Source organism: Thamnophis elegans, chromosome 3 (assembly GCF_009769535.1).
Source record: "Thamnophis elegans isolate rThaEle1 chromosome 3, rThaEle1.pri, whole genome shotgun sequence".
Taxonomy (NCBI): domain Eukaryota; kingdom Metazoa; phylum Chordata; class Lepidosauria; order Squamata; family Colubridae; genus Thamnophis; species Thamnophis elegans.
Window position 1 is genome coordinate 89,989,052 of NC_045543.1, and position 133,234 is coordinate 90,122,285.

At 37.7% G+C, this 133,234-nt stretch overlaps 2 protein-coding genes across 2 annotated transcripts in view; both read right to left on the reverse strand.

Annotated features, from left to right (window-relative positions):
• Positions 1-57,587: 57,587 nt before the first annotated feature.
• CHSY3 (chondroitin sulfate synthase 3) lies at positions 57,588-117,574 on the reverse strand. Its single transcript, XM_032214662.1, has 3 exons — positions 116,785-117,574; positions 113,421-113,704; positions 57,588-59,412 (listed from the first exon to the last, which is right to left on the reverse strand). Exons 1-3 carry the CDS (start codon positions 117,572-117,574, stop codon positions 57,850-57,852), a joined length of 2,637 nt encoding a protein of 878 aa, XP_032070553.1. The 3' UTR covers positions 57,588-57,849.
• Positions 117,575-130,496: 12,922 nt separating this feature from the next.
• Positions 130,497-133,234, reverse strand: part of MINAR2 (membrane integral NOTCH2 associated receptor 2) — a 12,302-nt gene continuing 9,564 nt past the window's right edge. The window contains exon 4 of the mRNA XM_032213850.1: positions 130,497-130,550. Within this exon, the coding sequence (XP_032069741.1) occupies positions 130,497-130,550 (54 nt within the window). The remainder of the gene's footprint in view (positions 130,551-133,234) is intronic.

Below are 133,234 nucleotides of genomic sequence, written 5' to 3' on the forward strand. Positions count from 1 at the left end.
TCTTAGATATCTCAATGCTATGCTCCATCATTAATAGGAAGAAGATGAAGGATTTGTTTCTTATCCCATGAGACAAACAGGATAGTAGCTCCTAAACCCTTGTAAGAATTCAGTCTTTGATCCTTTCAATATTATACTGTTCTAAAAGAATTGCTTAATTCAACGTACAGTGGATGACCTAGTACTAAGAACAAGTTACTTATATTATTTCTCCCCTTCCAAGCTATATTAATTCATTTTGATGAAAGTGAAGAGGGACAAAACATTTTTAGTAATTCTTTCAAAGGAGAAGATGATTTTCAGAACATCTCATAGATTATGATTTTTTGCAATGATTTCATTAAGAAATGGCTAGGAGTTTGTGTTAAAGTTCTGTGTTTTATCACATGCACTTCTTTTCTGCAGTGCTGCTCCTTTGGTCTTCTTTTCCTCTCTCTGTCTCTGTCTCTCTGTCTCTCTCTCTCTCTCTCAGATTTCTTGATTGAAACTGAGATATGATAGGAGCATTTCTTATTCCGTTGTAAAAAAAAGAAAAGAAAAACCATCCAGTCACTTTTGTGTCTGCAATTTAGTTCAGGTAGTCCTCGCTTACTGACTGCCTCATTAAGTGGCCATTCAAAGTTATAATGATGTAAAAAAAACCTTTGCAACCAATGGTTGCATTTTCAATCCTCACTACACACTACACTAGTTAGACTTATATACTGCTTCATAGGGCAACAGTAAGCATAGTCAGCCCTCTCTAAGCGGTTTACAGAGTCAGCATATTGCCCCCACAGTCTGGGTCCTCATTTCACCCACCTCGGAAGGATGGAAGGCTGAGTCAACCTTGAGCCGGTGAGATTAGAACCGCTGAACTGCAGATAACAGTCAGCTGAAGTGGCCTGCAGTACTGCAGCATCCCACAGATGTGAACACCAATCGCATGCTTCTCAACTGGCTTGCAACAAGCAGAGTTAATAGAAAAGCAGAAGTAAAATCATAAGTCACTCTCACATGATGTTTTGCTTAACAACTGAAGAGGAAGTGAGGTCGTAAGCCCACTGCAGCCATGTGATTTTTCCACTTAACAACCAACAGAATTGGAGGTCAATTGTGGCTGATTACAGGGGTGGGCACACAGAGCCATTTGTCAGGGCATGCAAGATGCTGCCTTGTCATCTGGCCAGCGCGCATGCGCTCACTTGCCAGCTGAGTTTACCCTTTTTTAAAGCCATTTTAGAGGCTGTATAGGAACCTGGGGAGGGTGAAAAGAGCCTCCCCCACCCCCACCCCCGAGGCCCTCCGGAGGCTTCATGAGCTTTCCTGAAGCCTCTGGAGCGCAAAAAAACGGCCCTTCGGGCAAACCGGAAGTTTGAGAATGGACTTCCGGTTTGCTTCGAGGGTCATTTTGGCTACTTTGAAGGCTTCCCTGAAGGTCCCTGAAGCCTTTGGAGCGCTCAGAACGACCCTCTGAGCAAACCGGAAGTGGCTTCCGGTTTGCTCAGCGGGTCATTTTGATTGCTCCAGAGGCTTCAGCGAAGCCTCCTGAAGGTCCCTGAAGCCTCCGGAGGGCTTTTGGGGGGGCGGGGGAGGCTCTTTTCACTCTCCCCAGGCTCCTATAAAGCCTCTGGAGCCTGGGGAAGGTGAAAAAAGCATGCAAAAAATGGGGGGAGCACCTGTAGTGTGCACATGCGCACTAGGGGGGTCGTACATTGCGTTATGGGTGCGGCACGCCTGCACACGACACCCCCTGCATTCCCCCCACTTATGGCACGTGAGCCAAAAAAGATTCACCATCACTGCTATAGAGCAATAAGAAGCATTTCTCCTGCTATACAAGCTGTTCCAGGGGCTACATTTTGAGAAAGCAGTCTTTTTGTATTGAGAAAAGCGGGTTTTTTTCTTTTGAGAAAGCAGTCTTCTCTGCTTATGTAAACAGATCTACTACTATACAGTACTTTGTAATATGTTTGCTAGTGAATTTTTTCCCTCCATTAACCTGATGATAATAATGTTTTTGTTTTTGACATGTGTAATCATGATTGCTTTTTAACAGCAGTAGCTCTAATTGAACTAATTAGTAGTGCCAGGTTCCCCGCCCTCTTTAAATGCATCAAGCTGGGACGCTGGATGGGTATTAGAAGCAAAAGAAGATGAAAAGATGGAGGGCTTCCAATGAGTGGTAAGCAGTAGGAGGTGACCCATATGTCACACATTAGAAGGTTCTAAACAAAGCCAAAGGAAAGGAGGAGGACTTCAGACATTAGGATCAGTAGTAAGTTCCTCTAAGTGGTGGACCACAGATCCAGACCTTGGAAATAAATCTGAGTCATGTATTTGTATTTGTATTTATTAATACTTATAGGCCGCCCTTTTCCCTGAGGGGACTCAGGGCGGCTTACATAAAAATGAGAGGGGGGGTATACAGACAATAGACACAAACAATACATAAATACATGTGAACTAGGTTTCCCTGCTTTCTAGTGGTGACATTCTCTTCATCTACAATGCCTAGACCAGGGGTGCCCAACCTTGGCAATTTTATGACGTGTGGACTTCAATTCCTAGAATTTGCCAGCCAGCCATGCTGGCTGGGGAATTCTAAGAATTGAAGTCCACAAGTTTTAAAAGTTGCCAAGGTTGGAAACCCCTGGTCTGGATATTTTTTGTTTGTGGCTTTTGTATATGTGGACAAGAAGCCTAAGCATGAAAGAGAGTTTACACAAAAGCAACCCAGCCTGAAGATGCAATCAAATTTAATTCAACATCATGCAAATGAATTTGTTCCCAAGAAAAATTCTATATGAAGCATCCTTTTGTCATTATTGTTCTTTGGTTTTTCTCAAATACATTGATATTTTCAGAAAGCATATCTCATCTGCAAATTTTAGAGCAACACCAGCCTCAGATCAAAAATTCTACGAGCATAATTGTGATTATTTAGGCCAAAAAATATATGCTCAGCTAAGATAAATATTTGCAAGACAGGTTTGCTTAAGCTCTTTCTGTTGTGAAATAAGACTAACTGCTATCTACCAGCTCCCCATTTATCTCAAAGTGGTCACGTTTACTTTTCTCTATTATCTTTGATACATCACATGAGATGCTGCAGGGTGGACTGTTGGGGGTTCGCAGGGATTCGGGAGAATCTCTAGCTAAGATTCTGTGCAGTTCAGAGATCCCTAAAATCCCACTTCTGGTCCACACCTCCCCATCCCTCCCAGGAGTCCCCATGCAGCCAGTTTTGGATGCAAGTAAGTGAAGGGTGTGTGTAGAGGCTTGGGAAGGGTGAAAAACAAGCCTACCAAAAGTTTGGGAAGGCCGGAAACAGGCCCATTTCCAGAGAGCCTCCAAATCCTGGGGAGATTTTTTTTTCACTCCTGGAGGCTCAATGAAACCCTCTGGAGCCCGGGGAGGGCAAAAACATACCCCTTGCCATGGTGCAGGAGGGCAATTAGGCCACGGCCACCATGGCCACACCCAGCCAGCAACCAGGCAGATAACCGCTTGCTAAAATTTTTGAAGCCCACCCCTGTTCCAGGTGATTCAGAAGTGAGTCAGGCCAAACACTGATAGAAATTTAGATTCACTTCTAAAACTGTTCCTCCCATAAGCAATAACTCAATCAAAACCCGAGCATGAGGGACAAACTAGCACATTTTTCCAATGAAGGTCCTCTTGGAGAACAGCTGCCTGATTTTAATCATGAAAATCCCAGTCCTTCCTCCTGCCCAAAGATTTGTTTTCCCCCCACAGAAGTTGTACTTTTGCGATTGAAAGGTCAGACAACATCTTGCTTAACTACAGTTGTTCTTTGGGCATCTGCTTCCATTTTTAATTCCCTGTGATTTCCAGATGGCACTTTGAGGTCGAGCTTTACCTCAAACAATACATGCAGACTCATTACCATCATCAGAAGGAGAAAGATAATTAAGTCAATGTATGTCAGAATTATGTCTCAAATGCTACTGTTCCAGAAATGAAACAGGCTGTTATCATCTTCCTGACTGCCTCATCAACAATTGGCAAAAACAAAATGTAGAATGCATTTTCACTAGATTCTTATATGTGAAACTTTCTTCTTCTTGCTGTTGTTATTGTGAATGTGAAACTAATTTTATAGAATCTCAGTTTTTGTACCTCAGATCTGTATTTATTCTCTTCTAAAATACGTAAAGAATGTCCTAAAATAACATAATGTTCAAAGCCTGACAATCAGAAAGTCCCAATGGAATAGAGATTATAGTATTAATTTTTTACCCCATTACCTTTCGTATATTTGGGTTGTTTTGGTTCTATTTTTATGAACTTGTGTAACAATTAGTGCTGCATAATAAACAAATTTAAAGAAAGTAGTTTGATGCAATCAAACTGGAGAAAAGAGAATGATTTTGCATTTCTTCAGGCCAAGTATTTTAAAGAATATTATAGCATGTCTCTAGGTCTATCATGCTGATCTTTGTACAACTCTAAAAACTATAGATGGAACACCTCACCAGTGTAATCCATATAATGGACTAATAAATGATGGTTTGATTGACTTCATCTTTAGATCATCCAACAACTTCATTTTTGAGATAGCTTATCATCAATAACAAATATTTTATTAATAAAATATTAAAACTCAACTGAGAATTATAAAAATAGGTTTTGGGGGGGAGAGTGGAAGGAGCAGGAAAAGAAATGAGTTCTTGAATAAGAGTTGTCGAAACAAAAGAGTTGTCTGAACAAAAACCTCAAGATTTTTGGAAAAGCGAACAGAACCAAAAAAATAAAAGTTTGTATTTGATCTACAGTATATCTGAATATGTTTCACTTTTCCCTTCTTCTACATATTTATATACTTTTCTTATTTCCATAATACACTTCTGTTCAGCTGCTTTGCTGGGTCATTTGTTAAGTTGGGAGGAGGGATGAGGGAAGGAAAGAGGAGATAGGAGGAGAGGAGAGGAGGGAAGAGAAGAGAAGGAGTGGTGCTTCTAATGAGACCAGGTCATGGACACAGGAAAGCAAATGTTCTGGAATCTTCCTATTATTTCTCCATTCATTCTGATACAAACATGGAATCTGCAGAGAAAATTAGTGCCTAGGCAATATATGTTCTTGGTTCATATGCTAACTTCTTCTCACAGAATTAATTATGTACAATCAGATACATTTCTGTAGCTCTATAGGAATTTACAGCTATTGTCACTTTAAAGTAGGACGTAAAGTGAGATTTGGACATTAAGAGTGAACTTACTGGGTCAGGCTGGACAGCCTCTCAGGACCCCTTTACTTCTATATTAAAAGGCCACATGGGCAGAGTTGCAACTTGCAAAAGAACAGGAAGTGAGTGCCTAACCGCAGAGTTCAATAGTTCTCAAAACCACAAGGTTCAGCTAAAGGTTGCTTAGAGACACATAGTCAGTACCTATGACCCAAGACAAAAGGAGAAGTAAGACCCTATCTACTTATAAGGCTTTTTCCTCAAGGTAACCAATAAGAAGTGAAGTTAAGCATTTCCGTGTACGTTGCTCTTTGAAAAATATATAAGAAACTGTCTTTTCTATAGGTTTTTGTCCAGATGTTAGAAATTGTTATCTCTGTCTGGACCTTTTGGCCAAAATAAAGCTTATCTTGATCTCGCAATCCTATCTCTTGATTTTCTGCAACAACTTGATATTCCAGACCGTAAAAGCTAACATTTGTAATAATTTAAACTTGGATATGCAAATAAAATTCTAGTTCACATATTACATGTGGTTATATCAAACTAGTCTAGAGTGGGTAACTTTGGAGCCATCTCCATATTTGGAATTTTGAGAAATGGGTGTTTTTCCAACATGACTACCGAAACAGACTTACTTATTCACAAAATGTCTGCCATGGTGAGGCACGGCCAGCCACAAATTGTTGAGCAAAAACATACCTTCTAGTATGTTTTGTACCATCCCAGTTGATTTTGAGAGAACTAAAATTATTCCTGTTAAATAAAGAGATTTAAAAAGGGAGGTTAAACGTTAGTTTTCACTTTGCAATAGGCTAGCTTCCTCTGTATTCGTTTAAGTTAAACATTTATGTTGGATAGGGAGGTCGGGAGGCATCAAGGCAGTTTCACATTCCCTAGAGCAGTGTTTCTCAATCTTGGTGACTAAGGCTGGGGAAATCTGGGAGTTGAAGTTGCCAAAGTTAAACACTGCCCTAGACTAATACTAATCAAATGTATAAAGTTATTTTGGGGCCTATAATACTTGCATTTTGGATGCAAACTAATCTAGCTTTTCTATAAACTTAATTACAACTTTCCCAAAGGTGCATTTCTCAGTTAATTTAAGTATAATCCAAGGTCCTGTTCAACTTAAGTAAGAAATAAATGTTCTGGAACCCCTGCATAGTCCTTTCACACTGGGGAATGCTTTATTTCCAGGGCTGCTGTAACTCCAGGTTCTTGGAACTTTCTGGAAATGTTAGACAGGTGTCAGATGTTCATCTGCAACAGTGAAGGCTGCATTCTTTCTTTGCACAACATGAACTGCAAAGGCAGACCATGTAATATGACTTCTTACAAACCCCTTATATCATAAGACAATATAATAAAAGTAAATGACATCTGGAATGATCAAGAGTTAGGTGGGTCACTATCTCAAAACACCCTATAAGCTGCCTTGAATTCTGTAAAAACAAAGCAAATCTATAAAAATATAATAAAAATATCAGAACTGAGATTTAAAAAAATATATTGTGGAATAAGAAATAAGAAAAAAGTTTTGGACTTCAATTACTTTTAGGCTACAAATTACCATGCACATACTTTTTGCTTAAGGAATAAAAGATCCTTGATGCATTTAAATCTTACCCTGTACTTGAGTATAAGCAATAGCAATAGATTTGGAATAATGAACAAAACAAGTTATGGAAAATTCATTCAGAATTTTTTTATGAAAAAGTATAAAATTAGTTTTGATATGATTCAAAATATCAAATAGTTTCCCTAAAAATGTTTGCTTATTATGAGAATAGAATAGAATAGAATAGAAATGGGTGATAGGAACAATGAGAAGACTAATAGTACTAGTAACGCCACCTTAGTGAATGGTTTGACAGTGGTGAGGGAATTATTTATTTAGCAGAGTGATAGCGTTCGGGTAAAAACTATTTTTATGTCTAGTTGTCTTGGTGTGCAATGCTCTATAGCATCGTTTTGAGGGTAGGAGTTGAAATAATTTATGCCCAGGATGTGAAGGTAAGTAACCTTTACTTATTTCAATTTCCATTTATGTAATAATAGCAGCATTTTTAATTTTTTTTATATAAAGCACTATGTACTCAGCTTAATTCCAGGCTCAGAATTAATTCCTGGCCTTAAGTCTTCTATAATTATGTGTTCTATTTTGGTTCCTGGACTTCAGGTGATGAATCTCAGCATTTGGTTAAAATTTGGTCTCAGTGGAAATAGAGAAATGTTTTTTTTTAATCTTGTCCTGTAGCATTTCTAAAGATGTCAGTTCAGGTTTAATCCTCTGTGAGACAAATCATCCAGAATTATGTGGCAGAGAAAAGAAGAGCCCTTCACCTTTGTCAAAAACAAAATATTTTTGTTGCTCTGAAAAATGCCACAGTACAATAACCTGAACAAAATTGTATGTTGACCCATAAGTCTTTAAAAAAAGAATAATAACCTATTTTGATAATATCTATGGTCAAGATGTGGCTTCATTCAAAAAAACTAAAACTATTTTCTACATTCATCTTCAATTAACCAATGGAAAATATTTTGCAATCCAATTTTCCAAGCAGATTAATACAAATTTAATTGTGCTAAACTTAGAATGAGAAATGCTATGGGAAACAGAGAAATCTACCAAATTTCCCAGCTGTTTTTTATTTAAACAGCAAAACAAAAAAAATCCCATACCCAAAAACAAAACAAAAAACGAATTTGCATTCAAACAACAGCAAAAAGAGAAGACAATTTCAGAGAATAATCTCTAAAAATGGTGTAGAGTTTCCTGCTTGAGCAGGTGGTTGGACTAGAAGGCCTCCAGGTTCCTTCCATTTCTGTTATTTGGTTTTTTGGTTATTATCATTGTCATCTTGTGTGAGTTAAGACCCACTCATGTCTATTATCAACTTGTCTCTTCCAAGTCTTATAGATTTTGAAGACTAAGATGACAGGATGGTGTGATGTTTGCTTGCTCTATTCTTTTGTCCATTGGGAGCATAGGAAAATTTTATATAACTCATGTTTTAAAATCAGAACTTAGAAGAGAAAGCCACACACCATGCACAAGATAAATAATACAGACTGCAATGGTAATTATGTGACTGGGGGATGCTATGAAGGTCATAAATGAAATTAATTTTTATAACCTGACATAACTTTAAACAGTCGCTGAATGAGACATGAGGTAAGGAACACTACCTGTACATATTTTACTATTTAAGAGTCCTGCTAATTTATCAAACAATATTGTTTTGTGTTTATAAGACTCCTCTAAGTGGCGCAATACTGGAAGAAGGAAGACTTGCCTACAATTCAAGAATGGACATTGAAAGTTACAAACTTAGCCGAGATGGCTAAAATATCAGCATATCTTAAAGATCACTCAAATGAGAGATATAAACGAGACTGGAAAAATCTATACCGTGTACGGGTTCTGGGAAGTCGGGGGGGGGAGGAGGAGGGGGGTTGGGTGGAGGGTGGAGGGAGTGAGGGGTATGCATTAGGCTACACACGATGTGTTAGTTCTCAATGCAATGTGACTTCACATGTATACTGTTTTTCTCTAATTTCTCTGTAAAAATAGGATAAGTTAAGTACATTGACATATAGTGGAAATACACCAAGGGGAGGAGGAGTGGGATAGAAGAAAGATGGGCAGAGAGAGATGGGAGAGAGGGTGGGAGGGAAGGTGAGAAGGAAGGAAGGGAGTGGATTGGGAGAGAGGAGTGGCAGAGGGGAGGGGAAGTAGGCTAGAGGGGGATGATGGAGGGAAGATAGAAAGTTGGAGGGATGGAAGAAAGAGGTGTATGGAGAGTGGAAGAGGTATATTGGGTTTCTATTTTTTTGGGTATTGTTGACAAGAGGAATTGCTGTGATTATTGTTTAATGTTGTATGGCGTTGGCTATGCACAGTATATATCTGAGTGTATGAAAATGAAAAAATGGAAAATAAAAACATTATCCACAATAAGACTCCTCTAAGAATGTTTAAATGAGATTGGGTATCTTTTTGCTACTACTATTGTAAGAAATTTGAGGTTCATTAATTCACATGATTTTGTCTTGTTTCTTTTTGTTTAAATTACACAGTTCTGTGGAAAAATAAAGTTAGTAAAGATAAAAATGTGGCTGAATTACTCTCCTAAAATATGGAATTTGGTATTTTATTAAGAGATTTGGCTTTATTGATATCATAACTCAGCAGAAAGAGTACTTTTATATAAATGTTAAAAAGTTGTTTTCTAATGTTAAAATATAGTTGTGTGTATAGTCAATTTTTGAAATGGTTTTATGTTCTAGAAGTGAGAAGATGGAACAACGTTTCTATACTATCTAGTTTTAATGATGATTAAGCACTGAATAAATCTCATGTTGAATGCTATGTGGTTCTTATTTTTAAATTTATTTTAATCACTGTAATTATATAGTTTTTTAAAAAAATTACAATGGTTGCTGTATCTTTGCTGTTGTTTCTTATATTTGCCAATATTTTGTGTTTTTAAAAAACCTTTAGCGCTACATTGCAAGCAGGTACAGTATGTTTCTCGCCATTTTAGGAACCATACCAGTGGTTTGGAATGGCCTCGGAGTTACCCACATGCACGTGCGAAGCGCGCTGCATGTGTTCTAGCATCAAATGACGCTTCCGCAGGCCTCCGTGATACTCCAGCTGCCATATGCGGCATGCGTATGTGCGGAAGTGCCAACAGCATAATGCATCAGTAAAGAGCACAGGCGGGCGGGTGGGCCCTACGGAGCACCAGAACGGAATTGTATCCGGTGCTCCAGCCAGGATCCGATACACCTGCACCGGGGCGTATCACCTGCACCCCACCACTGAACCATACCTACTGTTACTGAACTTCACTTTGAACATGGTTTCATAAATGGTGCGTGTGTGTGTGTGAGGTGATGGATGGATGAACCTAAACCTATGGCAAAGCAATGCCAACTTTCCACCAAAGGGTTAGTTATTGTGTAGTTTTTAAAAGTTCCATATTCTTTATTCTTTATATGCCATCTGTAATTGTAACATATTTGCAAAACGGCACCTTGACAAGCAAACGGCAAACAATGTACATTGCTGTATGATTGGAAATATACCTGATTCGACAATGTGAGCAGTCACAATTGTCCATTGCTCTTGAAAGCATTTTTAGATCTCAGCCCCCTCAGGGAGCCTATTATTATTATGCCCTGCTGCTTTTACTTCAAGCATTGCACTCAGCATTCAATTCTGAAAGGCAAGCCATTGACAGCTTGCATTCAACAAGGCCAAGCTCTGGCAAATATGCTTGCGGATGATTATGCATCTGCAAAATCTATTTTTCCCTACCCTCTGACGTTCAAATTATTCAGAAGACATGTTTCCGTACAGCACAAAAGTATATGATGAATGGATGGCATCTCTGCCATTCGAACCCAAATGAATGGGCTAGATTAGAGTGTGCTGAGCAAATTATGTCATTTAATCTTGTCTGTAGTTAAAATGGATTTTTCTCTCTCTTTTTTGTGAGGCCTTTCTAGAGCAGAATTCGAGAGTGCTACCTAGCCTTTTGGGTACAAAAAGCCTTCTGTGCAATGTTTGTGCTTCTTAACCAATGCTATTTATATCGCTCCAGTTTTAAGCAAAGAAGGCACTGGTATAGGACTCAAGATTAGCTTGGAGTGAATAAGGATAACATGTCATTCATTTTAGAGACTCTGTAGTTAATTCTTCTGAGTTCTTCTTGCCATCAAGTAGTTAATGGCTGCTTGGCTGTTTAGCAGCAAGCTTTAAAATTACTGCACAAAATGCCTACATAATACCTGACTTGTTTAATGTTGTTCTTATAATTTTAAAATATTTTTACATATAAAAGTTGGCTCAGGGTTATTTTAGGAGACGGTTGTGTGAAGTTACAGTGCAAAACATATGCCTTAAGTGTGAAAAGAGGCTTAAGATGACATTTGACCCAGTAACAAGCCTGACCCCTCACAGATCAGACAGATAAAGGTGTTTGTATAAAGGTGCTGGATTTGTAATTAAAAGTTAATGCTGCATTTCAGATGGTCTCTTTTTAAAGCTCAATGTGCTTTACGGTGTGAATATGCAGTCAGAAGTAAGCAGCAGGGAATTCAATGAAGCTTAGGGCCAGACAAATAAATATGCATAGTGATTGTAGACATATAACTAGAGAGATTTTATTAGTCTGTGCTTGTGCTTTGTTTATGGAAGTTTCTTTGAGTATAAAATAGAGAAAGCAGTACTGAAATTTTGATGTTGATGATATGATAGAAAAACAGGATATAAATCGGGGTGAAATGCTATCGGTTTGGACCGGTTCGCCAGAAAAAATGCCACTTGACAACAATATGATGATATGAATTTGACACCCCTGGATTAGACTATATTTTAGTAGATAATACTGCCTCTAAACGCCTGCTTCCTGTTAAATTCATATTTTTTCCCAAAGAATATATTTATATCAGGGGTGAAATGCTCTGAAGTCTGCTACCAGTTTGCTTCATGCGCGCATGTGTGCAGTTCACCTGAACGGGTCATAAAACAAATGCTACCAGTTTGGGCAAACCGGTAGTTCCAACGATCAGCTGTGTAACAATCAACAGCTGATTGTCACACAGCTGATCGTCAGAACTACCGGTTTGCCCGAACTGGTAGCATTGATTTACTACCAGTTCGGGCGAACAGCGCGTGAAGCAAATTGGTAGCAGACTTCAGAGCATTTCACCCATGATATAAATATATTTTGGGGGCAGGATTATGAATCTAACAGGAAACAAGGATATAAAGGAATAATATCTACTAAACTATAATCTAATCCAGTGGTGTTAAATTCAAATCATCACACAACTTTCCCCCCCTTCACTAAAATGGGGATGGGGGTGGCCAGGGAGTGACACATCCAGCCCATGGGCCACAAGTTTGACACCCCGGTCTAATCAGAAGGCATCTGGGCAAACAAACTTAGTTACTGGGGCTGCACTTCCTCAGTCTTCTACTCTCTAGATGTATTAATTACAACTTGCAGAATTTCTACTTGCAGTCTCATCCCGTATGGATTTGCTGGTAGGAAAATCCTGGTCTAAATGATATGAAAAGTAATTAAAAGTGCCATCGGGCTGAGTAATAAAATAAATTCATTTTAAAATAACAATGCAATTTTTTTTGTCTTCTACTTAATAGAGATAGCATCTCAAGAAGAAGAAAAAGATGATTTTGTAACACTTGCAGCAGATAGCCCTTTATCATATGATTCCATATCCCACAAGGGCCTGAAAGAGTTAGAATTGATGATGCTGAGAAAGGAACAATATCCAAAGGATGAACAAGAAAATTGAACAAGCCATTGAAGATGGTTTAATGTGGAAAGTTATTCAATTTATCCAAAATGAATAGCTTTCCATTTTTTTTTTACCAAAATAACTAAACTTTATATTAGTTCAAAAATCCAAAAGAAATTCAATCAGCTAATGCTTTCTTAGAAGCATAAAAATAAGGGGTGGGCTGCTGGGGATTAGCAGGGGTTCGGGACAACCTCTAGCTAAGATTCTGTGCAGTTCAGAGAACCCTCAAATTCTACTCCTGGCTGCCCCTGCCCACCCTACCTTACCCCTCCCAGGAGTCCACACGCGGCCTGTTTTGGATGCAGATAAGTGCAGGGTGTGCACGGAGGCTCGGGGAGGGTGAAAAACAGGCCTACCAGAAGTAAAGGGGTCAGAGGGTATGAGGCTCTAGAGGGTCTCAGGAGCCTGGGGAGGCCATTTTCGCCCTCTCAAAGGCTTAAGGAAAGCCTCCGGAGCCAGGGTAGGGCAAAAACTTACCCCCAACATGGTGCAGGAGGCTGACTAGGCCATGCCTACCATGGCCACACCCACCCAGCAACTGGGCAGAGAACCCCTTGCTAAAAATTTTGAAGCCCAACCCTGGCAAAAATTAACAAAAGCCTTTATTCCTAATACACACACAACAAAAACAGACACACAAATTCCTCCATCATCATGTATTGACTGGCTGCCAGATTCTAATCCATGTTTTAAGCTCAGAATTGCAAAATCTTTAGCTATCCTCTTACCCAAAGGGGAGAGTCTGTGAAAGTATTAATACTAAGAGACCTTTTATCTCACCACAAGAGTCCTTTTACATTTTCCTGTCCTGTGTGATACAGTAAAGATCAATGACATAAGAAAAAAAAATGGCTCAGATCTATATCAAGCATATTCAAAAAGCAGCAACGTGAAACAGTTAGTGGTATTGAGCCTAAGAAATCCATTCTGAAAGTAGTTTTTTAAAATGTAAAACCGGAGTCATAAAGGATCTTAACAAACCACGAAGGAAAATAGGCAGGAGTATTATGTATGTTCACCACCTTGAGTTACTTACAAAGTAATTAAGGAGGGATTTTTAAAAAATCTAAAAATAAGTGAATGATAATAGAAGAAATTGACCCATTTGATTTTAATAATGAAACTGTCATTTGCACATTTCAAAGCCCTAATAAAAGAGGCATGGAAGCTTTGGAAAAGAAATGCAAGTTCTATGTGTGAATGCGAGCTTCAATCCCTACCCCCATGTTTACTATTGATTAAAAGAGAAGATTGTGTTCAACAACACAAGAAAAAAAAAACATGTTGGCATCTAAATGTATTGGATACGTATCCCATACCCAGTAATGAATAAAATTTGTTTTTTTTTTAAACTCACATTATCCAGATGCTTAGAGTGGCAGACGTGGGAGACAAATGCATTTCACAATTGTAAGAAATAATTTGGTTGCTTTTGGAGAGAAGCTGGGTAATTATTTTTATTACACATTGTTTAGCCCATTTATTTCACTATACATTATTCACAGAGGAGACAAAAAGGAGGATATATCAATACTGATATCACCAAAAATAATGAGAATAGGTGATTTTTGTAGTGACAGTTAGCTGTCTAAAATGCTCCCTCTCTCTTTCTCTCTCTCTCTGCATGTTTACATAATTAAAAACATCTTTCTTTGTCTAGAAAGAAATCTTCCCTCTATGAATACTGTGAACAGTAACATTAATTAACAGACTTCTAGATTAACATTTCAATTTTGCTTTGTAATTTAAAATGTAATAATTTAATATCTTTTCCTATGTTTACGTATGAAAAATATAAAAATATATTACATGACTAAATAAATTAATAATATATTTCTCTAAGAAAATTATATTAGAAGGCTAGAGACAATTATGTGCCAAAGGAAAATGTGCATCTTAAAGTAGCTTCAGGTTGTGTGGAAGTAAGAGAAAAGAAATGATGGCACTTTATTTTAAAGACTACATTTATATTTGGAAATTGATATGAATGCCACCATTACAGCATGCGCATTCAATTTTAATTCCTCAGGAATGAACACCAATTATATAAGAGTAGCATAGTGGCCTAGAAGTGAAGATGCTTGCCTCCTACTCAGAAGGTTGAGAGTTCAATCCCAAGCAGGAGCAGATGTTTCTCTATCAGAGCGCAAAGAGAAAATATCTACTCTGAACACCACGTAGGTGTCAGGAAGGGCATATGGACAGTAAACGCTCAGCTCCATTCAGTCACCCTGAGGAAAAAGCCATAAAAAAAAAACACTAATGTTACAAAATAATGTAATATTTATTATTATATATAATAAAGTTGCTGTCAACACTTAGCAAGCAAAATATATATTTTCTCCATGATAATCTGTCCCCAATCTGGTTTTCTAGGTTTTCCAGCAATCACCCTATCACCACTGTAACTCAGTCCATCCACTATTTTGCTAGTTGTCCTCCTCTTCTTCTTCTCTTTCCTTCTATCCTTCCTAGTATTCGACACCTCTCTAGAAAGCTCAAACAAAATGTAGGTGAAGTCGGATAATAATTTGAGCCTGATCATATATGTCTTGAGTGAAAACTCAGGGTTTATTTGTTCAGTAATCCATTTGTATTATTTCTTGGCTATCCATACAATTTTCAGGAACCTTCCCCAGCAACAACATTCAAAAGCATTCATACTGTTCTTATCTTGTTCCTTCAAAGTTTAACTTTTGCTTCTATAGAATATCATAGGGAATAGCATTGCTTGCACTATTTTAACCTTTGTAGGCTTAGACAAATCATAGCATCAGAATATATTTACCAAAGACTTCATGGCTGCTTTATCAAATTCTGCAACTTATTTCTTGACTGCTTATTCCTTTAGTATTGATGGTACAAGGCATAAACTACTTTGATACCTTCATTATCCAGTGCAAGAACAGTTGTTGTATCTGCTGCCATTAGCTTGACTTCAAGATATTAACAGATTCTACTTTGTACTAGACCCATGGTGGCAAACCTATTGCATGTGTGGCAGAGGTGGCACGCAGAACCTTCTCTGTGGGCACGTGAGCCATTGCCCCAGCTCAGCTTTGCTGCGCTTGTGCACGCCTCCCACCAACCAGCTGGTTTTCCAGTTTCTGTCATGGATGCATGGGGGTGGGGTGCATGGGGGTGGGGTGGAGCGCATGCACAGGGGCTGCATGCACATTGCATTTTGGGGCTGCATGCCCAAAAGTGCATGTGTACTGGAAAAGGTTAGGCAGCACTGTGCCAAATTGTTTCCTTCTATGCTCACACATCTCAATTAGACAAGCAAGAAAAATAAATAAATAAATATTTGAGTTATAGCTACCTGTTACTATTGCTTTGGCATACCAGCTCCTGCTGAAATAGCTCAAAATGTTACTGGCTGTTCACTCACGTTCACCAGTAGTTACTTGGGGTACTGTACTTTCAAACAACTTAGACTTAAGAATTCTCCTAAGGATAATATGACCAGGTTCCAACTTCATAGAAATTTTTGGCATGTAAAGTGGATTAAATTTAATTGAGGGAATGCTAAACATAATGTCCTTAACAGGTGTTGTTTTAGGTACTGTCAAAAGTTTATATCTTTACTTACATTGTTTTGTCAGAGCTGTGATTTAGGACAGTGCTGGTAGTCTTCTGCTATCTATTCTTCTAGCCCCATCCCTCCAACACTTTCCCCCTGAAAGTGACCCCAAGAATTATTGTACTGCTGAAGCAGCAAAGTATATGTTCTCTTTATTAAGACCATGAAAAAACTGAATTTGATGGATGAAAAGTTGATTGGTGGACGATGAGATTGAAAGTGGTGAACTTTGGTAGATAACAACTGCTGCAAAGAATCACGGAAACTACAGCCTGAAATTGTTGAGAAATTCCAAAGCCATTTATATTTTTTAAATCGCTTTTTAAAACAAAATTGCAAGACCATTTGTCCTTTTTAAAAATGAATTAGTTTATAATTGGCCAGGATATCAGGATGTCCTTTTTAAAATGAATTACTTCGATAAAGGGCAGGATATCAGATTATTTACTTTTTTGATGTATAATTCTCACCTTCAATGTAAACTTCCCTGGCTGTTAGCACTTTTGCTTACCACCAAAATCTATAAAATGTGAAACATAAATGTGCATCAATTTTTACTTACTTATGTCCCTTGCCTTTCCTAGACATGGAACTGGCAAGATACTGCTTCCTCCATTGTGTTCATCTTTGGTTTGAAAGACAAGGAACAACTGCTTGGTAGTAAGACCTGTATTTTGTCCACAGGATTTCTGGAGTTCAGTTCTTATCTCCAATGAACAGAGTCATATCAAATTATCAGAGGCAGTACATTCTCAATTCTAGTTGTTGGGGAATTAAATGTGAGATACTACTCACTAATGACTTTTCAAAAGCCTGTAGTTCAGAGTCTCAAACCCGTGGTGTCACATTGCCGTCACATGACATATCGTGACGTTTTCCTCTTCATGGAGCTGGGGTGGGCAGAATAACCCCTGTAAAGTCATTTTGAGAAGAAAATAGTATATCTTCTGGGGGACTTTCAAATACAAAGAAGAGAAGACATGGTGTCTTTTAAGAGATGGAAAAGATGACCATGTTCTTCCATCACATGAAATATATCCTACTGTACAATAACAACATGTCTGAGGATGGGCAAACTTTGGTGGCTTCATGCTATAGTCAGCATCTGTGAAGGAGCGAAAAACACCATGGATGAGAAAATAGTAAAGTGCCTTTGCTAGGATTCATGGATTTGTTTTATGTTTGTCCTAAAGAGATCACAGACAAATAGGATATGAAGAAGCAAATATACACTGGCTATCTCATCAACATTTTACACTAACATTGGGTGTTAATTTGTAAAATGTTGTTTCCTAAAAGCCAGATTGTTTCCCTGATTATACTACTAACATACACCAATCTATTTTGAGTTGCTGACTTGTGATTATTACTGTGATTACCAAATTATGCAGTTCCATATAGATGTTTTCCTCAGTAATTTTCTAACTCAACTCATCTGCTTTAAGTTAGCGACAGCTCTGGTAATATTGGGGCATATAATATGCATGCCTAATCACTTTGTTTTATTTTTTTCATTCTGATTCCAGTTGTTCTTGCTAACATCAATTTTCTTCTTATTTATGCTATCTGATATTATTTACGCTACTCTAGTTTCTGGCTTGAAAGGCAAAATGTTTCCAAAAATTGTCCTGACACATGTGCTGCTGATAAAAAGGACATGCACACAGAGTTTTCATTTCAGCAGAGTTTTCAAAAACAAAGCAAAACTAAATGTGACTTCAAGATATTATAACATGGCATTTGAAGAAGTGAAGTCACCTTGTTAAGATATCTGTAGGTTAAGAAACATAATTGTCATTGTCAACATTATCTGCTCCGATTTATGGTTAATTAATAGAAACAATTGTGAAATATGACAGGTGTTTTATTAAGCTGTTGAAGGTTATCAAGGCTAAACAAGTAGACTGGGAACAAGTTAGTGTTATTAAGTGAAATTGATGATGACAAAAGTTAAGAGAGCTTCTTCAAGGACAAAGATTTTATGTTAATGGTTTAAAAAGAATTGCATTGCTATGAAAATAAATTATGTCGAGGAATACTTGCTTCAATTAAAGCAATCACTACAACATAATAGTTCCTTTTGCCAGTTTGTGTTCATTCATGCAAAGAAACTAATTTGGCTTTTATTCAAGGACAGTTCCTGTCAAATAAAGGCTTTTGTAAAATGCTGGTGCCTTCTAACTTTCTAGCTGGACTTTTGTGGAAAATCCACCTTTAAGAAAATGTCAGAAGTGATTCTGTATGAGCTCTTGAGTCACCTACTTGCAATAACTCCTTCATTTGCTAATTTTGTTTCTCATTCAGTGGTCCATCCATTTAAATGAAAAGGAGTCATTTCTGTAATTGATTATTATGTTCATCATATTGTACTTCATAATTTAGATGTCATGTTCTCTTTTTTTAAATAAAAAGATTCCCAGGTACCAGTTAGAACAAAATAAGAAACTAGTACCTCATTAGACATTCTGTTGAAGGGAAACTTCCAAACCTCCTCCTAGAAGAATTTGTAGTAAACCTATTTTGCCTTCCTACAGCAAAACAGGTATCTCATTAAGCAGGATATTTCAGAAGCAAGATTCTGTATGCTCTCTTTAACTAGAAACCATCTGAATGAAACAAGGGGAATGCCAAGAAAGTAAACTCTGAATGTATAGACAGTTCTGTTTGGGACATGAATATCATTAAAAGACTGCTTCAACACATGAGGCCCCCTGAAGGAAGGCAAAATTCTGTGGAAAACTCTGAAAATAGAACCTTCCTCCCTAAAGATTAACAAGCCTCATTTAGCTCTGCAAAACAATCCTCATTCAGGAAAATAAGTTTTTAATGAAGCTGAAATGTAGATGTCTACTTACCTTTAAGATTTTCATCCAATGCACAGCTGGCAAATTGAGAAGACTCATTTGAGAGCTTGGGAAAAGGGAATTTTGCTTTCAGTTTTCAACTTAATCTGGGTTCCTGGATCATTTGAACAAAATAATACTTTTGTATTTCACCAGGATTGACCATCACTACTGTTATCTCAATGGATTAGCAATCCTTAATATTATAATCATCTACTATTTAAATGTTTTTTCATACTTTGATCTTAAGTTATCTAAACCCGGAAGTTCTCAGGTTATGTCTTTGGGGTCAATATTACCTTTTGGGCAGCAACCCAAAAGACCTAGTTACTGGGTCATTCAAGATGAAATTAATTCACAAATACCTTTTCTATGGATGAAATGGGATAGTAAAACAATTGCTTAGTTGTGGCACTATCTTGATTTTTTTCTCTACCTTTTCCTCCCACCTGCAGTTCCATGTAAATCAAGGGTATGGAGGTTTCCAAGCCATTTTTCCCCCTGACATGGTGTCAATTTGGTGGCTAGATGGGCAGCAAACAAATTAAATAAATAAATAAATAAACAAACAAACTTCAATATTCTTCCCTGCATCAGTAGAGTCACATTTTTGGACTCAGCCAAAACATATACAATCCTATTCTAGAAAAAAAAGGCAAAATTGAGTACACCAATATACCTTTGTTAATATACTCCTGGATATTTGCTTCCAATACCCTAATATACAATGTTAACAATGTTCAGTGCATTATACAGTAACATACAATTTATAGCTTTCATTAGTTTCTTGGCTCATCTTGTTTTAATAATAGGAACTTTCATTAAATTCCAACAGATGCTACATTATTAGTGGCAATCTCAGCAGCTTCTCAAAACTACCATTCTTTCCTTTTTATTTTCTGAAAATGTCATCAGTGATAATGTCCTCATTAGGGGGGGAAAGCTTCACATTTTTTCATATTATGTCAGTTTGTTTCCAGAAATAAAATATATTTTAACTACTCAGTTAATGAACAGATTTTACAATAGACTTTTACAGATACAGAATGAAATAGCTACATTATAGAAGAAATATAGGTATGTTCCAAAAAGTAGTAAGACATGAAAATAACATTACAAAAATATAGAAACTGCTTCTATATTAAATTAGAAAGCCAGTACAGTTCTCATGTTTTTTAAAAAAACACAGTAATGGCTATGCTATTTTCCTGTCATTTTGATTTTTATCATAGAACTGATACAGGAGAGGAGGCATGATGGCTCAGTGCTTAAAGACACTGAGCTTGTAAGCTGGATATCTGACAGTTTGAGCCTGAGCTCCACACAATGGCATTCCTACCCACTGAGCAGTTTGAAAGCATGCAAATGCGAGTAGATTAATAGGTACCACTTTGGTGGAAAAATAACCATATTCTATGCGTATTCTTTGGCATAAAGCCATACTGGTTACATGATCACAGAAAATGTCTTTGGACAATGTTGGCTCCTTTGGCCAAGAAATAGAGATGTGCACCATGCCTGTCCATAACTGAACAGGAAAACCTTTACCTTTACCAATACATGACAAATAGCAATCAGCTGATTTTCCAAACTAATAATAAATACTCCAAGATGTACAATAGAATCCTTACCCAAAATAAAACAGCAATAGTAGAATAATTATAAACTCAGCCATTACAGGTTTGAGGAAAGAAATGAGATTTCATTGGTACAAAGCAAGAGTCCCTTTAAAAAAGTTTTGGTCAAAGATCCAAAATTTGATTTTCCCTTTGATACAAAAATCTTTTAAAACTGGTGAAATCTGAGCAGATTAGCAAAGTCCAATTAAAATTCTAGGACTGCATCCAACATTGGTGTAATGGAAATTTTGCTCAGTTTAATCCCCTGAATATCTTCCATGTGCACTTCAAAAATGGCATGGAAGGTTCTTCTAATATACTTTTGAGATGCATACAATATGGATTGGGAAGGATAAGAACTTTGTCACCTGCAGATTCCATCTGTCAGAAACTAGATTCCCTCTAGCCATTATTTTATATGATCTATTAACATTAAATTATATAAAAGGAAAAATACAGTTGAGCATTACAATATAAATTTCTAGTGGTTTCACACAGATGTTAAATAGGAGGAACTTGCTATATTGCAAATGCATTTTCAGAATGCAGTACTTTCACCCAGACAGAAAGCTTAGAAGAATACCACCATTAAACATACTGAAATGTAATGAGATTTCAAATAAAATGAAAATAATTACACTATCTTATTCCTAACCCAGATGGAAAGCTTAGAAGAATACTGGGGTTGAGCATACTGAAATGAAATGAGATTTCAACTAAAATGAAAATAGCCACACTACCCCAAAATTTATCTTGGTGTAAATCATCTTTCAGGATAATTAAGACAATTTCAATATGAGACCAGAGGCAAATGCCAGAAGGCAGATAATGTATTATTAAAGGTAATCTGGAGTATCTCCTTCATGTCACTGAGAAAGGCAATATTTGGTCACTGCTTGAGTCCTGGGAAGCTGTATTTCATTTCATTTTATTTGTTTTCCAGCTATCTCCAAACCACCTAGGAGCATTACGTCCTTTGGTGAATCATATATCACTTCCAGGATCTAACTTTTCATCCTGCCAGGAAATGTGAGGCGTTGAGCAAATAGATGTTAGTATATAACTCTCCAAACATTTATAATAGCTTCATGCTGAAGCTCTGAAAATCTTCCATGCAATAACACAAATATTTACTTTTTGATGAAGCAGAAAAGATTCAGGGGTTACAAAGCACATTGTAACTGCCCTGTGTATTAAGTAGTATTAAGGCTGCAACTGATACATGTAATCTTATCCACGCCCCAAGAGTTTAACAGATCCAGTAGAATAGAAAGTGCATACAATAGGAAGTGCTTATTAGGGTTATCCTTGTAACCAGCAAAAACTTCATCTTATAACACTTTTAAAAAAATATTAAAGATTATATTATACAAGTAAAATTTATACAACTACAAAAATGGAAAAATATATTTTAAAAATAGTTTTTAAAAGGTGCAGGAAAAAGAAGGAAAAAAAGAAAAATATAAAAAGAAACCAGCTTGTTTATATCCCAACAAGTATAAACGATGTTAACAATTTGTCACTTTCTCTTAAAATACAGCCAAACATTTCTTTATTCCATACTTCAATTCATTTTCTAATTCATCTCTAGAACTTTATCCCACCCTTTTAAACAGAAAAAAATCAGTAAGGGTTATTAGAAATATAAATATTGCAAAATATATCTATTACACCCAATCTAAATCCTTCCTTTCCATTTAAACATTCCCAAAATTACCATCATTATCCACTTCTAATCAGAGAAGCCACTAAATGTCTTAAAACAGCAACCCATTATTTTAACCCTGATCAAATAAATCAATACTGAATTCTTTCTTCTTTCTGCAAAAAATCTTAATTCATTATGGAAAAGTCTAGCATCTTCCTTCTCCATTTCTTTGTCTCTTCTCTTAAAATTCTTACCACCATCTTTGTCAGGCTTCCTGTGAACTGCAAGCATGGCAACTCTAACAAATCCCTCTTGTAATTCAATATAAATAAATAATCTAGATCATTCACCTGCCCTGTTATTTGTGTATATTTTTCCATTTTGAAGTCATCATTTTTCATTTGTAAAACCATTTCTATCTGTTCTTTGTAAACCACTATTTTTCATTCAACACGTAAGTCATTTTTATTTGGTGGGATGTGTTCCTCTTCAATAACACCTTGTGATTCTGATATATAGAGTTAAAAGTTCAAAAACGTCCTGCACCCACAGATCAAATATTTCCCTAAGGAAGAGCTTAGGAAAGTGTTTCAGAATGGACCTTCCCTAGTCTTTTGCTGAGTAAAAGCAAATGAAGGTAGACTTGTTAGATTGTGTTCATGTGTGATTACAATAAAGGTAGAATCAGTATTCCTAGTTGTTCTTCTGGTCTGAATTACCTGAATTAGGGCTAACAGGAACAAGCAAGCCAAGTTGCATAGCTACTCTTTAAACAAATAATGACCCTAGTTTAACATTTTCCAGTTTTTCCATCTACATCTGCAGCTTTATCTTTTTCAACTTTCTCAGCTGCATTTATGAATTGCTTTTCTCCCCCCCCCCTCCTCAGTCCTGAACATTTATAGCATTTGCTTCAGTTCCAGTCTTCAGATATCAGTATCATTCTTATACAGATCACACACCAGCATCTACTCATTTGCTTTGTCCCAAGTAATTTCATCGCTTTATTTTTAATACCATTCAATCTGCTAGAGGCGCTTTACTTACTGCTCATCATTACTTCCAAAATAATCATTTTTAATTCCCTCAAAATCGCTTTGCATTTTCTCTGCTTTTTTATCTTAACCACTTCTTTTTAACTAAATTCTCTACAGCTATCTTTTTCTGTATAGAAATTGTACACCATGTTTCTCTTTCTTTTATTTTTCACAGGGATCATTCTCCTACATGCATTTTTTCACATTCACAGCCTCTTTCATTTCAACATTGCACCAAACATTTTTTTCATACATTCATATGCTTTGTACTTCCGTACCACTCTGTAATTGTTAATTTTTTTCTAATCATTCTAGTAGAATCTTTTTCCCCCTCCTAGATCACATTGATTGAGAATATTGCACATTTGCCCCTAAACTTATCACTAGTTCTCATGTTGCACTCATTATCGTTTTCCACAGTAAAATAGAGAACATATATGTTAAGAGCCTTTGTCATATCCATTCACATATAATGTTAACACCTATCAGTAAGGAGAATATCAGTTACGTCTGACATATATTCATCACTATGCTGCAAGCACAACTAAAGTTCAGTTATATCTCAAGTATGCTCACACTATTCTGTGTAACCTAGGATGTCTAATCTCTGTAAGCTAACATACTGTTCTTCATATTCCATGAAACAGGAGGTCAAGGGCCTGTTTTCAATGATTATTTAGAAACTACAGTAGATGAGAATATGAGAATGTACAAAGCTGCCTTTCTACATTTTCATAATAGATGTGCTGTTCTTGATCCAGAATAGATGGATCAAGTCATTTGATCCATCTATTCTGGTACTGCCTCTGTTGTCTAGCATTGGTAATATTTCTTCAGCTACAGTATATCTGGAAATTCTGGAATGAAATCTAGCATCTCAGCATACTGTAGAAAGCATGAAGACATCCTTCAGTGTGGGAATATGCAGCAAGTGTCACTTCTCCTTCAGCAATCAAAGGAACTTGAAGGCTTCATGAGAGCATAATACCAGATGTTTCATTATAGGTTTCCATTGAGTGTCTCATTAGTTGTTTCCATTGCTCTCTTCAATCATTTTTGTAACCACCTTTTCATTGAAAGATTGCTTTATTGTTTGGCCTGTTTAAAGGATTGTTAAACATTTATTAATGTTCTTCAGTCCTTTATTGATTTTACTGAGCTAGGGCAGAAAAGGAGAGTATTAGACCAAGTTATTGGGACATAAATTTGTTCCAAACTGAGCATTCCTCATCATTCATACATTTTACACAACAGTTGATTGTTGGGGGGGGGGAGGTTCTAAATTATGCACATCCTAAAATAAGCAGGAACTGCAAAAGAAGATAAAAATGTATGAAGGAATTTGAGCACCTTACAAAAGATCTGCCTTTCTCTGAATACAATTTGCTGAGCTAAACACTAATGGACTATCACCATTCAGTGGGATTATGCTTTGGAGGAATATGACATGCTTACATTTTATGGTCTCTGGAATTACCGATGCATGTAACTCCATTAGTATTAATGGGAACTGCATATAATCCTCTCCACAAAGGAACAGTCATAGCCCTCAAGGTAAGATTATGCTACAAAATACTTGCAGCCAGATATGAAGGCCAGCAAAGAACAGATGATAAAGACCATGGTATGGTGTGAAAGCAGAACAGTGCTGAATTATAAGTAGCTCATCAAGAAAGTGACTGTAGTTTTCACAGTTGTTTTTATCAGGCAATCAAAGCCCATGCCAGCATCGTATGAAGCAGGCAGAGGTAGCTATTTGACAACTCAGAGTCTCTTGTCTTCTAATATTTGATTTAGGCAACAGCACTGTGAGGCAGTGTGAGTGGGATACATACATATCGTAAGCAGTGGTGGGATTCAAATTTTTTTACTACCAGTTCTGTGGACAAGGCTTGGTGGGCGTGGCTTGGTGTCAGGCCTGCAGCCATCTTTTTGGGGGATCTTTGGCCTGCCATACTTTCTATTATTCTGTTATGCGGAATGGGTGGGGGGATTCAGTGACGTGCGGTGAAGACGAGGAGGAGTGAGGCAGCAACAGTGGCTCCTCAAGGACGGTGACAGAAGGGGCTCCGGACACCTGCGCCATCTCCCGCCTGTCTTCCGGGACTCACCCAGCCCAGCGCGCGGCACTTTAAAGTGCATGCTGCCGCCCCGGCCATACAGCAGGACCTGCTTTTCGCTCTATGGCAGGGTGCGGTGGCATGCACTTTAAAGTGCTGGCATGCCTTCCGGCCATTCAGCACGGCAGCACTTTAAAGAGCATGCTGCCTTGCCCTGCCATAGTGTGAAACATGTCCTGCTTTATGGCCAGGAGGTGTGCTGGCACTTTAAAGTGCATGCCACCACCCTGGGCCTGGCAATACAGCCCACTGGCACTTTAAATTGCATGCCACTGCCCCGGCCATGCAACGCGACCCGCTATATGGCCAGAAGGCAGTGTGTCCCACTCTATGGTGAGGTGCGGCGGCATGGCTTTAAAAAAATAAAAAATAAAAAAGTGCCAGTCCGCGTGCCAGCAGAGGCAAGTAAAACACACACACACACACACACACACACACACACACACACAAACAAATTACTTATAATAAAACAAATTACAATTACTTACAAATAATTTTGAAATCCTCCCACCTGCCCCCTTCCTCGGACCCACATACCTTTTCCAGCTGTGTCAGAGGATTTCAACTGTCCTCTTGTCCGCCATGATGAAAATGTAAAAAGAAAAAGGCAACTTAGGCAAGAATTGCTGCTGCCAGAGCAGGAGGTGAGAGAACCACATGCCTCCTTTGCATAAGGAATTTTTCGCCTTTTAACCCTTGCTTAACTCTCGCCTCCCCCTGCAGTTAGCACTAAGCAGAGTCATCCACTGTGACTCTGGCAGCAACTACTTTAGCCTTTTTCCTTTTATTTTTTCTTTTCTTTTCATCATGACACTGGTGAGGCCCTGCCTCCCCTGCCTCCCCTGACTGCATGTTCCTGGGGGATTGTAAGGAGTCACATACTATATAGTCACAACAAAATTCTTTCTAAAAAGGCAAGGTCATCCTTTGTTTCTGCACCTCTGCACCTGACCGGAATTGGATGGGTGGAACTGGCAGCATGGCAGTGGGAGATTGGACCATGTGATGGACTTGTGGGTGTGGGGGCAAGATCTTGAACTTTCAACTGGGTGGGGAAAACCAGGAAGCTTTCAGATTTGGGGTTTCCCAGATGTGCCAACATGGCTCTCTTAATAAATTGGAACTTTGAGCAATACTTTTCTTTGGATTCTGATTTACTTTTGGATGCTATTTGGAACCCTGACACTTGGTGGGCATTGCAGGGGAAGGATTCTGTAAGATCTCCAATCCTGCCCTTCTCCAGGTGAAGGATACTACAAAATCCCCATTTCCTCCTGATCAGCTGGGACTCTAGAGCAGAGAATAGATGGGGGTGGAGCCAGTCAGAGGTGGTACTTGCCAGTTCTCCGAACTATTCAAAATTTCTGCCACAACTGATCAGAACCTGCTGAATACCACCTTTGATCGTAAGACAGAGTACATGTAGATAAGTATTTAGAGAAGTCTTAGCTCTCCATTCTTCTTCTATGCACATTTGAAGGTTATTAAAAATATAGAAGAGTGAAAACAAACCCCACTCTTTTTATTTTTATGCTTATTACCAATTTCTGACCTATCTAAGATAGATAGGAACACATCAGTCTGAATAAAGCTGAATGAGATGGGTGATTTTTCTGTTTTGTTTCTTTTTTATTTTTCACTGTTATTCGTATTTTTTTAAGGTTTTACTTTTGCATAAGTTTCTTCAACAACCAGAAGTGATTGAAGTTGGAAGTGTGTACACTTAAAACATGCATACATAAAACTATGATCTTCAAAGCAACAACTTAAACATGACTTTTCCATCAAGTATAATAAGTATAGTCACAGGTACAAATAAAGTAATAATGACTAAAAGAAATAATAAAAAGGAAAATTTTATGCAAGATCTTCTAGAATCTATACTTGTGGTTAAACTCCTAATGATAGGCTTAGTTCTAGAAAGCATCTCAGACCTTCTCTGGTGTTCTGGGATGTAAAGGTAGGAAAAGGGGAAAGTGCTTTCAGACTTGCAAGATTCTGCTACTGTAAGATTGCAATAATAATTGTAATAATCACAATAATATTAGTATGGTTGGTTCTAGTTTGGTACTTCATACTTCTTTGAACTATCTGGAAGGGTTGGTAAGTTCAAAATAAGGTGGGAAATGAGTGAAAATCAATAGGGAACAAAAGACACTGCAAGATCATTCTGACCTTTCAGTTTAATTTATGGGAAGATGTAGACATTTGTCTTAGATTCAAGGTTTATTTTATTCTATCTTTGTAGTATGCAAATATAAAAGGAACACTATTCAGTCTGAAAATAAATGTCAAAAATGTGCAGTCTGATGTATCCATGTATTAATAAATAGCCACGTTTTGAGTCAGTTGTTATATATAGTTGTTATGAAAACTGCTATATTTCCCTGGTTCTGATGAATGATGAAATTCTACATAAGATAAATAAATAACAGAAACATCAGATGTAAAATGTATTCAAGTTTCACTATATCAAACACATATTTGAAAATAAAATATATTCATTTTAGAATCTCTTTTATGGGTTTAAGTAGTAAGGCTGAACTGACATTATGCTTTATCATGTATCTGTGCTCACCTCACTATTTTTCTGAATTCCTGGATGTTTTCCCCATTGGCTAGAATGAGAAGAGCAAGATATATCTGTAAGACTATTTTATTTTATTTTATTTAGAGAAAAAATATGAAGTAATTTATCATGTCTATGTCCTATCTTTCTTTGGCCATTCCAATTATTTTGTCTTAAACCCAGTGGGATACATCTGACTGATTGATCCTAATTCAGCCAGTTTTTGCTCTTAATACCATTATTATTTTTTAGATGACAATTAAATTATCTGAAGTTTTCCAATGCATGCTGCCTCCAAATAAAGCTTCCCTATGTCCACTTTGGCTAAGGCTTCTTCCAAAGTGTAGATTTCAGTCGCTTAATTCCTACATGCAGATTGGTTGGAAATGAAATTGGTTTAAGAAATCTCTTTCTAGATTTCAGCCTTCCTCGATGTCAGTCATAGTGATGGCTTGTTCTTCTACCTAGACCAGTGTTTTTCAACCTTTTTTGTGCAAAGGCACACTTTTTTCATGAAAAAAATCACGAGGCACACCACCATTAGAAAATGTTAAAAATTTTTAACTCTGTGCCTATATTGACTATATATAAAGTGTTTTTCCCACGGCACACCTTACACTATGTCACGGCACACTAGTGTGCCACGGCACAGTGGTTGAAAAACACTGACCTAGACCACATGTACTAGGCCCCTGCTTCTTTATCTTCTCAAATTTCCTGGGAAGGTAAGAACCAGTTTCCTTCTTTTCCATACATGGCCTTTGAAGACTTTTATTTTTTATTCTTATTTTATAAGAGCTTCTTTATTGACTCTGTTTCATATTTGACACTTTCCCACCTGATACGTTCATGATGTTCACTGTGGACCAGCAAAAACACAATGTTACATTTTTTTTTCTGTCACTTGAGCTAGAATGGGAAATGATCAAGAAGAGGAGAGGAAGTAATTGTTTTATGTTTCTGTCATGGACCCTAAGGAGTAATGGTAGAACTCTTGTTAACTTAATAGAGGGAGGGAGGGAGAGAGGGAAGGAGGGAAGGAGGATGCCTTGCTTATCCACAGTTACGGCAGCACAGGCAGAATGTCCAATAGCCAGGTGTACTGGAGGTGTTTACCTACAATGAAATGAAGCATTGCAGATTAATCAGAAAATGCTGCTTGAGTGGATATAAATTGGAAAATACTGATATTGACATGCACATAGCAGAAAAGAACAGATAAAAATTACTTCTCAATGGGTTGGGGACTAACAATGTACATTTTTATCTTTTAAAAAAAGGTTACTTGCTTTGCTCATGCGGAGGGAACCTAGTCATGCAGATCAAACCTTGCACACAATGCTTCCTTTCTTATATCACCACTTATCTCTTTTGTGCTTAGAATTCAGACTACTTGCATATCTGCCCGCTGTGACAGACAATGCTAGTCAAAAAAGATGGACTTCCAGTGGCTCCCTGAGTTTTCTTCTCATCAGGAAGCAGTTCTCTTCTTGAATGTATTTTGGAGGAGAGAGGCAGAGCCAGTGTCATGATGGTCTCTCTGTGCTTCTTGCTGCCAATTCAGACTGAACAGAAGCGGAGAAAACTAGTTGGTGAGCAGATAAAATTACTAAGACATCTCAGTTAACCTACTCACCTGATGATGCTATTGTTCTAAATGCTTTATCAGGACAGAATTACTCTTGAGCTTATCCCACAGTAAAAATAAAACCTAAGGGAGTGGCAGAAAGTAGGACAACAGACATCTGGAGCAGCCAAGAAGCAGTGTGTGCCTACAAAGCACACATGGAACATCAGTGGGAGGCTGTTAGCACAAAAAGAGCCAGCAAAAATGAGACACAGAGAGTAGGTGGGTCTACTACAGCTGCCACTGTTGTCTGTCCAGCTCAATTCTGGGCAGAAATCGAAAAACTTACATAAAAAACTCACATTCTTTTGTTCTGTGTCCCTCCCAGACATATTCCAATTGGAAATAAAAGAAGACCACTGATGTAAAGTAATTCCCTTTTGAAGTCAATTGTAAAAACCTGAAAAGAAATTTTCCCTTTCCCCTTTAATGCCTGGTGCTTACCATTTGTGGTAGACTTTCAGAAATGTATATAAAATATTTAAATTTATACAAAAAAATGTCAAACACCTTGCCAAAGAGCCAAGATTGAGCTAATCTCTTACAAGTAATTTATTTCAGACCAGAAGTTATCTTACATTCTATGAAGCATCTTAGGCTTGTATCTTATCTGGGGTAACCATACAACTTTGGGAAACATGATCCACCTTTCAGAGAATCGTTGAAGTATATGCCTGCCACAGACTTTAGGCACAACTGAAGGCTTGCCACAGGACCAGGGAGATGTCTTTGGACCTAACAACGCTAGCTCTTCGGCTTTGAAGCGGAGATGAGCACTGCCCCCTAGAGTCGGGAATGACTAGCATATATGTGCAAGGGGAACCTTTATCTTTACTTTACCTAGCCCCTATATTGTGCTGAAGAAGTCAAGGGAAAAAAACTTGGCTATATAAATTGTTTGCAAGTATAAGGAATATATAAAGATTCTTCAAAAATAGTTTTTAACCATGCAGCTGCCATTCTTTTCACATATTCTCCCCAAAGAATTTTTTTCTCATTTACAAAGGCTCAATAAGATCTGAAGGCTTTCATATATGATAGTTTCTTTCGTGTTATGTATATGTTTGTGTTCAATGTATAATGGATTACCTGATCCCTTGAATGAGGTTCCTATAAGAATGGGCTCACTATTAATGTGGTAGTTGAGAATACACGCAGAATTCAGTTAGAGACAAATTCTAGATTGTAATTTCTGGAGGTAGGTGTTTTTTTTTTCTAGTTCTGTTGGTTTAGTCAGGTAACCCCAGTGGTGGGTTTCAAAAATTGTTCAAACCTACTCTGTGGGTGTGGCCTCCTTTGTGGGAGTGGCTTGCTGCCCATGTGACTGAATGGGAGTGGCTTGCTGCCCATGTGACCGGATATGAAGATGCCGATGATACTTGTCAGAACCACCTTAAATTACCTCACACACAGCACTGGCATGCATAAGAATATGACGTAAACTTGTTTTTTAAAAGGTTTGTTTGTTTGTTTGTTTGTTTGTTTGTTATATTTATATGCCGCCCTTTTCCCCCGAAGGGGACTCAGGGCGGCTCACAACTCAAACCAGGGAAAGGGGAAACAGACAAAAATTTAAAAAACGACACATAACAATGCATAATTTAAAACACACAACAGTCATACCATTCGAGACGGTGGCACCAGCTCTTTAGCCCCAGGCCTGTCGGAACAGCCAGGTTTTAAGGGCTTTGCGGAAGGCCTGGAGGGTGGTGAGGGTTCGAATCTCCACGGGGAGTTCGTTCCAGAGGGTCAGAGCAGCCACAGAGAAGGCTCTCCTCCGGGTAGTCGCCAGTCGACACTGGCCGACGGATGGAATTCGGAGGAGGACTAATCTGTGGGATCTAATCAGTCTAGAGAACTTTTTTATTTTTCTTTAAAAAAAAAAACACAAATATGTCATCATTTGTCAATCATTAAGACATTGAAGTACAAATTTTTTTGTTGTGTGTACCCCTCCCTCCCTCCACCCCCCCATCCCCCCTCCTCCTTCCCCCCCGACTTCCCAGAACCCGTACACGGTATGGATTTTTAACTAACACAGTCTAAAATCTATTGAGAAAAAAGAAATAAAGAAATTAATGACATTCTAGATTGAACTTAGCTTCTTCTTACTGAACTAACTTTTAACAGTTTAAATCATTTCTGACCTTAAGCATAGGCTAACTGGAATTTCTTAGTCCCGTATTTATTTTGTATATAGTCAATCCATTTTTTCCAGTCTCGTTTATATCTCTCATTTGAATGATCTTTGAGATATGCCGATATTTTAGCCATTTCAGCTAAGTTTGTTACTTTCAATGTCCATTCTTGGATTGTAGGCAAGTCTTCCTTCTTCCAATATTGCGCCACCAACAGTCTTGCTGCAGTTATCAGGTGCAGAATCAAATTGGTCTCTACCACTGTAAAATCAGTACATATACCTAGTAAAAATAACTGAGGAATAAACTTTATCCTTCTTTTAAAAACATTTTGCATGACCCACCATATTTTTATCCAAAATGCCTTAACCTTTTGGCAGGTCCACCATATATGATAATATGTAGCATCGAGAGAACCACACCTCCAACATTTAGGCTGTACATTCGGATACATAGAAGCCAACTTTTTAGGATCTAAATGCCATCTATAGAACATCTTGTAAAAATTTTCTCTCAGATTTTGAGCTTGTGTAAATTTCACATTTCTTACCCAAATTCTTTCCCATGTATCCAACATTATTGGTTCCTCAATATTTTGAGCCCATTTTATCATACAATCTTTAACTAATTCTGTTTCCGAATCCATCTGTATTAGTACATTATATATCCTCTTTATATGCATTAAGCTTTGATCTCTTATTTGTTTAAACAGATTATCCTCAACTTGAATAAAGCCAATTTTTTGATCTATTTTCCACCTAGCCTGTAATTGCCCATACTGGAACCATGTTTGAACTACCTTCTCCTCTTTTAATACCTCTAAAGATTTTAATTGTAATACCCCCCTTTCCGAGGTAAGAAGCTGTCTGTAAGTAAATCTGTCCTGTTTTTGTGCTGTATTCATATTTTCAATTGCATGTCTAGGAATTGCCCACATGGGTATCTTGTCATTTAATTTATATTGGTATTTCTTCCAAACCCGCAATAAAGCATTTCTTAAAATATGACTTTTAAAGTTCTTATCCAATTTTTTGTTGAATAACAGGTAAGCATGCCAACCAAATACCAGATCGTGTCCCTCAATGTTCAATATTCTATCATTGGTTAAATGAATCCAATCACTAATTACAGATAATGCCACTGCATCATAATATAGTTTTAAATTAGGTAGTTTCAATCCTCCTCTCTCACGTACATCTTGCATTATTTTCATCTTTACCCTCGGCTTCTTTCCTGCCCACACAAATTTGTTGATACCCTTCTGCCATTCTAAAAGGTTCGCATCTTTTTTAAGTATAGGTAACATTTGGAAAAGAAATAAAAATTTTGGTAAAATGTTCATTTTCACTGCCGCTATCCTGCCCAGCAAAGATAAGTGCAATTTCTCCCATTTTTTCATCTCTGTCTGTATGCTATGCCAAAGTGGTTCATAATTATGCTTATATAATTTCCCATTTGAAGTTAAAATGTTAACTCCAAGATATTTGACTTTTTTAACTACCTCACATCCTAGCATCACTCCTAATTCTTCCTTTTGTTTAATATTCATATTTATAGCTAATATTTTGGTTTTTCCTAAGTTTATTTTAAAGCCAGACACTTGACCATATTGATTAATCGTATTCATTAAAACCATACTGGATTCCTGCGGTTGTTCCAATATTATGACCAAATCATCCGCAAAAGCGCGGACTCTATATTCTTGCTGCCTAATCTTGATCCCTTTTAAACCATCCAAGCCCCGTATTTTATTCAACAATACTTCCAAAGTTATAATAAACAATAATGGGGACAAAGGACAACCCTGTCTTGTACCTTTTCCAATTTGAAAAGAGTCTGTTAAACTTCCATTGACTATGATTTGTGCTGTTTGCTGTTGGTATATTGCTTTAATTGACTGTAAAAAATTATCTCCTATCTGCATTTTTTGCAATATCTTCAGCAGAAATTGCCAGTTAACTCGATCAAAGGCCTTCTCAGCATCCAAAAATATAAACGCAGCAGGGATCTGGTTGTTCTTTCCCAAATATTCTAATGCATTAATAATTAATCTGACATTACTTTTCATCTGTCTCCCTTGTATAAAACCTGTTTGGTCCGTATGTATCAATTGTTGAATGACCAACATTAACCTATTTGCTAATATTTTAGTAAAAATTTTATAATCTACATTCAGCAATGAAATGGGTCTATAATTTTTGGGTTGAGTAGTATCTTGATCTTCTTTGGGTATCAAAGATATAAACGCTGTCTTCCAAGATGGAGGGACTTTACCTTCCGTTTGAATCATATTAAATAATTCTCTAAGAGGTTCTACCATTTCTAACTGTAAGTTTTTATAGTAAACCGCTGTCAAGCCATCTGTACCTGGTGCTTTCCCTGGCTTTAATTGCTTAATTACCTGCAGGATTTCCCCCGAGGTTATTGGTTGATTCAATTTTTGCCTGTGTTCTTCTCTAACTGAAGGTATTTTCTCCTTGTCTAAATATTTGTCTATGTCTAAACCATTAATTTTATCCCCTTTATACAGTTCTGTAAAAAATTCCCAGAAAGCCTTTTGAATCTCTTCCTGTTGGAACACCTCCTTCCCTCTGTAAATCAGTTTAGATATATTTCGAGTTTTCCTTTTTTTCCTAATCTGATAAGCTAACCATCTGCCAGGTTTGTTTGCATTACAAAAAGTATTGTGTTTTGCATATAATAAATTAGTAGCTACCTGGTCAGAGATCAACATGTCAAATTGAGATTTTAATATGTTAATAGCTTCCTTAACCTTTGTATCGTCTGGTTTCCTTGTTAACTCCAGCTCTTTTCTCTTAATTTCCTCTTCCAGTTCTGTTCGTTTTAACCCTTGCTTATTTCTATGTATTTTATTTATATTCATCAAAACTCCTCTCATATACGCTTTGCTTGCATCCCATACAAATTCCATAGATGTACCCTTATTCATATTCAAAACAAAATATTCAGATAGTAATTTTTTACAATCATTAATATAGTTTTCATATCTAAATAAATTTTCATTCAGTCTCCAAAACCTTCTTGCCTGCACTACCCTTCCCAACTCCATCCAAACTGGGTTATGGTCCGAAAGGACTCTAGCTGCAATCTTTGTTTTCTTGACCCTAGAAAGCAAATCATTAGTGGTTAGAATAAAATCAATCCTTGAAAGGGATTGATGCCTGTCCGAGAAGAAAGTGAAGTCATATTCCTCTGCATTTCTTTCTCGCCAGATATCTCTCAATTCAAAATCATCCATAATGTCAAAGAAAGATTTGGGTAACTTTGCTCGCATCTTGGTATTTAGGCGGGAAATCTTCTTATCTCTCTTAGTGTCTATCACTCCATTCCAGTCACCCAATAGTATACAGGAACTATAGTCCCACTGTACTAATTTAGCATGAAGATTTCTATAGAATCTATCTTGCTGTTGATTGGGAGCATAAATTCCCAAAAGTAATGTCTTTTTCCCTTCTAAGATTAAGTCTAAAGCAATATATCTTCCGAAGGGATCTGCTTCTATTAATTCAGCTTTCATATCTTTTCTTAAGTATACAACTATACCATTCTTCTTTTCCATAGCAGAAGCTGCAAAATGTTGACCAAGTTTTGAGTTGATCAAATATTTTTGATCAGTTGACTTGATATGAGTTTCTTGCAAACAAATTACATCGTTCTTAAACTGTTTAAGATAATGAAATATTTTCTTCCTCTTCTGTGGAGAGTTCAGTCCGTTGACATTCCATGTTAAAATCTTAGTTGTCATCTTTGGTTGGTTGAAGCATTTTTAGAGCTTCCTGCACGGCCTGTTTAACCTTAGGTCTAGCTCCTCCCACTGCTTCCAGATTTGTTGTTGTAGTTCCTTGATCGATGGCCGATGATTGTTGATGCTGTTGCTTCTTAGCTTGTTTCTCCATACGTCTAGTAGTCATGCGGCTAGGTCTTGGTTCCATAGCACCTTGCACTTCTAGAGAAGAGAGATGCTCCATTTTGTCTGGTGGTTGTGTAGTTTGCTGTCCTTCTTGTGGTCTTTCTCTAGGTCCAGATGGTGCAGGGTGTCCGGCCTTCAATATATTATAATAAAAATCTCGGGCTTTCCATACAGAGTTGAGGCGGTACCTTTGCTTATCAAATGTAAATATGATGCCGAATGGTGCATCCCATCTATACTGTATCTGACAATTTCTGAGTTCTTCGACCAAAAAAGCGTAGTCTCTTCTGGCTCTTAACATTTGAGGTGGTATCTCTTTCAAAACAGCCAGGTCTTGACCGCCAATTTGAAGCTTAGTGTTATAAGACGCTTGCAGTACCATATTTCTGAACTCTCTTGTAGTAAAATATATAACGATGTCTCGAGGAAGCTGCTTCTGCTTTGCCAGCCAGGAGTTAACGCGGTAAGCTTTGTCAATTTGCCAGCCTTGGTTGGTCCCTGGTCTTCCCATCAGGCGGTCAAAAGCTTCCGATAGGATCTGTTTCAGGTTCTCCTGTTTCTCCTCACGCAGCCCCCTTACTCTTAATGCGAACTCCATTTGTCGGTACTGTATCATAATAATTTCTTTTTCAGCATTTTCCACTTTTTGTTCCACCACCTCTGTTTTCAATGTCAAGTTAGCATTGGCATCATTAAGAACCTCTAGAGTATCTTCCACTCCAGAAATATGTTCTGTTAATACAGTTACAAGACTCAGCATGTCGTCTCTAATTTTATCAACCTTAGCCTCAAATTTCTCATACAACTCCTGTTTAAGTCCTTTTATTTCACTTTTAATTTCACTTTTAATTTCTTCTTTCATTTCTTTTATTTCCTCTTTTCTCTCCTCTCTATTATCTCTAAATTTATCTTCCATTTTAATTGTCTGTGCATTAAGAGCCTCGCTTAGATTACTCAGAAAAAATTCTTTCGTTAACACATCCCCAGCAGGGGGCGTAGGAAGCGGAGGCTGCAGCTTTGTGCCAGGCACTGAGGATGTGCCCCTGGAAGTAGAGGGTGACGACTTCAAGTTAATATTTGGTTTTGAGGCCATTTCAAAATTTGTCTGCCTGCAGTTAATAAAACTCTATTGCCTAAATATGCAGCTTTAAGTAAAGAGGCTTTTATTTTGAAGTTTAAGGCTTGGCAAAAGTTTCAGTGAGTAAACATTGTAACAAGACCGTTCAACAGATTCATCACCATTTAACTTCCAAATAAGCAAAGTTAATGAAGGAGTAAAATTCTTCTATTGTGAAACCAAAACATATGATAAGCTATCTCTTTTGTTTTGAATTCTTTTGAAGTCTTGTGAGAATTAGCAAAAAGTGTTCGTTATTACCGGAGAAACCAGCCTGCTCGGCGCCATTTTAAAAGCCTCTGAGTAAATAATTTTTCGGAGGAGAAAAAGAGAAGAAGCTAAAATGTTGATAAGCAATTATTGTCCTCGCAGTAAACGGATTCAGCTCGTGATAAGATTAAATCAAACAAAACTTAGAGCAGAGTGGGAGAGACCTACTTTGTCCTGCACAAGGCAGTTTGAAGTTCCCAGCACGGACAGCCGTTCTGCCTTGGGCTAGCCCCCCTTTCCTTGCAAGCACAAAAGCTGCAAAAATCGAAGAGCATTTGCCAGCAAAACAGTTTCTTCTTTCCCTCTTGCCTGAAGGATAAGAAAACCTGATAAGACGTCAGATGGAAGATCCTCCAAACAGGTACGTAGCCAGGAATTCGGAGGCAGCTGATTTTTTGCTGCCCCCACCAGTAAGCTCCTCCCAGGATCTAATCAGTCTAGTGGAGGTAATTGGCAGCAGGCGGTTTCTCAAGTACCCAGGTCCAATACCATGAAGGGCTTTATAAGTGACGACTAGCGCCTTGAAGCGTATCCGGAGACCAATAGGCAGCCAGTGCAGCTCGCGGAGGATAGGTGCTACATGGGTGAACTGAGGTGCACCCACGATCGCTCGCGCGGCTGCATTCTGGACAAGCTGAAGTCTCCGAATGCTCTTCAAGGGCTGCCCCATGTAGAGCACGTTGCAGTAGTCCAGTCTAGAGGTCACAAGGGTGCGAGTGACTGTTGTGAGGGCCTCCCGGTTCAGGTAGGGATGCAACTGGTGCACAAGGCAAACCTGGGCAAATGCCCCCCTGGTCACAGCCGACAAGTGGTGTTCAAAAGTCAGCTGTGGGTCCAGGAGGATTCCCAAATTGCGAACCCTGTCTGAGGGGCGTACTGTTTGACCCCCCAGCCTGAGAGATGGAACACTTGGCCAATTAGTAGGAGGGAAACACACCAGCCACTCGGTCTTATCTGGATTGAGTACAAGCTTGTTAACCCCCATCCAGTCCCTAACAGCCTCGAGGCACTGGCACATCACGTCAACCGCTTCACTGAGTTGGCACGGGGCGGACAGATACAGCTGCGTATCGTCCGCATACTGATGGTATTTTATCCCGTGCCGTCGAATGATCTCACCCAGCGGCTTCATGTAGATATTAAACAGAAGGGGGGACAGGACCGAACCCTGCGGCACCCCATACTTCAGGGGCCTAGGGGTCGATCTCTGCCCTCCGACCAACACCGACTGCGACCTGTCCGAGAGGTAAGAGGAGAACCACCGTAGGACAGTGCCTCCCACCCCCACCTCCCGCAGTCGTCGCAGAAGGATACCATGGTCGATGGTATCGAAGGCCGCTGAGAGGTCAAGGAGCACTAGGATGGAGGCATAACCTCCATCCCTGGCTTTCCAGAGATCATCGATCAATGCGACCAAAGCGGTTTCCGTGCTGTAGCCAGGCCTAAATCCCGACTGGAAGGGATCTAGATAATCGGTTTCCTCCAAGGACCGCCAGAGCTGAAAGGCTACCACTTTCTCAACAACCTTACCCACAAAGGGGAGGTTGGAGACTGGACGATAGTTGTTTAAGACGGCTGGATCCAAAGATGGCTGCTTCAGAAGGGGTCTCACCACTGCCACCTTTAGAGCTGGGGGAAAGAACCCCTCCCAAAGGGAGGCGGTAACAACTGCCTGGATCCAGCCCTGTGTCACCTCCCTGCTGTTAGCGACCAGCCAGGAGGGGCACGGGTCCAGTACACATGTGGAGGCACTTACAGCTCCCATGGCCTTGTCCACGTCCTCAGGGGTAACAGCTTGAAAATCAATCCAGTGATGTCCTGCCAGATTCTCCCCTGGTGCCTCGGCTGGCTCTGCGCAATTGGAGTCCAGGTCCGTCCGAAGCCGAGCAACTTTATCCACAAGGAATTGGACGTAATCCTCAGCTCTGCCTTGCAAAGGATCGCTCGTATCCCTCCTATTTAGGAGGGAACGGGTTATCCTGAACAAGGTGGCTGGGCGCGACTCAGCGGAAACAATCAGAGAGGCAATGTGTGTTCTTTTGCTTGTCCTAATTGCCCGAAGGTAGGCTCTGATGCTGGATGTTAAAAGCGCTCGGTCTGACTCAGACTTACTGGATCTCCATCGTTGCTCTAGGCGTCTCTTTCGGTGCTTCATCTCCCCGAGTTCCTCAGTAAACCAAGGAGCCCTCCTGGATCCACTGCCTCGGATCGGCCGTAAAGGCATAAAAGGCATCTTTGGTTTGCGTTAAAACAACTTCAACACATGCAATGTTCTGATTGCACCACAAACGCAGTAGTCATCCTTACCTTTCACAGAGGCACTGAGTTTTATAAATATAACCATGATAGTGTAGAATAATCATATTCAAGGACCAGTGATGGGTTTCAAAAATTTTTGGAACGTCTTCTGTAGGTGTGGCCTGCTTTCCGGGTCCACTGGTGGAACCTCTTCTAACCGGTTCAGTAGATTTGACGAACCGGTTCTACCAAATAGGTGCAAACTGGTAGGAACCCACCTCTGGGTAACCTCATATTCAATTTTCCACAGTAGTCAACCAGATGCCTGGTACGACTTATTTATTTAATAAAATCACAAATATTTTTAACTTATTTGACCCTGACTCTCCCACAAACTCAAGAAAAATGGTGAACAGCCTATTCTTCTGAGAAATAGTGGCCCTTAGATCTTTATTCCCTACCTCCTTCCAGACTAAGTTAGAGGGAGGGAAGCGGAAGAAGTTGTTGCATCCTTCAGCATTTTGTTTTTCATTTTTAATGAAAAGCTAAACTTTGCCTCTTAGGATATTGTGCTCTGTAAGTAAAACATATCTCATAAACTGAAACTATGCAACCAGAAGGAAACATAATGGAAAGGAAATTAATTTTCTGGTGGCTAGAGAGAGGATTCCAGACATATTGATCCTATTATCATGTACATCACTTCCTTATGAGTGTGCATGATTGGGAGAGAGAAAGCACTGTTATGATCTAATATTGCACTAAATCCTCAAAACATTGTGTCTGCTTTCTGTATTCTACTTGGCATAAAAAGCTCAGTCGTAAAAGAGAGATGAGGTAATGATGCCTCAAGTTGATCAATCCCCACCCTCTTCAGCTTTTCCTGAGATTCTTGCCTCTTAAAATTTGAACATTGCACCGTTGTAGCCTTTATTCAGGAAAAAAAAGTTGTCATAATGTGACAGATATTAGAGGAACCAAAGCTTTGTAAATAGACAATGATTATGAAGAATCCTGAATCCTCATTCCCCATCTTCCACACTTAACCTCTTGTTTGATTATTTCCCCTAATTATAGGGATAAAACTTCCATTGTGGTGAGACTGAACAAGCATGTAGAAACTCTTTCTGAAAGTTTTGGGTTACAAAAATCTTACAAATGCTGTTTAATTTCAATGCAAGAGGAAAAGGGATATTTTCAAAGCAAATATATTTAAGACAAGGAGAACTGAGGAGTCTTTTGTGAATTTGCCCTGGATGACTCAATAGCCTTTTGTAAAGACTTTGGGAGCCCAATCTTTTGACCAACCAGAATGAAGAAATGAAATTTATTTTGTCTGCTTTTCTTTCCCACTGAAGTCAACTTCCTCTGATCTATCCTCTTTGTAAACATTCTGCTTATCCTAGGGAATCTCTAGAATCATCTAGGGCCTGGTTTTCTTAGCAAACTAGACTTGAGTCCAACCAATAGAACCACGAAGTGAGCAGAAGCTTGTTGGAGTCATCTATTTAATTGGACCCCTGTCATAAATTTTCTAAGCTTTTGCCTACTTAGACTTCTGAAGGAGACTTCTCCTTCAGATCTCCTATAGAGCACTGCACACCAAGACAACTAGACACGAGAACAGTTTTGCCCCAAATGCCATCACTCTGCTAAACAAATAATTCCTTCGAAAGGGTGGGCATACAGAGCTTTAGGAGGTTTATAGAGTAGTCCTGGGGGCTGGCCCATTTTTGTTCATTTTTGCCCTCCCCAGCCCCCAGGAGCAGTTTGCAAGCCTCCCAAACCCTCTGCTTGTCCATTCATTTTTGCAAAGGAGACAGGGTTTCAGTAGGCCAAAATGCTGTATTCATTGTATAAGACACACCCAGATTTTCACCCTCTTTTGGGGGGGGGGGGGAAGGTGCATCTTATACTCTGAAAAATACAGTATATTGGATTTCTCTCTTTTTAAAAAACTGCAATACCCCAGCATTAGCCCTGGGGGAATTGTTCCCTGTTATTCTCTCAATAGTTGTTTAAATGCTATTTCCCCACTAATTACTATTTTCCTGTATGACTGTTCATTTTCCCACTGAATAGTTTTTGAATGCTTCTACTGCTATTCCTTCAACAAAGCATATTTTTATTTACCCATTGAATACTACTATATTTCTCCTATTTACCACTACCATAATTTCATTTTGTTGTATCTCAATCAAATCCAAGCCCATGTTTTCTCTCTGCATGGGAACCTTTTGGGGGATCCACGTGCATTCTGGGATATTGGATAGATAATTTTATTTTGGCAAGGGACTAGCTAAATCAAAATATAACAAAACCCAACCACAGTGGTATAATATACTTAAGTATAAATTAACTAACACAGCACTGTACTCCTCTATTAACTCCAAGAGTTAAAATCAGTTAAGACAAGGGGAAAAAATCTCATACAATTAATTATAAATAAAGTCTAAAACCAGATACTGAATCTGTAGTGAAATAGATTAACAATATATTGGACAGTAGATATAAATTGGACTGTAATGTTTAAAAATCTAAAATGTTAAGTTACAATTAGTAACTAATTAATACTTGACCAAAGATTGATGGAATAAATATACACATGTAGACCAGAAATCACACATTGCCTTTGCTACATTATGCATAATAAGGCTTTTTTTAATCTGATAGGAGGAAATCCACATAGGATTCCTCAGACCTGCCTGTAGCATATAACAGCAATAGTAAAATTAGTCTTTTTGGATATAATTATGGAAAGACCAGTGTATGCATAATGGATTCAATTGCACCCTTAGTTATGCAAAATAAGCAATGCTTAGGGCATCAAGGGAAGGGTTGCACCAGAGACTTTTCCCCACTAACAGTCATGCTCTTAACTCTTTCACTGCCACATTTGATTTTAGTCATTTCTTTTTTGAATTGTCATTAACTGCTATGTTCAACTTTAATCTGCATTTTTTTTAAATTGCGGGATCCTTGGTGCTATCTGAGCTTGGTTGCCTTCATGCAGACATTTCATTACCCAAACTGGGTGATCTCATTAGTGCTCATTTCAACCCAGAAATATGTTTGTCAAGGGAATGATTATAGTTGAATAATTTGATTTGAAGATGTCAGCTATCACATTGTTTCTGTCTCATGGTGTGAGAACTTTGCTTCCATTGAGGAGCACCATGGTTAGGCAGTGCATAGAGTATTAGTTGGCTTTAATCCAGCTGTGATTCAACTGAACAATCACTACAAGGAGAGGCTTGATAAGCTGTGGAAACGTTATTAAAACTACATATAAAAGTGCTGAAGGCAAGTTGTTGTATCTGGCTCAGAAAAAAACATTTGTTGTAATGGGAAGATCAGTGAATTAATGTAATTAGTTTGTTTCCACCTAGGGTGATTAAACTCTCTTTGGATAGATTCTGGAATAAGGCCTCTCTCATTACTTCATGCAATATCTAAAAGCCATTCTCTGATACTTCTGTTAACTTGAGTAAATTCGATGAGATGTAGGAAATCAAGGGAGAAAGCCATATGGTGAAAGTTTTCTAAAAAAATGGAACCAGAAGGATTAGAAGTTGTCAGAAGAAATGGGATCAGATTGACTGAGAAACAATGGTGTCTAAACCAATAATTGAACATGAATAAGCAGCTCTTACCTCAATCCTCAACTGGCCAGTCTCTAGCCTCAGAATTATATTGAATACACATTTGAGGCTTGAGGCGCTGCCGTTATGAACTCAGTTTGTATTATTTCCATCAGCTAAAATGTGGGTAAAGGCCTAACTGGGATCCATCAAGCAATCAAGCCCAGAATTTTACCGTAAGCAGTTTTAGATCTATAGAGATACATTCCCTATCTTTTGCATGAAAATAAACCTGATTAGAATAGTCGGAGTACTTACTTGGGCCTATGAGACTACATCATCATTGTATGCATTCCATGAACCTTAATCTTGAAGGAACAGAGACAGATATTTAAAAGTCCCCACTTACTCATTCTCCTGGCTTTTTATCCCTAATTGAAGCTTCCTGAATGTTTTAATGAAGATCATTACTTTAGTCTTCTGGAAGTTTATTATAGGGGAATTTTCTCTACAATAAGAGAATAGCTTCACTAAGCTATTCAGTGCATGTCTGAGGCCAGTTGGGAGTCCTTGAAATGCGGACTGCCTAAAGCAAGAGTGGGCATTCATGTTTGCTATTCTGGTGTGTGTGCATTTGTGTTCTTAGGTTTGGATTCCAGTGTTTCTTTGCCGGTGAAATTATATGTCAAAAGAGGAGTAGGATGTCCTACTCCATTATGAACAGAAATAGGGATAGATGATAGGCTTTGTGACTCACATTTTATCTAGAATGGAGAGGTGGTATTCAGCAGGTTCTGACCAGTTCAAGCAGGAGACCTCATACCATTTCAGAAAAGTGACTGTCTAGTTTCTTCTTAAAAACCTCCAGTGATGAAGCACCTACAACTTCTGACATCATAATTGTCAGGCAATTGTCTTCACTAATTAGGAAGTTAATTGTCCTCACTGTTAGGAAGTGTCTCCTTAGTTCATTGTTTCTCTCCTCCATTATTTTGACCCCCTCCTCTTTGTGGCAACCTCCCAAGTACTAGAATAGTGCCATCATGGTACCCCTGTCCTTCTTTTCTCTAGATTAGCCAACCCAAATCCCAACTGTTCTTCATATTTTTTAGTTTCCAGGCTTTTAATCTTCTTAGTTGCTCTTATTTTCACTTTTTCCAAAGTTTTAACATCTTTTTTGTAATGTGGTGAGCAAAACTGGATGCAGTAGTCCAGATTAGCCTTACTAAGGTTTTATAAAATATTAATACTACATGTAATTTTGATTCTATGCCTCTGTTTATACAACCAAGGACAGTTTTAGCTTTTGTTGGCTGCTACTGTACATTGCTGTCTCATTTTTAAGTGATCGTTCACTAGGACCCCAAGGTCCGTCTCACAGTTATTGTTTTTGAGCCAGGTTTCATGTTGCTATACTTACTTACTATACTGGAAAATTAGAGGCCCATTTGGACCAATATTATTTATCCTCATTACACAAAGTAGCTGGAAGATCAGACTCTTGTAATATTCCTTTTAGATTTGAAATCTTCTGTCTGATGTGAATAATCCACACATGAAGAATTAATTAGTTACATTATTGCCCATGCCTATTTATTTCACAGGAATCTTCCAGACTAACAATTCTCAGATGAGCCAGACTATATAAGGTTCAATAGCATTGGGAGGGAGGAGTGGACCTTTCCCTCTTATACTACATAGGGATTCCTGACTAAATCCCCACTTGACACCTTCCTCTAGCTCATCCAGTCTCTCCCCAACACCTTCCATCACTCATTCAGTAACTAAATTTTATATTGTTGCAAGGGAAATAAGGCAAAAGCTGATATATGTATAATTTTTATTGAATTTTTCCCAGTTTCATATTTCATAGTTATACTTTTACAATCCTACACTTTTTGTTTTAAAAATTATCTTGTAATGGTTTTAATTTCATTCTGTTTTATCCTTATAGATTATAATCTGGTTTAGAGATAGACTGTAATCTCGTAATATGATTTTATGCTACTTGAGATGTCTTTGGGCTGGGATTCTTGCTTTGTATTTTACATTTGACTATTTCTCTGTTTCTTTTATTCTGGTTTTTGTCTGCCTTCTCAAGAAAAGGATGAGATTTCAGCATTTAAAGGGAGATACAATCATTGCCAGGTCTGGTTTAAGGCCACTGATAAGCTTTTTCATTTCAGACATCAATTTAGTGGCCAGTCTGACAAAGTTTCATTATTATGGTCTGATACCACAAATTCCTAAAATTTATATACAATTTTAAAATGAGCTTCCCAACCCTGCATGGGAATATGATTAAATTCAGTATATGAAAATATTGTCATTAACCCATTCTGCTATTATATTCCAAAATAGATTTTTATCTTGAATTGCAATAAACACCTGCCATTGTTTCTCTTTTCTTAATGTTCAAATGTGATTTATATGGGGTTTTTAAAATTTAGATGTTGGTGTTTGTGCAGGTTTATGGGCATATTTTGAAGATATTTTGGTAGCCTCAGATTCCTAATCAAACTGTACTTTGATCTATACTTATAACTCAACTTTTGTTTTGCCATCTCTTTGATAACATATTTATGTAAATTCTGCTTAAAATGCAATTTCAGCTGCAGGGACTTGTCCAAGTACTCACCAGGAGACAATACTGACTTGAAAGTACCAACATAAATAAAATTCAAGTAAATGGGAATTGTTTCTTATATTTGCCATCTTTGCATGATTCTTCCTCATCTAAAAAGATAAAGATTTTGGAAAAGAAAATATGCCATTTTTCATGCTACTTAACACATGAGTTTGTGTTTCTATAGATGGAATATACTTCTCTATAAATTGTTCTAGATTACAAGGCATGTCAACCCTTACAAGCAGGGGGGAAAGATTGCTGTCTCTGCATAGTTCAACCTGCATAGAATTTACATCGATAATTAAAAGAGATCAGACAATTATATGCTGTTGCCATACAAAATCTTATCCATTATGTGAATTCAATGGGGAAATGTCCACCTACAGCCTCATTTAACTCCATGGACTGAAACAATTGGTGAACCCTGCAAGAGGAAATCATGAAAAGTTGCAATCCCATCCTTAGCTACATAAAAAAGGGAGGAGAAAATGTCCCTCTTCTTCTTAAGAAAGAAGCTATGATAACAAGAAAAGGAGATTACTGCATCTGCTCCCATTCTGGATTTACATCACCTCCAAGTCTGATGGAAATATAGATTTAGACATTATACAATTTTCAAATAATTGTTGAGTTCTTTCCACATTTGTTTGTTCTGTGTTTATGAAGACATAGGAAATATTATATTGAACAAAAATATCAAAATGTTAAATATGCAAGCACAAGCTTGTACTCAATCCAGATAAGACCGAGTGGCTGCTGTGCTTCCTTCCTACTAATTGGCCAAGTGTTCCATCTCTCAGGCTGGGGGGGGTCAAACAGTACGCCCCTCAGACAGGGTCTGCAATTTGGGAGTCCTCCTGGACCCACAGCTGACTTTTGAACACCACTTGTCAGCTGTGACCAGGGGGGCATTTGCCCAGGTTCGCCTGGTGCACCAGTTGCGTCCCTACCTGAACCGGGAGGCTCTCACAACAGTCACTCACGGCCTTGTGACCTTCAGACTGGACTACTGCAACGTGCTCTACATGGGGCAGCCCTTGAAGAGTATTCGGCGACTTCAGCTTGTCCAGAATGCAGCCGCGTGAGCGATTGTAGGTGCACCTCGGTTTACCCACGTAACACCTATCCTCCGCGAGCTGCACTGGCTGCCTATTGGTCTCCGGATACGCTTCAAGGCGCTAGTCGTCACTTATAAAGCCCTTCATGGTATTGGACCTGGGTACTTGAGAGACCGCCTGCTGCCAATTACCTCCACTAGACCAATTAGATCCCACAGACTAGGCCTCCTCCGAATTCCATCCGCCGGCCAGTGTCGACTGGCGACTACCCGGAGGAGAGCCTTCTCTGTGGCTGCTCCGACCCTCTGGAACGAACTCCCCGTGGAGATTCATACCCTCACCACCCTCCAGGCCTTCCGCATAGCCCTTAAAACCTGGCTGTTCCAACAGGCCTGGGGCTAAAGACTCGCTGCCCCTATCTCAAATGGTATGATTGTTGCGCTTTTTAACTATGTATTGTTTTATGTTGTTGTTAAACTGTCTGTATCCCCCCTTCCCTTCTTTGAGTTGTGAGCCGCCCTGAGTCCCCTTAGGGAAAAGGGCGGCATACAAATGAAATAAAACTCTAAACTCTAAACAAGGCTGTTACCAAATGTGCACATTTACTTTACAGTAAAGGGCCACTTCCTAGGTCCCATCAGCCAAAACTCTTTAACTGGTGGCTCCCAGAGCATGTTCCTTCCGCTGGATCTTGAGGTTACAGTTAGGAAGAACTGGGGAGATATACTGGTTATATTGCTGGGTCTCCTTTCGACCCTAACACCCTGTACTGTTCTTATAAAGTGCAAGTCTGTTTTAAAACAAAATATGTCACCCAGAGATATAAATGGATAAAAGAAGTCTCTCTTACCTTCAAATAACACCCCACCATATTTATTTATTTTATTTATTTATTTTATTTTGTTTGTCACTCATGTATAAGATAACAGAAATAGAAATAAATAAGAACATAGGAAATGTGGACAGATAAATGGGGACAGTAGGACAGGGACATTTGGCATGCTGGCATGCTTATGCACACCCCTACAATTCCATGATAATAGTGAGAACAGACTTGAATCTGTTATTGCCAATTAGTTTGATTAGGGCACATTATTACATAGCAAAAACACCCAGAATTGAATAAGAGTTGATGGTAGTTTTAACACATAGTGTCCTCGTCCTTTTGCTCATCCTTCTGTCATAAGGGTGCCATTGCAAATATTACTGGGGAAAGTCTGAGTAGTATTGCCCCATACCTCCTCTGCTTTATTATATTTTTTGTTTTGCTTTACTGAGTACATTCTGTGTCAACTGATATCAATAAGGATTGTACAGGAGTCTGCCAGGCTAGACTTCTATCTCTGGGTGACGTGTTTAAATCAACAAGAACAGATTTGGTGACAGATTCAGGTCTTCTAACCTGGGGGGGGGGGGTTGTAGAGGGGCTAAAGCATTTCCATTTTTGCAGCTATCTATGGGGTTTAGGGAAATCAAATTGATTAGTAGGACAGCTGTTTCATGCCTTGCAGATAAAGTTTGCTTGAGATGGTTCAGTCTCTTCAATAAATCCTCCTGCTTGCAACTTGGCAGGGTTTCAAAGAGATGAATTACTTCTCCCACCAGAGGCTCAGCAGCGCTCTTTTTCCTCCTATCCTTACCATCAGCTGTTTATCGGAGGAGGAGGAGGCTCTCAGGAGTGCTGCTGGTTGATGCCATTGTGCTATCTGCAGCTGCCACTTTTAGTTTCACAGCTAAAGCGCTGATGGCATCTTGGTGACATAATTCAAAAAGTGAAGGAATCTGTGCCTCAGGAAATATCCAGTTTGGAAGTATGGAGAGTGATCAGGAAGCGTACTTTCTTTCAAATAACATTGTTTATTTACATTGTGGGGTGCTTAAATGTCAGTAAAATTCACTTGTTGCTCTTTTTGCTAGGACATCACTTTACCCCCAAAGAAATCAATTGTGTATTATTGCAGCAATACAGCATAGACACTGGCTTAAAGAAAGAGCACTGGCTTTTTTTGAATCCCACCAATCGCTATTGAGTTAAGAGTGATGTAAGGAAATTCAGTTAATTTGCAAGGTTTGGTTGTTTTTTTACTTACATTATCATTCCTCTTATTTAATCTTGTAAGAACTGGGAGAAGGATTGTCACTTAGATGGTTTAAGCAATGTCAGTGCATCAAAATTCCCACTGTTATTTCTTAGTTTCATTAGACTTGCAGAAAGCTCTAGTAGGATGTACTTGGACTGAAAAGATCCAGGTTGCAGAACATTTATCAAGATGATCCGGTCTCTCTCTCTCCCCCTCCCTCCCTCTCTCCCTCCCTCCCTCCCTCTCTCTGTCTCTCATCTATCTAATCTCTCTCTGTCTCTCTCCTGTGTGTGTGTATATGTGTGTGTGTGTGTATGTGTGTGTGTGTGTATATATATGTATATATGTATATATGTGTATGTGTGTATGTATGTATGTATGTATGTATGTATGTATGTATGTATATATATTCATTCATTCCACTGTAGCAATTTTGAGAGTACCCAAACCTTGATTAACCCTCCAACATTTTAAATTATTGGTCTTTTTCATGTGTTCTAAAAGATAGTACATAAAAACTACATACCATGTCAGTAAGAATGTGCAAACTTCTAAAGCATAAAATGTTAATTTAGGAGATCATTACTCTCCTAGATTGTGAAGTTTTAGATGTCTCTTCAAAACTGTGGCACAAAACAAATCCAATCTACGCACAGAATTGAGTAACACCCTTCTCAATTCATCTTTATTTGTAGTTTATATTACTTATATCCATTTCTTTCCTCAATGTATATGCTTTATTTTTTCTTCTAAGGAGTTTTATGCTCAAGGGGAAAAAAACAGAATTTACATCTGCTAGTTTAATGACATCGGTTAGTGGCTGATACAGTAAAATCATGTTACCATGAGAATAGAATAAAGCCCAGACTTTTCTTTAATCTAAAGTCTTATCTAAAAAATGCCCAGTTCTATGAAATCCACATTGAATCTCAGACATTAAGAAATCATTATGGTTTAGAAGCTAATAATATTACTGCAATAATCAAGCTATTCATTAGAATGACCGACCATTTTTCCCCTCTCCAGTTAAATTCAGGCTTTCAGAAGAAATGAAAACACTGTTCAAATTATTTATTGACTTCTTGGACTTTCTCTGAAATAAGTGGAAATATCTTGAAACGTGAGGATTTTCCCTCTGATGTATCCTACCTTTCACTTGACAAATTAAATTTTTAATAAGTTCCGATAATTGGGCAAAAAATCCTTTCACATTGTAAACACTAAGTTTCATTATCAATGTCTATATTCTGTATCTATTTATATACTAATAAAATTTACATTTCTGTTTATAACCTTCAGTTGTGTGAAATTGGGAGGTATACGACGACTATTATTGAACCAAGGAAAAACAAATGAGCTAACTTACAGAGTACAGGAACTCATGCTTCCTGGGGAAATGAAATTTGCAGATGTTGTTGCCATTCAAGGCCCCCGAGCCTTCCAAGTGTACTTTCCAGGAACCTGTAGGTTGAGTTGCAAAAGGGAAGGCAGTATTCCTGCACTATTTCCGACCTCCATGGGTGAATTCAGCATGTTCTGACAGGTACTGGAGAACCAGTAGCGGAATTTTTGAGTAGTTCGGAGAACAAGCCAAATACCACCTCTGCCTGGCCCCAGGAGTGGGGTGGGAATGGAGATTTTGCAGTATCCTTCCCCTGCCACGCCCACCAAGCCATGCCCATAGAACTGGTAGTAAAAAAAATTGAATTTCACCACTGTCCACCTCCCTCTGTTCTTGCCCCTAATCGGATGGTGGGAAGGCTTGATAGGTGAATGAAGATTGCCTGTTTTGGAACCAAGGCTTAAAAATGAAAATTCTTTAATAGTGGTAGGTAGATGCAGATTAACAGAGTTGGAAGTGATGAGGTGAGGGTGAGAGACTGATACATATGCCTGTTGGTGAGATAAGGCTTCTTTCATTCCTGGAGCAGGTCCTCAGGGACGTGCCAGAACGGGAGCAAGCATGGAGTTTTCCTTGCAGTTCTCAATTCCATTTGTTCCCAAGGATGGGATTCTACTGGTTTGGACCGGTTCGGGCAAACCGGTAGCTCCGATTATCAGCTGGGAACGAACTGGTTCATTCTAACTTTCAACTGGGCCCACCTGCCTGCCCCTGTGCTATACTCACCTATATTCCCTTTTCTGAAGCCCAGCTGATAGGCGTGGCAGAGTGGATTGCCGCACCTCAGTTGTTTTCCTCCCCAGCAGTAACTCTACAGCAGTAACAGTCTATTCGTAGCTATTCCATTTCCCTGTTTAGATAAAGAAATATCTCTGAAAGGATGATCCCATGTATTATGGGTTGTCTAGTATTTATATAAAATCGGATACATCCTTGATCCAAATACCTTGATAAGGATTCCACTCTAAACATCAGCAAAGCATCCCATCATCTTTAAATATCATGTTTATAGTTTTGTCAATTAATCACATTTTTCTATCATTATTAGCCTTTCACATTATAGCTCTGATCTTCAGGGTAGGAAAACATGAGCATTATTGAACATTCTGATGTGTGTAGTAATGATTTTGTTGTGCATGTCAATTTGGACTGTAGATACTCTTTGGATGGCAGCTCTTCCAACTGTGATTTGAGTGGGGTGAATGTAAGTCAGTGTGGACTCAGTGACTGTTTGGACGCTGCAGTTTTCTTGACAAGGTATTTGGAGGAAGGTTTACCATTGCAAGCATTTCTTGGGAAGGTATGCAAAATTGAAGAGGGCATTATAAAAGCAGAGCCATTGACTAGGGGAAATACCAAGTAACTGGTGATCTTAAGAGTCCTTCAAAATGACAAAATTGAAATGTTGGGTAGAATTTGCCTTCAGTCGTGAATGAAAGAAAATTTTAATCATAAACTTAAGAATGTAAAGAATCTTGACTAAACAGCAAGGAGCTTTTTCATCTTAGAAAATCATAAATGAAGTAAGGGTCCAGATAAAACTGAAGTATTGAAATATTTACATTTAAGATTTTTGAATTAATTATAAAGAACAAACAGCTTTTTGTGGGAAATAGTTCTTGCTTTGCTTCTTACAAGGCAAGATAAAGATGAGCAATTTCAAAAGCCGGACACAAAAGATAACTAAAGCTTTTAGAAAAGTTTTACAAGTCTATAAAATGTTATTAAAGTTTATAGAATAAAAATACCGAAGGAGACTTTTGAAGAATAATACCCACAATATCAATAATGTTAGTAATGATTACTCCTATGGATAAACTATCCAAAAGATGTTATTGAAGAAATGGCAGTTGTAGAACAAATTTAGACCAAGATAATAGCTTAGAAAGGGATGGTTCACTGGATCTAAAAAAGAAACGGGCTAAAATTTTAAAATGTAAAAGGGAAATGCAAACTAAATGAAAGTAAATGAAATATTGCAACATCTGAATGAACTAAAGAGTAAGACTGTTTGAAACAAAAGGAAGTAATATAAAGTTGATTATTTCTGGCTATCCTTTATGGACTTTCTGTTGACTGAAACTGAAAAGATTGTGCTTTATGGATTTGTTTATGGATAAGAGGTAAGATATGAAATGAAGACATGTTTGTAAGATTAAAGGAGTTAAAGAGTCTCTTAAATTTATTTAAACTTGTGTGATAGATTGGAATTCACTTTATTTATTTTTCCCTTTATTTTATTATTTTATTATTTTATTTTTTCTTGCACATTCTACTTCTTTCTATTCTTTTTAAATATATATTAGATTTTACTATTATAATCAAAATTCTTAATAAAATTGTGTGTGTGTACATATAAATTTGTAGTGGTCTTATTCCTAAGGGTGACAGACATTACTGATCCAAGGATCATCCAGCTGGCTTGGGGCCTAAATCAGGGCTAGAACTCATGGTTCTAGCCGAATGCTTTAACTGCTACACTGGACCTTTTAAAATTCATTTTTAAAATAGTTTATTGGAAAATAAATTCATAATTTGGCAATTTGATTAAATTGATTAAAATATTAATATTTACATTAGAGATGAACATTAGAATACATTGAAAAAAACCCTACAGATTTTAATATAGAAATGGTGCGGTCTTTAAAATAACACAGAACTAATGCATTCCAACCCAGCAAAGTTGAATTTACATTTATTAAACCAGTAGTCATGTTATTAAAAATTCCACCCTACTGAAAATAACCTAATCGTGCTGTTTTTCTGTGCTGGAACTAAGCCTTATCTAACAGCATTTATTTCTGAAACCGAGAAAGGATTGGTTTTGGAATTCCCTGCTTTAAAGGAATTGCTGACTGAGCCAGGGAAGGAAGCAAATAAAGTAATAACCTTCATGAGACTGCTCAACTATTGTGGTAGGCAACTGGAAACTATCAGCAACAAAACTAGAAACTGTTCAGCAAAGCGGATACCCTTAAGCCAAGACCAGAAATATATGTATTTTTTTTAAAAAAAAATGTGGTAAAGAGGAAGGGATATAAGCCAGAAAGTAAGAAAAAACCTGGGGTGCCATAGTGGAAGAATGAATCATGGAATTTTGTTAACGAGAGGATTATGGAAAAGGAAGCCTTAGCAAAAGGGGGTAGGGGAAATCTCCTTATTTAATTTGGGCATTTGCTTTTATGTAAAATGAGAAGTGCTGTCCTGATTAAAAGTAGGTTATGTTATTTTATGTTACCCTGAGGGATCATGATGGCTCAGCAGTTACGATGCTCAGCTTCTGAGCTGGAAAGCTGGTAGCCTGGTCCTGAGACTTGAGTATTGCATAATGAGATGAGCTCCAGGGGTGGGTTGCTATGGGTTTGCCCGGGTTTGGGAGAACCCGTAGCTAACGTTATGGTCGGTTTGGAGAACCTCCAAATCCCTGGCTGGCCCCACCCACCAACCCCTCCCAGGAGTCTCCACGTGACCCGTATTGGATGCGAGGTAAGTGCAGGACCCATGCAAAGGCTCAGGGAGGGGGAAAATGCATCTCCTGGAAGTTCCGGAAGGCTGCAAATGGACCTGTTTGCAGCCTCTGAAGGGCGCTGGAGGAGGCAGTTTTTCCCCTCCCAGAGGCTCGAGGAAAACCTCTGGAGCCTGGGGAAGGCAAAAATTAACCCCCCCCCCCATGGTGCAGGCTGAGTAGGCCACACCCACCATGGCCATGCCCACCCAACAACTGGCAGAGAACCTGTTGCTGAAATTTATGAAACCCACCCCTGGTGAGCTCCCATTACTTGGTCCAGCTGTTGCAAACACAGCATTTGAAAACATGCAAACACAACTAGATAAATAGGTACCGCTTTGGTGGGAAGATGATTGCATTCTATATTTTCATGCTGGCCATATGATGAATGTATGTATGTATGTATGTATGTATGTATGTATGTATGTATGTATGTATGTAAGTAAAACTTACCATCTGAACTATTTCAGCAACATTTGGGCAGTAATGGGGTTAGTTTGATAGGATTCCTTGGCCAAATGGTCTGGAGTGTGACTAAGTGTGACTAAGCCGTGAGTGTGTATGGCTTCTTGATTGGTTTGATGGCACAGTCATGTTTGAAGAAGAAAAAGGAACAAATCTCATTTCTTCCTATCTGTTTGAAAAGAGAGAGGGAGAAAGATACATTATTTGATCTGTTTTGTAAAATGTTTTAACAGTGAGTATAATTCATTGGGAGTGTACTTGTAAGGCACTTTGATAATCCAGAATAAACACCAGTGAGTTCCTTTGCACTGTTCCTGCTCACTCGAACACAGCAAAATTGCATTCATTATGATTATGTCATCATTAAAATGGTACTCCTGCCACAAATCAACTAACACAATTTATATGAGAACAGTTATTCCAAAGACAACACAATATTTTATAACAAACATTTATAATCCAGTTTACAACAAAGTAATCCATCATGTAAACAAATGAATTGGTCATACACTAAATAAATATCTCTAAAGAATAAGAATTGACATTTCATATTTTTTTTCAGTTCAGGACCCGATCCGGCAAGTCCTTTATACACAGAATTCCCTGTACAGTCATCAAGTTCAGTTCATGCTTTATGTTGAAATTTTGTCTGAGCAAACCATGTTACTTTAAGGCTATGGACAAATATTCAACATTTTTATCAAGGAGTTAAGGTAAACTCTCATGATTTTTTGCATTTGAAATTACCAGGGAGAGCTTAACTTCTTCAAATACAGTTAATTGACATTTTAATAACTTCAAGTTAACAAGAAATATCTGTGTTCCAAACAACAGATAAAGAAAAAAAATTATATAGAAAAGGAAATTACAATATGACAATGTAGTAAGAATACACATTTTGGGAAACAAGGTTTTGGTTTTCACAAGTAGATGTGCATGTCACTCTATAAATACAAAACAAATTCAGACAGAATTTTTTAAATTTTCACTAGTCTTTCTAAGTCCCAAAGTAATAAGTATTCTTTAACCTGATAGGTCTAGGCAGTATTCTGGATTTGATGGGAAAAAGATGTTTTGGAGTATGCTAAGGTACAAGCATAGCAACTGCTTGCAACTTTTTAAAGCAGCCATTTTTGTTGGGAATATGGTTGTAGAAGATGATCAGGCTGAGCCTGACATAGGGGGTCAAAGGCATTATCAGTTATGAGTTTCTTCGTGCCCACAAGAGAACTAATTGCAGCCTATCTTGAATTCCACTGAATTCCTTGACAGCTTGGCTGTTTTGTAGACAGCATAAGCTTGAAATAAATCTTTAAACTCATTTGAACTGCTTGGATATTCTGATTTCCCCAGTGCTTGACAGAGAAGTTCTGGAGGTACATTTTAAGGAGTTGCCATAGGTAATATCAACACTCCAAATTATTTGTTTACCTTAAAATCTGCTTGCCTGTACTCTATCTTATAAGATAACCTAGTACCTCGTTTGTGAAGATAAAATAGGTTGTTGGTTATTTTGCACACCTCATGTATACTTAATTATTTGACTTATGAGTCAGGTTTGACTCATGGCAACCACATTATTTTCTTGGCAATATTTTTGGAAATAGTTTGCCACTGCCTTATTTCTAAGGTTGAGAGAGAAAACTGACCCAAAGTCACCCAGCTGACTTTGTACCTATGGCAAGACGAAAACTCACAGTTTCCTAGCTTCTAATCTTGCACCTTTAACCATTACACCAAATTGACTCTCTAAATTCCTATTATAGTTTTGATATTCCATATGCTAATTATGAATATGAGAATGTATGCAAACTTCATCTTACATATACATTAAATATTAGGTAATGGGCCAACTAAAAATAGTAGCTAATTTGCTACAGCAGATATGCAATGAAGCTAGAAAGAGAACAACTAAGGTTGGTACCGTAGAATACCCAATCATAAAAATAAAATATGCTAATTGCAATTGATCTGGGAAAAATTTGTGGTATATAATTTTGAATCAGGACTAATTATACAGCAGTAGGATTTTTACATGCATACATAGGTGTGACATGAAATTATACCTGTGTATAAATGTGACATACAGAATTGGAACACTGCTGGGAGTCATATCTAAATGAGAGAAATTACCACTGTCACAAGAAAATACTAGCGCAACATGCTGCGAAAAAAAGGAATATACAAAAGAAAAATAACATCTAGGAAGAATCTTTGGTGTAATGGTCAAGAGACTGTTGCTTTGTGCTGAATTTCTAAACCTATTGAGTTCATCACTAAATATGTATTTCTTACTGTACTTAATCTAGGTTAATAAAATCTTAATTCTGAAACAGGGTTACCATGGTTGCCATGGTTATTCTTGTTATTTGTAAAAGAAAATTGAATAAGATACAAGTATTTCTTATTCAGAATACCTATCTCTTGTTCTTTCCCAATTTAGTTTAGTATATATACTGCCAAAGTGAGCATGCTGCCAATTAAACTGTGAGAATTGCGGATTCCATTAGATGTTTCAGGCAATATGTTCAGATTCTATCGTGGCCATTATAACATATACATTTTAGCACCTTTTCTTAAAAATACCAGATATTATTTATTTAGAGATGCTTGCTTTGTTCTTTAAAGTTGATCACATTATATTGGTCATCAGGATTAACATATTTCTTGGGAATGTTTCAGGTTTTCAAAAAAAATGTTACAGTTACATGTCATAAATTTGATCAAATCACTATATGAATGATGATACGGTTATGGTTTGTGTTCATTTTAACAGAACATAACCATCCAAATTTTTTTACTATCCATAATATATTTTCTGGAATTTTTGGATTTTACAGAGAAGGAAACCCTAACACATTCCACTTTCTATATATCTTCACTATTATAAATATATTTGCAAGAACTTTGACCAGCAATAGTACTTTCATAGTTAAATAATTACATTTTCTTTAAAGTTTAACAACAATTGATTCATAATATGAATATTAACACAGAATTATAAAAAGACAATATTAAGTACCCTTTGATTTCCCTTTGTAACAAGTGCAGTCTTATGAAAGGAATTAGAAAACTATGTATATATTAGACGTTCAATCTAAACAGAAACAAAGCAAAATATTCTTGTCTTAGAAAACACAAGATCACATGCCTATTCTTTATTATAAATAATCATATTGTGTCATGATTTCTTCTTACCAGCAAATGAAAGTGATTGATTTGTAACCTTTTCAACATATGCAAATATCTGATTAAGCTATGTTTTCTCGAAAAAAAAATACAGTCCATTTGCAGAGTACCGAAGAGGTCAATTTGATATGCTGTTTAAGGGTCTTGGTAGCCAGTACCATTGCACCTGGAAAATGTATTTTTCCCTTATTTTAAAAAATAGATGAGTCCATTATTTATTACTTAAAAATTATAAAGAATAGTTTTTATTTCAGTCCTCATATAAATTATAAAACTCAAGTTTGCCAGAGTCTCTTTCCCAGAGGAAGCATAAAGCACTTTTGTGATACCTTCACTGAAAAATATTTGTATCACATTAAGTTTGACAGACACAATCAAGATTAATATTGCATCCTGAAGTCCAAAGAGACTATTCTTCTGATGTGGTCCTAGTGATGGATGTTATCTCTGCAACTGTCCTGTTGCAATGATTTCACTCAGTTTATGGATCACGAACAGAAAGACACATCAGTTCAGCAGGAGTCTCCAATATTCCTAATAGAAGTTTGTTAAAGGTCAGAGACAAATCCTTTGGAAGACAGAGAGAAGTTTAAGAATGCAATGATGAAATGGAAAAGCAATGAGGTAAACTTCTCCTAGGAAGCCAGTCCCAGTTAAAATATCAGGAGAAAGTATGATTATACCTAAGACCTAAATGCTTTTCTAGCCATATTTCAGCTAGCTGCATTGCAGAGCCAAATGTACTTGCTTTAGACCCCAAGCACATCTTGTATTGTTTAGACTCTAGACTGGGATCACAATGAACTGGATGGAACACATGCACAACTCCCACTTCTTGGCTTCTAAATGCCTTCAAGCCAGAAGTTACCACTTTAGAAAAAAGGTCTACATCCTCAAGTCCCCAACCTTGAATTGAAGTATCAAATCCGCCTACATTTATAAGATCACTTTTATAAATGCAAGTGATACCAAACCCATAATCTCTCCAAAACCCTGTTTTCTTAGTGAAAACAAAATAACTGTCCACAGGAGGATGGCCTCCATAGGTTACTTTGGGGTCATACTGGCTGAAAATAATAGGGTAGTAAACTTGTTCTCCTTGGATGGTGTTAGCTCGACACCGCTGAAGAAAGTCAGGAGTAAATATTAGGTCAACATCACAGAATAGTAGCAACGTATCATTATCAAACTGAGAGGAAGCCGTTTCAAGACCCAAACCTCTTGAAAAAGCTCCTGCCATGGGAATAACAGTGATGTCTGCCATTGGATACTTATTGCGATATGCATTGATCAATTCTATATGTTTACTGGACTCCTGACTAGAATCTGGGCTAAAGAGAATAACCGCCAGCCGCACGTTCTGCTTTGTAACAAGGCAAGTCTTTTCAAAATTCTCCATAAATCTCAAGAAAATATTGTATCTTCCTGTGAGAGGGACAAGAATGTGTATCTTCTTGGTATTGCTTTCCCTTAATTCTTTGGTGTCTTTAAATGGCGAGAACATCTTCAGAGAATTAGAAAGGAGAGAGAGGGATTGTGTGTCACTCTGCTCATTTTCCATCACACTTCTCACATCCAGTTCTTCTTCCTCTCTGAAAAAAGGCTTACTAAATAATTGTTGAAGGTAAGCATGTCTCCGAACTGGAACAGTGACCTTTCTTCCTTTGTGCCTTTTATATAAAAGCAGCAAATCCAGAATATACTCTACACCGTGCAGAGGGTCAACCCTGCGGTATCCATACTGTATTTCATTGAAGTCAATAAGCCTTCCTCTAGATTTAGAGTTCTCATTGATTATTTCCATTACCTGCATTACAATGTCATCTAATGCTGCTCGCTGGATGTTATTAATGTTTTGTCTAGGTGGCTGATTCTCAGCTATTGAATAAAGGAGCTTTCCAGTCAGAAAATCCCATTCAATGACTTCATTCCTGTCACGGGGCTGGAAACGACTGAACGACGGCGTCATTCCCAGAAGCTGATCTTCTTTGCTTATTTCATCATTACCAAGCTTACTCATGAGAGCACTTTCTCTATGGAGCTGGATGGTGCGGTAACGCAATTCTGAAATTTTACGGGTCAATATGTAGTTATGAAGCCTATACTGATAGGCTGGCCTTTTATTTGGATGAAGCGTAATTGCAGTGTGAATTTTGCTGTTGTGAAGATCCTGTATGTAACCTTTCCGGTTGCGTTCATAGTTTTCATGGAACAATTGCTGCATCTAGGAAAAAAATAGAATAGCATTAGGTATCAGGTAGCTATTAACTAAACCATGTCAATTTAACTTTCAAGCATAAATATATTCATTATGGAGTTTATAGCATAGGAGATGAGATGAATATACAACATAATTAATCTAAACACATTCCTACATTTTTTTTAATGAAATCACATGCTTCATGGGGACAGAAGAGACAGATGTCACCTGGTGATATAGTGGACTTGATTCATTAAGTTCTAGATCAGAACTGTCAAACTCTTGGCCCATGGACCGGATATATCACACACTGGCCATGCTCATACCTGGTTTAGCAAAAGGGAAAAAAATCCCAATACATCATGTGACACCGCCATGACAACGTGGGTTTAACACCCCTGTTGTAGATCATATGTAAATCTTGATAAAAATGCTTGAATTTCAGAGAGTAGACAACCAAAATAATATTACATTTGTAGATGGATTGGTTCAAAAACCTCAGAAGTGTAGCAGGGGTGGGCTCCTCCCGGTTCGCACCGGTTCGCACGAACTGGTTCGTCGGTGAACCTGGAAGTAATTAACTTCTGGGAATGCCGGTACCAGTCCTGGCCCCTGTCGCTGCAAAGCGCCCTTTTGCCGGCATGTCGCAGCTCACTTCCTCATTCCCCCGCCCATCCGCAGCTCGCTCCCTCGCTCCCCCGCCTGTCTGTACTAAGCCCAGCCTGCTGCTCACTGATTGGCTGGAGTCCATCCAATCAGTGAGCGGGCTGGAGGTGAAGCGAAGCTTTTTTCGCGCTTGACCTCCATTTGAAAATTCCCTTCGGCCTTCGCTTGCTGCTTTCCCCTCAGGTAAGCAACAAAGCCCCAGCAGCGGGACTCGGAAGGCTTCGGGTGGGTGGCAGCGGCCCAGCTTTCGTAAGGGAAGGCCTCCAGGCCTTCGCTCATGAAAGCTGCGGGCTCGCATGCACTACGTGGCCGAAGCTGGGGGGCGGCGTTAGTGGCGGCGACGACGGCGTTAGCGGTGGCAGCGGTAGCGGCTGAAGTGGGGGGCGGCGGCCTAGATTTTGCGAGGTAGGCTCGCGTGCACTACGCGGCTGAAGCTGGGTGGGTGGGGCGGCATTAGCGGCGGTGTTAGCGGCGGCGGTAGTAGCTGAAGTGTTAGCGGCGGTGTCGTTAGCGGCGGTGTCGTTAGCTGCGGCGGTAGTGGCGGTGGCGTTAGCGGCATTAGCGGCGTTAGCAGCTAAAGTGGGGGCGGGTGGGGGGCGGCGTTAGCGGCGGCATTAGCAAGCCACTCCCATCTGGTCACATGGGTGGCAAGCCATGCCCACCAAGGAGGCCACGCCCACCAAGTAGGTTCGAACAATTTTTGAAACCCACCCCTGAAAATTCTGAAAAGCTTCCTACATTTTTAATCAATATTAAAGTAAAAGTCATAAATAAGAGTATTTAACCTAGAAACCTTTTTAATTATTTTTCATATTTATCAACTGAGATGCCATTTTATTCCAATGTGCAGAGTAAAATCCAACCATAAAGTTGCCCAGAATACCCCATAAAAAAGCCATCACCACCCTTCATATTTTTTCCCTTGTGTATCTTAGAGACAGCATATTTAGCACTAGTGAAATATTTGTATTACAGAAAATACATATAACATAGTTGATGAAAGCAGTAAATTGAATCTGCCTAAATGTATCATTATTACATTTCATTGGTCCGAAGATAGGCAACTTACAGGTTGATAACTGTGGCGGAAATATCTGCTGTACTATACTGGATTAATTCAGAGCTAATTCAGACAAACTAGTGTCATGCTAATTAGCGCACTATTTGGAAGAACAAGTACCTACTTTAAATAATATCTGTAGTAGAAGGAATAGCAGAACCTGGAGATGGGAGTGAAAAGGGGATCAGCGTAGAATTCCTACATAGCTGAAAGCAAACTAAACCAACTTCCCCTTGAGTGCCGTTGACCCTTATCTAACACTAATCAAATGCTGACTATTAGTTAAGAATATTCCTGTGCATAGGCTTTTAGAAATGAATTAGCTTAATTGAATCTTTGGGTGTGGACCTATTTTTTCGCCCCTGATAATATCTCAGACAGTGTTCCTTGCTATTTTACTAAACTATTTTTATTGTTAGATACAATAAAATAAGGCCTTAGTCTTTAATGCATAATCAATAAAATTAAGAGCAATTTCCTCTTAGCTAATTTTATTAACATTAAAATTTTATAATAACTTATAAACTTCCCTAGAGCTAAACATCCAATTAAAATAACATAAGCATGGCAAGATGTCTATTACAGTGTTCCTGTTAAAAGAATTTTAATTATATTGCCATAATACTTTTCTACAGCCATAGTTTTTTGTTAGGAGATGAGATGAAAATACTCCATAATTAACATAAATGCATTACTAAAAACTTTTAAAACTGAAATCAGACAGGGAATTGCATGCTTCATAGAGGCTGGAAAAATCCCATTTATTTGATACTGATAACTAGTGGGAAAAGAGGGAGGGGAGCTGCATAACAGACTTACAATGCACTAGCTTAAAAACAGCTTCTATATGCCTGAGGCACTTTTTAATATCTTAGTAATATAATGAAACATAACAAATAGTAATATTTTCTCCTCTCATTAGCTTCCCTCATTGTATCCTCTCCTACTTTCTCACAAGTCCATTTATAAAATTGTACCCTGAGGTCCTGTTAATCCACCCTCTAAATATTTTTTTTATTATTGACTGTCATCTTTTTGTTTATGTACACACTCTAAGAAGCCTAGAACAATTTTTAAAAACACCCATTATAATTAATACAATTAAAATCATGGACAAACAAGCAAATCTTCTGTTCCAAACACAATTCCATGCCCTATGCCACTAATCCAAGACTTTCTCTCTCCCCCAGCCTGGAACCACAACAAGAATCAGAAGTACATGTCACCGTCGATGGAGAAGGGAAGAAGTAAGGTGAAGGGGAAAGCTTCATAGTCCTGGGGGTTGCACAGGAATGGATTTGAGCTGTTACTGTGAGCACAAAGGGAATGGCTTGACAAAAAGATAACATATCCATGTTTAGCCAGTTTTATCTCCACAAAATTGTTTGTGTTCCCTGTGATTGCCACCCACAGTTTGAGAACTCTTGCTATATGAAGTGAAACACATTGTAACCAGGGTGAATAAAAATCAATGATTTTTTTTAAAAAAATATATTAAAAAAATCAGATTTTTAAAAAAATTAAATCAGATTTTTTAAAAAATTAAATCAGATTTTTAAAAAAATTAAATCAGATTTTTTAAAAAATTAAATCAGATTTTTTAAAATGTTAAATCAGATTTTTTTATTTGTATAACATTTATTTTAATAAAATGCTTTTGGAGTAAAAATCTAGATTTTTATTTAAGATACATTAATAATTTAGTTTATTCAGCATGAAATGGAGCTTAGTTCATAGCATGAGGCTGTATATTCTGCAATATTTACATTTTTGGTAAACTCATTCAAGGAATCCAAGCTCTGCAAGCTAAATAGGAAACCTGCATCTTGTTTGCAAATAATAATATTAAAGATTCTAATTACCAGCAAGAATGAGTCCTTACATTTAAAGAGCAGCTGTCATTTCAGTTCCATCATAGCAGTGCGTGTTAGCTTGCTGCCCACCATGTCTCTTGCTCTTGCTGCCCGCCATGTCTCTCACCTTGTTGGCTCCCTGCAGTATCACCAGCCGTCCCATTAAAGTGAATGGGACTCTCGGTGAGTCAACAGCGGATCAGAGGCAGAGCCGCTATAGGAGAGAGATGACAGTTGCTCTTTACAAATTATGATATAAATTGAGTTGATTTATATCAAGCCTTTTTACTAGTGATTTAATCATGATTTAAATGAAATCCACCCTAATTGCAACAGTAGCTACACTGTATCTTTTGCATTTAAAAAAGCCCCTACCCTGTCATGGTATGTGGGAAAGACCTTGGGAGACTGGATGAAGTACTGCTAACTAGGGAATAGTCAGATAAGAGAGGGCATACCCTGCAGTTGGATAATAGACAGAGGAAGAGATTCAGAAGGGATCCTCCCTTTTTTCTTGGAGTATAAAGAAAATAGCAGGAGTTTTGTGCTTTCAGACATAAGATTCTTTCAATATAAGCTTAAAATGATGTAAAATTAACTCATCTGGTTGTGTTTCGCGTCTGATTTACCTGGAAAGGCTGAAAAAAACTGGATGCAGGATAACTCGTTAAGCTGCACATTATAAGTTTATAGTAAGTTTTTATAAACATATATTTTATTTTTTAACTGTAATACATTTTCTATTCTACTATTCATGATAATTGGTTTCCACTTTCATTAATTGTAGTGTGCTATTACCACTGTTCTTCATGGCTAAATGCAAATATTCTATTACTTACAATATTCAGAAACAGCAATAGCAATACTAATTGGAATAATCAATTTGATAAAGTAAAAGATGATCCAGAATTAATATTGGGAATGTTATGTATAAAAACCCTGACTGCTACAAACATAATTTTCTGTTTAAGCACACACACAGAATCATTTGCAGTTGCAACTATTTTCAAATTAATATGTGACAAATTAATATACATAAAATATATATTAAAACCAAAGAAAAATTATAGAAAGAAATAGCAGTAGACTTATATACCGCTTCATAGGGCTTCCATCTTCATCAAGACAAGTACAAACACTTTCTCTAGTATTTCAACTTCATCTCATCTCTTCATCCCATCTTTTATCTATTAGCAAATAATGAAACCTAATCATTCAATCTTATTCAGCAAAACTCCATTAAGAACACTAGAAATAACAGTGTTTACTTATCCAATTTAAAAACTGCCTATCTTCCTCAGATACACACACACTCATACACACACACACACACTTTAAACAAGTAAAATAATTTCTTGTTACCAGAAACCAGCTACCAGAAACAACATATTAAAATTATGATCTTTTAATCCCTTCAAATGATGTCCCACAAATTAATTTCTTATCATCTCTTTATCTTCTCTCAATTTTAATACCACAGCTTCTCACTTTCTCTACAAATGCAACAGAAACACTCTTCTTCTCACATGCTGTACATAAACAAATACTAAAAGCCTCGTTATTCAGTCCTAGTCAAGAAAAACCCATTAAAAGCTACTTAAAAAAAAATTCCACACACATTTTAGCATTGGTTGAATAAGTCAATTTTGTAAACCTTTGTTTTACTTTAAAGGTCTTGATATTTATGTTAATTATCATAATCACTGTCCATATTGAAAGGATAATTTATACCAAATTTGCTAATGTAATATTTTTATGAAAATTGAACCATTAAAAATTAGGAGTGGCAAATGGGAAGGAAGATTTATGACCTCTCTCGTTATGGGAAGGATCACTCAAGGGCGGGATTAAATTAGGCTTAATCTTCTATGCCAAAATTATCTCTGACTCTACTAGTGCTAATGCATGTTTTTGGAACTTTTCAGAGATGGCAGAATTGAAGAAAAAGAACTAGAAAAAACCACAAAATACAAAGACTTGCAAATTGAAGTAGGATGACTGTGACAAAAGAAAGTAGTGTCAATAGATGCCTGGGGTCCAATCGAAAAGCATCTGGCGCACAAATTGAACACTCTTGACAAAATCACTACCAGTCAACTACAAATGGAAGCTTTACTTGGAAAAGCTTACATCCTGCGGCAATATCTTTAAACATTATCAAACAACATATCCCTCTGCCCAGTCCTTGGGAAGGACTCAGTAAGCAGATAAAAATGCCAAATCCAATGAAAACATCTGGCTGACTATGCAATTATCTGTAACAGTAATATGATAGGAATAGTTGGCAGACCCAAATGAAACTTTATAACTTAGTTTGGTAAACAAACTAATGACAATATACAATTCTGTACATCCAGAAACCAATATTAATCAGACATATTTACCAAGAGCCAAAGGAGGCAGATGATTCCTGCAGGTGAAACAAACTGTGAAAAAAGCAAACTAAAGAGCCTTATTGAAAGAAGTCAATCAAAGAAAGCCCTAGAAAACAACAAAGAAGGCTGAGTATAGAAAAGAAACAATAAAAAGTATTAATTGGATAATCCCTGCTCATCTTGACTCTACAGTAGACTGATGGAGATGATGTATCCTGGTCTTTGGTTTCCTTCTTAGCTTTTTTATTTTCTCTCTTGAATTATGTGTAAATGGGATTTATCTCTATGTGTTTATAGATGGGTTTGTTTTTTTTACCATACACGCTTTTCAGCAAACCACTTTCATAGCATTCCAGTTACTTCTATGTTTAGCCTGATATACCCAGCTCTAAATTCCATATAATAAAGTGGGTAGAAACACATACATTCGCAGCCATTTTCATTTATTTTTCACAACAAAGTATATACTTACTGTTATTAGATTAGTGTCTTAATATTTATCCATCCATTTCCTTAGTTAATAAATGTTTTGTTTATTTTTATCTTTTCAACCAAAACTCCGCTATACATGTACACAGGCAAGCTTAGATAACTAAACCTCTTGCATTCACTTTTTCCTTTGTGTAAGGGATTGATAATATTCTTCAATTGCCAAACATAAATGTAGCCTTCACAATATATTAAACAACATGTACATCACTCCATAACCAGGCTTTATGTTTTACAATAACTGAATTTGTATGGTGTACACATGTTAACTTTTTTCAACATTCTCACAGTATTTATTACTTTCTTTCATTATTCCACCCCCATCCTATGGACGCTAAGACATATAATCTTCATTTTCAACTGCCTTTTTTGCCTTCACATTTTGAGACTTTGATCTGAACCTGTTTAAAAAAAATAAGTTGCATGATTCCTCATGCATAACTGCTGTTGTGTGTTTTTTCAGTTCTTTTTGAAATATTTAAAAGCCATATTCAAATTTCTGATACATTAAACTGAAGAATTGTATCATGGGTTTCACCCCACATTATTAGATGAGTTATTTTCTTTGAGTGCATTCAGAGTGTTAGAGGCTTGTTTATCCCTTTTTACTCTCTTCCACTTGGAGTTTTTATTTGTTTCCATAAAAATATATATTGCAATTTCTTGTCCTCCTTTATTCTGCAACATTTTTTTGCTCTCATTTGATACATTGTATGTAACTATCTTTTTCCTCCCTGTATGCACTACAAATCTTCCCATTGTCTTCATTTTTTTTTGCATCTAGTTAATTTCTTTTTCTTACGTCAATGCCAGAAAGGAACTGTTCCATGAAAAGTTAGAAAAAAATGGAAAATGCTTTATTAACACTTATGGTAAGAAAACAAAACAATAAACACACTTTCTAGATTTCATTCATATGGTGCATGAAGAAAGTAGAAAACAATGAATTGGTTAATATGTCTTTCATTTGCATTCATTAAAATGATTAAATGTGCAATATTTTATCATAGAAATGGTTTGATTTACAATCATTTTAATTAAGGTTGGTTTAAGAAAAGAATCCATTGCGGAAAGAAGAACAACTCCTGAGTTAAGTCACTAATGAACAACTCAAAATTTAATGAAAGCCATCATTATTTGAACAAAAATCCATTGAGACTATTAGGAAATTAGAACTACAAAACAATAATGTGAACAATAATGCAAACTCAAACAGATAAACCAGAGACAAATAATCTAGTTCTTCACACATCTAAGACAGAGTTAACATTGCCAGTCTATGAAGGTATTTTAGTAACTGATAGATACCTGTTTTTTTCTAAGTCTTTTCCATATAATTAAAAAATAACATTCACATATGTAGTATACACTGAGTTTATTGTCTGAACTTTGAGTGTATAAATGGAAAACATTTGGGGACATTTTTTAAAAGTACTCAATGCAGTTATTTACTAACATAGCAGCTATGTTTTGTGATATAATACCATGCTTCTAGAAATATATAGGGATATCACAATTTCCTGCTGATTGTACACATCGGTTCCACTTAATAAACATGAAAGATGTAACAAAATTAAGTTGAGATAATCCTTGTTGGACTCTTCCAGTACATTAACTGTGGTTCACATTTACTAATGTGTATAGATTCAGAGCTTGAGGTTAACAAACTAAGATTTAAGGTCCAAAAGGATAAGCAAAAGTTTATTAGAAAGCTTGAATAGCTTCATTTTCTAGTCTCATCGTGGGAAAATAAAGGCATAAGAGAAAGCCTAAGAGACTTTCAATCAGAAAATACATAAAAGTGACAAAGAGGGAATTCTTTGCTTGCATCTCTACTCTCAAAACTTCAAATGGTCCTCAAAGTACAAAGAATGGACATTTTCACAGCCACATCTCCAACATAGAATTTTGTTTTTCTTAATAAATCAAGAGATGTGAATAATTTGAGACGTCCTAAGTGAACCTTGCTGAATATTGGGCCTCTATTGGGTCATTTTGAATGGATATTTCTCACACTGGATAGTATCATTCCCTTATTTTGTTATTTTGAGTTACTTTAATTAGCAGTTTTTATATATTTTTTGTGATAAAGACTACTTAAAAAGTGAAAAATAATTGTATTACCAGTCCATTTACTACAGACAACACAAATGCTTTCCATATTATTAGAAAGAAAAATAACTGGGTACTTCTATGAAGTCACTAGGACCCAATCTCATATTTGTTTTTTAAATACAAATAACTGAACTCAGAAAGCCACATTAATGAAAAATGTAGAGAGTAGATACAGTACATTGTTGTTTCATAAATTCAACGTAATTGCTTATTTAGAGTATGTCTTTCAGAGTCCAATCTTTGAAATTTTTAGGGCTGAAATAGTGATAATTTTAGAACATCTCTTCTTTGCCAGAATTCTATAGAACTAATCTAATCCAAATGTATTGTATGTAATGTTTGATTTTATACACAAAATGTATTTATCAATCAACCATACATTTTGGGACACATCATCTGCTGTAGAAAACTGGCAAAGCACTCTAACACAAAATGAAACACTGCAAATAGTTTTTGACATTTTCAGGAAGTCTAGCAACTCTAAACCACAAAATATATTTCATGAGCACAACTGCCAAAGCTGCAGCTTGTAAAAATAAATAAAATATTTGACATCAGCCTCTAAAGTCAAAATTATCCAGTTTTATACAATTATGCATCTTTTATTTAGGATGTTTTTTATAGCTGATTAATATTTATTTATCTCACTGTGAATATGGAGCACCGAATATGGAGCAGTAGTGCAGTGAGGATAGGAGGCAGAGCCTGAGAGGACTACAGATAGGTGTCCTCTCATGTGCCAGCTCTGCCTATTGACTCCTGCACTGCGGAAAAGAGACAGAAGAGGCGGGCAAAAACAAATACAAGTCTGTGATGCAGTATTTACTCCATAAGATGCACAGACATTTCCACCCATTTTGGGGGAGGGGTCTGCACCCTTATGGAGCAACAAATATGGTTATTTATTAAATTTTTATGCCACCCATCTCACTGATTCTATTCCACTATTGTAAGTGCAGAATATTATTTCATTCTAAACAAAATAAATAATACCAATGCTACATAAACTTGTTTAATAATTGTGAAGTTTGAAGAAAACCCTATAACCTTATGAGTGTTAGAGTGATTTCATGTGGTAAACAACATTGTTCATTTATCACTATTGTATTACCATTCTATACTTCAGATAATATTTTTTGTATTATGCATAAATACAATGGATATTTGACAAGGGCATTTTTTTATTTCTAACATTGCTGATTCCTCAGTGTTACTTTTACTTACTTACTTACTTACTTACTTACTTACTTACTTACTTACTTACCTACCTACCTACCTACCTACCTACCCACTCACTCACTCACTCTATCTATCCGTCCATTCGTCCGTCCATCCATCTATCCACCCACCCACCAACTCATCCCTGTCTAGCAAATCTCCCTCTCATTTATGTAGCCACCACAAACAAGTGATTATTGGCAGCGTACAACTTTAATATCTAAAATCATTAAATATTAAAACATTAACAATTATAAAAAGAGATTAAAAAACAATAATAAATGAAGGAGTGTTAATAGTAACGGAGCTCCCTCACTAGTACACCAGTCTCCTGAGGTACCTAGTTTTGTTGGCATAACCACATCTTGAGGGAGAGGGGGGTGGGAGATTGCACAGTTACAGAAGAAAGAGCCCATTGCCAACGGCCTGCCAGATGTAGCCTTTTAGATGATGGAACCCAAAATTAACTTATTTATGAAGCTGTCTATTAATTCATAATTAATAATTTATTGAGGTTATTTTTTCAAAGGAGTATTAGAATAGGTGATATAGTAACAGAAGTTGACAAGAACCAATTAAATGTAACAGTGATGCTTTAATTCTTTCTCCAAATGCAATAACTGAGCTGTCCACATGGACATATGTGTACTGTTTTTGAGTATTACCAGTTGAGCAAGAAAGATCATAGATCTGATTATGTCATATAATAGAAGATGAAAAGACAAAATTAGACAAATACAGTAAGGTCAATGACAACTTTGAGTTCATTCTCGAATATTTTCCACCATACAAATGTAAGAGCAATTTTCTTTTTCAGGCCATATGTTGAAATGAAATATACATTCGTGTATATAATATGATTCATAACTGTAGAGAAAATGAAAATAGCAGACTGTAAGCATGCCTAAGAGAGCAATAATACTGCTTAATTAATACAGACTAGTACTGAACTCAGCATAATACTGAATGATGAAGTACTTACATATAGAAAACAAAACAAAATCTTTATAAAATAACAAAAGCCATTTTTTCATAGCCATTCATTGGGCAAATACAGGAAGAATGGGCTAGAATGATGTGATTACCTAGATTACCTTATTATCCCAGGAAAGAGATGAAGTTTCTGATATTTTCTCCAGAGCTGCTGGGTGTGCAGATAATAGAGTCCCATGAAATTATTGCATAATTCAAAGTACTACTAGACTGTTACAGACTACTTACTCTTAAAGGGTATTCACAGGTATCATGACCAAGGTAAGATTCAATGTAGGATGAGACTATAACCTACATATGTTAAGACATGCTATAAGCATGTTTTTTTAAAATGGATTTTTTGGGGCAGCATATTAAAAATCCATTCAGCTTCACATAATTGGTCAATGGAGCCATGGTGACAATGAAAGAGGGAAATTCAAAATTAATTTTAAGGCAGTACTTTCACAAGGTTAATAATATAGCATATAATCTTTTGAATTATAAGAACAAAGTGATTATCAGGCAGAGAAAAAGTAGGGGAAGACAAATAGCTATGTTGATGCAGCTGCTTTCATGTTTCATGGTTGCTTTGTTTATATTGTGCTTTGAAACGTACGCATGGATGTTCTTGTGCCGTCCCACAGCCAGATTATATCTAAGAAAACTATTAGGGATTCATTTCATCTAGAATTGACATTCATTTGTATCAATATTTATCCATAGTGGTGCTATGGTTAGAATGCAGTACTGCAGGCTAATTCTGTTAACTGCTAGCAGTTCAATTCTCACTGGCTCAAGGTTGACTCAGCCTAAATCTGGGAAACATGTTCCAAAAGATCTATAGATTAACAGATTTAAAATATTTCTGGACACAAAAACATCTATTCAGGGCCTACATATGACCAGTGTTTTCATCAATACACTGGACTTCACACCGAGAAGCAACTCTGTGGGGAAAAAAATCTAGATATACCAAAGAAAAGAACTGAACAAAATTCATTTTTGCCGTCTTCACTTATGTAAAGTACTGCAGGTAGTCCTTGATTTACAACCACAATTGAGCCCAAAATTTTCATTGTTAAGTGAGACAGTGATCTTTCTTGTCACAGTTGTTAAGTGAATCTGGATTTTCCATTATTTTTCCTTATCAAAAGATTACAAAAGCTGGTCACATGACCACAGGACACAGCAACTATCCTAAATATAAGTTAGTTGCCAAATGTTCAAATTCTGATCACATGGCCATGGGGAATGCTTCAATGGTCGTAAGTGTGAAAATGGTCATAAGTCACTTTTTTTCAGTGCCATTGTAACTTTGAAGGTTACTGGTTGTGGGTCAAAGACTACCAGTATTCAAACTATTTAAGTGACAAGCAATATAAATAAACCTTAAGAGATAAAGAATAATGTAATCTTTACAAACCTAAACTTTGTAATTGTCTAGGAAAATAAATAATGTAAAAAAGTTATGTGCTGAACAAATTGATTTCAAATGATTTGTGCTAACATCTATATCTAAGAATCATGAATGGCATATCAAATCTGATTATTGACTACACAGTTGAAATTCTTCCCCAGCTCTGCCTATTTAAACACATCAGGTAACCTACTACATAAAGGGCTCTCATAAAATCTGTTTACATCAATCAATCAGAATAGAGCTGGAAGGGACCTTGGAGGTCTCCTAGTCTACCCCCCTGCTCAAGCAAGAGACCCTATACCATTTCAGACTGACATAAGTCAGTCTTTTCTTAAAAACCTCCAATGATGAAGCACCTACAACTTCAGAAGGCAAGCTGTTCCACTGGTTAATTGTCCCCACTGTTAGGAAGTTTAATTCCAGGTTGCTTCTCTCCTTGAATAATTTCCATCTATTGCTTCTTGTCTTGTCTTCTGATGCTTTGGAAAATAAATTGGCTCCATTCTTTGTGGAAGCTCCTCAAATACTGGAATACTGCTATCAAGTCACCCTTAATCCTTCTTTTCTCTAGACTGGTATACCCAATTCCTACAACCATTCCTCACATGTTTTTGCCGTGATGGCGATTCTGTGGCACTCCGAGCCACTTCTTAGGGCATGTGAGGCATTTCCCTGTCAGCTTCAGCGCACCTGATTTTGGCCTTCATTTACTCTCATTTTTTACCCTCTGGAGGCTTCCCTGAAGCCTCCGGAGGAAGAAAAACAATCCAATGCACAAACAAAGTTTGGGAACTGACTTCTGGTTTGTGCGTTGGGCTATTTTTCTCTCTCTAGAGGCTTCAGGAGGCTTCTCTGAAGCTTCCGGAGGTCGAAAAACAGCCCCATGAACAATCCAGAAGTCCATTTCCGGTCTCCAAAGGGCCTGTGGAGGGGCAGGGAAGGCCATTTTCATCCTCCCCAGGCTCCTAGAAAGCTTCTGGAGCCTGGGGAGGGCAAAAATGGGTAAAGGGGGGGGGTTGTGTGTGCATTAGTGGGGTTGTCACACTTCCATATAAACCTCCCCCTGCTTTTGGCACCTGATGGCAAAAAGGTTAGCCATCACTGGTCTATAGGCTCTTAATTATCTTAGTTGCTCTTTGCATTTTTATCCAAAGTCTACCAACTTTTTTTGTAATGTGATGATTAAAACTAAATGCAGTATTCCAGACTCTTAACTAAGGATTTTTAAAGTGGTAATAATACTTCATGTGATTCTGATTTTATACATAAATTAATGACCTAAATAATTAACAATACTGCTATAAGAACTATACTTGTTATAAGGATGCTGATGAAAATAGCATTTCCATGGTATAGTATTTCCATCTTCAAATATCTTAGATCCTAAAATGACTGTACAGTAGATTCCAAAATATCTCACCTTAAGCCATAAATATTAGTATCCTAAGTTTATATAAAATAATTAATCCATTGAATTAGCTAAAATTTACCAGCTGTCATTCTATACTTAGTCATGAGCACCTAGCTATTTCTGATTTATTATCTCATCAATTTTGGCATCTTGTCTATATGTTTATCTTGGACTACTTGGACTTAATCTTCGTAAATGTCAACGTCCATAAGGCAGTGATCGTTGCATTGTGAAGGCCAGGGGCAGGACGTCACGGATTACAGCACTTTATATGTTTATATCTTTATATGTTTATGCAACAATTGTTTCATGGCCTTAGTCTTTTCAATGCTATTCTTATGAAGATCAACACTAATGCTGTTACATTATTAAGTTAAAAGTTATTCAAGTTGCCATTTTTAAAATATAGGATATTCATATGTTTGTGCGTGTATGAGTGCATACACAAGAGATACTTTAAGCCTTAATTAAGGGTTAAAGACTGTAGCATAATTTGCTGAAAGGTTTTTCAATGAAAAAGGCAAACATTTGTTCTGAGCTACTTACATATGTTGCTTCAGCAGTAGCAAAAAAATTGCAAAAATTGGACATTTGCCAAATTAACGAGTTACAGAACAAATAATGTTCCCACCATCTGTAACAAATAAGTAAGAACTTTAAAAATGAACAGGGAAAACTAGTTCTTTATTTCTACCATGTGAAAGAGAAAAAAATGTTCTACATTGTTAAAATGGAAAACAGTCATGGGAATTTCTGCTTAAATACAGTTCAAGATAATTTCTCTTTGATGCATAGTTGATAAATTGTGCCCCTTGTTCACTGAAGAAGAAAAAGAAATGAATTCAGATAAGAAAATTAATAGACAGATCTATATAACAATATTTGGTTTCTAAACCTCTGCTTTTTTGTCTTCTACGTGTATCATTTCCTGTCTGGTCTAAATCTTCTAAAATCTAAAGAGTTCTTAGACAAGGTTAAAACGCTTATTCACAATCTAAATGTATGCTTATATTTTTTGAATTTTTGTTTTTAAAAAATCTTGTTCTAGATTTGTTTCTAACTTTAATTCTGTATACAGATTCACAGAAGTAAGCTTTATTAATCTCTATTTCGGATCAAACATATTCAAAAATAAGCTAGGTAAAGCAGAGCCAAAAAGTCTAAGACAATTAAGTTTTTACATAAGATATTACCATATGCAAAATTGAATTATAAAGCCAGTTTTATTGCGCTGGCTTAATTATATTAACTGATCAGTTCCTTTCTCTCTTCGAATGTTAGAAGAGATATTTATGTAACCAACTAAAGTAAAATAATTGACAATATTTCATTGTCTCAGTATCTAATATTTGGACACTGAAATATTCACTATCTGAATTCACTAGAATTGTCTTTATTTAACTATAAATTAAAGTATGAACTTTATCTCATTTCTAGTGATGTCTATCTCCAGGATTACTTGTACCAATTAACATAATTATTAAGCTATATTTCTGCATCTTAAGCTACTAAAGTGAATAGAGAAAGTACAGCTAAATGACACATGCTGTCATGATCTCATATTCTCTGACATGAAAAGTGTTTCTTCAAATGATTGATTGGCAATCTGCCATTTGAGCTGTTCACATAACAGTCATCACATCAAGAAACTAAAGGCGTGAAACTCAGGAAGAGAGAGAAAACATATTCAAAGGAAGGATGGCAATTGATCAAAAGTAGACAAGAAATATAGAATGCATCATGGAAAGTGGTCACAACTCTAATATCTGCATTCTGCAAGATATGATATCCTTTTCATTATCATATCTTCATGGATCCAATGAATTCATCCCTACTTTGAATTTTATATCTCCTCATGCAATTTATTTTTCCTTCCAAATAACTGACTTTGGAAATATTTGGTGCAGATAAAGAACCAAGAGCTGTGCATTTCCTTAGATATAAAAAAAATATTTTTTTCACAGACACTTTAGCTGCATGTATAACTAGTATAAGTTTGATCCTAAATATTTATAGGAGCCAGTATTCTCTAAAAACAATTACAAGCAGCCAAAGAGCAACCTTGTAAAGAAACAGCTATAAATAGGACATAAGCTTACCATCTTCCTTTAAATTGACAATGCAACAAGGGCTAAAATGGCAGTGCCACTGCCATAGTTCTTCCTTGCTATGTCAGAGATTTAGCTCTAGCCCAGGGGTCTTAAACCCCCAGTCTGTGAACCAGCACTGGTCCGCAGCATGCCAGCAACTGGGCCTTGCAAACAAGTGAAGGCCCCATTCATGGGATACAAGCAGCATACAAAACCATGCACCCTCCAGTCCACAGAACCAGCCCTTGGTGCCCAAAAGGTTGGGGCCACTACTCTAGACCTGGGTGTGGTAGATGGAGAAGTAATATCAGTATCACACCCATCTCTGTATTCAGCTCCTGAGACCTATCGGTTTTCTGCCCGATGTGGGCACATTGCTTCATTTCTTTAAACACTTTTTGATATGAGAGTTAACAAACTCCATAGTGAGCAGCAATTCCAACCAACCCCCTGCCTCTAAGACCTAAAGGTGACCTAAAAATCAAAGAAATAATAAAAAAGCAAGTCTGTTTCACTGTAAAAGGATTTCTGTTTAATTAAATTGTTTTTAGTGGCTTACCATCATGCTCTCCTTTTTTTCTGTGCAAATCAGACTAGTATGCACAGCATGTGGCCCCCAAGCAACCTTGTATGGCCTCCCTGTATTTTTTGAAAAATGACCAATCTACTGCCGGCAAATGTCACTGCCACCATGAAGGAGCTGCAAGCAGCCTCATCTGTTGTAAAAAAATGCACTCCTTGGCACCTCCAAAGCCCCAGGCCTCATCAACATTGCTGGCTTCATCTCTGCTCCATGACATTAGCCACCAAACAGCTGATCGGCACACCAGCTATTCCTTCCAATATTCCTGGCAATTATTACGAATATCAGTGTGGTGCCTTGCCCTCTTTGAGTTGTGCCAGTGTGCGCTAAGCTTTCATATCAATGAATTAAAAGGGAACTATTACTTCCCTTCAGGCTCATGAACTAGTTCTCACACAGCCCTTGTGATTACTGGAGCTTAAGATACCTGCTCTATATCTTAAAGCCTCTTGGGATGAAAACTATAACCTATGCTGTATGCATTTCTTCCTAAATTACACACTGTTCTTATGAGCACAGCTGTAACAGTCAACTGCCCTGAGCCACAGTTGTTCTTTGTATTAGATTTGTAGTGCAACAGAAGGCACATCAATACAAGAAATCTTTAATCCAGCCAGCCATGGCATTTTGTAAAAAAAACACATGAAGAAACAAGCAATGAAGTCTGCCATCAGCGATAATAAATATAAACACACACATAACCATATCAAGACTAGAGGTTGCATAAATTCAAGAGGATTCATATGGGTTGCCAGACTGTTCCATAAAACTGCCCAATTCTTCCCAAAGAACTATATCCCTATGAGGTTCAAGGATCAGGGAAAAAACAGAAGTAAATTACACGCTTAGATCTATGTCAGATTCTACCGAACAGCTGCAAATTTTCAGGAAAAATAAAACATGATTCTCCCCTCCCCTTCAAAAAAGCCACACTGCAAAAAAAGTGTTAGGCACACTTTATTGAACTAGGTTCACTTTTACTCTTTTTGAAATTTGAAGAACATTCTATCCAGACTCAGTAGCATTTAAAATAGGCTCATGGAAGTGAACCAGATATAATTAACTTTAATAGTACTATCTTAAACTATAAAACTATTGGTGTGTCTGATGAAGAGTATTTACTCTGAATTTGATTGCAAATATGTAGCATGAATTAAGATATGCATAATTTATAGAAATATTTATTAAAATTAAGAACAATGGATTAACAGAATGTTTCTGTCACTTGAGATAGGCGTGGATTTTTCATATTAAGTTATAGATAATGAGCACACATGTCAAAGCATATGTACAAGGTATACCTTTCAAAATTTATTTTTAAAATGATTGTGCTTATTAAGTAGAATATCTTATAAGTGTTATCCTATATTTCATTCATAAACATTTACCTATTGGGAAAAATAATTCTAGCTTAGGTAGAAAAATATAATGAAACGATTCTGATATATTTGTATCCTAGTTCAATGTTGTTTCTTTCAAATCGTGAAATTGTGACTTTACTGGAAGAGATACGTACCGTATATACTCGAGTATAGGCCGACCCGAATATAAGCCGAGGCACCTAATTTTACCACAAAAAACTGGAAAAGTTATTGACTCGAGTATAAGCCTAGGGTGGGAAATGCAGCAGCTACCGGTAAATTTCAAAAATAAAAATAGATACCAATAATGTTTTTGAATATTTATTTCAAAGAAAAACAGTAAACTAGTGGTGTATTCAATGAAATACTTCACTCACCTCATGATGCTGATGTCCCGCTGTGATGATGACGTCCTGTGCAGCCGCGGGAGCGATGTCCCGCCTCCTATGACACACGGCACAGTGATTCCTATCATTGGATCACTGTACCAGAGGAGGTGGGACATCGCTATGTGGCTGCTTGCCATAACAAGGAGGAGGTGGGACATCGTTGCAGAGCGGCAGGAGGGGGAGGAAGGGGAATCGTAAGACAGCCCTGCATTACATTAGAACGTGAGGAGGGGGGATGGTGCGGTGCGCGCTGCGCGGCAAACTGACACAGAGGGAGGGGAAACTCACAGGGGCACTGGGCCATTCACGAGTGTCACCCAGCGGCATGGCCCCGCCCCTTTTTCTCCTCCATTTCGGGCAAATTTTTCACTGACTCGAGTATAAGCCGAGGCGGCTTTTTTCAGCCCAAAAAGTGGGCTGAAAAACTAGGCTTATACTCGAGTATATACAGTAAAAGATATTATGAGTGTATGCCAAGAGTATATACATCCAGCAAGGTTACCCAAAAGTGTGAACATCACCCCAGCTGTCAGGCTAAAGCTAGAAGCAGCAACAGTATAGAAAGATACTGTTGGAGGTAAATCACAGGTAAGTTACAGGACAAAGGCAGCATTTCATACTGTGGGAAAGAAGGCAGTGGTAATAGTTCACTGTTCCTGCATTTTACTAAGAAAACCACATGGACAGATAATACAAAGGGAACGAAAAATGCTGGAGGATGGACATTCAGGTCAGGAGGTACTCAGCATCCTACTGAGGAAGAGCCGAAGACTAAAGAAGTCTAAACCAGAATACTAATAGTGTTTATGATGAAACAGGATTAAAGCCTTTGGGATAATTGCTGATGTTGCCATAGAGAAAAAGAAAATGCAAATACTAATGCAATCTATGTAGTGGGAACATAGAATATAAGAAGTATAAATAAGGGAAAGTACGACATGAAATGAACTGAGTCTTAGGCATCCGCAAATTGGATTGGAATTAGACACATTCAGTTATAGGTTCACACAATTTACTAGTAGAAAATGAAAAACAAGAAAGAAAAGCCATTGTTTTCGTAGTGATAAACACGTAGCCAACATCCAAATAATATCAATTAGATTTCACAGGAAATCCTTTAATATGACAATTATCCAAGTTTAAGTTCCAACTACTGATGAGCTTTGTTATCAAGTTTATTTTGAAATCAAGTTTACTTTGAAATCAACACAAGATGTAAACAAGATGTGTTGCTTGCAGTTGAAGATTAAAATAACAAACTTGGAAATATTAGACAGGAAAACATAACTGGACCATGTGGCCTAGGAACTGAAATGAGTAGCACTAAAGAGGAAAATATCTTCAAAATTTCAGATATTCACCTTGCTGATCAAGCAAAAAATAATAATCTGAAAGATATCGATGCCAGTTAATCCAAAAGTACTGCTGCTGCAATATTTCTAGATAAATATATGACATAATTGGTATTCAATAGAATAACAAAATATGAGATGGGAATTACACTAAAATGTCACTTTAAAGATTGCATGAAAAGAACAGAATGACTTGAATGACATGCTTAAAGCATATCCTAAGTGTGGTGACTCAGAAACACTGCCCATATCGTATTCTGAAAACAAAATGACTTAAATCTTGGAATTAAGCACATACATAAATTTGCAATGAAATAAACAGCCTGTAATTTATTTTTACAGCTTATCAGGACAAGCTTCAGTTGTGGTATCTATATAGTTGATTAAAATGACTTATTCCAATATATATTCAGCAGGTTCTGACCACTTCTGGAGAACCGGTAGTGGAAATTTTGAGTAGTTCAGAGAACTGGTAAATGCCACCTCTGACTGGCCCCACCCCCATTTATTCTCTGCCTCCCGAGTCCCAGCTGATCAGGAGGGAATGGGGATTTTGCAATAATCTTCCCCTGGAGTGGGGAGAGAATGGAGATTTTATAGAACCCTTCCCCTGGAGTGGGGTGGGAAAGGAGATTTTACAGTATCCTTCCCCTGCCATGCCCACCAAGCGGTAGTAAAAAAAATGAATCCCACCACTGCACTATACCATAGTAACAAACTGTTGTTAGGCTAGTAAGTAAGCCTCATAATTTCCTATCTGGTATGCACCACTATGTCAAGGCAAAGGAGGAAGTGACATGCTCAAATTTGATACTAAACTGACTCATTCTCATAATGAATACATAAATTGTGATTTAATATTAGCATTTTTATGTTAAGGAGAAAGAAGGTGCAGAAAATGATTCATGAAAATGTTTAAAACATCAATTTATGATGTTCTGCGCTTAGAAATATAAAATACAGCAAACTTAAATAAAACTATACTATTAAAAATAAATCAGCTGTAATCAGCTTGAAACATATTGTAATCCTAAAGGAGGAGGTAAAATGAATTAACATTTTAAGAGCTTTCTTGTAATGAACGTACCATTATTCTAAGAGCTGTGAGTCTATTGTTTATAAATTGTTGTGAAATCTTAAAGTAATGTGCACATACACTTTATTAATTTAGAGACTAATGTAATTTTAAACTCATTACAAATTGTATGTGAAAGGTAGAAGAATTATAAACATCCTAAGCATATTCTTTAAAAGATCATAGTATTTAGATCTCTAAGGAAATCATGCTGTCCTTCCATTTTAATTCTTGATGAGACAAACATTAATCCAGGAAAACCTGCTTACTTTAAATACACAGTTGATGGGATGTGATTACTTTCTTGTCAGTAGACTCCATGCACAATGAATATAGGTATAGAATATGTGCAGAAAAGAATTCACAATGGCAGGTTTAAAAGGCCAGGAACACTACCCCAAATCTAAAAAGACAAGAACTTGTTAAGTAAAATAAAGTTAAGATGTTTAAACACAACAAGAAACATTATGCACAGTAGATTTACCATTTGACCTACTAGATACCTCTAACATTTTAGAAAACAAATGAAATCAATAAATTTGCTTTTAAATTATGCAGGTGAAATCTAATCAAACTGTTTCCACTGATTAAAAAGTATTACAGGTACTCCTCGACTTACAACATTCAAAAGTTACAACGGCAGTAAAAAAGGGACTTATGATTGTTTTTCACACTCATGTCTGTGGAAGCATCCTCATGGTCACATGATCAAAATTCAGATGCTTGGCATATTGATTCATATTATGCTGGTTGCAGTATCCTGGGGTCAGGTGATCTCCTTTTGCGAACTTCTGACAAGCAAAGTCAATGGGGAAGCCCGATTTATTTAACAACCTTGTTACTAACTTAACTGCAGGGATTCACTTAACAACTGTGGCAAGAAAGGTTGTAAAATGGGCCCAAACTCACTCAACAACTGTCTCACTTAGCAACAAAAATGTTGGGCCCAATTGTGGTCATAAATCAAGGACTGCCTCTATTTACAAGTCTGATATTATCCTACTTACTGGGTTCTCGTTGGATTATTAACGGCCAATGCAAGAAATTAATATTAGTGATGTGTTGTGACCCAGCAGGAGCTATTGGAGCTGCCACCAGACTCCGACAGTGAGGGGCCCTATGAGTCGGCTCTGGAGGATGTGGAGGACCCTGGACAGCAGGGCGCAAAGAGGCTGGTTGGCCACCAGGAGGCGCCTGAGCCTTGGACCAGTGGGGAGAGACAAGGGAGAGTGATCCGGACGCCAGCAATGAGTTGTTCCTGGATGCCCGGCACCGAAGAACTAATAGGCATCAGGAACAGTTGTACAAGTACAGGAGGTAATTGCACTCAGGTGGTGGTCATTAGGCTCCTCTCCAGACTATAATAAGGACTGCTTTGCACACGCCCCTCTTGCAGAAGTCAACGCAGGAACTAATGTTTGATGAACATTATTGTGAGCTTGGCAGGCTGGATTGCTGCCAAGCCTTATCTGTGCTGGATTGCTGTCCAAGCTTGTCTATGCCGGTTTGCTGCCAAGGACCTGTCTGTCTGTTAATTAAATGCTGTAACCTATCTTTGGCTCAGAGTGTGTGTTGTGGGACGAGGGGGGTCATAACAGTGATGTAATAGTAATGATGGAAGGTACAGAAGAATAAAGAGCCAAGGTGGCGCAGTGGTTAGGGTGCAGTACTGCAGGCCACTTCAGCTGACTGTGATCTGCAGTTCAGCGGTTCAAATTTCACCGGCTCAAGGTCGACTCAGCCTTCCATCCTTCCAAGGTGGGTGAAATGAGGACCCAGACTGTGGGGGCAAGTTGCTGACTCAATTTGCTAAAAAAATCTGTAAACCGCTTAGAGAGGGCTGAAAGCCCTATGAAGCAGTATATAAGTCTAATAAATAAATAAATAAATAAACTGCAGAGATATGGTTTGTGCAAGAATGAGGTGATGATAAAGTGCTTATGCTTCACCATAATTTGACAGATTAGAAAATAAAAATTTATAGAACAAGAAACGTGAGTAGAAACTTTTTTACTTGTTATGATGAAGTTGGCTGAGATCCCAGAACTGAAAGTTAAAATATTTACTTGGTTTATGGCAGGGAATCTTAGGTTTAAATTGGCAGAACTATGCCTTTTAGTCCAAGAGTGCATATTGGAATGGTCAGCATTAAACACATTTTCAAGAGCTCAGAGAACTGAAATTAACTTTCAGGTACTATGATAAGACCAGTTTAGATTTGACAAGAGGAAGTTAAGACTTCTTGTTGCCCATATTAAGAGCTGAGAAAGTGAATTAAACACTAAATAATCTTAACCTTACTCTCACAGAAGACTTCTGAGAGGCAACTTTTTAATGAGCTAGTAAAATTAGGTAGTATATACAATAGAAATGGACTCCAAAGCTAAACTCTCTGCTGAACTATTTGTCAAGGTTTTTCCAGACCAGAACTAGTGACCCTTCCTCTCCAGCCTTAAAAAGGCTGTGTTTCCCCTTCCTCAAGAGGCTATCTTTGAAAACTGCTCTGTAAGCTTTCACTGCTTATCAGTTTGCTTCCAGGTGAGATTCGGGTGCTGGTTGCAGACTTTGAAGCACCATACAACATATAGCTCAGTTATTTGAAGGACTGCCTATGGCATGCTTCAATTAAATACTATCTATCAAGGCCCAAGAAATATGCAGGAGTGGGATTCAGCCAGTTCGGGCGAAGCAGATGTTAATTTTGTATCCGGTTCACTGAACTGGTTGTTGCAAAGACCGGCTGGCCCGACCCACCCCTTAGGAAAAGCCTCTGGAGCCTGGGGAGGGGCAAAAAACGCCCTATCGGAAATTCCGAAAGTTAAAAAATGGGCCCATTACCAGTTTCCGGAGGGCCTCTGGAGCCAGGGGAAGGCCGCTTTCGCCCTCCTGGAGGCTCAGGGAAAGCCTCCAGAGCCTGGGAAGCATGAAAACACCCCCTCCCACTGTGAGGAGGCCAAGGAGGCCATGCCCCCCCCATGCCCCTGCCCACCCAGCAACCAGGCAGAGAACCGGTTGCTAAAATTTTTCAATCCCACCTCTGGAAGAATGCCTTTTTTCTTCCATCTGTCCTATGGAAGAAAATCCTATAAGAGATTTCAACTCTGGCTCTCCAGAGTAAGGTGGAATTGAAATTGTTTAATTTGAATAAGTCAAACTGCCCCTATCCTTGCCACTTTAAACAAGCCTTGAAAATCTGGCTAATTTCCCAAACCTTGAGCTAGAGGGGTTATTGTGCCCTTTGGGGCTGGGTGTGTATGAGGAAGAAGTTGCTTTTACACTGTTTTTACATTATGTGGTGTATTATAAAAGCTGCCCAGAGACATTTGGAGCTGGGCAAACTGAATAAATAAATAAACTTTTCGCAATTAGGAGTCTTGTGTTACAAATCATTTATACAATGAAGTTATTGATGTGCAACTGAGATAACAGTCCTTTTGATTAAATAAACATATATTCCTCCTATACTCTTGGACAAATTACTATGGTTAATATACTTCGTGTCTTATTTGATCAATTTTATGGTCAAATAAATCTTATTTAATGTTATGTTTATACTGCTACAATTCATATTTTCAATCTTTGGGGGGTTATTTTTCATTAATCCATCTGATACTTCTGATACTTATTCTAGCTTCTCTTAGCATATCTTATCTCTATTCTTTATATTTATGTACAGTATATTTATTCTTCCTTACAATACTTCTATCTTTGCAACATCAATCTGCAGCTAGTCTTTCTCCATAGTCTTCTCTGGGTCCAACTTGAGTAGTGTTATGGCATTTAAATTTTTGAATGCTGCTGTGTAGGAGCTTCAAGATTCTGGCAATTCCCTTTCTTGGAATTCTACTTGGCACCTAGGTTCCTCTGTGGTTTCTGCTTGTACCCCAGGACTTCAATCACCCTTGCCAATGTCTTAGGCCCAGTGTGGACCCCACTCAAACATACTGCCATTCAATTCTCTAGTACTGCTGCCATTGCAGCTCTACTACTTTTACTCTGTTCTCCACTTTTTTATCTACTCCCGCCATCACCAAGTTATTCTCACCCTAGAAACAGCCCTTCCTTCCTTCCTTCCTTCCTTCCTTCCTTCCTTCCTTCCTTCCTTCCTTCTTTCCACCCATGCATTCATTCTCCTGACTGTGTTTATTTTTTGGAACATCCAAAACAGTTACCTTGGAAGATTTGCTGTTGATTTTCACATCCTATAATTTCTATACCTTTTCCATGTAAATCATGGTTTGTGCAATCTGTAGTTTACCAAGTTCAGAGAGTAAAACAAAATATGTTGTGCTAAAAAAAGCAACAAAAAAGACGGGGAAATCACACCACACAAAAAAGAGGATAATGAAAGCAAGATTGAGATTCTGTTATTATAATCAGATAATAAACACATTTGGATTGCACAACAAATGATAAGCATCTGTTACCTCCTACAAGTGAAGTAACTAGGCATGAAAATCTTCAGCCAAGGGAGCTTTAGCTCTCTGGATTAGCTATAATTCCCAGATTCCCTATTTTCATTAAAAACACCCTTCTTTTTAATCTTCCTACAAAATGAGGTAAAAAGAAAAATCAGTCATCTTTACTTGCCCATTTTATTAGAATGTGTGGTCCTGTTTTTTTATGTTTTTAGCTTGGAAAATTCTTGTTCAGCCCTAGTAATAATTTATATGGATTCTAGCTAGAAAATAAAGACATGATTGATCAACAGAGGATATATTCAAAAACAAAAGGTAGGAAGAAAGACCATAATCTGTAATACATCGAATCAGAATTTTAAAACAGTAATTTTCTAAACAAAATTCTAAAAATTGGTTTATCAAGACAGGTAGATGAAAAGGAAGATAGCTGTGAGATATACCAATGCTACAAGGTATTCCAGTATTACTGTACTCATTCCTGGGACTGGGAGCAGAGTAGTAAGGGAATACTTTAAGACAAGTTTACAAATTCATGCTGTTGTTATTTTCTAAGTAGTCTATCCTTTGATGGATCAGGAACATCTGTCTTAACACTAATAAGTGCCAATTTATTTTTTTCATAAACAAGACAATGATTGCTATTAAACAATGAATGTTTTTCCTGGATTTCAATCCTTCTGTGTTTTTAAACCTAGGAAGAAATTGTTATGAAAGGATATCATATCTATTTAGATATACCATACCATACCTATTTTTCAAATACTGGTCAGGCTGCTCACTCATTGAAACCTTTAGAAATTGTAGCCTTATTCTCTCAAACAGTCAGGTATTTTCTAATTAACAATTAAATATAGAGTCAGCAGTTCTAGGACAAAATTACAATTTCAAGAGCATGGCCACCATATGATAATCAAGAAGCATAAAAGCCAAATGTTAACTGGTTAAAATAGAGGCTGATCGACAATGTGAAAGTTAACATGAACTCAAAATCCTAGTAATTTCTCTCTAATTTATACTACCATTGCTCCTCCACAAAATGCTTACCAGTATTTCCAAGATAAAGAGAACAACAGACTGTAGCTCAGAGGTACAGGCTCTATTTTACATATAGAGTAATCTAGATTTAATCCCTAACTTTACCTCACAGGGCTATGGAAAGCTGCAGCCTTGAATTCTGGAGACATAAAACCAGCCTGCATGAACACTGAACTAGATGGATAGTATAATAATTTCATTTTTCTGTTCTACATGAGGTCTATCTCCTGGCAAATTATGTGAAAATGCCTAATGAGAAGGACTGGCTGCAAAATATATAAATTAATACACATCTGAGAAAATGGATAGCGTGGAGTGGAGTGGAATGGAGTAGACTAGAACTAGACTAGAATAACAGAGGTGGGGGAGAGGGACCTTGGAAGTTTCAAATCTAACCCTCTACTTAAGCATGAAACTCTATACCATTTCAGACAAATGATTGTCCAATCTCTTTTTAAAACTTCCAGTGTTAGAACATTCACAAAGTCTGGGGGCAAGTTGTCCCACTGATCAATTGTTCTAACTGGAAATTTCTTCTTAGTTCTACAGTAGGTTGCTTCTATCCTTGATTAGTTTCCACCCATTGCTTTGTTTCCTGTCCTCAGGTGCTTTGGAGAATAGCTTGACTTCTCCTTCTTTGTGGCAATATGTAGTAATGTGTTTTACGCTTATAAATTACAATGCATCCTACTTTGCAGTTTTGTTCCTCTTAAATTCTTGTAGATGACCATGCAGCTAAAAAACTGCTATTCATTTTTTAAATATAATCCATTCTGTCAAATGCAGGATACTTCCAGCTACAGCTAATCAAAGTAAAATCTTGTGTTCATTTATAAGGATACTGCATGGTTAGTTGTATCTGGAAGTATTCTGCCGGCAATACTGCAACTTTCCGACAAACCATAGATGGTGGTGAAAAAAAAGAAGGAAGAAAGGAATGGGCAGGTACAACCATGTATATCTGCATATATGCCATTTTTACAGTTTATCTGAATAGAGATATAAAGTTTCTCCGATGCTCTCTGATTAACTCTCCATAGTCACTCTATCAAAAACATTATTTGTACATCTGTCATAGTCACTACAGTGAGATGATGGCTCTAGAAACTATTTAAACTATAGCAGTAGACTTAGCAGTAGACTTATATACCGCTTCATAGGGCTTTCAGCCCTCTCTAAGCGGTTTACAGAGAGTCAGCATATTGCCCCCAACAATCTGGGTCCTCATTTTACCCACCTCGGAAGGATGGAAGGCTGAGTCAACCCTGAGCCGGTGAGATTTGAACCGCTGAACTGCTGATCTAGCAGTAGCCTGCAGTGCTGCATTTAACCACTGCGCCACCTCGGCTCTTATAATAATGACTGCCATGGTAAGGGTGGCCAAATAGTAAATTAAGCACTTACAGGAAATGAACTTCTTTCTTCCATCTAGTCTAGCTTTCCACAGTATTCCATAGCACTTTGGTGAGTAGAGGTGAGTGGATGTAAACTTTGAATTTGAATTGGACAGTGGATTCGCTTAAAGACTGCAGTGATTCACATAACAACTGATACAAAAATGGCCGTGAAGGCAGATGGCTGTCAGGTCTGCAGCAGTCCCTTTAAGAATTTTTGGCATGCCACACTCTCTCTTCTAGCTTCATCTTTAGTATGCCTTTTCATTAAGGGGGGGGGATAGCAAGGGGTAGAATGTGTTATTTTCAAAACAAAAAATTCCTTTCTAGAAGCTCAAGGTTATTCTTTGTCTCCGCACCTCGACATCTGACCGGAACGAACGGGGTGGAGATGCCAGCGTGGAAGAGGAAGATTGGACCATGTGATGGATTTGTGGGTGTGGGGACAAGATCATGAACTTTCAACTGGATGGGAATCTTAGGTAACTTCCAGAATTGCGATTCCACAGATGTACCAAGATGTCTGACTTATTAAATTGGAACTTTAAGGATAGTTTTGCCTTGGACTCTGATTTAATTCTGCATGATACTTGGAATGCTAACAATGGCACATGATGATCTCCTTAATGAGTAGGCTCAATTACCGTAGTAAGTCAAGGAGTATCTGCATTAAAATCAAACTTGTGGCTTCTATCTAATCCACCTCCACTCCATCCTCATAAGAAAACTATATACTGTAATGTATAAAGCTCCACTAAGTTTATTTCCAGGCACATGTGTGATCTATAGTACATCAATGCACACCTGACATAAAGCATGAAATTATGGCATATAAAATTTAAGAATGGCAGCAGGTATCTAAGTCACTTTGAGATTATGTATTTATTTCATTTAAGCAGCACGTGTTCTTTCTAAAAAGAAAAAAAATACAGAATGACATAAAGCCTTTGTTAAATTACATTTTAACTATTTTCTTAGTTCTTTAACAGTCTCAGGAACTCAAAATGTTTTAAAAGCCTTTGTTTTCTAAGAATTTTGTTTGCATTTATCCTCAAAACATTTTGCAGTTAAACTTATTTCTGAATTGTTTATGTTTACAGAAATAAATGAATATTAATAATTGGATATTAAAATGACACTGTATAAAAATAAAGATTCTCTAAGTATATAAAATTTGTTTAGCCGAAGAAGAAACTAAATCTAGCTTAGAGCATTTATTCTTACTGAAATTAAATTATATCACGGATTCTGATTTCACACAGCTCTGAGCTAAGTATATGTCTTCTTAACCGAGACTTATCATAGTAAGGATTACTCAGAAGAAAGCATGAACTGTTAGCTTTAAAATTTGAGAAAAAACAGGTTTAGATGTATAAAAATAATAGTGGCATAAATTAAATTATGACAAACCAACTAAGGTTTTGAAAACTATATTCCAAGGAACCCTAGGGGTCCATGAGTCCTTGATGGAGCTACATGAAAAACAAAGGACAATAAGTAATAAATACTCATTCAAATACAGCCAGGGGTGCCTATGGTAGATTAAGCAACACTTGGTTATCTGTGGAAAAATGCTACAGCCCCAATATTGTAAACCAGAGATTCTAGGGAATTATTATTATTATTATATCATGTTTTTTATTTGATATTGTATATACATATCAATGCGTGAATGATGTGATACCGGAGTATCACACATTTCAATGCAAATAGACATAATATTATTACTCATAATTATTATGTTTCATTTTCATTGTTTCATATTATTTATCCATATTTTTTACTACCATTCTTCTGTTCTAAACCTTCTTCTTACTCTTTCATATATACTAATATATATTAGTATGTGTATGTGGTTAATCTTTGGTGAGATTCACAACTTTTGGGGCTGGTTGGTAGCTCAACAGCTCGAGTCCTAACCAAGGACCTAGGAACTGTTAAGGTAACGTCGGACGATAGTAGGGTGGTTTTTTGTAGAATCAAGTCTGATAAATTTAAAATTTCCAAATAGCCAGGTAGCTCTTTAGGTATTGCTCCAAGGGCTCCAATTACAATTGTAACAACAAACGATTTCTTTTTCTACACTCGCTCAACTTAAATTTGCAGGTCCCGGTACTTTGTGATTTTTTCTTGCTGTTTATCTTCAATTCGTGCATCTCCAGGTATTGCAATGTCAATGAACCATACTTTTTTCTTTTCAACTATTGTTATGTCAGGTGTGTTGCGGGCCAAGTGCCTGTCAGTCTGAATTCTGAAGTCCCACAAGATCTTGACTTTCTCATTCTCTAAAAACTTCTGAACCTGATGTTTCCAGTGGTTTTTGCTGTACTCAGATCCAAAACTTTTGGCACAATTTCCAGTGAATGACCTTAGCAACACGGTCATGGCGTTGTAGGTAGTCAGTTTGTGAAATTTTGCTGCACTCACTGATCAAGTGGTCTACTGTCTCATCTTTTCATTACAAAGGAGACATTTGCTGTTGGTGGCAGCATGTTGAATTTTGCCTTCATGCAGTTTGTGGCCAAGGCTTGTTCTTGAGCCGCCAAAATAAAGCCTTCTGTTTCTTTTTTCAGTGCTCCTGATCTTAACCAGTTCCAAGTTAGCTTTTGGTCAGCTTTGCCTTCAATACTTTTCAAATATTGGCTACACATAGCTTTGTTTTTCCAATTTTCAGCTCGCTTCTCAATTACTTCTTTCTTATATTTAGCTTTCGACTTAGTTGTCTTTAAAAGGCCTCATGTCATGGGTTATCTAGTGCGGAATGATAAGGTATGAGATTTGAGATTCTTTTCATCTACATATTGAACATATATAATCAAACCTCTTGGTGGCAGAGAAAGGGAGGAATTATTATTGTGGTAGATTGAGACCCAGTGAAGTTTATCTACTCTTCAGAGTTTATTGAATGTTAGCCTTTTTTTAATGCTTTAGGAGTTGCCAGTTGCCACTTGTGATGGACCATGTCAACCACTAACCCATCCACTAGCCTGTTTGTGTACTGCCTGGAACTTGCAACTTCATGCCAACTTCCCAAGTAACTTTGGTTGTTGGAAATCAGGAGGAAATCTTTGCTTAATGACTCACAATCCCCACTTAACAATAGCAACAGGGACTGCCAGAATCACTGTCACACTTTGCAACTTCATCACTTAGCAATGGACATTCCCATTCCAATTACTATTATTAACTATCTGGTAGCCCCTTTAAAGCATGAATACTTTGCTGTTTACATTGGGTTACAGTTCCTGTAGTTCTTTACTAACTAGAATGGATGGAGGTCCAGCAAAAAATGGTTGGTTCTGGTCTGCTAATCATTTTTTTTTTCAAAATGAAATGTTCCATAGACACCAATAGACAAAAAGGCTATTTCTCTACGAGCCCAGAACTTGCCTTCAGAGGCAAGATCAAAGTTGCAGATTTGTTACCAGCAAAATGTTTTACAACTTCATCACAACACTTTGTTCCTCCTAATTCTTAACTCCTTCATACATGGATTCAAAGCTCTAGTGCTTCACGCAGGGCTGGCAGAGGTAACATTATCTCCATCACCATGAGATTTTTCTTTCTTTTCAGTCATATTTGTTTCAAATATTCCTCCACTGACATTCAAATGAAAGTACAACTTTGTTCTATATCAATGATATTTTCCGCACCGAGTGCCCAAACTGGAATGCGTGTATGTGTGCGTGTGCGAAAGTGCCAGAAACCCAAAGACCAGCTGGCTGGTACATGCATGCTTGTTTTTTGGCCATTTTCAAGCGTTTTGGGGCTGTTTTCACACTGTTTTTCAGACAGTTTTTTGGCCATTTTGGAGCAGTTTTCCTGGCCGTTCTCTTAGAGGAACCATTTATCTTTTAAGGTAGGACATTTCTTAAAGAAAGTTAACATAATCAAGTTCATAATTAAAATGGAGCAATCCTAAATTAACAGTTTTTATAGTACACCATTCTGTTCTGACAATGTTCAGCCATAGGTTTATAGGAAATCTGCAAACTACAGCTGAATACAGGCTGTATTCTCCTACTTGCGTGTGCCACCAGTGTTTTAATCTGCCTCTGGAATTGGATATTTAGCTATCATGACTAGTTACTACTGACAGGCTTATCATGGGAGTCATTTATAATCAACATATTTTTGTCTTAAACAGCAGAATCACAGTGGAATATTTCTGACAAGAAAACAAATTAGAAAATCTCATCCATGGTACTTAACAGCTGATCAGCAATATATTTGGCACTCCATTCTCGCACTCCTTCCTTCTAGTCTACACACAGAAACATACACATGCACACACACCACCACCAAATCCATGTTACTTAGTGTGGTAACAAGCAAACAACCAGGCTAAGAGAGCACCAAGGACTCCACATATACATTTTCACATTTTTAGAGAAGCGTATCTGACTTTTCCTCAGTATCTATACTCAGTTCATTCTGTAGTAATCGCTGGTCTTTGAAAATGATTTTAGGCAAGCTTAAAGGCTGATGTGATTGCAGGATTTTAAAGCATTTTTATTTAAACATACGCACATAGAAACACGCACTGAGTGAACTACATGTGCTCAAAATTCTCCTCTGTTTCAAAAGTGGTTTGCAACATAAGGAACTGCTCTTCCAGGAATTGTTAATCTAAAACACAGAACCAGCTGCGAAGTTATTCAAATCAGCAAAGCACAACTGAAGGCCCAGAATTGTATTCTGCTTCTCAAAGCCCTTGGAGAAATTCTGAAGAAAGGAATTTCAGAAATATTTACAAAACTGCATTTTAAGTAGGAAGAGGAGGATAAAGTTAAATATATAATTGTAGTTGAGATAAAATGGAATTTAGTTTTTTGTTTTACCCCATCTCAAAAATTTCTTTAATGTGACCATTTAAAAGACAAATATACTATAAGGACTGACCAATCAATTTTGGCCTCAGTGATATTTAAAGCCATATTCATGAGTTAGTTAAGCTAGCATACTCACCATATGATTGCTTCAATTAAGCCTTGAGTGACACTTAAATTATCTTTCCTGAAGCATATGTGCATTGAGCATGAATACTTCCAGGAGCTAAGATTTAGCTCATATGCAGGTCAATACAGTTTTTGTCCTACAGACATTTGTGTTTATTATATGTATGTCTGCAGGAAAACTGATGTCATCAGAGTGACAGATTCATAATGCCTGGATGAATTTAAGATATGCTTTTTAGATGAATGTATTGATTCCAAAGAGCTTGTTATTTCCATTTTAACCAGTTGATTCCAGGCAAAAATTACACAAGCTTTTGATTGTTTAAATAAAAGGGAGTCAAATTAGTTTTGACTAAAGCTGAATGAAACTATAAACCAAGGAGACTTTCCTGGCATTTAAGTGTTACTGTGTATTAGTCGATTGACTGATTGATCTATTGGTTGATTGGTTGTTGTCTTAACTCTATGCCTCTGAGAGACTGAGATGATTCATGGTTCAAAAAAAGCAATCAAACATAGAATATATAATCCAAAAGGAGATCTGGAGAAAAATTACAATTAAACAACCAAAATATTCCATCCATTTTGGCGCATAGATTTTTCATTGAATCCTAAAAATACTGAAATGGTGCCACTATGCAAATGTCAAAAGCTGTTGTTACATACTTTATATTTAGAATTCTTTATACCCAAAAAAATTCCCCCAACTGAAAATTACAAATCAAAAATGGTAGATAAATGATGTATACAGGCGGAAAATAAGTAATGACCTAACTAGTGATTTGAGGGTACAACAAGCTGAGTTTTATACTGGCTGTATTTTCATTAAGGTATGAATTAATAAAACATCCCATTGTTTTCACTGGAAAACAATTCCTTAAAGCTAAAGATTAGACATCTCCTTTCTCCCACACCTTTGCACAGCAATTTAAGAATAGGAAGAAAAATGTTTCTTTTATTTAACTTTTCCAGTTGATATAAATTAAGATAAACCAGTGTTTTTCATTTCTGCACATATCGGCCAGGTTGAATTAAAGAATAATGAAAACTGTACCAAAAAATGCATCAAAGCCTTCGTTATAAGCCAAGGTGAAAATGTTTGCTCAGACTATATATTTCAGAATCAGGCGATATTAAAAATTGTTTCCAGTCTTTTATGATCTCATATGTACTATGCTATGCCAAAACCAACTTCTTACCAAAGATAAATCACTTTCTAGCCCAAGTGGCCAATTCAAACTCTAAAGTGAATGCAGTCTGCAAATAATTTTCTTTTTCCTTTCCCCCTATTTCTTTTTGTAGTCCTTAAGAGCCCCTACCTCCATGCTTCCTCTGAAAACTGCTAAAAATTACAAAAACTATTGTGTATTTAGGCAGGAATATTTGTTTATTTACATACATATATACTCAAGGCAGTTTACAGTAACATTAAGCAAAACCATAGAAGTATCCCATGGACACTGCAAATACCCTCCAGGGATCTTGGAACCTGATCTGAGAGATCAGGTAAAACAGTCTAAAGAATGTTTCTCTGAAAAAGTTTTTCTAACACTCAATTCCTAAAAGAGTCTTAACTTTTTTATAGTTAAGGGAAAAAACTAATTACCCCCAATATCTGAGAAAAAGAAATAGAAAAACCTGCCTCCATCTATGTATGTCACACGGTTCTGCTTACTTAATACCATCGCTGCAGCCATTCTGCCTGTTAAGCTTACATTAAGTGCAATTTGCAACACTCAAACTGTTGCAATGCTGGCTTTATCTATATCTACTCAGGCTAAACGTTGGAATCCGTATCTAAAAGTTGTATCTGTACAAATAAATATTTCCAAGTAGCAAATTAAATCTTTGGGGGAGGGGAGATTCTAATCTAGTTTTTCCTCTATTTTTTTGCAGAAAGAATATTTAACTATATGAGCACCATAATATAGCTTAGAAAGAGGGTTTGCATTTTACCAAGATTTTATAAGATTAATTTATTAATACAGATCTATCAATGATCAAATCAATTTTGCTTACCATACAGATTTGAGTACCAAATTAACAAATCTATTAATTTATGAGACAGCTGCTTATTACACAAGACACCCAGATTGGAAGTTTTATATAAAGAAGTCAGTCATCAAACTAATTACGAAATCCATTTATGCTGCTCTGAAAATCTCCTTGTAAGGCTAAGTAAAAACAGCTTAGTACTGTCAAATACTGAATGTGATTTTTAAAAAAATGCAACCAGCTTTTTGGAAAAGGAAAAGCTTACTTATCCTATTTTTCTTCCTTTTGCCTAACCTTGAATTTGCCTGATTTCTCATTGCTACTGTCTCCAGGAAGAGCTCATTTACATTTCAGCCAGCAGTGGTGTAGTCCTTCAACTATGAGACTGAGAGCAGGAATTAGTTCTATCTTGGACATGGAAGCCAGTTGAGTGATCTTTGTCCAGTCACTCTAAGCCCTAATCAATGTGAGGCTGAAAAACAAAAGTTGACCTCAAGCATATATATAGATTAGGTTTGAATTTCTTCCTATGTATTGTACACTTCTCAAGGCTTGTTGAGTATACCGGTATGTAACTCGGTATACATACTGTAAATCATTGGGTCTAACATTGTCCTTAATTGCTGATTGCTCAATCTCTCAGCTATAGAAACTCAACATGATGTTTCTTTTGCCATTGTTTCTATAATTACTTCTCTTTGGTTTGCATTGCTCAGCTGATTTTAATTATTACATGCCATCAAGTCAGCATGGACTCTTAGGAATCACATGGATTTTTCCATGATGGTATGTCCCTAATTTGATGTCTCAGATCTTCCAACAGAGTATCCCTTGCCACTGTTAATGAATCCATCCTCCTTTCTGCTGGTCCTCCTCTTCTTATCTGTCCTTCAACCCTTTCCAAGCACTAGTGTCTTCTCCAGAGAACTAGATCTTCACATAGGAATTGTGTTGGATATTGCCTTTAACTTATCTGTATTCAAGAAATACATTTAAAACTGACATCAAACTATTATAAAGGAGGGGTATAACAAGGTTAGAGAGACGTGCCTAGGTTGTTCTTCATTGAATTCTGGACTTTAAAATAGAAAGCCTTTTTGGTCTGTCTGCATGTACCATTAATTTGCTTTAATTATAATTTGTATTTAATTATTGTAGTATTTTATTATTGTAGTAAGCAGACTTATGGATACATATAACTTATCATTATATAATATATTTTGATTTTAAGGAGAAATGAAACTCTAATTTTTCCCTTCAGAGTTTTGTGAGAAACTTATTTCCTACATCTTTGCAATGTTTTATTAAGGCAGTCTTTTCTTTTTTGGTCTATGGCTGTAATAAAGTTTTATCTATCTATCATCCATCAAAGCATCCATTTATTTCCTAACCTCACAGTGGCTTCATTGTTTTATAAAATGACTTGCAATATTGATCAACTTTATCTTACACTGTGCTTAAAAGTTTTCTGCAGACACTATAAAATATGTGATGTTACTGAGTTTCAATGTTCCAACAAATATTATGCTTATCTTTAATTGTACATTAATATTGTCCTGCTTGTAACATTGACATTGATCATATGATCACATATATCTCGAAAAGGCACTTTGTGAGAATACAAATTTATTTTGATCTCTATGATATTCCTGATTCAATTTATATATTTTATTAAAATATATTACTGCAAGGTTTAACTACAGTTAATTAATGGAGGAGGCAAACCTAACATCAAATGATACTTCTTTATGAGTACTGTGGAGTCCATTCAGTCTTTGAACAAGCATTCAATGTCAACTCTATTATCACTTATATGCTCTAAGAACTTCATAATTTTGATGGCATTAGCCTATGTTGACTGCTAGCTTTATGAAATTGGATATTTGATCAGGCAAATATTTTTTGCATACTTGTGATGTGAATATATGTAAGCTTTGAAAGAACTTTATCTGTATATTAATAAATATTTTAGTATTGAGCTCCTGAACATAGGCAGTAAAAATATAACAGCCATTACATGTAGCATCAATTTCATATTGTGGTAGTTAGAAAGATAGGAGAGGAAGCAGGCTAAAGTGTTAGCAGTTATTGTACTGTATACCTATTTTAATCTTTGAATTCCTAGTTAACCAATTGTGTTCTTTTGTTATAGGCTTATATTTGCTTGCTATCCCATAATAGATAATTATGGGCTTCTTTTGTTTGGAGAATATGGAATATGTGCTTCATCTGGCTTTGCAAACCCATAATAAACTTTGGAAACTGAATTACTCTATGTTCAAGATTGAGTAGAGAAACCAAGCCTCATCTTGTCCTTGAGGGCAAAGGGAGAAGAATGTGGAAGTCTAAAAAGAGATAAAGATAAATTCTTAAGTTCCCTCTTATAGATTTTTATCCAACAACGTCAAGTTCCCTTTACTAAAGAAGGCCCAACTGTTGCTTTTTAAAATAGCTTAGAAAACTTCATCACTGAATTTTAGTTGTGTAATTTATGAGCAAACTCCTGAGACTGATTAAATTGTTTTCTGCTTGGGAAATGTAGCACATCTCAGACGAAAGACAAAAACTGGCATTAAGAAGAATACTTAAGATGGGATGGCTTTTGCAGTATTTATTCATAAAGTAACCAATTAATGAGTTATAAAATGACCAATTACTCATTCTTACTTTCAAGTGAAATATTACATTATACATACAGCACTCTACTCATTTTCCTAGACCCTTTTTCTCTCCTTTTGTAAAACAATGTAACAGAATGAATCCTTACTTTTCCTTCAAAGACATGTTTTAAATTTCTATAATGATATAACAATGTAATCTTACTATTTGCAAATCAAGTTCTTGATTTCACATATTTACAATTATACAAATTTAACCTGAAATGGTAATTATGTGATACTACGGTAATGAAGCATAATCAAATATAGAAAATTAATACATTTCCTCCTATCTTACAGTTCTTATAATATTTATATTAACTCTTTGTTTCAACATAACTTAATAGCAGACACAATATAGTGTAAAAATTGAAGTCTATGCATAAGAAAAATAAAGCAAAGCTACATGCTACTTTATATCTATTCAATAGGGGTGGGATCCTATTGGTTTAACAACTGGTTCGCTGAGCGAAAACCTGTGCGCAGTTTTGAGAAAACTTATCTTTCACATTATTGCTGGGTAGGAAAACAGCTGAGGTGTTGCAATTCACTTTGCCACATGATTCAGCTGAGAAGATAAAGGTCAGTAAAGCGCAGGGTGGGCGAGCCCACTTGATCATCGGAGTGAACCAGTTTACTCCCAGCTGATTGTTAGAGTTGCCGGTTCACCCAAACCAGTAGAATCTCACCCCTGCTATTCAAGAGTAATTTATCATAAATCTAGATGCAAGAAGCAAATAACAACACATTAATTTAAATTAGGTTGCATGTATTCAAGAAAATTCTGTGTGAAAGTATTGTTTTAGTATTCAGAAGTCCTTGTTATTGTTTCCTTGAAAAAGACTTAAAATGCAATTGTTTGGATTTATATATTATTTTCCTCTAGTTTATCGTTGCAAAAGTATATAGATATGAGTAACTGCCACAAGAGATTTATTCCCCAATTCCTTTATTGCATAATTCCATGTTTCCCATTTCAGTCCAAAACATATCTTTATAGCTGACTGAGATCAGTGATACCTAAACAGACCTGTGAAAATTTCCATAACATGACTTCCCAAACCCTCATGTTCTACAGTAGTTACTTATAATGACTTATTTTGATTTAAAAATCCAAATACCACAAGAGTTTCCCATATTTTGTCTATTCATAATATTCAACTCAAAACAGAGTTAGACGCTACATTCTTTTATTACATGAGTAAGAATATTTCCATAAAAGAAACATTTCTATATAATTTAACCGGTATCAATAGCAATAGCAATAGCAGTGGACTTATATACCGCTTCATAGGCCTTTCAGGCCTCTCTAAGCGGTTTACAGAGAGTCAGCATATTGCCCCCAACAATCTGGGTCCTCATTTTACCCACCTCGGAAGGATGGAAGGCTGAGTCAACCCTGAGCCGGTGAGATTTGAACCGCTGACCTGCTGATCTAGCAGTAGCCTGCAGTGCTGCATTTAACCACTGCGCCACCTTGAACTGAGATATTTTAAACTATTTTACCGATTTTGTAAAAAAAAATACTTATTTGATTGAATACCCTCTAGTTCCCTTTTCTTCCTTTACCCTAGGATAGACAATCTTATTTCCCTCTTCATAATTTATCATAATATTTGTTATGGGCTGACGTTAATTTAGAGTCATCAGATTACATTTGAATCAAATATTTACACATTGTACTCAGACCATGATGGTCCACTGTATTAATATACTTTGCACACCTCTGACATATCATCTTTTACAAGTATAGGACTATAACTCTAATCAATCCTAACTAGCTGTTTATATTATCTAAGTAGTGGTGGGATCCTCGTGTTTTAACAACTGGTTCGGTGATCGCGCACAAAAAACTTGGGTTTTTTCCTAAGTCCGTTGAGCTCCTATCTTGGTTGTGTTGATTGTGTCCTGTATTACTCATTGTTTTCTATTATGTTTCTTAACTTGTTTTTATTCCCTGTTAACAGTTCAGAGTCATATATTGGAGATGGGTGGCCATATAAATTAACAATACATAAATATACTCTATGCACAATGAAAAAGACATACATTACATTTACGTTATGTCTTTAAGAATCTCAAGATGGTATTTAAAATGCCTCAGACTTGCGTACAAGCTTTTTCCATTGCTGAGATCTCATTATAGGTTATATAATTTTGAGACTGTAATAATAGTTATAAAAATACCTTTCCCTAGCCCTAAAGAACAGAGTAGAAAGAAGAGTAGAAAGAAGCCTAATCAAATGCATATACTTTGCACTTGCTAACATCACTGTATCTGCCAAATTATGTGATTCTCCAATAAAAGTTTTACATCCCTGCTACTTCGCTTGGGAAGACTTTAGAATTAGCTTCTAAAAAGGAACTAATAAATGAAGCAATCATATGATGAAAGCTTCCTACTGCATTTTTTTTCTAGTTTCAGAAACAGCACTTCATGTGGTTGAATAACATAAATAATGTAGATTGTCTATAATAAAAAACAGTACACTAAGAAATCTGAAGTCATTTAAATAATATTGCTATATCATTTTTAATTATAATATTCTTCAGTCAAAAGTAGAAATATGATTAGACTATTGAAATTTGACAGGATTAAACTGTTCGGAGGCTATGTGCTAAAGCTAAACTATACTGTGGTAAGCAGCAAGTTTAAACCTTTCTGGTATTATATCCAATTATTAAGTTGTTAATAGTAACAAAAAGTTGTTTAGCAGTGGGAAAAAAATAATTTTGTATTCTGTGTTCCAATTAACTGATTTTCAGAGCTGATTTTCATTTTTACAGTCAAAACACATTTTCCATTATACATCCAAACAGTAATTTCCAAATTAAATGGAAAATGGAAGCACAACTTTATTCTCACATTAGATTTTTTTCATAAAGAGAAATGAAAAATAAAAAAACAGTGTAAGGTAGACAAATTTAAAATTTTGGAATCCAAAATGATGTGATTGATGTAACTGAGCAAACAGTAGTGCAAACTGACATGTATTTGTGGTATACCAATTCACCACAGAGTTGTTTGCCTGGCAAGGGAAGGGAGAAATATTGTCAGCATGCTGAAATTAGTATGTATGGCTCAGAATAATTTTTCATCCTCACAGTAGTAGTTCTCTTTCTGCAACCTCAAGTGTGAGGTTGCACTGGAATTACCACAAAGTAAAATGGATGGAGCCAGAAATTCAAAATATACTATGTCCTATTTTCCCCCTAAAATAAGATTATTCAGTAATCCACTGGGGATATATTCATGAGGAAAATAACATCATTAATATTTTTGCAAAATTTAATGATTCATTCACATTTACAAAATAGAAAAATCTATTATTTTAGCTTGCATTATTTTTTTAAAAAAGTAAGAAATGCTGAATCAATACAATTAAATCCTAATAAAATATATGTATTTATTTGTTTGTCAGTTTGTTTGTTTAAATGTATCTGCTGCCATCTTACTGTCCAGCTATCTTTCTCCTTAGCATGTCCCGAACTATGTATCGCTTGTAAAGCAGAAACAATATAAATGAAATTAAGTTTACGGAAGCATGAAACAAAAATGGAGGACATAATTTCCATCCTGCTTTTCCATACAACAAAATTAATATTGTTCAAAATCTGAATGGAAATTGAATCAAAATTCTGTCAGATTTGCATATTAGCAACCATTATACATTAATTAAAGAACACTGACTAAATATTAATGAACATACCAAAATTCAAAAAATTAAAATAGAACAGTATGGGTTTCTGGTAAGTAACTGTTTCTGTACCCCTGTTAGAATATATCCATTTTCCAATCTTTCACTTTATGAGAAATGCTTTCATAATTTGTGAGACAATTTGTGTCTTATCTAGGGCTAGAACGCAAACAGTTACAAAACAAAATGTCTAATTTGCAAATCTCTTTTTTTTCTTCTGACAAAATAACAGTTTACCTCCCAAATACAATAAATTCAGCTTTTGAAGTTTCATCTAGGGTTCTCTATTTATTTCTGAAGAAATGGAGAAATAATACGACTTAATTTGAAGTATTTTTAGAAGCCATTACCCAGGTTGTTTTATCGCTTCCTATTTTCATTTACACCATCTCATTTAAACACAAGATGCCAATCACAATCTTAAATACACCTTTTTTTGGCAATCAGCTTGTCTTATTTCAAGATAAAATTGAAACAACATTGCATGTATGAAATTGAACAGTGACACCTTATTCACACCTCATAAGACAACATGGAATAAAGATTGTGAAGAAACCAAACCCTTCTTTAAAAATAAGCATAAAAGAAACCATTTAATAATACACTTCTAAATAGGAATTATGCAAACCTTAATTCTAGAAAAAAGATTGCCAAAGAACTCCATGTACATTATTCTGGTCTTCTTAGGAAGATGGTACAGTATAAATAAAGTAAGCAAAATAAATAAATCATAATTTCCCCAGATATAAGAACATTTGCTTTATTACGCTAATAAGGCACAATTAGTTTGCCTCTCCTCAATTATTTGAAGAAATGCAGGAAGTTAAAACCAAGACTTCTTGTGCTTCCTGTTTTTCAAAAATTCACTTTAAACAGATATAAACTATTTCCCACCCTCTTGACCAGACATTAATAATTTCCTTAATACTCTACATATAACTACTACTACATAAGTTTAATTGTTTCACCTCTAATTTGATGTAGTTGTCACACCGCAAGAACAGAATGCAAAGACATATGACTGCTGTTTAATTGCTAGACTGCACTGCCAGAAACAAAGAAATAGACCCATTAAATCAGCGGGAATAAATTTAGTGAAGACTAACTTAATTTTCATTCATTTCTATTGGTCTGTTCTAGACATGATTAACCCAGGATCCAGCTCAAAATAATTATACCCCGAATAGTAGGATTCTGTTTATTAGTAATCCAATGTATGTATGTATGTATGTATGTATGTATGTATGTATGTATGTATGTACAAACACTTTTTTCCTTTAAACATCATACAATGTTATTTATTGCAGAGCTTCCATCTCATGGCAATGACTTATATCTGAACAAGGTTATTAACAAACTGATACAGTTTGATGCTGGACAGAATCTTTGGAAATGCATTGTCATCATTTTATTTATGGAGAAAAATCAATAGAAAATATATACTTCTTCTCTTTTTATCTTTAGTTCCCAGTATCGATTGACATTTAATCAATATAATTTAATTTAGGATAACATAATTTATCATACATACATGCAAATAAAAGTAGTAAGAATATTCTTTAACAACGCTAATACACAGGACATTAATAACTTACAATACTCTTAACCAATACTGGCTTTATATTAATATTCTTATATTTCCAGTTAATATTGGTCAGGCTCGTATCATGTTATTTCCATGTAAAGAAAATGCATTTTTAGTATCAAAGGATTTCTGGTTACCAGAGCAGAAAACAGTAGCATTTCATGTCACTCACTATTTACTACAAAGTGCTCTCTGGAGCAACAATGCTAAATGAATTAAAAAGAGGACTTAGAAGTAAAATCACTGCCCTCCTGTGGAGAACACAATGTGAACAGATTTCAGCAATCACAACTGGGACTCCAGTTGAGATAGGCTGTCTGATGAACTCCCAATCATCTGATCAAAAAATGGAGTAATGTCTGAATTACCTCAAAAGGGATAAAAATCTGAAAATAAATGTAGGGGGGTAAAACTAATGTTTGTGTGCTCAATTCCAATCCATATTATACTATAAAAGAAAATAAGCACTCATGCTCAATGTAAATCAAGTCCTGTCTGTATGTGAGAAGAATCATTAGCTATGACTATGATTTTAACACAGCCTGCTTTGTAGAACACTGAATCACAAATTTATCTAATGTGTTGGGCAAATTCACTGAGTAATCTAGTGTGTGAAATAAACACCTCCATTAAAGCTGCATCTGGACAATGCAATAAAAGTAGAAGCAGTTCCTTCTTATCGCCTGCTGTGCAACCAAAAATAGTACAGATTTTCTTCCATTTCTTACACTTTTGTGTCAACTGAAATGAACAAATTTGTTCATTTTGATTATAATTTATTTCAAATCCATTTCTTGCCCATGTGACCAAGAAACTGTGCATGTTAATAAGATTTAAAATTATTAGCTTCATTTTAACATTCAAGGGGAGCACAGTGGATAACTAAGAATAAACTTGCAGATTCTTGCAGTACTAGAGGAGAGAACATGAGCAGACACAAGATTGAAATTAGTCATATTAAATAAACACCACAATTTAATCCAATAGTCCAAGATATTCACTCTGTTCATTCCCCAGAACAGATCATTGCCAAATTCTTTTAATTTAAGGGATTATGAATAAAGGCACTATTAGTATGCATAAGGGATAAGCATAGGCAACATTTAGCTCTGTATTTGTTAGTTTATTGCTGTTTAAGTGGTTAATATGCATAAAAATGTGTTCTTCTTCATTAGCAATTACACTAGCTCATTGACTGAACAGATTCTGCAAATGAATATTGTTTGTCTATTAGTATATAACATTAAGCTATTACATTCTGTAACAAATTTATCATAATCTAAAGGTTTCTAGAAAAAAATCAATATATTTATAGTCAATATTTAATAATAATTGAACATACATAGCTAAAATCAATCACACAAAACTTCATCAGAAGAATAATTATGTACATTTTCTTTTTATTTTATTTTATTTTTTAATGTATTTTTCCCAGTATTACTCCATTAGGCTATTCAATAATGTCAAAATCATGCTCTGTGTTGTGAGTTCCTTTATGGTTTGTGAAACAGGAGCTGATTCCTAGTGACTCTGTGGGTAAAGATCCTTCAAGCTGCATCTCTCACCAGAGGTGGGTTCTTCCTGGTTCGGCCGAACCAGTAGTGAAATTCAGGCCTGGGTCGCAGAACCGGCAATGACCCAGGCCTGCCACGCCCCTGAACCAGTTCCCTAGCTGCCACTGGGCCACTGCCATTTTGTTTTTTAGTGATTGCATATATGGAGTTCACTGTAAATTGTTCTGAGCATGCTTGAAGAACAATTTACATTGAAAAGCATATACACATGTATGCGCATTGTGCGCAAGTTGGAAACCAGTAGTAAAACTGGCAGCAATCCACCCCTGTCTCTCACCATGTAATGTAATTCTTGCTGGTGTCTTCCTGTAACTTCTGTTTTAGCTATATTAACCATGGAGTCCACTTGACTTGGATCACCAATAGATTTAAATCAACAAATAAAAAAAATCTGTCTGAGGGAACAGAGGTGGTGAAAGAGCAAAAGGAAAACATGATTTATTCTTTTAGTACTCTGCTAGTTTTGCATTATGATCAGAAGAGCTGTCAATTTTATTATAATAATGAAAATTTCAGGTACTAATTGATTATATAGTATTTCTGGGAAAGAATCTAAAAGATAAAGACAGATAGAAAAATATCTCTGAGTATCTCACAAATGCTTCTCAAAAAAAAGTTATTTTAATGTAGCATATAATAAACAAACAAAACAGAATTATCAACAAATACTTAGTCAGGAATGAAGCATATAAAAGCCTTTCCAGAAATCATTTACTGGTTTTAGAAAGCATTATCCAAGCTGGTTTAAAACAGATCATTTGTCCTGTTTCCATAAATGATGGCTATGAAATCGCACATCACAAGTAACAAAGTCAATCAGAAGGATTGCCTACGTGGAAATAACTAAATATCCTAAAGTCACAAAGTATGTACAGTAAATCTGCAAATATTTCAGGTCAGGATACACAACACAATTAGTCAGTCAATATTTATTTTTATTAGCTATCCAATTCCAGTCAGTGATTCTAATAAAGATTATTGTCACTGCCACCCACCTTTACGGCAAGAATTGTCTCTCAAAACCTAAATCTCTGCTGTTTGAATGAGATGTACATCTATATTGATGGACTGAATTGGTTTTGGATGCTATAAGAATAAATTGAGGGAACTCAGTAGATTTTCTGAAGTAAACTATCGGTTTTAGAGGGCGTATCAGGCTTCTAATACTTTATTGAGTTTGAACTCAGATGAAACTACCCAGACATGCAACACAGCACACCAAACAGAAGCCACTAAAAACAGATGACTTCCCTCCACCAAAATAAGAAAGCAGTCCCTTTTAATAAAGGCACTGGTACCAGTGGTGGGATTCAAAAATTTTACTACCAGATCTGTGCTCATGGCTTTGTGGGCATGGTGTAGCTTGTGAGAGTGCCTTTGTGGGCATGGCAGGGGAAGGATACTACAAAATCCCCATTCCCACCCCACTAACCGGTTTTCCAGCTCTGTTCTCCTGTTAAGGGCAACAAGAGAAGATCAGCTGGGAGGCTGGGAGGCAGCAGGGGCAGGGCCAGCCTATTTGCCAGTTCTCCGAACTACTCAAAATTACTCAAAACTACTCAGAACCTGTCAGAACTGGCTGAATACAACCTCTGACTGGTACCTATTTCTTCCATCTTTTCCACTGCTATGTTTCACAGTTATTCAGTATCCCAGCTCCCAAAGTATTTACCCACATAGATAAATGGGACAATGCCACAGCTATTTAGGAATGTTAATAGGCAGAAAAGCAACTATATATAGACATTGCAGCCACCATATCTAGTCATATAGTGATATAATTTTATTGACTAATTTTTTACAAGGTTAAAAAGGTAAACACAAAACATAAAGGTTAGAATAGAAGATTTTTTTTAAAAAAAGTATCAAAGCAATGAAGAGTAAAAAAAGAAAAAAACAAAGAATTAGAAAAAGAATCTTCCAATCTTCACAGCCATTATAAACTTTCTTTGTCAGATTTGTTGGCTTCTTACCTAGAGATTTGTTAGTAGAATCCTGACAGCCATTAAATGTGTCTCACTAACCCAAATTGGCCCTGGGCCCCCAGCTCCCCATTCCTCACAGTCACTCTGTTTGCAGATTCTTCTTTAGCAAGCCTTTATGAGCATCAGGGACTCAGAAGGAGGGAGAAAAACACTTAGCAGAAGCCTCTCATATCTAAGCTTTGAAAATATTCATATATTCTTCCAACAGAATTCCAAACAAGTCAGTTGGGAAAACTGCTTTTATGCCTAATGCATGATGTATGATGGAGAGGGGTGGTGTAGCCTGTCTTGTTTTCAGCAATTCTGCCTAAATATTCCACTTGCCAAAGATGTGCCCAAAATTATTTGTGTCTTTTTTCCCTTCCATTTCAAACCCCCCCCCCCCCCCGAATTCCTTCAGTGACTGTTGAGATTCAAGGAGGCTTCCTCTTTTGCTATTGTTTTTCTCCCTCATGGAGAGAATTGTTTTCTTGCAAGTTTGTAAACATTCTTGGAAGTGTGAAAACATCTTATTCTCATGGCCCTTTTGTAGAAGAGGACTACTTTACAGTTGGTGTGGTGAGAAAGGTAAAAGCTCTAGCAGTTTGTCTTCTACTTTCTGTAACTGCTGAGGAAAGCACTAAAAGGGAGATATTGAAAGAAATCAGTAGAGCAGATACCATGCAGAAAGAAGCAGGGAAAGGATTACTGGAAGAGAAACAGTAAATAAAAGTTATGAATTACTCCAGAACTATTCTCACCGGCTCAAGGTTGACTCAGCCTTCCATCCTTCTGTGGTAAGTAAAATGAGGACCCAAATTATTGAGGGCAATATGCTGACTCTGTAAACCACTTAGAGAGGGCTGCAAAGCACTGTGAAACAGTACATATGTCTAAGTGCTATTGCTATTCTTGTGCAAGCACAACTGTGAAAAATTAAAGCATGAAAATTATATTAAAATATAAAGGTTCCCCTCACATATATGTGCTAGTTGTTCCTGACTCTAGGGGGTGGTGCTCATCTCCATTTCAAAGTCAAAGAGGCAGCACTGTCCGAAGATGTCTCCGTGGTCATGTGGCTGGCAAGACTAAATGCTGAAGGCGCATGGAACACTGTTACCTTCCCATCAAAGGTGGTTCCTATATTTCTACTTACATTTTTATATGCTTTCAAACTGCTAGGTTGGCAGAAGCTGGGACAAGTAACAGGAGTTCACTCCATTATGCTGCGCTAGGAATTTGAACCGCCAAACTGCCGGCCTTTCTGATTGACAAGCTCAGTGTCTTAGCCACTGAGCCACCGCGTCCCTTATATATATTATATACATTATATATTATTTATTATATGTATATAAAATTGTATACATGAATATAAATTCACATATTCATTTTACCAATTTACTCTCTTCCCCTCCCCCCTACCATTAGAATTGAAAAATACACAACCAAAGAACCAAAAGCTTTACTCCCTTTTCCCTAGATTGATGGAAGTTACCGTATCTGCTTCTGATTTCTTTCTGCAATCTGTGTTTTGCTACTTTGCCCTGATCCTCAGGGTTCATCTGTTTCATTCTTACAGTGTTCTTATATTAAAAGCCTTCTCAAGTAAAAATAAAAGTGTTAATTTAAGGCAAAAAAGTATACCAGCTAGGAAGTTGCTCTTATCTTAGAAAGCTTAGAGTTAAGACACCTTCTCCAAAAGAATGAACCCACAATTTACAGAAATAAAATTCATTTGCTGCCTTATTATGGCCAGAAAATGGGGAGGGGAGTACAGGTAGGGAGTGTATTCCCACTCTACTCTGCTCTTGGTCAGATATTTGAAATATTGCAGTTCCTCATTGAAAAAGACATTGGTAAACTGGAGCAAGTCCAGAGAAGTGGCTGGCACAAAAGAGGTAAAAGAATTGGAAACTAAGTCCTATAAGGGATAATTACAATGGGAATATGAATGGAATGGGATGGAAGCGAAGGGAAGGGAGAAGAGGAGAGGAGAGCATACATTAAAATGAAATTTTGTTGCATTCTGCTCTCAAAGGATAGCCATTATGCATATACCCACAAACATACATATGACACAGAGAATCATCACAATCTAGTTTGAATGTATACATATACATCCCAAAAAGAAAGAATCCTGCAAATTTACAAGGCAGATGGCATAAGAAACAAAGCTGTTACAGAATCTCATAGTCCTATTATAAATACGGAACATAAGAAGCAGGAACATGTGAAAGCTCAGCGCAGGAAAAGATGGAATAAATATCCTACATGTTGTCCTTGACATAGATCCATAATTGGGATCAGAATTTCTGTTGCTAAGCGAAGTAGTTGTTTAAGTGAGTTGTACCTGATTTTCTGACCTTGTTGTCTCAGTTGTTAAGCAAATCATTACAGTTATGAAGTTAATCACATGGCCATTAGGCGAATCTGGCTTGATTTTTGCTTTTCAGAAGCCTATTTAGAAGGTTGCAAGAGGTGATCACATGATCTTGAGATGCTGTAGCCTTTGTAAATATATGCTTTTTGCCAAGTGACTGAGTTTTGATCACATGACCATGGAGATGCTGCAACATCTCCATGGTCATAAGTGCAAGGACGAATTGTAAATCACTTTTCCAGTGCTGTTGTAACTTTGAACTGTCAGTAGAGTAGGGATACACTCTATAAACAAATGTTTGTAAGTAAAGTACTACCTGTACACTTAATGTCAATGAATTGAAATGGGGGATACTGAAATTCCATACAGTAGGGATCTACATAAAGCTAAGATACCTTAAATATATTCTCTACTTATAATAATTTCTAGTACTACAAGGTGGAATTATGTCAGAACTAAAGTCATTACAAAATTGGAAGGCTACAGGAACTGATAAACTATTTGCAGAAATATGACGTGCAACAACAACAAAAAAGAATCAATTCTAATCAAATTTTACCAGCAAATATGGAAAAAAAATACAATTCCAATTTGGCCAACAGATTGCAAGAGGTCGGTCTACATGTCAGCAGCAAAGAGGAGAGACTTAACATGAGGATATTGTGCTATTTATCACACAATATCCTAATTTCACGTGCTAACAAAATAATCCTTACAATCATCCAAAACAGATTAGAGCCCTACATGGAAATCTCAAGCTGGTTTTAGAAAAGCTAAAACAGAAACAAGGGAGATTATTGCAGATGCACCATAGATAATCAAGAAAGCCACAGAGATCAGTGTGTGCTTCATTGACTATAGAAAGGCCTTTTGTTATGTTAACCATGTTAAGCACGGAGTGCCCATGGGAAAAGGGGAATCTGAAACATCTCACTGCTGTAATGTGAAACCTATATCCAGAAAGCAACAGTCTGAAAGAAATGGGTCAAACAGACTGGCTCCAAGTCACAAAGGAGTGAGACAAGACTGTATACTGTCTCCTTATTTACTCAACTGATATATTAATTGAGTCTGGACTGTATGAAGATGAGTATAGTTTTAAAACTGGAAAAAAAATAAACATCAATAACCCGCACTGCCCTGATGACACTACTCTGATAATTCAATGAAAATTTACTGGAGATTCTAATAATAAAAATAATTCCTTAATGCTGGGAAAGATTGACGGCAAAAAAAGAAGGGGTCGACAGAGAATGAGGTGGCTGGATGGAGTCACCGAAGCAATAGGTGTGAGCTTAAAAGGACTCCAGAGGATGATAGAGGACAGGAAGGCCTAGAGGAACATTGTCCAGGATGGGCAGGACTTCGCAACTAACAACAACCATAATGAAAATGAAGGGACATGATGAAAAAATGGGATTGTAATTATATATGAGGAGCAAACTAATGCCAACAGACCAGTGGTGAGATTCAAAATTTTCTACTACTGGTTCTGTGGGCGTGGCTTGATAAGTGTGGAGTGGCTTGGTGGGTGCAGCAGGGGAAGGATACTGTAAAATCCCCATTTCCTCCCGATCAGCTCGGACTCGGGAGGCAGAGAATAGATGTGGGCAGGGCCGTCAGAGGTGGTATTTACCAGTTCTCTGAACTACTCAAAATTTCCACTATCGGTTCTCCAGAATTGGTCAGAACCTGCTGAATACCACCTCTGCAACAGGCACAGTAGCAATCTTCAGCAACAAACAAAGAACTGGCAGAAAGTTTGTGTCTTTTATGATAAATTTTCAACAGTAAAGAAACCACGAGTTAATCAATATGGCTCAGACTACCATTTGGACATGTAACAATGAAGGCCAAGGAAAGTTATCCAAATGCCTTGATGTCTCTATATCTATTAAAATAATCAGAATTGTAGAGACAATGGTTTTCTTTGGGACATTCTAGGGAAACAAAAATTGGACTCTGAAAAAGTAGGATAGAAAGAATATTGATGCTTCTGAACTTTGGTCCTGGAGAAGACTCTTGAGAATATAAGGAATAGCAAGAAAACAAATAGTTCATTGAACAACCCACAGTTGTTAAGACACTCAGATTATCTTGAACACAATGTGTCAAGAAACACATTCCCTGAAAAATCCATTGTGCTTGAAAAGGTAGAAGGGAAGGGAAGATGGCAACAGAGTAAGGTTTTATTACCATAATTATCATGACCATGAGTGCAATATGGGAGACCTGAAGGGTAAAGTTGGTTATAGATCATCCTGGAGAAGAGCTGTCTAAGATGTCTAAGGGTTGACACTGACCAGATGGCACTTAATTAATCAACAGGTATGATATGTAAAAAATGAATAAAACTTACTTTTCCTCTGAATCAGATGACACATAATGTTGCACCAACAGACTTTTGCCCGGGCCCCTGAATTTTTGCTCCTCCTCACCCAATACACACGTGTTTATCTTTAAATAAGCTGCTGACACTGGAAGGGGAAATTTGTTGAAACTTTCCAGAAGTTTAATGGCTTTACAGAATTACAGAGGTCATATATTTGTTCATAATTATATTTTAATATTCTGTATTTTAACAACATGAATGGAATTTAGATGATTGTAGCAGGTACCGTATTTTTCAGAGCATAAGATGCACCAAGTTTTTGAAGAGGCAAAATAAAAAAAAGGTTTTTGCACTATGCAGACCTCCACAAAACAGCCCATTTTTTGTGAAAACAATCCTGTTTTTTGACCAAAAAAAGGGAGGGGCATGCATAGCCTTTAAGAGGCTTATAGAGTGCTCCTTGGGACTGGGGGGGGGGAGGCAAAATTGAGCAAAAAACATACCATTTTTCGCTCACTTCTGCTTTCCCCAGCCCCCAGGACCACTCTGAGAGCCTCCTAAAGGCTATGCATGGCCATTTTGGTGAAGGGGATGGGGTTTCGGGAGGCCAAAGATGCTGTATTCAGTGTGTAAGATGCACCCAGATTTTCAGCCTTTTTTTGAGGGTAAAGGTGCATATTTTGCTCTGAAAAATACAGTATTTTATGTTGCTGACTTTACTTTTAAAATGTTTTTCAAAAGAAAATGGAAGCATGCTGTTATCAGCAAATCCAATTACTTTTCTCTGTCTTGTCTTTCATAGCATATAACCTCATTCACTGGCCTATTTAAATTGATTTTTTTTCCTGTTTAATGAGCTAGTGACACAAGGGCAAGATATTTTAATGCTAAATTAGTAGCACAATAATTTAGAACATAAGTACAATAATAATTATATATCTTTATGCCTTCCATTTACGAGTAAATCTAGGCAAATCACATAGTCTCAATGCTATCCGATCAATGTGGTGATCTCAAATATATTTCAATTAAATGTTGAGATTTGGAAAAAAGTATTTTAATAGAATTTTGACTAGGAAGAAGTTGTCACCACAAAAAATGGCCACATTGTGAGATGGATTTGGAACAATGCATGAAAACTGTTGCTCACTTTACATAATGGAAGAATGAAAGATAACCTTCAAATGGCATTCCCTAAAATCATGTCAATAACTAAACAATATTAAGATTGCAATACTGTTAAGTCTTACAGGGAATGAACCACCATATCCTATTAATGCATTGTATGTTTCAATAGTGAAAACATAAATTATTTGTCCCAATTAAAGCAATTCTCTAATATAGAATATGTAACACTATTTACCTACTCTGCATTTATAATCTTGTTGTGACCTGTTGACCGCTGGCCCCTCCAGCAGTCAAATCAGAGGATGAGGCATGGGAGTCAGAGTCGGCATCAGGGCAACCCGAGAGCTTTGAGGGAGAAGAGAGAATGGAGCTGGCAGAGAGAGAGAGAGAGACAGAGGCAGAGCCTGGGCCATCCGTCAGAGCTCAGATGGAGAGTCAACAGCCCCCAGATCTAGAGGTGGTTGAAGAAGAGAGGAACAGCTGGGTCCAGTGCCTGATGCGTGGCTGTGCAGAAGGCAGAGAAGTGGAGAGCAGTGGAAAGCCATGGGTCAATCCTGGGGAAGGAAGAGCACTGTTGCTAGCTAAGTCTTACCTTAGCTCTGGGGATAAAAGGCAGGGAGCAGAGATGAATAGATGTGGCAGACAACTATTCATCCACCGGATGGATGGACTTGTTAGCCTGCAAGAGAAACTTTTTGTTGGGGATGCCGGCACTCCTAATAAAGGAATTTTTTGAGTTCACATCAGAAGGTTTATCATGTTTGGGGAGCTGGGTCAAAACATCTATTTTAATAGCCTATTCATGTCATAGTTAAGAATTGCTTTAAGCATAACCAGTAAAATGATTTCATTTTACATGAGGAATACCATACCATACCCCATGTACTTCTTGACACTCTTTCCATTTCAAAAATGTTTTTCCATCAACCAAAATTAAAATCAATATATGGGGAAGGGGAATGTGTACCTCTGTAGAGTAGAAGAACAGGAAAGTCCACATATGGCAATATTCAGCAGTGAATGAAATAGTGTTATAACTTCCAGGAATCCATGACTACTTGGTTGAAAACATGTATGCATGTCCTTACTAGAAATGCAAGGTAAGACCTATTTTGATGTGTGTATTAGATAGAAAAGAACCTATCGTGATTTCTGCTATATGTCAATGTCTTAATGTTAAAACAAAAATACTTGAGGTTAATGTTATAGGTAAGTAGATATTATTTCACTCATAAGAAACTCATGAGGTGTAACAATTTAAAATAAAGAATTACAAGCCACCAGAATCATACCACCATAAAAAACTAGGAGAGAATGTTTTTAACTTCTTTCTTAAAAACAGTAAAGTTAGAGTTAACTCATAAAGAGATGTATGTCCAGACATAAGTAAAACATTGAGAACTTTGAAATATTCTTTGACCATATAAAAGTATCCTATGTTCCTAAACCATGAAAGTGTTATCTTAGTATTATAGCTACATTTTGTTGTCTCAAGGTCAAAATATTTAGTCTGGAAGAGATTAAGAAATCATTCGAAACCAAATCCAGCTCAAACACAACTGGCAACTCCGTGCCAAACTGGTTTGCAAGAAAACTACTTTTTATAGGACAGAAAGGCCCAAATTTTGCTCTTTTCTGTTCCAATAGCAAACTGCATTCTGAGAAATGATGCCAAAGCTTTTTCCATTAAGTCAGGCAGCTGTATACTAAACCAGAAATAAATCCCTGGCAGGTATTGCTATAATCTAAATAAATATATGGATTATTATATTATTTATATATGCACTTTCAAATTAGTACCAAAACCATGAAATAACAAAACAATGTACCAGAATGCACCCTGTCATGGTAGTGTTTAGAATTACTATGAATAAGCACTGAATTTCATTCATACAACCCATTCCTCCACTTAACTGAGTTCCAGCCAAATAGTACATACAGTAACTGAGGATGGAATAGTACATACAGTAATCGAGGATGGTATGATGGTATGATATTTTGGCATATAATTGAACTCAGTGTAAGCTGATTTGTAGCATGTCATCAACAAAAGAAAATACGTTAGGTTGCTGTCAGGCATGAATGCAAAATAGCATAGCCCATTGAGTAAACCAGTGGTAGTCAACCTGATCCCTACTGCCCACTAGTGGGCATTTCAGCTTTCTTGGTGGGCGGTAGGGGTTTGCTGTAACTCTGCTTTATAAATTTTATAAAGTAAAGTTACTTCCCTACTTTATAAATCACCATTACTGGGGAACCGGTGGGCGGTTAGAAAATGTTACTACTAATAGAGATACAAAAGTAGGTATAAAAAGGTTGACTACCCCTGGAGTAAACCATACAATATCTTAAAATATGTTGATTAGGTCTGCAATACTGCACATGCTGTGTATTTTTGTGGACAGACACATGGAGTCAGAGTGTGCAGCTGAAATGTTTACTCATATAATGTACAAATCCCATCATCACCATTCCTTACCTCATATGACCAGACACACTGAGTACCACCAAATCGCCGAACACATCTGCCCACTTCCACATCCTCATGAGTCGTGTACATCTCCTGAAGACATTCACCTATATGTGGTACCATCCTTCTGAGAACCTCACGACTGAAGATCATTCCAGGTCCTCCCATGCAGAAGTTCTCTCCTGGTTCAAGACCCAATTTTCCAAGTTCTTCTGTATTTCCTAGTCCTGTCTGTCCCAAATAAAGGGGTTTGCTGCTATTCAATGACCGAAGGAACTCCTCCAATTTTTCACCTAGAAGGGGGAAAAATCAAACAATATTATTAACAGCACAAATCTTTTACATAGAAAATAATATATTCACCTTTTAAAGTGCTCTTTGTATAATGGGCCTTACTCCCATTTCATGGGAATTAAATTGCATTTTATTGTGTAATGAAAATCAATTGTATTAGCAGAATCACAGTCAAGCCAACAGTACACAAACCCTTCTTTCATAAACATGTTTCATAAACATGCGCCTTAAAAACACCTTCCATAATAATCTATTTACTCTTTGCTTGTATTTTTCTCTTTTTATGCAAACACATTTACATAAATTCATAATTTAGCACATATTTTTATTTTGATACATTCAGAAGCTGAGTGGTTTGGTTTTGTCCCCTCTTAAGGAAGATTCAAAAAAATCAATTTTTCACTGATTAGTATGGAAAACCCATATTTTGCTGTAGGCAGACACAGTACATGGTATTCTTGAAAGGAATCCTGCCTACTTACAGAGAAATATGTACAAGTGTTTTGAAGTTTAGTTCCTTTAAATTCTTACTAAATTTAATAATACAACTTTAAAATACAAAGACAAAGGAAAAAATGCTTGAAATGTTTTGTCTTTGAAAAGAAAAAGATAACATAATGCTTCATATTAAGTACTATGATTGGAGATACTAGAACAAAGTGTTGTCTATGATTAGAAAAGAGGCATATCAATCACTAAGCTCTACTCCCCTTCTATCTTGTCATTTTAGAAAGAAATCACAACATATAGTAGCAAATGGATTGTCTTTTGTAGTTCTGCAATACAAAGCCCACTAACCTACACAGAATTTAGGGTCCTACTCAAATGTTTATCATTCCGCAGGGATCCCTATTTATTTCAGTGACCAGCTTTGCTCTGTTCAAAAAGTAAAGAGTGCACCTATTACTTTGCAAAAAAATGATTTACATTCAACTATTTTAGTGGCAAGTAGTCAGAAGAGCTGAGATGTATTTATACAATAGATGAAGTAAAGGCTGTTTGATTAATTACAAGAAAGAATGATTTAGTTGTCTAGCTACCAAGTTTACATTCTTGTCCAAAGTATACTTTTCTAATAACTATAGAATGCTATATATTTACTCCAGGTAAGTAGATATAAAATTGTGCAAGCAGTCTTTGATTTAAGACCATAATTGATCCCAAAATTTCTGTTAAGTGAGACATTTGTTAAGTGAAATTTGCCCCATTTTATAACCTTTCTTGCCACACTTGTTAAGTGAATCACTGCGGTTGATAAGTTAGTAACCTGGTTAAGTAAATCTGGCTTTCCCATTGACTTTCTTGTCAGAAGGTCGCAAAACTGGATCACATGATCCCGGACACTGCAACCATCATAAATAGGAACCAGTTGCCAAACATCTGAATTTTGATCACATGATCATGGGGTCATGCAAAGGTCATAACTATGAAAAACGGTCATAAGTCATTTTTTTCAGTGCCATTGTAACTTTGAAAGTCACTAAATGTTGTAAGTCAAGGACTATCTGTATTGCAAGGCACAATTTCAATGAGACATACTTGGTTAAAAAGCTAAGTTAGTTGGAATTAGAATTTACAAAACAACCTTATGAATTGAGACCGTTGATAAATATTACTGATACGCCTTTAAAATTCTGGAGACCTGACATTTTACTCTGCAATTTAAAGACTATGCCAGCTAAGAGCTGGTATTAATACCTTTGAAATAAAGAGAAAATAAAACTCACATCTGGCAATTTGCTATTTCAGAAACTATAAACCAGACTTCGACAACTTAATGCAGCTGCCTCCACATGTGTACAATGCAATTCCCATCAATGGAGATGATGGAAACAGTAGCTGAAAACATTTAGAGACACCACCACATTGAAAAGGACTTCTACAATTTTTTTCTTTCTAATTCCACTTATGTTTATTTATGTTGCATTCTATTTATGGACAGAGAGAGTTGGTTAACAATTTATTACTCTATAATTTATTACTTTTATAAAGCAGTATAAAAGAATATTAAATGAAGTTGGAAAAAGACTTTGTAAATTAGTTTGTACATTATATTAATACAGTGTTTACATGTGGTATATTACAGAAATACTAATCTAGTTTATTTTGTGCCAGATCTCATTTTCCAAATCCAATTAAAGGATTTTATCATTTATAATTATATATTTTATCCCACACTTTATTGTCAGTTATCAATAGAGAAGTCCTATATTCAATGCTTCATCTTGTCTATTTCTTCTGTCACTCTATCCATCCCACATCTTTCTCTGGGCACTTCAGCTTAGGAACACCCGCCCTCCTTCTTTATAAAGGTTTTCTGAAAATATAATTTAAAAGCATTGCTAGACTTTGTTTCATTGATTTCAAGGTACACAGTGAAATTCTACAGTATCAACAATGTGCAAAAAGTTTGCAGGTGGGAATAACTCCAAATCACTACTGGATACAACCAAGCTGTGTCTAAATATAATCCTTATTATATATTATAGTATTAACTGTTATCAATGGTACGTTATTGCCCTTAGATCCAGGTTTTGCAGTAACTTGAAATCTATTAATATATTTGCACGGCTATTGCCATTCTTCCATTAGATGATTCTGGACAAGGGGTGTATTCACGCAACCACCACAAGTTGAACTCAAATCACAGAAGTCTTTTTGTAAAGGTGTACTTTTCGTAGCTTGTTTATGAGTCAGTTTTGACAAGCAGATAACAAGGGACCAGTGAGTCCAAATAACAAGGTTTCTTTACTTGCTCAGCCTTAGCAAATGTTTAGCAGGTTCATGCAGAAATTCAGTAGGATTTGATCCCTCATAATTTGAAATATTTAATAAGTTTTGGGAGCATGGATATTACAGAATATGTGGATAGATGCTGCACAGTTTTTGTATCTGCAAAAGGCAGGTTTTAAAGCTTTCAAGAAGTCCTGCTCTTTATCTGTACCAACCACAAGCCTCCTGGTTCTAGTGACACTTTTGGGATCCCACCACCGGTGCTCTCTGCACATGGCCCATCCTTCTCATCTCTCTTTCTCTTTTGCACAAGACAAAGTCACACTAACGGAACTCCGGTTCTCACCTTTGATGTAGACATCGTCGTCCGCCCGCATGAACCACTCATAGGTGTCCAGGTAGTGGTCGTACATGTACTTGAGCATCATGAAGGATTTCTTTTGCGGCGGGTACGCGTCGTCGACGCCGGGCAAAGCCACGACCGGCAGGGGCTGCTCCCCTTTTAGGCCGGGAGGAGGGACCGATCCCTCGCTAGAGAAGAACTCCACCCGGCCGGAGATGGAGCGCGCCCAGGTCCGCTGCGCTGCGAGCGCTCGGCTGCCCAGGTACTTCTGGGCGGTCATCACCCCGACGTAAAGGAAGTGCCGGGTTTTGGCACAACCCGGGGTGCCCGCGTAGTCCCCGCTGCCGTTGTGGCTGCTGCCGTGGCGGCCGGCGCCGCCTTCCTCTTCCTCCTCCTCCTCCTGAGGGTCTCTTCCAGCAGCTGCAACCGGGAGACTCGGCACTGGCCCATCTGCGGCGGGCGGCGCCGGGGGCGGCCGCGGCTCCCTCTCCTTCTCCCACCGCCTGTGTCTCCCACCGGTGCCCCCCAAGCCGGCGGCCGTCACCGCCGGCTCCTCGGGTCGCAGCTGCCTCTTTCCTCCGGGCAGACCAGCCACGCGGCCGTAGAAAGCACAGAGGTTATTGCTGCCCTCGCCGCCGCCGCCTCCTCCACTCAGGGAGCCGCCGTGGCCGCCGCGCCTTTTCCTCTCGCTCAGCTCGACCACTTTGGGGGCGATGAGCCAGGAGGCGACAGTGAACCCCAAGATCAGCCCCAGGACGACACTCAGCCAGGGGCGCCGGGACCGCGCGGCCATGGTGGCAGTCACAGGATGGGGCGGCGGCGAGAGAGAGAGGGCGAGGGAGCGAGAGAGGGTTCCGTCCCGCGAGGAGACGCCCACCGAGCTGCGGGTCCCGCCGCCGCCGCCGCCTTCTTTCCCTCCGCCTCTTTCTCGTCACGCTTCCAGAGCCCGAGACCGCCTTTGGGAGTCCGCGAGGCGTGGTCGCTTCCCACCGCAGCACAGGCGCCGCCACCGGCGTCAGAAGCTCCGGGCTGTTGCTCCGAGTGGAAGTTCTCTGCGCGGGGTTAGTGAAACAACCGTCGCCGCACCCTCCCCTTCCCTGTGTCCGAGAAAGGCGCCCGCTCGACAGCCCGCCCACCCTTGGGCTCCGGGGGCAGCACCTTCCCAGCGCCGCCGCTGCCGCGCTGGTTCCTTCGCGCCCCTCCCACCCCTCTGCCTCCTCCACGCAAGAGCGGCGGAGCGAGCGAGCGGCCACGGCTGTAGTTGCTTTTAAACGAGTCTCCGGCTCCGCTCGCTGCTCATCCAGCTCCTTCAGGGGCCGCCGAGCGCGGCTTCCTAGCGCCGCGCTCCGGAGATAACTGCAGTAACAGCAGCACCGTCGATGCAAGGATGGCAAATAGCCGACGCCGCCTGAAGAGCCCCCGGAAGGAAGATTTTTACACACACACACTCTCTCTCTCTCTCCCCCTCTCCCTCTTTCTCACCCTCTCTTTCTCTCTCTCCCTCTCTCCCTCCCTCTTTCTCTTCCTCTTTCTCTCTGTCTCTCTCCCTCTCTCCCTCTCTCTCTCTCTCACACACACACACACACACACACACACACACACACACACGTCTCCGAGTTTCGTGGATGGTTGTCCCTTAAGACCTGTTCTCACACTTTTCTCTTCACGTAGTCTACGGGGATTCTCAGTCACCTAGGTGCTTTTTCAGGCGGCAACTGGACTTCCTTGTTTTTCTCTTTGAAGATGTTTTACTTTTCATCCAAGAAACTTCTTTCAGATATGACTGGATGGTGGCTGGATTTTCCACTCAGTCCATTTCCCACCATCCAATTACAGCTGAAGAAGCTTCTTGGATGGGAAGCCAAATGCCTTCAAAGACAAAACAGGTAAGCCCAGTTGCCTCCTGAAAAAGCACCTGTGGGTTTCCCTTAATTTATCTGCGTCCAGTTCTGGTTGACCCCAGATACAAAAAAGATGTTGAGAGTTTTAGAAAGAGTGCAGAGAAGAGCAACAAAGATGATTATGGGGCTGGACTGCAGGCTGAAGCATTCAGGGATCAGTTATGGCAGCTGGGTATGGCTCAGGACTAGGGGTGACGGGAGAGCACTCTTCCACCACTTGAGAGACTGTCACAGAGAAGAAGAGGGGCAACCAATTATCCAAAGTAACTGAGAACAGGAGAAGAAGTAAGGGGCGGAACTTTATTTAAAAAGATGCACAACCTAGAATTTCCTGACAGTGAGAACAATTAATCAGTGGAATGGCTTGCCTCCAGAAGTTGTGGGGAGGTTTTCAAGAAGAGGTAGGGCAACTGTTTTTCTGGAATGATGCAGAGTTTCCTGCTCTAGCAGGAGGTTAGACCAGAAGACCTTAAAGGTCCTTTCCAACCTGTTGTTCTATGTCTTGGTTCCCCAAAATCACACTTTCGAGTTGGGAGAATCTTTAAGTCCCTTTCCAAACAGGTGCTACACAGTATGCAGAATTGTATTGTAATGGAATGTAGGCAAGTCTGGTAGTAAGAAAAAATACTTGCTTAAGTAGTAAGGTATTTTTCTTTGAAGCAACAAGAGAGGTAAAAGAGTGCAGGAAAGTTAAACCCCCTTCCCATTAGCCCTTTGAGGACGCGTTGGCTCATTGGCTAAGACACTGAGCTTGTCAATCAGAAAGGTCAGTAGTTCAGTGGTTTGAATCCCTAGTGTCGCCTAATGGAGTGAGCTCCCATTACTTGTCCCACCTTCTGCCAATCTAGCAGTTCGAAAGCATGTAAAAAATGCAAGTAGAAAAATAGGAACCACCTTGGGTGGGAAGGTAACAGCATTTTGTGTGCCTTCGGCATTTAGTCATGCCGGCCACATGAACACGGAGAAGTCTTCGACAGCGCTGGCTTTTTGGCTTTGAAACAGAGATGAGCACAAACACCCCTAGAGTCGGGAATGACTAGCACATGTATGTGAAGGGAACCTTTATCTTTACTTTAGATCAGAAAACAGGCTCCAGGGGGGGCGGGGAATCAAGATGAGCTAACAGAATTTGGTAGGTTTGATTGGTTTTTCTTTCTGCCAATCTTCTGCCAATCTTACACCCCAGTTAGGAAGGAACTAGCCTATGCTTCTTCCTAATAATCTCTTTTTTCCCAAGGCTTAAGGGAGACTTCTGCTCATTTAATTTTTGTATCAGTTTCTGAATACTGGAATTCTATAGTAAAGCCTTCTCTAGGGACTCTTTCTCAAGTTTCACTAAAATGTTCTTCCCTCCTGAAACCAATGAAGCAATTTGTTTTGCAAAGCTCAATTGTTTTTATTTGGGCTTGTAGGCAAAGGTTAATGTTTTCATTTCTCATGGCACCCCCAGCTTTCAATTTCACCCATGTTTTGGGTGAACAGTACTGCAGGTTTAGCCTTTTGTCAGCATTCACTCTGACCAATTACGAAAGATGGCAAAGGGGTCTTCAACTTTCTAATGCTGTGAATATCTTCCTGCCCCGACCCACTGGGCCATTAAGAAGGCCAGGCCATTAAGAAGGCCAGGCCCTTTACATAATAAAGAGTTCTCCCCTCCACTTCCAGGGAGATGGGATTAAGGCATGATAATATTGGCCCTTTACCCAACTCGCCACATGGCATCTGAGAACTCAACCAAACCTGGATTCAAAATGCAGTCTAGAGAGTTGCCCCTGCATTGCCCCATGGTAGTCTGACAACCAATCAGAATACAAGCTCAAGGTCAAAGGCCAGAGGGGGATAAAAACCAGCATCTCAGTCCTCCCTTCTCTTCTTCTCCCCAACATTGAAGCATGTGATCACCTTTTCTGTTCAGGATTCAAGCCATGTGGTCCTGTCCTCCATTAAACCATCTTTCCAAGCAACCTCCATGTCTCCAGTGTCTTTTTCCCCACTTGGAGCCAAACCCAGAAGGACATTTCTTTAAACAGCTTATTGCTTGCTTAAAAGGAGAATCAATATTTGAAAACTGGAGAAGCTAAGGCTTACTTACAGCTGCCTTCAGTATGAATTAGAGATGAGACAATATCATGACTTGGTGATACGTTGGGCAGCCTTAAAAAAGAAAAGAGGTTGCTGGGATATGTTTGTGCTCTTGTTAGGTGCTAGTGAGAAAAGACTGAAAAGCTACCAGAAAGTAAAAAGGCCTGAAAAGCTCTAACAATAAAATATGAATGGAGGATTGCTGGAAACAGCAAAATCAAACAAAGGATCGGACTTGAAAATTAGAATTTTAGAATTGTCTATTGTCACATTCATATGATAACCCAGACAATGGGAAACTTGATATTGATTTTATGCTATTTGTACTGCCAAGGCATCCCAAGGATTTTGGTCCAGGTTTTGAGAGAGGGTTGGGAAAGTCAAGTTCAAGTATCCCATTTATAGCACATTTCATCATAGTTCTGTCACCATCTCTCATCCATGAAAGGAGAGTTTCCATGTATTATTCTACCTTGAACTCTCAGTGTACTGGTTGGATATAAACACAATCACTACAGTATTCAATAAAGAAGGTTAATTATCAGGATTCATTGTAAAAATAGTAGTTGTAAACCAGTTCTATTGTTGATATGCTCCTTGGGCTACTAGTACATTGACAAGAGTTAATTTGAATCAAACATGAGATTAGTGATCTGGTTTTGTGGCCCTGAGTCAGTTCTGAAACGTAACATTGCTTTATCTACTAAGACTGTATTACTATTCTTTTCCTTCCTAGTACTTCTTTCCTAGTACCTATCTCTTTCCACTAATGATTATAACCATGTTGCTTGTATCTTTAAATTGTATATTGTTTTATTTGTTTTCTAGTATAATTTGACTGCTTATTAATAACCTATGATTATCACTAGGGGTTGTATCTTATGATTCCTGATGAATGTATTCTATTTTATTTTTATTTATGTACACTGAGAGTATATGCACCAAAGACAAATTCCTTGTGTGTCCAATCACACTTGGCCAATAAAGAATTCTATTCTATTCTATTTTTATACCATGTTTTAAGTAACCACAAATTACATAGAATAAAGGGGTAGTGACATCCAGAGCAAATAACAAGGATATCAAAATCATAGCATGTATTCAATGACAGTATCATACAGATGCTACAATTAAATACTTGTGTCACATGGACTGGCAGTACATCCCTTTCAAAGTTTATGTTTACCTAGCATATAACAATGTCATTTGAATTTGGATTATAGCACTAGTAGCTATTCATAGTCTAAGAGCTTACCTTGGATGTTAGAACAAAATGACCGCTCTACTTGAATAGATGGAGCTGTGCACTCTGATAAATGCTTTGTTTTGTACAAGCCACCCATCTTAATTAGCTCTGTATCTATTGAAAGAAGTAAGGCTAAAGTGTATTTTAAGACAAAGGGCAGTGTACTTAGGTAGTCTTTAAAAACCACAATAAGCTCTAGATTTAGATTTTTTTAGATTTTATTTAGCATTTATAGGCCGCCCTTTTCCCTGAGGGGACTCAGGGCGGCTTACAATAGTAAGGGAAGGGGAGTGAAAGACAAAATACAAAAAAAAAAAAAAATGTGAAATAACTAAAAAGTACTAAAACACAACATTCACTCAGCATTCGGGAGGGGCAGAAGAGTTTATCCCCAGGCCTGACGGGCTAGCCAGATCTTGAGGGCTGTACGGAAGGCCTGGACTGTGGTCAGGGTACGAATCTCCACGGGGAGATTGTTCCATAGCGTCGGAGCAGCAACTGAGAAGACTCTCCTCCGGGTGGTCGCCAGTCGGCACTGACTGGCGGATGGAATACGGAGGAGGCCCGCTCTATGCGATCTGATGGGACGCAGGGAGATTATTGGCAGGAGGCGGTCTCTCAGATAGTCAGATCCACTACCATGGAGCGCTTTATGGGTGGTAAGTAAGACCTTGAATTGCACCCGGAGATCTACAGGCAGCCAGCGCAGCTCGCGGAGGATAGGTGTTATGTGGGCGAACCGAGGTGTGCCCACAATCACTCGCGCGGCCGCGTTCTGTACTAGCTGAAGTCTCCGGGTGCTCTTCAAGGGCAGCCCCATGTAGAGCACATTGCAGTATTCCAGCTTAGAGATCACAAGGGCTCGAGTGACTGTCGTGAGAGCCTCCCGATTCAGGTAGGGCCGCAACTGGCGCACCAGGCGAACCTGGGCAAATGCCCCCCTGGTCACAGCCGATAGATGGTGATCAAAACTCAGCTGTGGATCCAGGAGGACTCCCAAGTTGCGGACCCTATCTGAGGGGTATAAGTTTTGTCCCCCCAGCCTGATTGATGGTACGGTGGTCAAATTATTGGGAGGAAAACACAACAGCCACTCGGTCTTGTCTGGGTTGAGCACCAGTTTGTTTGCTCTCATCCAGTCTTTAACAGCTTCCAGACCCTGGTTCATCACGTCCACCGCTTCATTGAGTTGGCACGGGGCGGACAGATACAATTGTGTATCGTCCGCATATTGGTGATACTTTATCCCGTGCCTCCGGATGATCTCGCCCAGCGGTTTCATGTATATGTTAAATAGGAGGGGGGACAAGACCGACCCCTGTGGCACCCCATATGTTAGGGGCCTCGGGGACGATCTCTGCCCACCCACCAACATCGACTGCGACCTGTCCGAGAGGTAGGAGGAGAACCACTGCAAGACAGTGCCGCCCACTCCCACCTCCCGCAGTCGTCGCAGAAGGATACCATGGTCGATGGTATCGAAAGCCGCTGAGAGGTCAAGGAGAACCAGGATGGACGCAAAGCCTCCATCCCTAGCTCTCCAGAGATCATCGGTCAATGCGACCAAAGCGGTTTCTGTGCTGTAACCTGGTCTGAAGCCGGACTGGAAGGGGTCAAGATAGTTTGCTTCCTCCAAGGTACGCTGAAGCTGGAGGGCCACCACTTTCTCAACAACCTTCCCCACATAGGGAAGGTTGGAGACTGGACGGTAGTTATTAAGAACAGCTGGATCCAAAGACGGTTTCTTCAGAAGGGGTCTCACCACCGCTGCCTTAAGCTCGGTGGGGAAGTGCCCCTCCCGAAGAGATGCCACAACAACCGCTTGGATCCAGCCTCGTGTCACCTCACTGCTGTTGGCAACCAGCCAGGAGGGACACGGGTCCAGTACACAAGTGGAGGTACTCACAGCTCGCATAGCCTTGTCCACATCCCCAGAGGCAACTTCCTGAAACTCAACCCAGAGATGGTTTGCCAAGTCTTTCCCCTGTGTCTCAGCTGGCTCTGCAAGAGTGGAGTCCAGGTCCGCTCGAAACCGGGCAACTTTGTCCGCCAAGAACTGAACATACTCCTCAGCCTTACCCTGTAAGGGGTCCCCCGTCTCCCTCCTATTCCTCTGCCAGGAAGCTTGTTGCAACTTGAATTTTTCTTGCACATTTGTATGTATTTTAGATTCTCAGAACAGTAATGGACAGATCAAGAGTAACGGCACCACCTTGTGAAGTAACATTGTGTTTGCAAGAGATGTTTTCTGGATGCAGATGGGCCAGTGTGCTATAATCCAGTCCTTATTGTTTAGGAAGGCCAGAAACCAGTTTAAAAGAAAAAGGCTTTTCAAGCACTTGTATTATTATGTTTTATGAAGTGAGACATGAAATCTAAATTAAACTGCCTGAAGAGATTAACTGGTATTTGTTGTTTCCTTGAAAAAATGGTAAATTAGCCAACACAGATTAAGGAAAACATGAACAAGCTCTTAGGAATGGGAATTCTTCCAACACATCTCTCTCTAGCATAATATTAAAAATTCCTATTGGGAGATTTCTTGGCAAGGATACTTGAAACAAATCAAGCATTCCATACAAATGGAATTTTTGGGGGAACAAACAAAAAAGATTGCCAAAAAACAGCTTCTATCTTTATGCACCTGTTGTAATGCACTCTTGAACTTTGATATCTCAGTTTATTCTTTTGCCTGTTTTTTCTGACTTTCCATTACTATTAACAAACATTTTAAACTCTTCATTCAACGTATTGCATCAGGTCTCAGTAAATGTTACAGGCAAAAAGACTCTACTTTCTCTGCCTCAAATTATATTGCACTATCGTCTCACCTTGACCATTAGCAACATAACACATATATTTTGCTGATGAGCTTTTAAGCCAAGGATTAATTTCAGACAAAGTATTATGAAATAACATTTTAGGTACAGGTTCAGTTCTCTTATATAAATGTGCTAAAGAGAATTTTAAAAAATCAGAAGAAAGTCATCTAGAATGAAAGATTGATTTACAGACTACTATGATTTCTGAAGGGATGTGGTGGCTCAGTGGCTAAGATGCTGAGCTTGTTGATCAGAAAGGTCAGCAGTTCAGCAGTTTGAATCCCTAGCACCATGTAACTGAGTGAGCTCTTGTTACCTGTCCCAACTTCGGCCAACCTAGCAGTTTGAAAGTACATAAAAATGCAGGTAGAAAAATAGGGACCACCTTTGGTGGGAAGCTAACAACGTTCCATGCTCCTTTGGCATTTAGTCATGCCAGCCACATGATCACCGAGACATCTTCGGACATCTCTTCGACTTCAAATCAGAGATGAGCACTGCCCCCTAGAGACAGGAACGATTAGCACATATGTGTGAGGGGAACCTTTACCTTACATTTCTATCATTTCTCAAATTGAAGATGATTATGAAGAGCTCTTAATGAAGCCGTACTATGTTTCATGAAGTTAATTAGTGCATAGTACCTACATTTGACTTGAGACAATATTTTCCAGAATATATTTTCTGAAGAAAAAAATCTAGAAATCTAGAAATACAAGGTGTTCTCTAGAATTTTCTCCAGGAGAAATGGCAGAGGAACAACATGCAGGAATAATTAGACGCAAATTGAAAAGAAAAGCTGCCTCTCAAACGCAGGTATTGTTAATGCTGTTGTAGAGACAACCAAGCTTAACATCTGATCAAATTATTTTGTGGTTTCTGTAATATGAACAAATAATAATATGAAAAGGCCTCTCCTAAAAACTATTAATACAATAGATGTATGCATAATCAGAAGCAGTCTGAAGATTTCTCATTAAGAGAGAAATTATGGTAATTAAATATAGGTAGTCTTTGACTTATGACCATAGCTGAGCTCACAATTATGGTTGTATGTAGTGGTAGTTGTTAAGCAAGGGAGCCATGTGATCATCTTGTTTATTGACCACAAGCCTGGCTGCCCCTGTTGAAGTCATTAAGCAACCATGTGGATCATTGATGTCTTGAGATTGGGGAGGCCCTGGAAGCCTGGTGCAGGCCTAAACTGCAGCACCTCCATAGCTCACAAGGAGAAGCAACTGATCCATAGTGAATCCGAGAATTGCAGCCACTTCCCAAATATGGCATCCACTTCCAGGATGGCACTACACGTGGCTTCTGTATAGGAAGATTTCAGAGTACGAATAGTTATAGACAGGAATCAATCAGCCAATCAATAGGCATAGCAACTGGTGCAGCCAATGAGGGCTGTTTTGGAAACAGAAGCTTAAACTTGGAGTCTGGGCATGACTTAGCTGAGAATAAAAACTGAAACTAGTCTGTAAACTCTGAGGTCTGAGTCTGCTGCTCTGAGAAGTAAACTAGTCTAAACTTGTTTGTCTGCTCTGAACTCTGAAACTAACAGTTCTCTCCTGCTTGCATTCTGCTTGTAACTTCTACCACGTTGAAAGAATCTACTATTAGTATTATGTATATAAAGAAGTTAATGAATCCAGCTGAATCAGTTATCTGTGTGTGCTTTCTGGATATGATTTTTCTGCAACAAACTCTGATAGAAGATTGGTTGCTTTCCCTTGGGAAAGCTGATCTTTGGAAGTGTAAGTGAAGCGAGGCATGATGAAGTAGGTGAAGCCCAGAAGAGTAGGAAGCAAGCCAAGGCTTGTGGGTGCATGGCTGGGGTGGAGTTGGCCCAAGGGACACACAGGATGGGGTGAGAGCACAGAAAGACAGGTAAGAGCAACATCCCTCTGTTTGGATGTAAGGACAAGTGGATTACCAAGCATTCAGGTTTTTTCACATGGCCGCAGAGGCCGCAGAGGCCATAACTTTGGGTACAAGTCCTAAGTCTCTTCATTCAGGACTGCCATACTTTCAAATGCTCTTTAAATCAATGTTCATAATTTGAACACTATTGTTCATGGGCAGAACATGAACATAGACTATGTTCACTGTAGATGGGTGATAAGTTTAAATCTTCATTCCAGATTATTCAAATATTTAATTTTCAGGAAATGTTAATATTTTTCTTGATCTCTTTGTTTTGCACTGTAGTCTATGCTATTTTGTTTCAGAAAGTACTACCGTACTTTCAGGTCCAGATCAAAACTGGGCTTCAAAAATCTAACCACTAGATGGCATTAAAGAGCTTTCTTTATTTTCTTTTAACAATCTCTCGCATGCAACCTGTTCACCACAAACGGCATAACACATTATGAAGGACAGCAGTGAGTACCTAATAACCTCTGCATCACAGTCCTTCTCTGCTGAAAATAAGAATTATGCACAAATAAACATAGAACTTATATGCTTGCTTTCTGGAAATTAAATATAAGAGCTGTGATGGCACAGTGGTTATAATGCAGTATTGAAGGCTAACTCTGCTCATATTGCCAGGAGTTCAATTTCTTCAATCCTGACTGGTTAATGGTTGACTCAGCCTTCCATTGTTCTGAGGTCAGTAAAACGAGGACCCAGATTGTTGGGGGCAATATGCTGACTCTGTAAATGACTTAGGCAGCATATAGTGAGTTGTAAAGTACTATGAAATGGTATATAAGTCTAAATGCTGTTGCTATTGATATTTCAATCAGTACTTATAGGAAAGGGATTGATTGCTTGAATACAGCATTGGGATTTATTCTCTGGAGGACACAGTACAAACAAGAGTCAAAAGGATACATGATCATGCAAATGTGGACTGCTTCACTTAATAACCAAGAAAGAAACCACTCAACTCCATTTTGCAGAATTAAGAGTACTTTTACTGATTATAAGTAAATAGAAGCTAAGCAAAGCTGGATCTGAGCAAAAGCGCGCGAAAGCATTAGATATCAAAACATGACCCATTCCCCTCCCCTTGGTAACCCCAGTCCATAGTCCAATCCAATATCACCACAGCTGTCAGGTGGAAGACATCTTCAAAAAGCATCATCAGGTTTGTATGCCGGACAGTTGGCCTTGGCGGGAAACTCCCTTTCTTGCCACATGCACAGTAGAAGGTGAGAACAACTCCCAAATAACAGCCCTCTTCTACAGATTATTTCCCACACCCAAATACCATGCCCTCCCTCCCCGTTTCAATGGCAGCCAAAAAGCAAGCAGCAAAACAGAGGCTGACACATTGCCTCATGTAGCACTATAGAATAAGTAATCTGAAAAATTTACTATTGGGTGAGGGTTCCTTTGACATACTTTCAGAGATTTAGAGTTTCCCCGTCACATCTGAGATAATTTAAGGAGAAACTCTACGTGATCTGACACTATTTCAAGTCTACATAGCAACCCAGATGTCATGAGACTATATTGGGGAAAAAATCAGAATATGCAGTTGTACCTTTGCCATATTAAATTTAAAATTGGCAGAGTTGAATTATGTGCAGATTGAAAATCATCGTACGATCCAAGCTGAGGGTGTTGGTAAAGATGGTGGCATTAGCTTGCGGTTTTGTTTATTGAGCAATAAATTAAACAGCTATGAGTTGTTCAGCTTGCCAGGAATGTCCAAATGAATCCAGAATCCAAATCACTTAACCTATGGGGATGGCAGCATTGTTGTGGAAAAGAAGTCACATAGCCTTTGCAGAACCACTTGTGGCCACAACTTTTTTTAACGGTAGTAGGCACAGGATCAGAATGCCCTGGGGTATTTGTGAATACAACAGTGTCATATCATACAACTGCAAATGAATTGGCTGAATGTTTTAGGATGCTATCCACTATCTGAAGAAAATGTCACATTGAATCAAAACTTCCACATGCTCAATTTATAAAAAGTACACACAAAATAAATTGAACACCAGCAATGTTATTTGTAGGTATAAATTTGAAGCAATAAGGAGCAAAGTCCAGGACATACAGCTAAAACACATTGAGCAATCGTCTTGTGCTGAAAAGTGACACATTTACTAACTGAAGAGCCTAGAGTTCAGAAAGAAGTTGCAACCAATATGATTGTAGTCACAATAGTAATTCCTAATTTATGGTAGTATTTTCACCCAAAGAAAACACTCAACAGTCTGCTCCACAGTCACAAGTGTAGACAGATACATGAAACATTCCTGTTCCTGATTTAAAATGTTATGCCATTTTTATACTTAAAACAGCCCACAAAAAGCCTAGATTTGGATATAGTTTTGTGTTTTGTGTGCTAATTGTTTTATCCAAGCCAATCATCATGTACTTTTATTATCTGTGGTGGTCAGTAATCCTTGACTTACAACTACAATCAGGACTAGAAAATGTGTTGTTAAGTAATGTGGTTAAGTAAGTGAGGCATCATATGACTGCACCCGATTTTATGATCTTTTTTGTCATGGTCATTATGCTAACCACCATGGTCATAACGTGATTCTTCATGTGATTGTGACTTGTGATCTCCCAGGCTGGCTTCCCCATTGGCTTTACTTGTTGAAAGCCAGCTGGGAATGTTACAAATGCTGATCATATGACTGGAAGATACTGCAACTGTCATAATCGGTAGCCAAGTGCCTGGATCACAATCAGTGCAAGGACCAGTTGTAAATCACCTTTTCAATGCTGTTGTAACTTTGAGCAGTTGTTAAATGAATGGTCTGCAATCTGTTATATTATTTATGTTATATATTCCTAATCATATACAAAACTGGACTGGAGGATAAAACGTACGAAGATTGGTTGCAGGAATTGGGTATGTCTAGTTTAGTGAACAGAAGGACTAAGGATGACATAATAGCAGTGTTTCAATATCTAAGGGTCTGCCCCAAGGAAGAACTATTCTCCAAAACACCTGAAGGCAGGATAGGAGGCAATGGATGTAAACTAATCAAGGATAGAAGCAATCTAGAACCAAGGAGAAATTTCCTGAAAGAACAAATGATCAGTGGAACGACTTGCCTCCAGAAGTTGTGAATGCTCCAACACTGGAAGTTTTTAAGAAGAGATTGGACAACCATGTATCTGAAATGGCATAGGGCTGTGATGGCGAACTTCTGGCCCTCTCTGTGGGCACATGCGCCATCACCCAGCTCAGTCCTCAGGTTGTCAGATTTCCGGCGCTCTAGCATCTGCACGGCTCTTGGTTTTGGCACTCTGTCCCTAAAAGTTTCGGCGTAAGGTTTCCTGCTTGAGCAGGGGATTGGAGTGAAAGACCTCCAGAGTCTCTTCCAAATCTTCCTTGTAATTCTGTTAAAACACAAACATTTTACAAAAGACTACACTGGATTGCAATATAATGATGTCACCAGGTGGCAGCAAATCATGGAAATCCAATTCCAAAAAGTCAGTTTTCACTAGATGGCAGCAATGCAAACTACTTCAAGTTAGAGGTTTAAAGGTGAAAAAGACTATCCCAACTCAAACACAACCTACTTCTCCCCCTCTCTTTCTCCCCTCACATACACAAAGCTTGGTTAAGAAAGGCTCGTTATTGGCTGCATTCCTGGAAAGTACAATATTTTTGTTTTAGGTCTCCACCCATCAACTTTAGTTATGTACATAAATAGATTTCTTTTTAATATTTCCTGTTGTTCACTTTTTAAAAAATGTAGCAAGGAGCAGAATAATAGTGATGAGTATGTTCAACTTGTAGGAATGCAAGTTAATGTTTAACAGAGTTCAGTTATTATCCAGTTTCTGCACCATTATGAAAATTATTGTCTCCATGCTTTCTTCAATTAATTAATTGAAAATTATTTTCACTTTCCTAGCATTCAAATCTATTCCAAATTGCTGTGAAATTCTGATTCTATTCCATCTATGTTGCTTCTGATTTATCAGAATCTAGTAGTAAACAAGAAGTAGAAGGCTCAGGAGGACTTGATGACAATAGATTTTGAGGCTTTGTCAACATTTTCCTTTAAAAATGTGTCCTTGTAAATCAAAGAGCCTAATCTTTGGTGTTCCCACACAACACAAAGTCTGTCAAAGGTTAGAACCACAAAAAATGCTTAACGCCAAAGTGGTTTTATGTTCTAAAATCCTGGCCCAACTCAGTGGAAACATAGGAGAACTGAAATTTTTATAGGTGGAAACATTGCTGCTGTCCTGGGCTCATTTCCACATATTCATATGTTCACCAAAATACATCAGACTAAATGATTTTGTCTCAAAATCCACATCTAACATTTGAACATACTCATTTAGAATTGTATTAGTGGTTCCAATATACATGCAATTAGGCTATAACGGTAGATGAATAAATAATCCATGGTAAAAGAAGCGAATTAGATTACATTTATTTTTTTGACATGGTTTGCATTGTTAGGAGAAAGTTCTGGGTTCAAATCCAGGCCGGGTCAAATAAAGAATACACAGGACAAGTTGCATGGAGCATAGGCAGAGTTTACTTAACAGCATAATTGTAGTAATAGTGGGTTTTGATTGTATGGATGTGTTAATTGAGGTGATTTTGCCCTGAGAATGGTTGCAGTCCAGTGAGAAAGGTAATCTCTTGCCCTGCGAGATGTGTTGATCTTTTCTAGGTGTGGAATTTTATGAGGGGTCTGACATTAGAGATCCTGCATCAGGAAACAGTGTTGTGATTAGGAGATTTCCATATCTTTGAAGGGATTTTGCTTTGTGATTGAGTTGCCAGTATCTTCTGGCTTCTTGGAGATGCATTTTGTCAATTTCAGCCTACATAGTAGTGGTGAAATTCAATTTTTTTACTACCGGTTCTGTGGGCATGGCTTGGTGGGCATAGTTTAGTGGGTGTGGCAGGGGAAGGATATGGCAAAATCTCATCCCCACCCCACTAATTTGCTTGGCAAACCAGCAAATACTAGCTCTGGCTGGCTCCAGAGTTGGGAGAGAATGGGGATTCTGCACTATCCTTCAACTGCCATGCCCATCAAGCCACGCCCACAGAACTAGTAGTAAAAAAAAATGAATTTCACCACTGCTTCGTATATACAGTAAATAGTTTTAGGATTCATGGATGACAAGATACCAATGAACACAACCAAGGTGGCTCCAATTGAGTTGGAGAAAAGATCATAATTATTTCAGTAGCTATCAGCTAAGATAATAAAGAAACTTATAAATGTCAACAAAAGAAACCTATCAGTTGCAGATGGAAAGTAATAGGGTTCTTGTTTTCAGGTTTTGCATGTGAAGCCAAATTGGCCCTGTCTAAGGCCCATGAATAAATAAATATATACATACAGGGTTTGTGTGTATTTATGTGTGTGTACACATATACTATATGTTTACGTCATATACTTATACATACAAATAGAGGGGGAAGAGGGGGAAGAGTGGAGGGAGAGGGGAGCACTGGGAATTATTTATTAAATTCTACTTGGAGCTGTCCTAGAAAAGCATTCTGGTGCAAAATGCAGAGGTGCAGGTGTTCAATTGAAGGTGTTGGTTTTGACTTTAAAAGCCCATGTGTCATGGGACTGGGTTATTTAAGGAACCCTTCTCTCTGTAGTTATATCAACCCACCCCATCAGACCCAGCAGGCGGAATAAATTAAGTTACAGGCCCCATCTGCTAAAGTGCTTCATCTGTTGAGATCCAAAAAGTAAGTCTTTTCTACTGTGGTCCCCACCCTGCGAAACATCTCTCCCCAAGGAAAAGTTGGCCCCAAACTATTGGAATTTATAAACCTCCTCAAAACTTGGTGTGTGTGTCTTTCTGTCTGTCTGTCTGTCTGTCTGTCTGTCTGTCTGTCTGTGTGTGCTTTTCTTTACCAGACTTGGTGAATCAGAGAAATGGAGAGCTAGCAAAATGATTATATTGTATGAAGGATGCTGGTTCACTCCCCTGCAGCTTTATTTTTATTTTTCATTCTATATTTATTTATAATAGTTGCATTTCAATTGTTTCCATTGACTGCTCACTAACTATGCTGTCCAGAGTCACATTTATGAGATGGGTAGCTATATAAATCTGATAAATAAATAAATTATTAAATAAACATAACTGTTATCTATATCTTGTATTCACAGAACACAGTAAATTTTAATTCATGGTTTATTTTTTAAAAAGTGTATCACATTATGATGCAAGGCAATGTGAAAATCAGACCAATACCTTTAGAGTCACATGACAGATGGGCATTTTACATTTGTAGTATAGTTTCAATTTCAAAGTAGTTCTAAAAAAGTTTGTACTATATGTTACACTGTTTCATTAACCAATGTTTTCCTCAATGTAAATGTATAGCCACCACCACTTGTTAATTTTAGATTGCTTTGCTGTAGGAGATTTTATAGATCACTGTTTAAAAGCAAATTAGAAAACTGGACCTAGATCAAGTTTGT

What these genes read in the sequence shown, in the direction of transcription:
- CHSY3 (XM_032214662.1), bottom strand. Translation starts at nt 117,574, where the DNA reads ATGGCCGCGCGGTCCCGGCGCCCCTGGCTGAGTGTCGTCCTGGGGCTG. An exon ending in CGACGATGTCTACATCAAAG is followed by an intron (nt 113,705 to 116,784) that starts GTGAGAACCGGA and finishes TCCCCCTTCTAG; the next exon opens with GTGAAAAATTGGAGGAGTTC. An exon ending in AGTGTGTCTGGTCATATGAG is followed by an intron (nt 59,413 to 113,420) that starts GTAAGGAATGGT and finishes TTTTTTTCCTAG; the next exon opens with ATGCAGCAATTGTTCCATGA.